This window comes from Ambystoma mexicanum, chromosome 1p, assembly GCF_040938575.1.
Source record: "Ambystoma mexicanum isolate Mex_15411 chromosome 1p, UKY_AmexF1_1, whole genome shotgun sequence".
Taxonomy (NCBI): domain Eukaryota; kingdom Metazoa; phylum Chordata; class Amphibia; order Caudata; family Ambystomatidae; genus Ambystoma; species Ambystoma mexicanum.
The window spans coordinates 1,038,024,030-1,038,168,208 of record NC_090921.1 but is presented as its reverse complement, the minus strand read 5'-3'; the positions used below and the strand labels follow the sequence as shown (position 1 = coordinate 1,038,168,208).

Sequence of the window (144,179 nt, the reverse complement as noted above, 5' to 3'; positions counted from 1 at the left end):
TTCTGATTCGTACGAGGCCCCTTGAAACGGTCTTGAACTGGATATCTGCTGCTGGTGCTGCAGTGAAGACCAGCGATCTGCCAGCGCCGTAGAAGGGGAGAGCGGAGGAGGTGTGCCCTCGGCTTTTACAGCTGGCCGCATACCAACAGCTGAGGGGGCGGGCCATACTCTTCGACTGCAGGCCGTGTCCCCATCAGCTGAGGGGGCATGTCGATTCAAGAGCCGATTAGCTGGAGAGCCCTGGTTTCTCCCCAGAAAATATCCCAGGATTAAGCTGATGAAATCTCCACTTAAAAACGTAATGAAGCATTACGCAAGCTACACCATTGGGGAAGAATAACAAACTATTAAAGATACCCGGAAGAACCTATTGAAGTATTTGGATGGGGAATTGCTAACTTTGTATGGCATTCTGCCCAAGAGACATGATAAAGATATTAAAAAAAATAGGAAAACTAGTGAAATAGGAAAGACTTGGAAAAGGGTCAGAAGCTCAGCCAGACAAGTCAAGTTGAGAGATCCAGAGGGCTCACGCAAATCCGCCTGGTGGTCCGCTTATGTTGGTACTGTGACCTATTTGCTGGAAGAATAAGAAAGGCCAGAAAAGTTGTGCTGTTATCTGAAGTTAAAGAAAATAAATATACTTGTTTTGAAACGTACTGAGAGTGTTGTCTTATTTCATACCACCGGAAAAGCTGACAGGGGCAAATGAGTATTAAGGCAGATTGAGGAAGAGGCTGTTGCAATAGTCCAGCCTAGAGAGGACCAGAGCTCTAGAGGCAATGAGTTTCTTGGGGAAGGTGAGGAATGGGAGAATGTCTCTCAGGAGAAGCAGCTGAAAGTGGGCCTTCTTGGCAAGGTCGGTAATGTGAGGAGAGAAGGGGAGAGGAGTCAAAGATGACACCAAGGTTTTTTTGCCTCAAAGGAGGGTGAGGGGAAGGGGCCCATGGAGGGCGGTCAGAGAGTAGGCGGGAAGGAGGGAGCAGGGATCCCAATGAGAAGGATCTCAGTCTTACTGGCATTAAGGCAGAGATTGTTAGCAGTACACCATGCCTGAATAGCAGTCAGACAGTCAGGAATGCGAAAGGAAGAAGAGGAGGAAGGGGAGGAAAGCTTGAAGGAGAGCTGCGTGTCGTCTGCATAGCACTGGAAGTGAGGAGAGAAGGTGGAGATCAAATGGGCTAGAAGGGCAAGGTAGATGTTGAAGAACCACAGCGAGAGGATAGAACCCTGAGGGACGTCACAGGTGGAGAGTGTGATGGGTGGGAGAAAAGGGCCCAGTTGAACCTGGGAAGGTCGGTCAGACAGGGAGGAGGTCAACCAGTCCAGAGCTAGGTCTGTGATGCCAAGGGTATCTCAGAGTCGATTTATAAGGGTGGCATGATTGACCGTATCAGAGGGAGAGGAAATGCCAAGAAGGATGAGAACAGAGCAAAGTATCACAGGTGTTCAGGAATGCGGTTTCCGTGTCTCTGGCTGCTCTGAAGATAGACTGGTGTTCATGGAGACAACCAACAGATTCAGTGTGGTGGATCAACTGGGAGATGACCAGCTTCTGCAAGAGATTTCCCAGGAGGGGATAATGGAGGTAGGGTGCTAGTTAGCCGGGCAGGAGTGGTCGGCAGAAAGCTTTTTGGGGAGAGGGTGCCCAAGGGAGTGCTTGAGGGCTAGCGGGAAGGAGCTAGTGGCAAAGGAGTGATTGCAGAAATCAGACAAGGTTGGAGCCAGGGATGAAATGTTGTCCTTGATAGTTCTGGAGGTACAAGGGAGCACCTGTTTGGAGGAGACTTTCATAGAGAGGACTTGTATAGAGATCTCATCCAGTGATATGGCAGAGAAAGAGGAGAGTCGGAGGGAAGGTGAGAGGGGAGCCAAGGGAGGCCTGAGAGCGGGTGAGGGAGAAGGGAGGGGTGAAGAGTAGAATGAGGACAGGATGTCCTGAGGTTTGGTTATGAAGTGTAAGGACAGTGCAGAGGGGCTGGGATGGCAGAGGAGAGGTGGATTCTGCAGAAGGATTGGCGAGTTGCTTGCAGATTTTTAACATTTCAGCCGTGTTGTTAGTGGCCCCAGAGATGCAAGCTTGGATATAGGTTTTCTTCTTCGAGCGGAAGGAGAGTCGGTATTGCCTTTGGAGCAGACGGGGGACACAAAGCTTGTAGGTGTGGTTTGATGTTGTACCCACTCATTGACTGCCATGGGCCATGCCAATACCTATGGCCATTCCCACCAACTTCCTGCCCCCCGCGGTCCAAAATGCACCCACCTGGGATCTCTTTGTGCAGTCTTTTATCAAGACTTAGCATCAAACTTTATGTTCAAAGTGCCTGCCAATGTTTTTTCAAAGCAGTCTTCTGAGAGTTAATGGGCCTCATTACGACCCTGGCGGTAATCCGCCGTCATTACCGCCATGGCGTAATGAACGTTAACGCCGTGGGACGATGGCGTAAAGTGCGCCACATTAGGACCCATCGCGCACGAGCATTACGCCATGGCGGTAATGTAAACAGCGCCATGGCGGTAATGCCCCCAAAACGGCACCTACCGGCATCGTATGCGGCGCAAGGTGCACCACCGCCACCGCCGTACATAGCGGTGACCGTAGTTAGCGGTCACCGCAATTAGCGGTGACCGTAGATAAGCGGAACCGGAAGTAGCGTCACCGCGGCGGAACGGGAAAGAGCACGGCGGCCATCTTTAAAAACACAATCCATTGCCATCCTCCGAAACCACTGGACATCCGAGCCTGAGACCCCGCCAATACGGTCTTCAACCTTCTACCTGCAGGAAGATGCCTAAAGTTTTGAAAAAAGCCTGTGACCGCCAGCGGCAAGACCGCTTCTCCAGAGAGGAGCTTACCATTCTAGCGGAGACCCTCCAGGAGAACGCTGCAGTGGTATTCTCCAACCAACTGACAAGACCGGCCATATCCAAGAAGAAGGCCATATGGGCACTGGTAGCTCAGCGGGTCAGTGCCGTGGGAACAACACCCCGCAATGTCAAACAGTGCCGCAAGCGGTGGGACGATCTCCGGCTCAGAGTCAGGAGCATACTATCAGCCAACATGAACCTGGCAATGGCAACTGGGGGAGGATCGGAGTCCCCTATAAAATTGCAGCCATGGGAGGAAATCTGTGCCTCCACAATCGGAATGCAGAGCATTGAAGGAGTAGGAGGAATGGAGAGAGGAGCCCCGACATCGGGCGATGCAGGTAGGTGGCTCAAATCAAGGCATGCAAATCTCACCTAAGTCCATTCATGTGAAGTACAATGTTGGCCCATAGTGTGAATGCAACACATCAGCAGGAGACTGCCCACAGATACATCCGATCTGCACCCTGTACACATGCAGCACGCACACCCTAACTGCAGGCACCCACATACCTCCATGCTACTTCCACACAAAAGGGAGACAACTTTTTTCCCCTGCATGAAATGTGCCACATGTACTAACTGATGAGATGCCAGTCGCCACAATGCCCGGCCAATGTCCGCAGACCCATCAATAACACTCCCCCTCCTCTGTCCCACCACAGGCTCAAATTCCGACCTTGAGGAAGAGGACACCACAGCCTCCACACCCACCAAGAGGGCCAGGCCAACTGTGCCAACGCCACAACCCTCCACCTCTGTCGTCCCGAGGAAAACACCACAGCAGGCAAAATCCATGCAAGGGAAACAGGACAGGGCACAGACAGCCACCCCAGCAGGCAGTACAGCAGCAGCAGCAGCAGCAGACATCACACCAATCATGCCCACAGAAGCCACAGCCTCTGCTGCAAGCAGCACAATTGGGGAGACTGCTGCCATTGCTGCCTCCTCCGATAGCGAAGCAGGGATCTTTGAGGAGAGTGATGTCAGAAGCCCCACAGGCCACCCTCATTCCCCCTACCTGTCCCTAAGCAGCCCGCATGCGGATGCCACACAGGGTCAGCCAGAGGATGACGATTGGCCAGCCACTCCATCCCCGCTGCAGGGGCAGATCAGCCCAATGGGAATACCACTGCCATTAGCCATGGGCCAGAATTCCAACCATTCTCTGGAGGCGATTGCCACCCGGCAGCAGCAACTTTCCTCGCTGCTCGAAGAACATGTTGCTGAATGTGGGGGGTCAAGTGCAGCAATGGAGAAATGTGCTGAGACTGTGAAGGCAGCTATAGAGTCGTCCACAAAGGACATCTGCGCGGAACTAGCTGCTGTGCGGCACGCCATCACTGACCTTGTGCAGACAATACGGGCCATGCGTCCAAATGAGCAGGCAGGATCCTCCTCGGTTGCCAGCTCGACACCGAGCAGCCCCATCCGCCGATCGGGGAGGAACCTCCGCAGCACAGGCAGGGGTGCCCCGGGGGCCAGTGGAGGGGGCTGCCAATAGTGGCCGGACAGTGTAGGAATCCTACTACTGACACTGCTGCACAGACCAACTCACACCTTTGTTGGGATTCCAGGGGGGGGGGGAGGGTGGAGGGGGGAGTGGGTGTGTTGGGGTGTGCAGGGGGGTGGCGGGGTGGTGTGTTGGGGAGTTAAGGGGGGAGTTTGGGGGGGTGTGTGTGCAGGGGGGAGGTGGGAGGTGGGAGGGGGTGTGTTGGGGTGTGCAGGGGGGAGGTGGGAGGTGGGAGGGGGTGTGACACGACAGTTCATAGTTCAAATACACTTTTTCGTTTCAAAAAAGGAAATGTGTGGACATTTTCATTGCGTATGTGTGCTTTATTGGTGTCCAGTCCTCAGTGTGCATGCCCCAGAGTCACACAGTGCCCCAAGTGCAGTCTCCATGCGATGAACACCAGCCGTGTGTGCTAGAAGCAGTGGTTGATGATACTTTGGCGCATGGCACGCCCCTCCTGTGCATCGCCTCCTCCATGTGGTGGCGCCCCTTCTGCACCCTCCTCATCCTCATCCTCATCGTCAGGTGGTTGCAGTTCTGCGTCAGGGGGCAGGGGCACATTCCGTCTGACGCACATATTGTGCAGCATGACACATGCCATGACGATCTTTGCCACCTTCTCATGGCCATACAGGAGTGCCCCACCAGACCTGCTGAGGCTTCGGAACCGTGCCTTCAGGAGGCCGAATGTCTGCTCTATGACCACACGAGTACGTGTATGTGCACGGTTGTAGTCCTCCTCGTGCTGGTTCTGCGGGTTCCGGACTGGCGTGAGGAGCCACCTCTTCAGGGGGTAGGCTGCATCACCTGTATGTAGGCGAGAATGTATGTGTCAGTCATGTTGTCTGATCAGGAACATGATGTCCCACCATGGCTGGCATGGAACTGTTACCTTGGCTCACTTCTACATGCACTAATTGATTCACACTATGCAACCAGTATATGCTCATTGCTGCCATGGCCTGTTTTGCATGCCATCACCCTATGTATGCAGAGGGGTTTTGTGCATTGTGAGTGGCCTTCCTCTGTATCCGTTCTCTGTGTTACTCACAGCCAGGTGGAGTATGCATCATCCCCCCCCCCCCTTTCAGCCAGGTGGAGTATGCATCACCCCCCCCCCCTTTCAGCCAGGTGGAGTATGCACTGGTACGTCATTCCCATGCCCACTTCCATGACATCGCACTCACCGAGTAGCCAGGATCTTGGGCCTGCATGTCGCTCCATGTAGCGTGGTATTGTGGAGTTCCTCAGGACCATGGAATCATGGGTTGATCCGGGGAATCGGGCACAACAATGTGTGATGATCTTGTTGGAGTCACAGACCATTTGCACGTTGACAGAGTGGAACTGTTTCCGGTAGCGGTACGGTACCTCCATGGCACGTGGAACCACCAATTCCACATGGGTGCAGTCGATGGCACCAATGCAACCGGGTATGCTGGCTAGTGCATGGAAACCCACTTTGGTGTTTGCAATCTCCTGGGCAGTCCGTGGTAATGAGATGTGGTCGTCTGTGTGCTTGAGGAGGGCATCGAGCACTTGGATGAGTGTTTGTGAGAATAATGGTTGTGAAATGCCATGCAGGTGCCCCACTGTGTGCTGGTAGGTGCCTGTGGCCAGGAAGTGGAGTACAGCCACTACCTTCAGTAGGGGGGGGGTGGCGGTTGGACTTTCTATCATGCTGACGATGTCGTTGTGTGTCATGTCTACGATGGCGGTGATGGTGTCCCTGTCCAAACGGTACAGGGTGTGGATCTGCTCAGCAGTGAGGTTGTTTGGATTGGCTCTGATGCGTGGGATTGGGGGCTGCCTGCGTGGTGGCACTGGCTGTGCTGGTGGGGCTTGCTGGGCCTGCCTTGCCCTCCTTCTCCTCCTGCGTCTCCTCTGTGCTGCCTGTTGTTGTTGTTGTTGCTGTTGCTGTTGTAGTAGCACATGCATTGCTATCAGGTCCTCCAGCCCCAACATTGCTAGTCGTATTGGCATCATTGTGGAGTGTGACTGGGTGTGGGTAGGGGTGGGGTGTGCTCTTTTTATACTCCCCTGAGTCTGTATTGTCTTCACCTGTGCTGTTTCTGTGCACCTGTGGCAGCTGCATTCACTTGAATTGGCCCTTTACGGTTGGTTCGCGATGGCGTTATTTGCACCATGGCGGTAAGGTACTTAGCGGCCTCATTGATGGCGTTAGGTGCATGTCCGCTTGGGTCGGCATTTGCGTGCCTTTCCGCCATGGCGCTAAGTACGGTGTGGGCGGTCGCGTGCGCGCACCCTTAGCGCAGTTTGCGGCAGCGTTAACTACGATGCCGCTATTGGCATCGTAGTTAACGGTCACGGGTCATGATCGGACCTGGCGGAAAGCGATGGCGGTAAGCATTTACCGCCATCGTTTTTCGCTTAGCGCCAGGGTCGTAATGAGGCCCAATGACTTAAATGGAGCAGTAAATGTGCCATCTGTGTAATAAAAATGTCTTAACCAGGTCTGCCTTCAGCCACTCGATTTGTAAGCACTATGTGTGTTCTTCACTGAAGTCCTGTTAAAAACAAGCATTGGCAAAGCCAACAGTTCTGGCTTGCGTACAAGTATTAGTCATTTGCCAGACACTGTTATTATATTCCCAAGTGCTCACACCATTTTGCAGCTGCTACCATTGATTGGCAATTAATACCACTACGGCAGTGCGTGCCAAATGCCTTTCCCTTGCCTACACAAAAGTCAAAACTGTTGGCATTGCCAATGCTTGCTGAGTTTGCTGCTGAAAGCAGAATTGAAGAAAGTGAAGCATCCTTTGCTTCAGGGAAGGGCGCTCAGCCAATCACGTGGCTGGGACAGCGGCCGAGAATACACATTCTCTGCCCGCTGTTCCAGCCACCCGAGGCCCTTCCCAAGGTGGCGTCATTTTTAATGTGGGGAGGCAACAGGGAGACTCTCCCGGTTACTGCCACCCTCCCCCAAAACAATCTAAACCCATTCCCCATCCCCTCCCTCTCTCCCCACTTACCTGCCAGACCAGAGCTTTGTGCTCTTCTGCCAGCGCTCCTCTCGCCTGCCGCTGTCACCATAGAAATGGAAAAGGGACTCAGTCCCTTTTACCTAGGCGGTGGCGATCTTTGTTTCTTTTTTTTTTTCCTCCAGAGATAATCTCTGGAGGAAAAAAAAGAATAAACCATTTGCCCGCTTGTTAAACCCCAGGATGCAAATGCTTTCACCCACCCCTGTGGGGGGGCGGCAAATGGCCATGGCCCTCGCTTCGCTCCGCCCTAGCTTGGCTCGGGTTGGCGGGCCGTTACAAGCCATGGCCGCCCCAACAGCCAGATGAAAGCCATATACTTGCTCACTTGTCTTTAATAGAATGAGAACTTCCCTGAAGTAATCGGGTATTTGTGGAGCCTGCATTGCTCTCCCTTTTTGCATACCAGCAACAGCATTTCCGATTTGGAGCAGGTTTCCGAACTAGGAAATGAACCCTAAACTGGTGAAAGCCACAGTGTGTCTAATCCCCTTTTAAAAAAACATAGATGCGGAGTTAAGGGGCAAAGAGACATGTCTAAGGCTGGGGCCTCGATGGGAAGTAAGACCCAGCCATGCAGTTAGCGGACATGAGCCGGGTGTAACGCGGCACGTCGGGTCCAGGACTCACCGCCAGCTGTAGATACAGAGAGCTCTCACCTTTCCTGCCATGCATTATGCATCAGGGCATCAATGGCAAAGGCTCAGTAACAGACCACACTTCTGCTGTGGGCATTAGGGCGATAAATGGGGATATGGCAGTGCTGAGTTTACTGAATTAAAATTCAGAAAAGTGAAGTTGCATGACTAAGTCTTGGTCACTAACCAGTGGCTGATAACCTAGGTCTGGTCCCACCTTGCTTTTGATCCAAATAGCCCCACGCACAGAGGCGTTGCTAGGGGGTGGCTAAGGGGGGCTATAGCCCCTGATCTTTTGGTTGTAGCCCCAGATAGAATTTCAGGAGCTACAGCCAAAAGGCTAGCTAGCCCCCAGTCCCGACAGTTCCGACATCAGCGTAGCCCCGGGTCTTTTCCAGAACTAGCAACACCCCTGCCCACGCATATTCCTAAGCAGACAGTTATTGGCTTGACTTTCTCTATCTCAAGAGCTGCCCATTTAGTCGATACAAAGCTATGAAGCCACTCAGATGAAGTTTAGGGCACAGCGGAAACCGTGTGGATCAATATATTGAAGCTCTTACTCCATCGCGCTGTTTTATGGAAAAATTGTGCGAATGAAAAAATCTCCTTTCACGCTTTTTTTGCCCATTTAAGATTGTGGGAAGACTAATGTTTTTTACTGTCAAGTATTTGCGCCCCCTCCCCCCCACACACACCATGCTTTCCCACCACCACCGCTCTTCATATCCCCGAAACTTGTACCTCGGGAGATATTCTGATTTCAGTATATTTTGTATTTATTCAGTGTTTTTAAGGCGCCACGTGGATACAAGATACTGCAGAGAACACCAGGAAATGAAGGGCGGGGAAGGGAATACGGCAGACCCGGAAGTGGAAAGGAAGAGGGAGGGTGAAGCAGAATCAGCAGGCTCGTCAGTAAGAGGGAGGGATACACACAGCAACAGCGCCGAAGAACACTTATGCATGTCCGAATGAAATCAACATTTTAGGCTGAGAACTAAGCGCAGCGTTACAGACTCCGAAAAGGCTCAGGCAACGTCGAGAAGGCCTCAACCACTGTTAGTGTTGCACAGATGTATGAACCATAGGGGTGCCTGTATTCCCATGACCTCTGTATCGACTCACAGACCTTCTTCCCGAGGAACAGTAGTGTTGAGTAGGGGGATTATTGAGGATAAGTAGGGTATGCGAGTACCCACTGATTAAAAAGTCTGTTATAAAATGTTTAGTGGGGGTTGAGGAACGGTGAAACATTGTGTTGAAAAAATAATACACGGTACAGCCAATTTTGGGAAACCCCAATGTACAGTGGAGAGTTAATTCACTGGGGTAGGCTAAAATAAAGCAAAACAAATAAAATATAATCTCCACCACTAACTCCTTAATAAATATGTCTATTAAATGTAATTCAGAAAGTACGCCATACACCGCATTAGTACCCGGCACGCGCGGCGCAACGGGAATACAGCATGGTGATTGGCTCATTTGCGAGCCATACCACACGGTATTCCCTTTTACGCCTTGCGTACCAGCTACTCTGTTCCCGGCGAGGGGCGTGGCAGCCCCTAAGCCAATGAGGAGGCTCGAAACGGGGCAATCCCCACTCCGACCCTCCCCATGGCTGGAGGATTCCATCGTCCCCTGCCGGGGACTCAGGTAAAACATAATTTTTTTTGTTTCCCATTTCCTCCTCCCTCCTCCCACCCCACTCATCTTCTATCCCACAGTCTCTGGGGGGGGACGATGGAAACCCCCAGCCGTGTGGAGACTCGGAGCGGGGGCATCCCCGCTCCAAGCCTCCACATGGCTGGAGGCTTCCATCGTACCCTGCCGGAGACCACGGTACGTTTTTTTTTTCTTTTCTTCCCCACCCCACTTACCTTCTTTTTTCTTCTTTTCTCGAGAGCGGACGCGCTGGGAATAGAGTGTTCCCAGCGCGGCCACTCCCGATGGCTGCCATGGAGTGGGAAAACGGACTATGTTTTGCCTTTCCCGGCGGCCATTTTTTTTGACTTTTTTTTTGGTTTTTTGTGTGTTTTGGAACAGAAAAAAAAGCAATTAGTACCCCGGTCTAATGGGACGGGGTACTAATGGCAATAAGTTCCTCGACTGCAGGCCAATACCACCCGCGGTAATGCCCCTGGGGCTTCGCTACGCTTGGGCCTGTAACTACGGCCACGGGGGCATTACCTGGGGCGGTATTGGCCTGCAGTCTTGCACAATCCCATGTTACATAGATTTTTTTTCTTTTTCGCAACGTAACATCCAAATCGCATAAAACTGGATTGAAACATCACACAGACCGAATACATTTACATATGCATTGCCCACAACAATACACGTACAGAACGTTTTGGAAGTGTAGTAAACCCTTTACACACCCATGAAAATGTTAAACACACGCATAAGTAATAACACACATACACGTTCCTTAACTCTAGGAACCCATTGCACAATGGCAAGCCACATAAACTGCCTCTACATATTTCGTTTCCTTATTTTAATTAGGCAACCCCCATCATGGACTATTAAACCAATGTATTTATTTATTTTTACATTGATACCAGTAGACAAAGACCTCAGGCATCAAGGCGCTAGTTTCAGTAAGTGCATTTGCGTAGTCATCGAGGTGCAAGGGCACGTGAGGGCCACAGTCGTAAAGGAATATCCTTAAAACATACATAGCCAGAGCCGAGCCTCATGGTATGGGGGCAGGCAGGTATGACAGACAAAATAGGTATGAGTGTGCATTCTGGCAAAGACTCACCTCATGGTACGGGGGCTACATCCGGTATGCAGACAAACCTGTGTAATGTCTTCTTGAACATTCTTAATCATACCTTATGCTCTGTGCTGGACTCCTAAATCTAAGGACATTCATATTATTCCTTTACATATGTTAAGGTAACAAGATACTGCGAAAGGGTCAGAGACCTGAACCTGTCACTGGGGGATGGGGACCCCTCCTAACCTGGGGTACGAGGTCTACCAGGGTCCGTTCTGTCCCAGAGACGCGGTGGGGAGTTTGGATGGCCCTACAGTCTGCCCCCCACTAGACCCTAGTGCCTGGTTACAAGTGGGGAGTACCACTGTCAATGATCCAATGCCTGCCTAACATCATGCAGACCCAGTGGTCTTCAAACATTTTAGCAGTGGGCTCCCCCTGAGCAAAATGTGGGCAGCCCCGCCCCCAGAAATGCCACATGGACAGTAAGTCCAAATGGCATTGAAATATCGTGCGTCGTCACCGCACCCTACTCCCAGTATTGTCCATGGGCTCCCCCACCTGCTCCCATCACAGTCCATGCGCTCCTTCATCTCACTCTTACCAAGTCCTGGGCTCTCCCCACTCCAGACACTGGGCTCTCTCCACTCTGCTTCCACCACGATCCCATGGCTCCTGCCCATCCTGCTCCCAACACAGTCCCTGGGCTCCCACACCCTGCCCCCAGCACAGTCCTAGGGCCAATGGCGGCTGGTGAATTTTTTAAGCAAAGGGGGTGCATATTTACCCCAGGTATGCCATAGTGATCAAGTGCAGCGAGGGAGCCAGAACCTATCAAGGGGGATTGGGGAGTTTACCCCCTCTGGAATTAAAAAAAATATATTGTGTTGAAATGTTGCATTTTAGAGCATACTTAAAAAACAAATTGGGTAAAATGCTAAACAGTTTGCAATTGGCGCCGGGCTGGGGGGAAGCGGGGGACCAGGAGGCCGGCACCATCCCTGTTCCCTGGGCTCCACAGCACCTCAGAAGGAGAGCTGATTTTGGCAGGTGGGTAGGGGGATTGTGCAACAAAGGCAATTTTAAAATACCTTTGTTGTACAACCCCCTTTTTGCCAAAATCAGCTACATAGACCAACACAAACACACACACAGCAATAGCTCTATCATTCACACGAGCACCCATCACCATACACTCACTCATAACACAAGCATGCACACATCTATGAACAGGATTCAGGAAGCAAGAAGTTCCTGCACATGTGTGCGCAGGGGCCTGCATGTGTCTGTGTGTGGGTGCTGAAATGCGTGGGTACTGAAACACCCCACTAGAGGCTGCTCGACCTGTATGTGCGAGGAGGCGCAGGAGCTTCCCCTCGCACATACAGACATGGAGTTCCCCAGTCAGCGTTTCCAATGAGCTATGCAAGGCGGGTGAAGCAAAATGCCCCCAGCCTTGCATGGCTCAGTGAGCATGTGCGGGTGGGGAACTGAACTGCAACCAAACATGAAAAATGCTAGTGTGGGCCAGTAAAATTGCATCACTTTTTTGGCCAATGTGGGCCAGTTTGATGAGTTACTTCACCATGTGGCTAGTAGTTTTTACCGTTGTTGCTGAATAAATATTCTTTAGATATCACAATAATACATTTTAGCATAAAACCCCCCCTTTAGTACTATTGAAACAGTCTGTCACTAAAGGAATGTATTGCCATTTGCAGCTGTGGGCCACTTTTTCATTGGTGCACGAGAACGTTTTTATGCTCCAGTCTGACCCTGTGAGCCGCCCCTGCACATTTCCTCGATTTAAAAAAAAATGTAAATTCAAATCTTTTAAACATTTTTTTATTTCAGGTTGGGCTCTCGCGCACCCGCTGCAATGTGGCCGTGCCCCCTGTGGCAGCTGTCCAGGGTTCTCTTTCGCTTTCCAAAACTTCATTTTACCAGAAGCCCGTGCATCAAGCAATGAATCCCTTGACCCACAGGAGAGACACACAGCGAAGAACCAGGAAGATGAGAATAACCAGCTACTGGATCCTGCTACTCTCTCCAGCCTTGAGACTGGATTTACTTGCGAGTGTATTAGAGGAAGTCCGCACTTCAACCGCATTGGCGTGAGCCTCTGCAAGTGATTCTCACCACCCAGACAGCGGTGAGGTTCCAGGGCATATGAAGTGAGCCCATGCCTCCACTGCCAGGGTGCCCAGTGTGATGAATCCCCGGATGTCGTCACTTCTCCCCTGCGGGGCGAGCCCCTTCCCATGAGGCCAGGCAAGTGAGGCTGCTACCTGATAGTCCCCTTGGGAGTGGTTCTCAGCTGGTGGATCTCATGGGGAGGGACACCCCCTATGGGGTTAGTGATGACTTGGGGAGAACATGGTATCCCCATAGCCCACCTAACCCTAACAGACCTTTCTACCACCCCTCCAACACTTTCCCTAGTGTCTGTCATGCCACCAATATAGAAAGTACGGGGATGAGGAAGAGTACTCCTTAAGGAGCATGTATCCCTTAAGGACTGAGATGAGGGAGAGACCAGTTGACTCACTGTAAGATCTAACGATCAGTAATGGGACTAGGAAGCCATGCATAAGCATAGAAGGCACTCCTAAGAGCATGAATGAACAGTCTAGTTGTTCTCGAGAGCTGATTGGGCAAAAACCAGTTAAAACTATAGCACAAAATCAGGAAAGGGAGAGGGGCCCTCCCTGGTGGAACCGTGAGCCTGGAAAACACTTGGCTCGGCTGAAAACCAGCGTAGCTACAAAAGAGCTTACCAGGCAGGCATAGAGGCTCTAAGCTGGTGCGACACAAAAGGACCATCCAGGTCCATTCCCGGTCCATCCAGGGACCATCCGTGGATGGGTACAGCCTCCATCCACGCTCAGGACCGTCCCAAGATTAAATCCAGTTCTGAATGGACGTGCATGAAACTCTTTGCAGTGGATACTCGCGCACGTGAGAGTCCTGGGACATGTTGAAGTTGAAAGAAATAACTAGAGTTGCAAAGATTATTTGTTCAAGACTTTCTTGGCTTCCTCTCTACAATTGTGCCACTGGCCTGTTCGTCTTTGCGGTTGGGATCCTTGTCGTTGTGCGTATGGATGAACACCTCTGATGACACAAGACTCCTCTGACCATTCTGTGAATTCTTTCTCTGAACCAGAAGAACATTGCTGCTTCATGCGCACAGCACTGTTTCCTTCTCCTCTTAGCTCTATGTTGAGTATATCAGCTCTTTCAGAAATTGGTAGGACCAACTGCACTTTGAACTATATGTGGCATCCTGTTTCAAGATATTTTTCCAGCCGAAGTAATCTTTTTTTTAAACTTTATTTGTGAATTCATTCACATCATAAAATAGCACCCCCTCGACTCCCCCCCCCCCGAAAAAACCACATGTGATCATGAGAAAGAACGCATAAAGACAAATACCCTCGCTTGAGATAAACGCATCTGGCCGCAATATCCACAGCTTACATGTACAAAATACTTCTAAGGGCCCACCCGGCATAGGGACAGCTGCAACATACATTTCTGCCGAGCCGGATATAACAATCATATGCCATGGGCCTGGATTGCAATCCTGCTCGGAGCCCTTAACACAGGTGAACTTCCAACTCGAGTTCCATCCGTGTTCACCCCCACAGCCACATCATTGCCCTCTCCCTCCCTGGCCAGCAAAAACTCACGGACTGGATCCCAAATATCACAACGGCCTGGAGCGGGCTGACGGCGATCTACAATACACCGGCTCCGTGCCAAATCGTTCAACCATTTCCCCACGGTCTGGGCCACAGGGCTTGACCATACCATGAGGATACAGCGCTTCGCTAACAGCATGCAGATGGAGAGCACCTTTCCCATCCCCTTAGAAATCCCAGGTCCTGACCCATAGCTGCCGCCCACAATCTCCTACTAGCTGGGGCCGCCTTTGGGGCCAGATCCTGGAGCATCTGATAAATCGTTGACACAGTTCTCTTTGCATGCGCTGCGGTGGCACGGTATCTCAGCAGGGGGGGATGTTTCCAGTGCAGCAGGAAAACTCTGCGACCACGCCCTAAACACACCCCGGATCCTAAAAAACTGAAAGGGCCCCCAGGCCCCCAGCTTAGCCCGGACCTGTTACCAAGAGCCAAAATTCCCATCAGCATCAAGATCAGACATATTATTGACCCCAGATAGCGACCAATCCTTTTTGATCACTCCATCACATGTGGGGGCGAGGCACTGAACGTCCCAGATCCGAAGCTCATGGGGATACAGGATATGCACCTTCATTCTCAAGCATGGACTGTTCAAGATGTTGGGTTGAAGGAGCACCTATTTATTTATTTATTTTCCATTTTTAAAGCGCTCACACTGCACTCGGGCATCGAGGCGCTGTTACAGGAATAGTTTGTTTTTTAGTTACATAATTGTGTTTTTGTCTCAGTTGCATATTTAAAAAGTGCTTAAATACCCAGAGGTTTCTAAGCACGGACCCGGGGATCGAACCTGTGTTGCTTTGTGTCGTCTTGCTTCCAAGGCGAGCACGTTTCCACTCCGCTATCCTCCCGGGACCTATCATTAATCTACATAAAAATCAGGGTTCCCTGCAGTGAATACGGGTGAGCGGATCTCAGCTCCACCTGGACCTGTGTGAACGACGGCGAACCCGGCATCCAGTATGAAACAAATGTGACTTGAGCAGTCAGGAAGTATAGCTCCATATCTGGCACATTGAGCTCACCCTGCTCCCATGATCTCATAAGCATATTAACATTTAACATTTAACATATCCCACTTAATTCTATGTGCTTTGGTGCTTCAAATTAGCTTAGTCAGCTGCAACTTCAGTTCCTTAAAATACTGAGAACCAGGCCACACCAGTATATTAACGAAGAAAGTAATTTAGGAAGGATCACCATCTTAATGATTGCTATCCTCCCCATGGTACAAATTGGAAGAGAAATCCAACGGTCAATTTGACCCCAAAGTGACTCAATGTAGGCCTTGTGATTATCCTTTAGCAATTGGCGACGACTCCTACTAACCTCTATGCCCAGGTATTTGGTCAAGGGCTGCTCCCAGCGGAACCGCTCAGAACCCGGATGCTGCTGAGTGACCACGTGACTTGGGCCTGTTCACATGCAGGCCCAATATCCTACCAAACCCCTCAATCTCCTGGGAGAGAGGCATCAGATTATGCCCAGGGTCCCTAACATATAGGATGACATCATCTGCATAGAGAGATATCAATTCCTGAACGTCGACTAGCCCCAGCCCTCGATGCCTGTGCAGCACTCTCAAGTGAACCGCGAGCGGCTGCATGGAGATTGCAAATAGGAGAGGAGACAGCGGAAAGCCCGGATGTGTCCCATGACCTAGCGCAAACAATGCTGAATATCTCCCTAAAAGGCCAATCCTCGATGTTATCCCTGAGTACAGGACTTTGACACTCTGCCAGAAGTATGCCAGAACACCGACACTCTCAAGGACAGAGAACAAATAATCCCAGGCAATGGAGTCGAATGCCTTTTCCATGTCTAAAAGCGCACTGATTGCTTGCATCGTGGAGTCAATCTGGGCCAAAACCGCAAACAACCTCTGCAAGTTGAGGGCTGTAGAGGGGCCCTGAACAAAACCCGGTTGATCAGGAAGCACAACAGAGGGGAGATAGGGAAGCAGCATAACGGCCAAGATCTTTGAAACTGTTTTAGTATCCATATTACTGAGGGAAATTTACCTTTAGGAGGAGCATTTCATTGGGTCCTTACGAGGTTTCAATATGAATGAAATAATGCCCTCACGCACAGTGTGAGGAAGGGAACCGGTCTGCTATGCTTCCTACCACACTCGGAGCAAGTAATCTGCAACATTGGCGGTGTATTCCTTAAAGAACTCAGAGGTAATCCCATCTGACCCCGGTGCCTTGGCAGTTGGAAGATTTCTGATCACCTTCACAATATCTGTAACAGTAATGGGGGCCCCCAACAGTTCCTTAGCCTGCCCGCCAAGCTCTGCCAACTTCGCCTCCTCTACAAAGAGCTTCACGATATCTCGATCCGCGCCTCCTCTGGCTGCAAGCAAACTACTATAAAATGACGGAAATTCTTCAAGTATGAGCTCCCGGTCCGAGATCTGATCTCTGCCAATGTTACTCCCGGAGAGCTGCTGCACATTCCCAGAATGTAAGCTTTTCAGCTCAGCTTCTAGTTTTGTCAGCCTCCCCAAGATCACTCGCAGCACCCCGCTTTCCATGGAGATGAACCGCCCCCTCAAGTACACCTTAAATGTCTCCCAGAGAGTCCCAAACGATTCAAACCAAAATATGTTAAAGCCGATACTCTCTCCAAAGGCTTGTGCCCCACTCTCCACAGCAACATTTTGGGACTTTTCTTAGTTGAGAAGATACAGACTCTAGATTTAGCCCCATGTACCTTGAGGTTATATTCAACAGCATATGTTGGGAAAAGCGACAGTTTGTGCTGCAGCCCAATCGGGGTGAGGTCGAACAACACTACATCATCGGCAAATGCTATCCAATCCAGTGTTGCCGACCCCAACCTCACTGAGTTGGTGCACCCCTAGATCATCTTTGGAAGAAACCTGTTGCAGTGCATATGTCCTCTCCTGCCACAGGGTCCACTTTTGGATACACAATTTATAATATATGGTTGAATTAAAGCTACCTGCACTGCGTAAAGTTCTGAAAAAACTTGTATTGCTTTTTATCTCATTTCAGATTTTTTTTTTTAAATATTCACAAAGCTAATTAGAAGTCAAAACATAGATAAAAACTGATTTCATCAACATTTAAAGAAACCCACAACTGTGCTGACACCCACAAACATATTAAGACTTCACAAAATGTTAAAAAGCATTCTTCACAATATAGACAACCAGTATAATATGTGTTGAAAAATGACACAGGAAAAACAAATGAAATCCTTTCTGTATACACTGAATAAAATGTATTGGGGAGTGATTACATTTCTCTTCTTTCTCCTATATCTTCCCTGTTATTGGATGTACAGTTTCAGGAAAACCAATAGTAACCTATTTAGCAATGTTTCTTGAACACTGTGGGAGTATTGTCGACATGCAGTATATTGGCCTTCATGCGCCACTGGTGGAGTGTTCCATCCCATAGTATTTCAGCCTTCATTAGGATGGCTATATGTGTCTATATTGGGAAGAATGCACAGTTGTGAGTTTCGTTACATTTAGATGAATCTGTTTTTATTTTTGTTTTGACCTCTAATTAGCTTTCTGATTTTTTTTTAAATAATGTGAAATGAGATAAAAATCAATAAAAGGTTTTTTTTGACATTTTCACAGTGCAGGTAGCTTTATCTCAAGCATATGTGACTTATTGTATATTGTGAAGGCATCATGAAGAATGACGCAGACAACGGACTTAAGATGCCAACAAAAGATATTTATTAACTTAAATTTCAGGATGGTAAAAGGCCTAACCTGCGCTATGTTAGGGTGGGATTTCCCTACCAGAACGAAACAAAGGAAATTTTGAGTCAAAGAGTTCAACTTAAAGGCCCGTCTGTGTCCAAAACCTATGATTGCCCTCACAACTAAAGCTAAACAATGTATAGTGATTCCAATAATCAAAGAAATAGTGATCAACACAACGTTCTGAGCTGCTTCCAGCTCTCAGCTTTTTCTTCAGCTCCTCTTCCCCAAGTTAAAGAAAGTTCCACACAAGCCTTAGAATTACCTCTGTTCCACTCAAGGTAATATAGTTCCACACAATCCTCATTCCCTTCCCCAAGTTCGAAGAAGTATAGTTCAAAGAAAATGGTCTTAAATATTTGCCCTCCCCTTGGTAGGCCCCTGGCTCTGCTAGAGTATGTCACACAGCTCTTGCCAGTCTTTGGCCTTGCCACAGTGCAATTGTCCCACCTTATATGGCATTCTTTCATACTGGTGTAGTTTCTTATATGTTGTTGTTACCTGGACACTTTCCCTTTGGCTGTCTTTCATCATTCGCTTTGCCCATAAAGCTTCACTTATTTTTCTATTCCACAAGCTTAATTGCGTGATTTAATTCCACTCCGTTTTGATCAGATATGCAATGTGCCGAATGGTTATGTTTTCATTCAGTTTGTTGTTTAATAAATGTTAAATTAATTCCACTCCGTATTTACCAATGGGCCTTGGACTTAATAAGCTTTTTGCGCTTTGGGCTCGCGTCCTGGCTATTCCACAGGTCCCACCATGGCCACTTCTGCCAAACACGGGTCTCCTGCTGGTCTCCTTCCCACAGGTCTCCCTGTCTCCTTTTCTCTTTCTTTGCTGCACTCCTTATACAACTGCAACCCTTTGACAGGTTGCAGGTGTGGATTCCCAATTGGATTCACCTGACCGTGAATAAGAGGACATGCCTGACCTTCTCAACAGTTTGCAGGCATCTTCCTTGTCACATTACTGAAGTGGTGACATGGCCTAGTGTGCAATACTCTCAGTCCTTTTGTCCCTTAATCTTTGTGCTTCTTCCTCCTCTCTCTTCCTTTCCTTTCTGTCCCTCTCTTCTATCGCTCTTTGTCTGTTGTCATACATTCTTTGTTCTTCTGCCTGTTTTTCATCTTTCTCTTGCTCCTCCTGATATATCTATTCTCGCCGTTCCCTACTTTTCCTTCTTTGCTCATCCTCCTTTAATCGCGTCTCTCCGTCCTTATCCTTCCTTTCTTGTTCATCCTTATCTTCTCTTTGCCTAACTTCCTCGATACTTTTCCCATCTATCTTGAGCAATATATGTCCTCCCATCCATTCGTTTTGTATGAGTGCTACCTCGTCAGCCTTGTCTTTTTCTCCTTTCCATCTCTTGATTTCTCTGTCTGTATCTGTCAACAAGTGTGGTTGTTCACTTCTTTCTTCCTTGCCTTGTATGAATTCATAAATATGTTCCTTCCTTTTATTCTCTTCCGGACTATCATCACTACTCTAAGCGTGGGTTTCATATATCGGATTACTATACCCTGTTGCTGCTTTCAATTCCTTTAAAGAATACACTCCTACCTCTTCTGTAGTAATATTCGTTATTTCAGGAAAGTTAAGGGGAGCTGAGGGCTCAGCGCCTTCCTCCTTATGCTGATTAAGTATCCACTCCTCAGGTGACGGGTCTTCTCTTTCCTCTTGGTACATCTTCCAAAGATCTAAATTGCTAATCTTTTCTCTGATTTCTTTCCTATGTACGCAGCGTGCAAGTATGTGGTCATGTGTTGCAATACCGCTCTTGACAATGACCCCCCTTATGGCCATGGCATAAACATTTTATCTGCTGTGCCCTCTACCCATTCTGCACTGTACTGTTTGAGCTTGGGCGTATGTTTTGGCAGTGTCCTGCATAGGTGCATGAGAGGAGTGTCCCCCTTAATGACAAGTCTCAATTGACTGTCAATACTTACCTGATCGTTAAATAAACCTTTTATTTTTAACCTAAATCACCACTTTTAACATTTTAAGACATAAAATATGAGCAAGCACCCTCAATCGCTGCTCAATCCTCTTATTTCAATTACCTATCCATTCTCTTGATTGGTGCCAATCGTTTTGCTACACTTTATCTTTAATCTCTGTTACTTTTCCAGCTCTTCATAATTTTATCGCTCCTCAATATTTTATTCAACAAACAACATTTAGACTAGTCACACATTACACATTTTAAAATGCTGTGATCACCCTCCCACTTATTTATGTCTCATTTATAAATACGGTACTTCTTCTCTCACCTTTACTTTAACCTATACAGGGTTTGAGACATTACCTTACACAGCTCTTACCTGTGTGTTTTTCTCAATTTCTACTCTCGTTGGAGTTTGAAATGTCTCCTTCTAATTCCCTTGAATTTGCACTCCTAGGCGGTCTCTCTTATCTTCACAATATTTCCCGTTACTCAAAATGATCACAATCCTGCCCCTTTATACTACCATTCCCCTTAGTCTACTTACCATTCGTTAATCAACTCGAGGCCTTCGGTATCGACTCCTCCTTCAATCCGACCACTAGGCCTTCCATCCGCAGAGCACCCCTGGAAACCGAGCAGGGATAATGTATGGTATAATGGGCTTGAGGGTTGCAGAGTTGTCCCCCGCAGTCACAAGTAAGGGATTGGGGCAGAAACACATAGATGTTCGAGCTATATGATCACTGCGAAGCTCCAATTTCACATTCAGAATATCTGTATGCAGTATTTTGTGCCACACAGTAATCACATAGATCCCATATAACCTAGCAGGCCAGGAACAACACGTCACAACCACTACACCAATCCATGTGCTGCATCCCATTGCAATTCTGTGCTGCACGCCCAAGATGACATGTGTGTCCCCTGGGACATGCTACAAATTGGGTTTGCTGGAAGAGTATCAAATGCACCCACGTATGTATACTGGATATTGACATACATTATTGCCCACAGTAAAGGTCACATCACTGACGGCGACGAACACCCCGTACATTTCTTCCAAGGGCATATTTCCAGTTAATGTCAGCCTGGACCCACCGACCATAGTGTACCTGACTGATGCTATAGCTGCAGCCCTAGAGGCACAGATCAACACTGTCACAGCCATTCCACTAATTCTGAAGGTGATGATTGTCTGGCATTTTTGTGCCAGTCGATCTTTCCAGGCCTCTGTGAGACGTGCTGCTGGCATCTCACAACCGGCATTCAGTAGCATTCTCATACAGGTGCGGGATATTTTCATACAGATGACGGATGCCATCATCTCACATGTGGGGGAGCAGATCATATTCCCAACAGATGTCTGCACCCTCAACACCATAAAGAATGCATTTTAAAGTGTGGCTGGGCCCCACAACATCGCAGGCATCATTGATGGAACACATGTTGCCTTCATATACCCCAAAACATGTGGACACGTGCATCGGAATCCTAAGGGTTTCAACAGCATCAACGTGCAGGCTGTGTGTGATGCAAACATGATATTCCCTCATATATGTGTCATGTTTCCAGGACTGACACACATGACACCATGGCAATTCAGAACAATAATGTGCCACGATTGGTGCGAAGTATGAGCAGGGCATTTCTGTACTGTCAAAGAGCAGGTCACTCATCTGACCTGACCACTGAAATGTGTGCCCTTATCTTTTCACAGGTGATGTTGCCTACCCATCTAAACCATGACCCCCACTTACTGAATGCAATCCTCAAACAGTGGCAGACCAATGAACCAACCAAGCACACATGAGGACACGCAACATGATCAACATGCCTTTGCAGTGCTGAAGTACTAATGGCTGCCTGCACTGGACAGGAGGCATGCTCATGTATGCCCCAGGAAAGGTGTGCATCAGCAGTTGGGTGTGCTGCATCCTACACAGTATTGCCATGCTTCTGGGTGCGCCATTGCCACAGGACGTAGACAGTGACAGCGAAGGATGAATAAGACAACAGAAAGGACCTATAAGAGGAGGAATCACCCATATACACAGAAGGATACACAGCAGTGAGACAAGCACTGATCAGCGATTGCTTCTAGAGGTGTGCACAGTACCACTGATTGGAGGACGGACCTGGGAGTTCGCCATCCCACATTACTTTTGAGTTATACATAGCCACACCGGGGACAGGGACTTTGCACATAAGCAGGGTCACACAGTCGCTATTCAGGAGTGGTCATCACGATTGCTGTCCCCTCCCAGTAGCTCGACATGCGTGTAATGTATTTTATCATGTTCTTATTGGTAGTTATTTGGGCATCGGAAGGATGCTGGACAAAGGCTCCAAGTATACTCCTCAAAGTTGCATTTGTCCCTTCAGGAATGAAATCTGTCCACCTCCATTATTGTGAGGATGACAGCACTGAACTATGTTCCCTCACGTGCAGCATGCTGGACCGCTTTCAATGCTGCCCAACTGGGGCTCTGGTACATGGGAGCAGCCAAGTTCCCTCACATGTGTTCAATAACTATGTCCCAATGAGTTGCACAAAAGAGCACCCTCATGATGATTTCTGAGGTGAGCTCTGTTCTTGTGCCTTCGCCTTTCCGATGATTCCATGCCCTGTGCCAGGCTCTCTGATTGTGGAGTGGGAGTGGAGCAGCTGTTTGGGTGGGATGGGATTGTCTCCTGAGATGATATGCTGGACACATAAGATGTGTATGACCGTGTTTGCTGCAGCTGCAGAAGTGCATGTTAGAGGGATTAGTCTCGCCGGTCAACACAGACCCTTCAGTGGCCTCAATACTGCGAACAATACCCTGATGCAAGCCGCACTGCAAGATGCCGGCAGTTGACAAAGCACTGGGGAATCCTATGTTTAATTATGCAAGTGCAGCATTGATTCGCTGCTGCCTCCTTCTGCTTTAATGGACTGTAAGTGGTCCCCCCTTGATTGTTCATGAAGGGTCATGAGAGCTGCAGTTTTTCTGTCTGGGGATACTTGAGGGAATATCATTCCGCCGAGCTCCTCAAGCTGATTGTGCTTCTCACGCTGTTGGAAGATCCTCTCCTGTAAGGGCAGCTGTTGTTCAGCACTATTGGACTGTCTTGTGGCCTCTTGCACAAGCTCTCATTGACCTGCAACTAAAAAGGCTTCAGTGTATGGAGGTGGTGTGTGCTGGGAGGTTAACACCCTTGGTGGGCCAACTGTCAGCATGGCCATCATAAAAATGCTGTATTTCTCCTTGCTGGTCCTTATTCGCTTCCTCCTGTATAGGCTCTGCAGCCACAACCAGCCTCATCACGGTCTAGTGATATCCCACCAGTGATACTGCCGGAATACCCCCAGCACAAATAGTTTTACTGCTACTCGCGCCGGATCATGAGTAGCGGTTGTGCGGTTATTGCCCATTCCCCATTGGGTCCGCATTGCTGGTATTAGATGTGGGAGCTCTGAATTTAAATTGGCTGCTTATGCAGACAATATACTGATCTTCCGTAATAACACAAATATAGCCTGTCCACACTTATTAGATACAATTGAAATATTTTCCCAGTTTTCAGATCAGATTACAAACTAAACAAGGACAAATCAGATATCCTCCCCCTTAATGCGTGTTGTGTTAAAGAAGATTTTGTCCCCTTTGGTCTCCACTGGAATCCTAGCTCTATTGATTATCTTGGTATCGCAATTGCCCCTTCATTACCTCAAATCAATATAATCAACCTACAAAAATTACAATCAAAACTAACCAAATTCGTAACTATATGGTCTCCTCTATACTTGCCCTGGTATGGAAGATTAGAGGCCATTGAAATAATGTTCACACCCGTAATCTTTTACTATTTGCAAATGCTTCACATCCCTTTAGCATCCTCCTTTTTTAAATCCATTGACAGGGTACTTATAGATTTTCTGTGGGGCCCTGAGAAAAAGAAAAGGATTGCCGCCAGGAAATTAAAATATCGATTGGTTGATGGAGGTGTTAATTTCCCTAACTTCAAGAATTATAACAGAGCGTTTGTTCTCAAACAAGCCAAACATGGATTCTCTGTTGATGATGATATAAACCCACCTACTTGGTTAACTGTTGAAAGGGCTCTTGTACCATTTGATATCAAATATACAATATATCTTTTCAATGGACCCAAATTAGGCTTCTCTAAAACGATTTTCCTTACTGGCTCGTATTTGAAGGAATCTTTGTTCTACCAGATCAATAAACCAGCTAAGGCTCTTTGCCACCTCATTTGGTATATAACCATAAATAACAGACCTATTCTCCGTAAAGTTTGGATTAATAAAGGGATTAAATATGTTCATCCTCTAATTATGGATGGCAATATCCGGTCTGCAGAAGAATTTAAAAACAAATTCTTATTGCCAACATTTCCTATCAGTCAATATCTGAATCTAATTCATGCCTGTCTAGACGCTATTAGCAGAACTGACTCAGAGAAATTACTTGTTGATACCCATAGAATGCACATTAATGAATCCCCTGATATCATCAACGCATCCAACATTTATAAAGTTATAAGGTCTGAAAGAACCACCCAATAAACTATGGTTGTCTGAATTGCAATGGGAAGAAGACTGTGGAATACATTTTGGGGTAGAATTATGGACAAACATATGGTTTAAGACTAAAATGATTTCTACATCAGCCTTTACTTTTTCATGCATAGAGCATTTATCACACCTAAGAAACTCTTATTGTCTAAATTAACAGATGATGATTGATGCTGGTCCTGGCACTGAGCTTCTGGGTCCTTTAACACATGTTTTTAGAATGTCCATTGGTTAAGTCATTTTGGAATCAGGTTTGGTCCTCTCTTCAAAGGATCTTCAAGATCTCTAGTCCTCTGAGCCAGACCAATATGCTTCTTGGTAGCCTAGCTCTTAATGAAAACAGAATGAAATCATCTTTTATTATATTCGACCTTCCTTGCACTTTCCTCTTTTCCCTTCCCCATGCACTTGAGCGTTCTGAATGTCACTGGGCCTAGTAAGATCGTTTGGTTTTGTTTTCTCCCCTAATCCCCCTCCCTTTGCCTGGTCGCGCTCTGAAACACCTGTGTATGAGCGCGATATAAATAAAATATCATATCATATCATACTTCTGGCTGTATGTCTAATTACATCAAATTGGAAAGATTTCACCAAAATATCCATAAAAGGCTGGTGAAATAACATATGTGATGTCCATAGAATGGAAAAATGTATTGCTAACTCACCTTCTCTCTTCTCAAGACATGATAGAAGATGGCGTTTCTTTGTTGATTATTTGAATAACACAAATAATTAATTTTCTTGACTAATCCATTGTTAACCCTATGTATGGGCATATTACTGTTCTGCTTTGTTCAATGATCAATTCGATTTTTTTTCTTCTTTTTCTCCCCCATTATCCCTCTCTCTTTTTTTATTTCATATACTCAACTAGTCTGTTATTCGAGCACATAAAATTAATTGTATACTAATGTGATTGCTAGTTAATGTTATAAATTGTGTAGCGTTGAGGAATTTCACCTTGTAGCGTGTATGCTTTGCTATACTTGTGATGTTTCATGTTTCATATATATTCAGATTGCAATGCTTATTCTGTATTAAATGAAACCTTTAAACTTAAAAAAAAGTATTAAAATAAAAGCATGTTTTAAATGCCAAAAAGAAAAAAGAAATCAAATAAAAAGAATCCAGTGCTTGCAAACCTCCTTGTTGGGCCTTGCAGAGATCCGGGACTAAAGCAATTCCACCCCAAAAGCTGCAGCAGCTTATATGTTTGGGCAAAACTCATCTCTTTCTAAAGCAGCTTATATGATTAGGAAAAAGTCATCTCTGTCTGCAGCAGCTTATATGACAGGGCAGAACTCGTCTCTGTCTGCAGCAGATTTTATGATTGGGAAGAACTCGTCCTTGTCTGCAGTTGCTTATTTGATTGGGCAGAACTCGACTCTGTCTGGAGCAGCTTTTATGATTGGGCAGACCTCATCTTTGTCTGCAGCAGCTTATTTGATTGGGCAGAACTCATCCCTGTCTGCAGCAGCTGATATGATTGGGCAGAACCCATCTGTCTGCAGCAGCTGATATGATTGGGCAGAGCCCATCTCGGTTAATCAAATTCGACACTCCCGTGAGCCCATATACAGGCTTATCTATTGATAGACCGTGGATGCATTTTGTGGGAGGGCGTCCATTTTCACGTGGATTTTCAGAAGACCGGAGTTGGTCATCGCCAGCACGCCTGCTGAATAAAGGGAAAGGTTCCCAAGCAGATGACAAGTGACTGCAGGAGGGCAAATGTAATTCTTCCTTCTTTCTAGCCCAGATGCTGTTACAGCAAAGCTGCTATTATGTGCGCTGGTTTTTGCTCTTGGGATCTTGGATTCTTTCCCCAGACATGGTGCTGTTTGAGAAGGTAAAAAAGATCTTCACCCTGCATCTTACGGTTTCACGAAAAAGAGTTCCTGAAATAAGTATGAAGATTTTCAAAAATGGTTCCCCAGTTCAGCTTATTTAGCACTCCCTCAGATTAGAGAACACCAGTGAATGCACTGCTGAGAATATGTTGAATTATCTATCACCCCTTCCTTGCCAACCAACCCAGAGGATCCTCTCCCAAAGCCTCACAAAGTCAAATGGGGATCCTAACATTGTTTTCTCTCTACTAGTAATATAATTATTTCTCACTGTAGGCTAGGATAACATCTACTCTGTGGGTCTCATTACGCGTATGGTGGTGCAGGAAAAAAGTGGCAGTAATGGATTTACCACCACTTTTCCCACTGTGCCATACGAGTTTGGCCCTGGAGTGGGGGGATATACCTCCAGCATAATGCTGGAGGTAAATCCTCCCATTTTCCATCAAAGAATCACTCTAATTACTGCGGTGGTAATTCGGTATTACCCGAATTGTTCGTTTACAATTGTTCGAATAATAGGGGTCCTAATTGACCTTCTGCACAATTGACTGTATGGTCATTTTAATATATATTATGGGTTGGGTTGGTGTAGTAATAATATAAGGGGATTGGGAGGGGGGTGGGGGTTGGATTGGGCTGGGAGGCTGCGGGGGTTTTCCCCCGCATATATATCCTAATTGACCGTTTAAATTCGGTCAATTGTGCAGAAGGTCAATTGTTATTCGAACAATTGACATTCGAACAATTCGTATAAAACCGGTAATTCTGCCAAAGTCCACGGCCACCACCACTTGTAATCCGGCGGTAAATCCGCCAGACCAAGTGGCGGTAACAGAATTTCCATTGGGCTGTATTCTGTCGGATTTACCACCGGAATACCGCCCAACTCGTAATGAGGCCCACAGTATCCCAATGGTTATTGTACAAGAGAGTCTATCCATCCAGTACTCGCTGCATCCTACTGTCAAATGTGATGCCTACACACAGAACTTTAATATCTATTGCAATATGACCACTAATGTGCAGAATTCACTCTAGCTGCATTCCCGCCCCCTCCCTCTGACACTTTTAGGTACTCGGGGCAAGCCGGCACTCTTGATGCCCACTTCTCCTCCTTAGCCACGAGAAGAATCTTATAATAAAAATACTTGCCTTTCGGGTGGACCTTGTGTGCTTTGTCCTTATGCCTGTGGCTATAGATAAACCAGGTGGAGGCGTCAGAGTGATAGAATGATTTGTACAAATGTAGAAGGCATTTCAGGGAGAGATGTTAAGGTTTTCAGGCCCCAGAACCTCTGGAGCATAAAACAATACTGGTTGTCTAGCTCGCCCCTCACCCCAGAAAAGAAAGAGAAGACTAGATTTGGGCACCCCTGTACCCCCCACAAGTGCCAAACTATAGTTATGCTATTTGTTTTGGTAAAATGCCCTATTTCATTTCATCTAACACCTAGGCCATCACGTCAACCCTTGCATCACATGACTCACTTGACGCTGCCTGCCTCTCTCCTCTCTGCCACTCGGTACAGAGTACCCCTCCTCTGTGCCACTATGTATCCTATCCCCGCTGTATATCTGTTCTGTTATTACCTCTGAAAAGTGCTTGTTATGCATCTGTTCTGTTGCTACCTCTGTAAAGCGCTCTGTTATGTATCTGTTTTGGTGTATACCTCTGTAAAGCGCTCCGTTGCTTCTTGAACTAGGTCCACGCTCAATAAACACTATATAAATAACATTAACTCTCTAACACCACGCCTGGACATGTAGGACTGGATCCAACCTCTGTTCCAAGGTAGCCCCAGAGTGAAAAGTGTGCGTACAGTGCTACACACCTCCTACTGCTGCTACGCATAAGGACAATCCAGGCACTGGACTGTGGGCTCCTCTTTCCAAGTTTAAACTGCTTTGGACAAGCAGCATATAGCTAAAGGCTCACTAATCGACCGTCTGCACAACCCTTGTGCTTGTAAAGATCAACATTCAAGCATGTGCCGAACTATTGGCCGCCTTATGAAACGAGAAGATGCATTGTTTGTGACGCGCGACGTAAACGTCTGTGATTGGTATAGTTACTGAAATTGTTATTTGTGATTGGTGTTGTGGTTGCTGCTTATGTAGCCTTAAGGAATAGTTGACCAAATGGTAAGTCTCTAATTTATGAATTAACATTTTTGCAATAAGGATGTTCATTTACACGTACAAACTTTTAATTGCAGTTATCTGCTGTAATTAGTCATTGATTGCCCAAAACAATAACAAAAATTACAAAATATTTTGACTTTATTTTTAACCTTGCACCCTGACAAAGCTTTAGGAATTGTTGCAACACAATGTGTGGGCGATAGCTTTACTTCAGCCAACTATAGAAAGCACTCAACTTTTCCTATTTGGGATGAGAGAATTTTCCCTCGATCCGATGCGTGCAGCGCCTGTCTAAAAGGAAAGTACAGGAGATCCATGGTCTACACTCTCCCTAACTCTCCGCTAACCCTACTAAAAACTCTCCAATATCCTGCATACTCACCGTCAAACACCAAACAAAACACACTCATACCTCTACTGCAGCAAAAAAATAAAACCACCACCAATTGCACACACTCCGCAACACTCAATAGAAAACTAAACCAATGACACACATCACCCATACATACACACTCAGACACCAAACACCACATGACGTGTACCAAAAACAAACCAGCACACAGTAACTATTTTTTCCGTACTGAAGCTACCAACAGCACATCAAAGCACTCTTGTGCTTTTCCCTCCTGATCTCACTATTTAAGACCAGGAAAATAGCAGCATTGCGTGGTGTAAATCACAATGTCATATCCACTGTCTGCTGAACTAACTTCATTATCTTGTCATGGTTTGCATTCCCCCAATGTCCAAGTACATTAATATAAGTGCACGTACACGGATGGAGAGACTGGGCCTTATTCCAAGTCTGGTGATCTGGAAATAAGGGTGCTGGCAGCAACGTACCGGCACCCTTTCCGAACCACCAGACTATGAGACTGTCTGCAGGGGGCGGATCTCCTGGCAGGTCTGACCTGCCGGGAGTACCGGCCCCTGGAGGCATGGTTTTCACGGAAGCAACGGTGCCGGTGCTTCCGTGTCCCCATTCCGGTGGAATACCGACTTATAGTTTCAGCCTACTTAAAATTCGGCCCGTCGCCACCTGTAATATCCCAGTGGTATCATGATAGCAGGCGGCAGACCGGTGTTAAAAGTTCGGCATAATTTCACCCCATTCCGTTTATTTCACTAATGTCTGCATGCGGCTAGGATTTCATCTACTTTTGACTTGCAGTGTGCAACTTGGGGACCAAACTGTGGAGCCCGTACTGACAATGAAATGAATGGAGAAACTCCATCCCATTATAGAAAAAGCTGTAGATTTAACCTTGACAGCCCAGAGCAGCCTTGGTCACCCAGCAACAGGGAACTTATACTGAGACACCATAAATCAACTGCAGAAGAGAATACAGAGGAGGTTATTTTTCTTCAGAGAGTAGTTTGGTGGTGGGGAGCGGTTATGTGTAGACATACAAGTAGGTGGCTCCCGGTCACCAAATATTTGCCATTTGCACAGCGGAGTGCAAATGTGCATGGAAAAAGTCGGTGTACGCCACCTTTTGCCCTGCACATTTGAACTTCGCCACTCAAATGAGTAAACAATGCCTGCCATGCTCGCATGAGAGGCAGCGTTTACAATGGATCCCTATGGAGTCTCCCTGCTTTATGCTGGTGCATAAAGCCGTGGGCTCCTTAGGGATCCCTAGCATTTGCGCCGGCATGAAAATGCATGCCGGTGCAATTGCTGGGGCATTAGTATGGCGGAGTGGAAGGGAGGCGGCGGAAACGCAAGTTGCGTTCCGCCCCTCCTCTCCACCATACAAATGAATGAAAATGAGGTGTGACATTAATGGAAGGCGTAAAAGCCTCACGCAAGGCTATAACGCCTTCCACCAACATTACGGCCCAATGGAACATGAGATCCACGGAAGGAAGAGAGACTATCTAAAAGAGGCAACGGACTAGGCAGCTATACACACTTTGGTTGCTTAGTAACATTACTGAATAATAGGATTCTGTTGCAGCCCATCATTTACATGGAGACACAATCATGTAGAGTGCAGTAGTGACCACTTGAAGAAATCAGTTGGCAAATTATAAAAGGAGCAAAGTCGCTTATCATTTAGGGCTTAAGACCGAAACGAGCTTTATAGTTGTAGATGATAGTGTATAACGCGTTGAAAGGGTGGCATTATTACATTGGAGACAGTCCCCCCCCCCGTGTATGTGCATATGCCCTTTTATTTATGTACTTTGACCTTGGGCGAAAGCTAACCATGACAAGATATGGAAGCGCCTTCTGCAGACTATTGGTGTAGACTGGGGAAACTCTTGGACTTTGCTTTTGGACAGGCGCTGCACGCAGCGGATCCAGGGACATGCGACCTCTCAACTAGGGACAGTTTAGCACTTCCTGTAGTTTAGTGAGATTATAAAGATCGCCTTCGCCCCCATCGTGTTACAAAATTGATACCCAGGCGAGGAGGCAGAGTAGCCTTGACTCGGCTTAATGAGAACCATATGTATGTTATAGCTATGTTTATAACATGTTTACTGTGAGGAAGCAGTTTAGCCTTGGCTTGACCCCACAGAGGGTGGAGGGGGTACGACTTAAGAGTTGCAAACAAATTATTGATGGGTGCAAAGGCGATCGATCGATCGATCGTACATGCAAAAGGAATCACAAAGGCCAGGTACATTCAACCGGCAGAAGTCATTCAATGTTTTAAACCAGGAAAGAAGTAGAGTCAAAAAGGGAAAAGAAAGCCATGCTTCCGGGAAATCCTCAGTGTTCTTTGATGTTGGTAACTCTTCAATATCTCCCCCCACTGGCAACTCTGCAACCACAGTGAAAAGAAAGGTTCCCAGCAGCGATTCCTGCTCCTCTCCCTCTGATGGGCAAGGATTCCGGTGTGTTCTATCTAGGTCATAGAAGCCTGCCTGAGAATGCTGTTTTATCTGTTCATTTCACAGCTGCCTGAGAATTCTGGGTCCTGCGTTCAGTTTGGTCCTCCTGGGTACGGTATTTCCTTTCTTCTGTTCAAGGCCATAGCCCCTATACTTTGCAACGGGACGTTGAGTCTTTTGTTTGGTCCACTTTCCCCTACACGTCTCCCCGCTGACATTAGTTACTTTATTTAGTCAATGGCACCTATGCTTTTTCCTAGTTTGGTTAGCTCATGCCTTCAATTTAGAGAGCCTATACTTCCCGCTGTGCGCGTCAGTTCCCCTGTACATCTCAGGGCCTCATATATTTGTCCCCAGATATTTTACTTAATTTCTTGGGTCATAGTCCATATACTTCTCCATAGGTATAGTACATTAATTCCTTCATTCAGTCAATTACCCCTATAGGTTCCCCTAGCTGCATTAGTATATGCCTTTAGTTTAGGGAGCCATCCTAGCCACACACAACATCCACATCCACCAATACACCAATAGCACACAGCTATACCTCAATATCGACTCCATCAAGGACATCCACAGGCTCAAAACCTGCCTCTCGCTGATCCAGTCTTGGATGTTTAGTGCATACCTGAAGCTCAACCCCTCCAAGACCGTAAGATTTCTACCCTCCACCAAAAACACTGAACACCCAGATATACAGACCTGACCATCGACCATGAACCCTGAGGGCTTCACACACAAGCTCACCTCCTGCACCAAGCCACTTGGGTTCCACAACGGCAAACACCTCTCCTTCAAGCCACACATAGCTAAGAAAACTCAGACAGCTTGGTATCAGCTCTCCCTTCTGCGGAAAGTCAAGCCCTTCCTCGCTCCAGAGAGCTTTAGAACCACTGTTCAAGCACTGATCCTATCCCAGCTGGATGGGGGCAATGCACAGCTCGAAGGCCTCCCATTATCCTCCCTTGTGCCCCTGAGAAGTGTCCTACACGCGGCTGCACATCTCATCAAGGGTCTACGCAAATACGACCACCTCACCCCAGCCCTCAACGACCTTCACTGGTTCCCACTGCATGCACAAATCACTTTCAAGTTTTGCTGCATCATCGATAAGGCAGTCACCCTCAAGTCACCCAGCTACCTCGCAGAGAAACTCAGCATCTCTGGCGGACATCGCACCACCAGAAGCCAAGGCACGCGCAGACTTGAAATCTGCTGCTGCAAAAAGGATAAAACCAGGAAACAAGCCTTATCTGCCTACGGCCCAAGACTATGCACCCTCCTCCCCGTCAGCATCAGACTCGCCCCCACGCTCCTACAATTCATAAAAGAACTCAAGACCCACCTCTTCAAGGAGTCTCTCCTCCTCAAAACCTAGGCACCACGTCGCCCCCTGCCGCACCTGACTCGCTAGACGCATCCGCCCCTCTGCTCCCGGCCACCCTGTACAGCTGTAACCCTCTTCTGTGCCCTAGCCCCCCACTAAAATATTTCTTCTGTTGTTACCTCAGATAAGCGCTCTGTTATGCATCTGTACTGTTGTATACTTCTGTAACGCTCTCTGATGCTTCGCGAAGCTAGGTCCGCGCTCAATAAATACCAACAAATAATAATAACTTCTTTCCGGGTGTGTCATTTCCACTGTCAGCTCAGGGCCCCATAGAGTTGTCACTGGTTGTGCTTGATCATGCCTTTGGTTCAGCAACACTAGACCTCTCCCTTTCTACAGAACGTTATCGCCTTTGCTCAGTCAATGGGCTCTAGGTGTCACCCTAGTTATGTTCGCTCATGCCTTCCGTTTAGGGAGCCTATACTCCTCCTTGGGTGCGTTGGTTGCTTTGTCCAGCCAAGAGCCCCTTATGCATGTCCCTGGTTATGTTAATTCTTTCTTTGGTTTACAGACTCTCCTTTGTTTGGTACGTGGTCCACTATTCCTCTTTTTGGATACATCCGTCCATTAGATCACGCCAAAACCCCTCTCCTTTCCTGTGCGTATTTCACCCATGCTCAGTGCCAGGACTGCGAGCTGCTCACGTCAGGGAATCCCATAGTCTCGAGCATTAACAGGATTCTGATGGAAACACCTGCCAGGCTGGGGCTCTTCTTGCGTTGCAATCTTCTGTGCTCGAGCCCTTGGTGCCTGGAAAGCTCGTGATTGCTGTAAAGCAGGACAGACGGGCTTTCTTCCCTGTATGCTCTTTCAGGACAGCGGTCCAGAGAGATGTTTGCCACTGTCTCTTGTCCCCGTCGCTTTGCCTTTCTTCCCCCTCACCGCAGAAGCACCTTCACTTCATCGCCTTCAGTTCGGGCTTGGACCCCGCCATTTCTGAAGGCAGGGCAAGCAATGAACATTGGAACCTTTCAGCCGGTGGTGTGCTTCCGGGTCATCTGGGTCATCCGTGCCTGGAGTAGTCCTGCAGGAGGGACAGAGCAGCAAAGAGATCAGTTAGATAGGGCATAGTACCACCAACGACGCTTTCGGACATTTCAAAAATACCCGGACTAAGGGAAACATTGTAATTATGTACTATTTCTTCATTTAATTTCTCTGGTACTGTAAAGAGTCGTGTTGTAGCAGTGAAGTAATTAGCAGTCTATTTGTGACTTCACGCCTCACTCCTAAAAGAAAATGAGACCCTCACTCGACTCTAATAACTTATGCTAGAGTTGCCAGAACCTGTCACCCGCCTCTACTTGTGAGGGGCGATCCTGGCGGCCAGGCGCTCTTCAATTACTTACACAAGAGAGACTTTGCTCAGGGAAGGGCAAGGAGCTCGGTGAAAAAGAAGGCTGAAAGGAAAGACGAGGAAGAAAGGGGGAAGAAAGGGGTATGAACAGAGATAGGAGCAGGGGACAAAAAAACACAAGATATTTACAGTACAAGACAAAGAGAAGGCAAACGAGGTAAAAAGAGACACAAAATGCTAAGGAAAGTAGAAAGAACAAGTTCAGAGGAACAGCAAGGAAGAAAAGTGGAGCGAAAAGTGAACAATTAAAATGGAGGCAAAGCACTGCAAATGTAGAAAGAACAGGGGTAAGACAAATGTAGAGACAATAGATGAAAGAGAAACTGGAAAAAAGAGAAATAAGAAAACTGAATAACAAGAAAAATGCAGAAAATAAAAAAGCAGGCAAAAGTAAATGAAAGCAGATGTTTGGGAGCATTCATGTATTGTTGATGTGTGAGGTGCCAGCAGCAGTCCGCAGAATGCTTTGTGGTGCCCATAGGCAATGGTGGAGGCACAAGGCAGAGGATCAGCCACAGGTCGAGGGACAATCAGACCATCGAGGAGCAGCAACAAAGGTGAGGGGAGTCATAAGGCAAGTGCAAGACGTCATGGAAAGGGTAGGCAGCCACGACATCCGGGGTAAGTGCAGCCACATGCCTGTAACAGAGGTGACTGGGGTAAGAGAGCTGTGCAGGGGGCAGCTCAGTTCAAACCATAAGGCGTGGCCCACAGTCTCATGTCGAGCAGGCACTCTCCTTTACACTGGTAGGCAGGGCTGCTTGAAATGGGGGGAGTTTTAAGCATTCTTCTGAACTTCAAGTGGCTTGTTTCAGACTTTATGCCCAAAGATAAGTGGTCCCAGTTAGTGTCAAGGGTGATTGATCATAATGCAAGTTACTCTTTTCCTGAAGGCAGGAGAGGATAGCCTCCTAGCCGGGATGCATCTCAGTTAACAGACACAATGGGCAACATTATGAGGCTGCTGGTAGGCCGCTGGTAGTTCCGGTAGCCTACCAGCAACCTCGGTTTACCGGCCAGGCCTGTCGGTAGTTGACACCCCTACTGGCAGACTCAGAGTGACCTGGTCCGGAAAAGGTGCCGGTAACCGTTGTTAACGGCACTTTTTTCCAGACCGGGTCACTCGTAATAAGGCCAATGTGTATTCTAACCTGACTTAAGAGGCACCACAAAAGTGAATGGTTTATGAATGAGGCACAACACTCTGAAACCAAGCCTTTCATTCAAAGGGAACCCTTGCAGGGCCTGGGGGCTGGGGAGATCAGACATCTGGCCTTTAACCCTAGAAGGAGCCATGATGCCTTTTTCTGGATAAGTTTCTAGGTGTGAAGAATTTAGGAGGGTCACGTACACAGTGAGGCAGAAATCCAGTCTTCCTAATACCAACGCTCTGCTGACTTCCGCCTAATGCTGCATATTGAGGTGGGGCAGGATGCGTTTCAGCATCTGAAGGTGGAAGTGGCAAGATGTTGATATCTCCCTGATCTGTCTCTTGAAGGAGATCTCATCAGCAAAGACAAAACCCCGGTTCTTGCCTGTAGTCCTGCAAGCAGGTGGAAGGGATGTGATGGTAGGACAGATGAAGGGTACAAAGGTTTCACTATTAGTTCTGATGAAAATGACTTCAGTTGTAGAGGCATTCCTGCACAGGTGGTTATCAATCATCCAATCGTAGAAAGTCTCTTGACACAATGAGGCATTCTTGGCATTTTCAGAAGGGTGGGGCATTGTCTATCGTCAGTGTAGACGTGGAAGGGAGGCGAGAAGTATGCTAGCATCTCCCCAACAGTTTCACATAACAGTTGGACAGCTGTGGGGATGAGACTGAGCCTTGAGGGACATCACATCTGGAACTGAAGGGTTGAGAGTGGCAAAAGCCAGATCAGGCGTTAGCACTTCGATCCTGAAGAAATGATGTGGTCCATTTCAGATCTATGATTTTGATGCCAAATAAGCGCTGTAGTCTCTGGAATAGGATTGGCTGGTGGTCAGTCTCTAATGCCGCCGAGAGGTCAATGAGAACTAGAGCTGCTGGCAAATGTGTATCCCTAGTTGACAAACTATCTCTTTCATATAAAACAGGATAGATTTTGTACTGTGCGATGGTTGAAAAACAGATTGGTTTTGATGTAAATGGTGATTAGATTCCATGTATCCAAGAATTGTTTTACTTCTGTCTCTGGCCAATGAATTAATTGATGGCAATGGGGTGAATGTTTGCCAGCACATTTAGATCAGCAGAAGATCTATTTAGCAGCAGGACGATTGTGTAAGTGTTCAGGCAAGTAGGCATTTCCCCATAAGCAAAGGAGATATTGGGCTTCATTACGAGTTTGGCGGTGTGGTAAAAAAAACAGTGGTAATGCTGGAGGTAATTCCTATGCCTAACAGCCCACAAATGGCCAAAGCGGCGGTATTACCACCAGTGGTAATACCATTGAAATCCCCATGGAGTCCTATGGAATCCAATTAATGGGTGTAGCACCACCTACAACCACTTGTAATCTGGTGGTAATACTGTCGGTGGTAATACCGCCAGATCAGGTGGTGGTAACAGTAATACCATTTGGTGGTATCTCAGTGGTATTATCGCAGAGATACCACCAAACTAGTAATGAGGTTGACTGACCAGAGCAGTTAGAGGAAGACAAAGCGTGGATATGTTTTCCTTGACTGTTGAGGCAGGACATGGGTACCTCTTTTCTGAGGAGGCATGGATTTTATCCACTGCCGTGATGAGATATTTTGAAGACATTGGTCTGAATGTGATGAAAGTGCAATTGCAGGCCCTCGTAATACGAGTGTGTTGGTTGGATTTAGACTTGGAAGCAATGAGATTGGCAACTCCTTCAACTTTATCTTGAAAGAAAGCAGATACTTCGTCAATGAGTGTTGTTCAGTAGGGGTGGTCCGTTGGTGTTTGAAGCTATTTTGTGATCTTGACTATATGACAGGATTTGTTGCTGGCCTTCGCATCGCAATTCTGGAGGAAGGCTGCTTTTTTCTTCCTAATGACGGCATAGTGGTATCCTATGGTGTCACATTCAAGCAATTTGATGCTTAAAGGAATAGTGCGCTAAAAAATGTTATGTTCTTAAAAGATGGGCAATAATAAAAAAAAAGTATAATAAGCATCTGTTTAATGAAAGTTCTTATGTAAAATGTCAAAGTGAAAGCCACTGCAATTAAAAATACAACATTGTATTTATGATTGCAGTGGTTTTCTTTCTAAGTTTCCCAGGCTCCCCCAGCTCGGGGGAACTCAGGAAACTAAAAAGAAAACCACAGCATTTTTTAAAAAACCTTTATTTATTCAGCTTGACAACACAGAAGAGTACTGGCGGAAGCCCAACTGGGGCAAGCATTGACAATTGCAGTACATACATGTAGGTCACAACATTGTGCTTAGCTTTACAGTTATAAGCGTGAGGGGTACAGCAAGATAGGAGAGAGCTGGGTAATCAAGAGTGGAAGTCGAAGTGGGAGAAGAGGAAGCAAGGGATGCAACGTCAGAGTCTGTATCTGTGGAGGCCATATAAGAGCAAAACTTCAGCCAGATGTTCCTGGGCCTAGAATGCATCGGTTGTTGATTAGACCAGGTCTCTGTCAGGTTCTGCCGTGATAGGTTGTGTATCAGCACTATTAATGTCCACCTCCTCCCCTTCCTCCTCACCTGTTTCTTCCGATGAAATCTCACGCCGGAGGAGCTTCTTTTTAGAATTCTTCTTTTTTGAGAAGAGGAATAGTCTTCCGCGGTAAGAAGCCACCGGATTCCCGGCTAAACAGGGAAGCAGTGGGCCCCTCTCCCGCAGAGACCAATTGGAGAGGAAAAAAAGCAGCCGCTTAAAAAAAACCTCTCTGTGTACGTTGTTGCAGCGGATTGCTGATTGGTCTTGAGTAGTCCAGGACTTGATGGAAGGTGGTCCAGAGCAATTTTGGAGCAGACTTCCTGAATGGTAAGCATAAAATGGTGTTGTAGCAGAGAGCAGTGCTCAGGTGAGGTGTACGTCGTAGACGTAGCGTGGCAGGAGACCGGATACAGGTAAGTGGAAGCAGCTGGCGTACTGAAGCGAAGGAGGTACTCTGGTAGTATGGAAACAGCAGTCCGAAGAAAGGGGTAAGCGGAAGGAAAAGAAATGAAACGAACACAGAAAGAGGGAGGGCGATAGCACAGGGCAGCGGGGCTGCGGAAGAAAACAAGTGAAGGGAAAGAGAAAGAAAAGAGCGAAGGGGAAGGCAGGACGAGAAAGGATGAGTAGCGAGATACTCAAAATCCACCGGAAGGCAGACAGAGGGAACCAGAGGCAGACTAAGTAGAAAGCGAAGTATAGAGCACAGCAACCGAGCGGAAAACAAAGTTGCAACGTGCTAAACCGGGAGAAAGGCCAGAGCTAAATACAGAAACGAAGAAACAGAACCAAAAGACTAGACCACAAACTCAGGAAGTGAAAAACCAAAATGGAACAACCTAATGGCACCACCATCGCCAAGCGTTCCAAAGCCGCCAGCGGCATCTATGAGTCGGCGGCATGACAGTATGCCCCCTCCCAAGGGACACCCTCCCTGGCTTGCCAGGAAATAAGTGGTGGAACCGCTGAACCAATGCTGGAGCATGCACATGAGAAACCGGCTCACAGCAATCTTCAGAATGGGGATAGCCTTTCCAATGGATCAGATACTCCAACCTGCCCCGTCGATAATGGGAGTCATGGACTAAGGCCACCACATCCTCCTCAGGAAGAATATCAGTTGGCATGGGATCACGGGGTAAAGGGCAATGATACAGATCCACCTTGAATTCCTTCAAAAGAGATGAATGAAACACAGGGTGAAGGCAGTGCATGTACTTAGGTAGCAGAAGCCGGAACGCCACAGGGTTAATCCTGCGAAGGATGGGAAAGGGGCCCCGGTATCGGGTGATAGCTTAGAAGGATGAAGCCAGCGAGGTAGGTACTTGGTTGACAACCATACCTTGGTACCTCTCTGCCAATTAGGAGAGGGTAGGCGCTTGAGATTGCTCTGGGAGCGGTAGCGAAGACTACTAGCCTCTAGTCTCTCAACAGCAATCTTATGAGCTTCCGAAATGCTGGTTAACAAATGATCCACAGAAGGAGTAACAGACGGGGGAAAGGACAGAGAAGGAATAAAGCTGGGATGAAAACCATAGGAACAAAAGAAAGGACTGAGGCCAGTAGCGCTATGAATGGAGTTGTTGTAGGTGAATTCTGCGGTATGAAGCAGACTAACCCAATTGTCCTGTTGACTATTAATGAAGCACCGGAGGTATTGTTCCAGGGTGGCGTTGGTCCTTTCTGTCTGCTTGTTGGTCTGCGGATGGAAACTTGACGACAAGGCACGTTCTATGCCCAACCTATCGCACAGTTCCTTCCAAAATCTGGAAGTATAATGAGGGCCTCTGTCAGAGATTATCTTATCCGGAGTGCCATGTAAGTGAAAGATCTCTCTAGCAAACACCGTCGCCATCTCTGCTGCGGTAGGTAAACCAGCTAGAGGTGAGAAGTGAGCCATTTTAGTGAAACAGTCGACAGTAACCATGATACAAGAACATCCTTCTGATGGCGGCAGATCCACAATGAAATCGGATGAAATTATGCTCCAAGGTCTCTTGGGCACTTCTTCCTGCTGTCGAAATCTGATATATTTCTGAGTGTTGTACTTCGACCGACAGCAAACTGGACAGGAATGCACATACGTAGTAACGTCCTTGGTCATACTGGGCCACCAGAATCTACGTCGTAGCAGATCCAGAGTGTTCTTTACCCCTCTGTGTCCTGCCACTGGATCATCATGGCACCATCTCAACGCCGTCTGGCGGGTCTGGACGTTGGGCAAAAACAGGTGTTGTTTAGTGAAGCAAAGTCCATCCTGAATAAGAATTTCCTCAGCGCGAGGAGTTGAAGGTGGGATCCCAGAAGACGGTGTGGCTTTGCGGACATCTTCCAAAAAAAAGAGTCTACGGAACAGATGACCTTTACATCTGGAAGCATGAGACTGAGGTGTTCCCTCTGGATAACCCCTGGGTAAGGTCTTCTTGAGAGGGCATCCGCCAGAATGTTCTTAGAACCTGGTAAGTAGGTCAAAAAGAAATCAAATTGAGCAAAGAAGTGGGCCCACCGAACCTGGCGTGAATTAACACATTCCATGTTCTGGATGATCTTGAGATGTTTATGATCAGTTCTTAATTCAAAAGGAAGGTTTGCACCTTGCAGAAGGTGACGCCATTCCTCGCAGGTGGATTTCATGGCCAAAAGTTCTTTTTCTATGTCAGAATAGTGTGTCTGACTGTCATTCAAGGTTTTTGACATGTATGCCACGGAGTATTCCAAACCTTCATGTTCCTGAAGGAGAGCGGCACCTATGGCTGCTGTGGAGGCATCTGCCTCTACGATAAACCTTAGACTTTGGTCAGGTTGGTGAAGGACAGGAGCAGAACAGAAATCCTCTTTTAATTGCTGAAAGGCCTGGTTAGCCTCAGGAGTCCACACAAAAGGCATAGGAGACTTCTTAAGCAGCCTTGTGATGGGTAGTACTCTGCTGGGAAAGCCTAGAATGAATTTGCGATAAAAATTTGCAAGTCCTGGAAACCTTTGAACCTCCTTGATGGAATCGGGCATGGGCCAATGCAGTATGGCTTCTATCTTTACGGGATCCATCCGAATGCCCTCGGAAGAAAGTATGAATCCAATGTAAGGAACTTCAGAAGCCTGGAAGACACACTTTTCTGAATTAGCCTTTAGGTGGTTTTCTTGTAATCTCTGCAGAACCTGGTGGAGATGAGTGGTGTGGAGCTGGGTGACCTTGGAAAAACCCAGAATGTCATCAAGGTAGACAATGGTGCAGTGGAACAGGAGGTCAGAGAAGGTGCGGTCCATGAAACGCTAGAACACCGATGGCGCGTTGACCAGGCCAAAAGGCATAACGCGATACTCATAGTTCCCAAATGGTGTTCGGAAAGCGGTTTTCCACTCATCTCCGGAGCATATCCGTAGAAGGTGGTAGGTTCTTCTGAGATCGATCTTAGAAAACACCTTCGCTCCTTGAACCGCCTCCTGTATATCCTTGATAAGCGGCATGGGATAACGATCCCTTATGGTTACTTGGTTAAGGCCCCTATAGTCTATGCATGGCCGTAGTTCACATGATCCCTTCTTTGGGACGAAGAACAGCGAGGCTCCAGCTGGGGAGTGAGAGTGTTGAATAAGACCGTGGTGCAAGTTCGAGTCGAGATAGACCTTTAGCGCCTCCTTCTCCTTAAGGGATAAAGAAAACATGAGCCCAAAAGGAACTACGGCATTGGGCAGTAGATTGATGGCGCAGTCCTCTGGCCGGTGGGGAGGTAGCTCCTGAGGTTCATTGTTCTGAAATACCTCCTGATACTGAATGAACTCCTTGGGAATACTGTTAACCTTCAAGACATCTGTTCGTAAAGATGGTTCGGGAAGAGTGTGGACTGTGGCATGCTGGGTTTGTGAAGAACAGGACTGCCGACAGTACTCAGAAGTGAAGGATAGTTGATTCTTCTCCCAATCGATGGTAGGGTTGTGCTTCCACAGCCAAGAAACCCCCAGGATCACCGGAAAGTGTGCCGCTCTGATCAGAGCGAATTGAATAGTTTTGGTGTGATGGAGTACCTTCATCACCATGGAGGAAGTGGTGTGAGTGATGAGGCCAGAACTTAGGGGTTTGCCGTCGACACCTTCCACCTTTTGGTCTTTCTCTTTCTCCAAACAGCCAATGCCGGTCTTGTCGGCCCCGACGACGTCCATGAAGCATCCTGTGGCCCGCAATCTAGCAAAGCTAGAACTTCAAAGGTCTGTTGGGAAAGACACAATTGGACTCCTATCACCATGAGCCGGTTGTCTTCGGTAGAGTTAGAGGGAGTAACAGATAATGACACAAAGGGACCAGGACATCCCCCTCGGTAACTTGTCCCTACTAGTTCCGAGATATGGCATTTCCCGATCGTCGTGGTGGCACATCAGGACAATCCCTCAATATGTGTTGGTTTGATCCAAAGTACATGCACAGGTTGTTGTCCCTGCGTTCTTCAGACGTAAGTGGTCCTCGAGTAGTCCCAATCTGCATGGGTTCTTCCTTACTCAAACAGGTGGGAGTGGAGGTGGGCGGGCTAGGTTCAGCCAGGACAGGAAAACCACGATGCTTCCGACGCTCTGAACGCCTTTCTGTTAGACGGAAATTCATCTGAAGAACAGTAGACCAAAGCTCGGAAAGTGTGGCGGGCCTAGGAACCCTTGCTAACTTGTCCTTCAGGTCTTCTCTCAGGCCCCGACGAAAAATGGCATATTGGGCATTTTCCTGCCAGCCTGCATCTACTGCCAGCCGGTTAATTAGTCTTGCAGTAAAGGACTGGCACGTCACCAGTGGTGTAGCCCAAGGTAAGGCGTTCCCTGTTAAGTTGGACACCAGAAAAACCTACGTGGGCTTGATCTGATGCATAGGTCTGGGGTCTGAACGTATAGTGAATGATACATGCCTCCATGAACTCCTTGAATTTGTGTGGAGAACCATCATATTTGTCACAGGATAATGACATAGGAGGAAGGTCACTTCGGGACTGGTCAAAGCTGTCGACTCTCTGCCTAAGAGTCGTATTTTCAGCTTTGACAGCCTGTAGTTCCTGGGTCAAATTATGCACAGCGGAAAGAAGCTCCTGCACCTGTTCAGGGGTAGCCATTGATCTATCTTCTTGGCATTGCAAACTGTCAAGTTCTGCCGTGATAGGTTGTGTATCAGCAATATCAATGTCCACCTCCCCTTCCTCCTCACCTGTTTCTTCCGATGAAATCTCACGCCGGAGGAGCTTCTTTTTAGACTTCTTCTTTTTTGAGAAGAGGAATGGTCTTCCGCAGTAAGAAGCCACCCTGATTCTCTGCTAAACAGGGAAGCAGTGGACCCCTCTCCTGCAGAGACGAATTGGAGAGGAAAAAAAGCAGCCGCTTAAAAAAAACCTCTCCGTGTACGTTGTTGCAGCGGATTGCTGATTGGTCTTGAGTAGTCCAGGACTTGATGGAAGGTGGTCCAGAGCAATATTGGAGCAGACTTCCTGAATGGTAAGCATACAATGGTGTTATAATGGAGAGCAGTACTCAGGTGAGGTGTACGAAGTAGACGTAGCGTGGCAGGAGACCGTATACAGGTAAGTGGAAGTAGCTGGAGTACTGAGGCAAAGGAGGTATTCCGGAGGTATGGAAACAGCAGTCCGAAGAAAGGGGTAAGCGGAAGAAAAAGAAATGAAACAAACACAGAAAGAGGGAGGGCGATAGCACAGGGCAGCGGGGCTGCAGAAGAAAACAAGCGAAGGGAAAGAGAAAGAAAAGAGCGAAGGGGAAGGCAGGACGAGAAAGGATGGGTAGCGAGATACTCGAAATCCACCGGAAGGCAGACAGAGGGAACCAGAGGCAGACTAAGTAGAAAGTGAAGTATACGAGCAAGAGAGCACAGCAATAGAGCGGAAAACAAAGTTGCAACGCGCTGAACCGGGAGAAAGGGCAGAGCTAAATACGAAACGAAGAGACAGAACCAAAAGACTAGACCGCAAACCCAGGAAGTGAAAAACCAAAATGGAACAACCTAATGGCACCGCCAGCGGCAAGCGTTCCAAAGCTGCCAGCGGCATCTACGACTCAGCGGCATGACAGCCTCTTACGTGTCCGATTCCCAGGTTACCGCCCTAAGCCATTGCGTATGTGAGGGCAGACCAGGGCGGAGCCAGCATTGTAATATGCAGCGGACAGCAAGTAACATACAAAGGCCAGCCAGTTTTTTGGAGTCGCGACCTAAATCAGGAAGGTCATGAAAGAGACACAATAATGGGGATGGGGCGATTGTACAGTCCAGAATAGCAGCCATGGTAGCACATACCTCCTCCCAGAACTGCGCCAGTTTAGGACAGGACCAGATAATGTGTATTTATGTGGCGTTGTCTGTTCCGCACCTGGGGCATCTGGGGGAGTGGTCCTTTGACATGTGGTGCAACCGAGTTGGAGTGAGATGGTACCTGTGCAGGGCTTTGAACTGGATCAATTTGAATCGGAAGTTAAAGGACACATTATGGGTGCATGCACACATGAGTTTCCATCATTGGTCAGACATTTCCACCCCCAAGTCTGCTGCCCATTTGTGTTTCAGTTTATCGAAGCGGGGGGATGTTCTGGTGTGCAACAGGGCGTATAGTCTGGATACCTTTCCCCTAAAGGAATTGAAGCTGCATAACTCTGCAACAACTGGGTCATCAGGAAGTATCGTGGGGAAGTCAGGGTACCTGATTTTAAGAACTTTTTGGAGGGACGAGTATTGGAGCCACGCGGGTGGTTTTTGTCTGAGGGTGGGTGGAAGATCTGGCCACTCAATGAAATTACCATTCTCTAAGATGTCTCGAATTGTTTCGTAGCCTGTTTCGGCCCAACAGTGTTTGATGGATGGTGGCAAGTATGGGACCCCAGGGAGAAAGATCCATAGTGGTAAATTGCTGTGGAATGGATGGGGCATGTCTGATAATTTCCAGATTTTAGAGAGGGCAAGAGATGTGCTAATAACAGGGTCCAGCGACTCTAATATGATCGGCAAAGGAGAGAGACATCAAGGATCAAGGAGCGGACATCTCGATCACTGACTGCCATTCTCTCAAGTCTAACATGTGGGGGCGGGAGGTCCTGTGTGTTAAACCAGCACGAGGCAAACTGAGTCTGCGCTACCAACGAGTATTTGAGAAAATCCGGGGTGCTGAATCCGCCACCTTCCATGGGGGTGATCAACGTCGCAAGTTTTTGTCACCTGCCCCGAATGCCACAGAAAGGTATTAACAGTACCGGCTAACACTTGAAAGAAGCCATCTCCTGACCATAGGGGTAGGTTGATAAACTTATATAATAGTTGGGGGAGTACGACCATCTTTAGGATCCTAATCCGGCCAGCCAAGGAAATTGGAAGTCTCGCCCAGCTGAGGCCTTTTCAGTGAGTTTCACGAGGTACTTCCGATAGTTCTCCTCAAGCAATGTCTCGGGACGGCGAGCCACTTCTATATCGAGGTAAGTAAAATTCGACTGGGACCAAGTGAACCCCATAAGATCAGGAGGGTGATGCGTGCATTCAGTAAGTGGGAACAGGGTAGATTTGCAACAGTTTACCTTGAGCCCAGAGATACGTCCAAAGTGAACAACATCTTGCATTATCGGAGCAAGGTTGATAGCGGGGGACCGGATATAAAGCAGGGCATCATCGGCATATAAACAGATGATATCCGCTTGGCCTGCCGTTCGTAACCCTCCACGTGTGTGGCACTGGCGCATCCTATCAGCAAACGGTTCCATGGCTATAGCAAAGATTAAGGGGGAGAAGGGGCAGCCCTGCCTCGTGCTTCTGGCAACTCGAAATAGGGATGAGCATCTGTCCTCTGTGCAGATTCTGGCCACCGGATTGGAGTAGAGTAGCCGAACCCAAGAACGGAACCTGGATCCAAATTGACATTTTTTTGAGAACCCGCCAAAGGTACTTCCATGACGCAGAGTTGAAAGCTTTTTGCATGTCCAGTGTAGCAGCCACCGCTTGCACGTTCGGGTTAATTCTACTGATAATATTAAATAGCGCCTCAAGTTCAGGGAGGTGGAACGTCCTGGAATAAATCCTGCTTGATCGGGATGAATGATATGTGGCATGAAGGGGCTAAGCGTGAAGCTAGCAATTTGGCAAAAATGTTTACATCCCAATTGATTAGTGAAAGGGGACGTATGAGCTGCATTGGTCAGGGGATTTGCCAGGTTTAAGAAGGACCGTTATTATAGCTTCCCAATGAGAAGGAGGGAGCCTGCCCACTTGGCAGGCTTCGTCCCACAGGGCCATCAAGTGAGGAATTAGGAGCGGTTTAAAGCGTTTGTAGAATCCTACTGGGAGGCCGTCCGAGCCTGGGGACTTCAAAGATGACAGCGAGTCGATAGCCTCTGAGAGTTCGTCAGTAGTGAGCGACCTTTCGAGAGGGATATTAGTTTCATAAGAGAGGACCGAAAGGGGAATGCTGTCTAGGTAGGCATCGATCTCGGCTGTAGAGATACTCTCATCTTCTGAATAAAGGGCTTCATAGAAAGCCAGGAACTCTGTGTTAATATCCTGAGGGAGTGTGGCTAGAGTGCCGTCGGCTCTCTCAATAGCAGGGATGTTGGGGGATCCAAACTCTCGGTGGATAAGTCTGGCTAAGATTCGGCCTGGCTGCTCGCCCTCCCCGTATTTTCTCGCGAGCTGAGGGTTGTCCAGAAATGTCACCTCACGTTCCGCATGAGCTTGAAACGTATCTAGTTCCGCACCCAAGAAGGCTAGGATCTCGGGAGATTGAAGGAGAGTGTATTGGGATTCTATGGAAGCAAGAGCAGACTTGCTTTTCCAGATGTCTCCTTGGATCACTCTCAGAATACCGCTTTTCTTAGAGATGGCGATACCCCTGATATAGGCTTTAAACGTCTCCCAAAGGGTGGATTGTTTAGAGACCGAATTAGTGTCGAGCTCAAAAAAGTCTTCAATGGCAGTCTCTAGTTCTGAGGCAAAGGCTGTGTCGAACAAGGAGTGTGGTTTCATTTTCCACCCCGAGTTCTTTCGTAATCTGGGCCCCAGCAAAGGGAGATAGTTACAGGGGAGGGTTCGTAAAGGGTTCTAGGTAGGATTGACTGCTTTGAGACGTTTCTTATCAGTATGTCTGATATCAGCCATCTGTCAATTCTAGAATGTGAGTCGTATATATTAATAACCAAATCCAAACCAATAGCATCAACGCCTGGGGGCCTGTGTGCTGGTATGGCGGTGATGCTCCGGGCTGGGGGCACATTAAGGATAGACAAGATGCATTGGGACCATTAACATGTAGAATACATAGGACCTTATGACGGGGAGATCAAAACGTCATATGGCCAGAGTGAGCTGTAAGTGCATAACTGAAGGATGGATCTCCTATGCCCATGGGTCGGGGTACGCCCCTCCCGATAGGTGCCCAAACATATAACAAATGACAACAGAATGATGTGGCCATGAAAAGTCAACCAGGGAAGTGCTTGTCTATGAATTTGGAGGCTTCTGGTGAGAGTGTTCAATTCGCAGCTTGGCAGGATTCAGCATGGAGTATTTGACCTGCAGGTCGCGCAACCTTTTCTTGACTGCCAGGAAGGTTTCGCATTCCTGTTGAACAGTGACTGAAAAATCATGGTATAAGTGGATCCTAGAGGACCCCAGTAAAAGTTCCCCTTTGGCTCTTGCAGCCCTGAGAAGGGCATCTTGATCACGAAAGTTCAGAACCCTGGCTATGATGGGGCACGGAGGCGCGCCTGGTCTGGGTTTTGCTGATAAAGCTCGATGGGCTCTTTCTATTGCGAACTGTGGCGAGAGCCTAGGTGAGCCACGAAGTGTAAGTAGAGTGCGCTCTAAATAGTCTTCCATGGATTCCATGATCCTGTCCTCAGGGACCCATACTATGCAGAGGTTATTGCGTCTGAAGCGCGATTCGAGGTCCTCTTTTTTTCTTTTTTGGCTACCTCCAGCACTCGTCTAGATAATGAGTAGACTCCTGCTCTGAGAGTGCCCAAGTCGTCCTCCGTGACGCCAACCCTCATCTCAATTTCAGCTACTCGGCTGTCGGTTTTCTCAATGTGTGCTTTGATCGAGGATATGGAGCCATTCGTGTCATCCAGCTTGGAATGCAGAGTGGTGAACCCTTTGCGAATTACTCCATCATTTTCTGTGAGTCTATAGAGTCCGGGGGAGTCAAGGTGGCGGGTTCAGGTTCCAGCGCCCCCTCTGCATGTTTAGACGGTGTCTTAGCAAACATGTTGATGGAGCTCTGGTTTTTCCTCTGCGTGCCTTTGGTCATGGTGGGAATTGGGGGCAAGCCTGCAGACCCAGGAAACCAGGATATGAGGAGAGCGTGCGAAAGAAAGGAAGGACCGCAGGTAATGGGCGTGAGGGTGAGTGAGGGTGACAGTATGGGGCCAAACTGGTTCCGATTGGCGTGTAGGATCTTGGCTCTTTAGTAGTGTGTGGGGGCCCAGAATATGCAGCGACGGGCCCGGTCGACAGCTCGAGTCACCAAATCATGTGGTAAGTATGCAGGTGCCCAGGAGGCCCAGAGACGGGAATGTCCAGGAGGAACCAGCCCAGTATTGTTCCAAATTAGAGCGCGGGACTAAGAGAGCCGCAGTGAGTCAGGGGAACACTGTGGTCCAAAGGCTTTGTGGACTCAGACGTACCAGAGAAGGCGCCCCCCCCCGAGCAGCTGTGGGGTGTCAGGTAGTGAAGGTGGGAAGGGGTCACTGGATGGTTAAGGTGACACAAGCTGGCTAAAGTTCAGTTAGAGTATCCCGGGTTGCTGGTCAGCGAGTGTTCACAGTGTGCGCAGAGAGATCGCACCAGCGAGTGTCTCCTGGGATGCAAGGCGAGTGGATAATGTAGATAATTTAAGTTTAAAGCATCTTGTCCAGTCCACCACACACACTGCACCCAGGTGGCCACTCTGTTGAGGTCTGCAAGGCAGGAGTACTGCAGTTGAGCGAGGGCGGAAGAGGCCCCAGGCGTCCAGAGCTCTCTGTCGCAGTCCCTATCAGAGCCACCTATGTCTGGGTCAATGCTGAGGGATAGGCTCCTTCACTGATGCAGCAATTCAAGTTGGGATGGAGTTTGTAAAGACTCCGTTGGCACTCTAATGGGTTGTGCTCCCCCACGTAGCATAGGTGTAGGGATGCCCACCATTAGTTGTAGCAAGTTATTGATGGCCGTGTTGTTGTGCCCCCTATGGTTCGAGTCAATGGTTCGCACAGCTCATGAAGCCCGAGCCCCCGCACAGCCACAACAGATATGCTGGCTGCGGGGGGGGGCAGGAGAGGCTACAGCCCCCGCTGCCCAATGGGTCCCCCAGCAAGGCAGGAAAGGCTGCCGCGAAATTTGCAGCATCCCCGGTGGTTGGGGGGGGGCAACCTAGGATAGGTGGAACGTCGGACTTGGTGGCTAGGTCAAGGCCCCGCCGGCCCCAGGGACTCACCGTTGGTTTTGGATTCCTCTCGTTCGGTCTGTAGAAGAGGCACCCCACCGGGTGTGTAGATGTTAGGAGAGCCACAGCTGGCACCCCACGCCAGCACCACTCGGTCCAGCGATTCGGCAGAGCAGACTCGCTCAATGCTGGAGGGTCAAGCGCTTTAGCAGTCCACGCCTTGCTCCAAGTAGCCGCAAGATCCAGAGGTCAGGATTCATTGACACTGCAACCGCAGCGACCTGCCAGGGAGGTGCTCCTCTCCCCTCACCACGGAGGCTCAGGCGCGACCAGCGCCAGGGAATGTGAACCGAGTGGGAAGAGGGCCCCTCCCCACCACAGGCCGCGGATCCCTGGCCTCAGCAGCTGCTCCTCTGGAAGTGACGGTCGGATCAGGCTGCTGCAGACCCTCGGTCCACCAGTAGTCATCCAAAGCTCCAGAACGGAGCAGGCTCACACCTCCAATTTCAGGTGATGGCCGGACTGGGTACTAGGAAGCACATTGTTGATGTCCTCTCGATGGTTTAACACGGACCAACACAGATTTCCACAAGTTTAACGCCTCCCAGCATGGAGCTCTCACCTAGGCGGCCATCTTCTCCGAGCGCAACAGCGCCCCCCCAAACCACATTTATAAGCACAACAACATTGTATTTATGATTGCAGTGGTTTTCTTTCTAAGATTTCCGGGCTCCCCTGGGCTCCCCCGGGCCGGAGGAGCCCGGGAAACTTAGAAAGAAAACCACTGCAATTATAAATACAACCATATTGTATTTATGATTACGCTGGCTTTTGTTTTGAGTCTCCCGAGCTCCTCCGAGCCAGGGGACCCCGGGAGACTCAAAGCGAAAGCCATTGCAATAATAAATAATGCAACGTTGTGTATTTATGATTGTGCTGGCTTTCGCTTTGAGTCTCACAGGCCCCCCCCCCCGGGCCGGGGGAGCCCGAGAGACTCAAAGCGAAAGCCATTGCAATTATAAATCCAACGTTGTGTATTTATGATTGTGCTGGCTTTCGCTTTGAGTCTCACATTTTACATATGAACTTTCATTAAAAAGATGTTTATTGTACATTTTTTATTATTGCCCATCTTTTAAGAACATAACATTTATCTATCATTTGGCACCATTTTCTTTCATGTTTGCTGTTAACCCTTTTGGTGGTATGATATGATAGGTTATTCATAACGCGCTTAATACCCAGAGGTTTCTAAGCGTGGACCTGGGGATCGAACCTGTGGTGCTCCGTGTCGTCTTGCTTCCAAGGCGAGCACGTTGCTGAAGGTTAGATTGCCATCTAGCCACCTGTTTGATTTGATGGCATGTTTAGGAAGTTTTAAGATAGTGGAAGCCAATGTGTTTGGGACTTTGGTGATGTCTTTTTCCAGGCTTTGTAGAATGCCACTAGTGAGCAACTGAGTGCCCAGCAAAGAAGGTACAGGGCCTCATTCCGACTTTGGAGGTAACCACGCCGCTATTTGTGGCATGGCTGCCTCCAAAATCGTTCCGACTCCGGCCTGGTGAATGGAGTAATTGCCGGTCCATTCCGAGGTCGGAGGGACCGGTAATTCCCCATTCACCAGGGCCATTCCCCATTCCCATTTGAGCCCCCATAGGGCTCAAATGGGAAGGGGGAAGGCGGCAATAACGGTACCGTAAATTACGGTACCATTATTGACCCCGTGTCCCTTTGCGGGTCCCGTTCTTAACGCCTGCTAAAAGCATGCGTTAAGGAAGGACCTGCAAAGGGAACTCGTAGTAGGGCGCAAAGGGATTACCGGCACCGGTGTCATTACCAGTGCCCGGTATCCTTTTGCGCCCTACTTATAATGAGGCCCTATGTCTCTTTTAAACTAGTGGAATGACCAGTTTCATAGCCCGGACAAGGATGGAAGTCCTACTATGCGTGGGATGGGAACTTTGATTTTATTTCTTAATCCGAGCATTAGCCTAGATCTGGAAGTCTGACCATGAAAGTAGGGACATGATTTGTAAGGGTGGTGAAGGTTAGAATCGAATATGGCATCAAGAGTAAGCCCGCCAATGTGGGTGGCTGGGGTAAATATGTGAGAGATGTTTTTTAAGTAGTCCACATACTCCAGTAAGGATGCAGTGGTGGTGCTTGAATGTCAATCAAGCCAGAGGTTCTGGTCGGCCATAATAAGGATCTCACTGTTTTTGGAATGTGTGCCGGTAACAAACTGTCAGAACTTGATACCGGCCAACGCTTCTGTGGTCTTTATGGCAGCGGTGGGTCTGGAAGTACGGGCAGAGCCCCTTCCAACATGGCCACTGCTGCAATCAATCATGTTCCTTATGTCGAAGACGTTGAGCCTATGGACGCTGAACCAGCACCTTCCTGTTTATCAAGGAGACACGCAGTCTAGCCTGCATGTCACAACTCTTACCTCCCTGTTACCACAGCATTTCGTTTCTTATGTTTAAGAAATGGAATCATCTGCAAATGTTCCTTTTCCCGTCCTGCAACTATAAAACCCCCTTGTGCTTATGATATTTTAAGAAACCCCTTGTTGCATACCGTGTTAATCTTGGAAATACATTTCTCATCTCCCTAAATCCACTTCCTCCGCCCCACTTATGAGCAGGTCTGAAGGAGAATAAACAACACCTTTAGGTTGCATTTTAAGTGTAATGGATCATATGGGATAAAATATTAATTTGTATCTCAGGTGGAAGTTACCTATGTGACATTGTACCAGCTCCTGCCTATAGGGTGACGCCTGATACCCTGGTCAATTTGAGCTCCTACCCTTTTTCCCTATGAGATGTGATCCCTGCTGCAGCAAATATAAAGTTTAAGGTTCACCGGATGCATCAAACCAATGGTTATTGCATACTGGGCAGTAATATACAGAAATCCAAACACCGTAATTTAGGGTCACTGGGCCCACTCACATTTGGAATGCTGTTGTACAAGTTAGACAACAACGCGCTGCAAGAGATTTGGGTAGGTTTAATAAGGACTAGGTTTAGGTGACTGAAAGTTTCGGGAGCACCAATAAGAAGTGAATTTAAGGAGAGCTTAAGAGGTGAAACCTTGGTAGAAACATTGCTGAGCAAATGGGTAGCACTCTGGGCCTTGTAACAATAAGGAACTTCTCGCCAGTGCCAGCTGTAACAAATGACTTGATTTGTACAAGGGCATAGATAGGTACAACTTGTGTTTGCGTACTCAAAAGACTGCCAGTTGGTTTGATCGCCAATAAAGCCGGGTAAACGGCAGACAAAGGTAGCAAAGTAAGATTAGGGTTAAGCAAGACTACATTGTAGGGCTTTCAATGACATTGCTGCTGCAAAGGTTAAACTATGAGTGTTCTTAGCACAGCACACGTCTCTAAGGGACAGAACAATGACAAGAAACATCAGAGATAATGTTGACTGGGAAAGGTAAAGACGATAAGGGGTTCAGATAAGGTGTGCGGAAGACAGCACATCCCAATTGGTAGCACCAGATCAGGTTATCTCAGGGTCCAGCATTACCAGCAGCTGGCAGCTATTTAGCTTCTTCTAACAGCTACTAGGAGCTACTTGGAACATGCTGAGGCCAATTGGGGCCATACACGGATATCTTCCTGACAATGCCTCAGGGTGTGTACAGGAGCATGGATGAGACAGTTGAGGCTTAATGGGCCAGATATAATGGACACAATCTTATATTGTCTGTCCCATGTGGAGATTAGATTTGCGACTCACCGTGTACTAGCCCCCCTGTTCAGCAAAGAATGCATCTAATTACTGAAAGATACCCGATACTCAAAAGCTGCCTTTAGCTTCTGCTAAATGCCCCATGGCTCCCACCCCCAACCAAACACTATGCCCCATGGCCCCCTCACCCGCAACCAAACACTATGCCCCATGGCCCCCTGACCCCCAACCAAAAACTATGCCCCATGGCTCCCACCCGCAACCAAACACTATGCCCCATGTCCCTCACCCCCCAACCAAACACTATGCCCCATGCCCATGTCCCCCACACCCAACCAAACACTATGCCCCATGGCTGCCACCCCCAACCAAACACTATTCCCCATGGCCCCCTCACCCCCAACCAAACACTATGCCCCATGTCCCTCACCCCCAACCAAACACTATGCCCCATGCCCATGTCCCCCACCCCAACCAAACACTATGCCCCATGGCTCCCACCTCCAACCAAACACTATGCCCCATGGCCCCCTGACCCCCAACCAAACACTATGTCCCATGGCCCCCTCACCCCCAACCAAACACTGTGCCCCATGGCTGCCACCCCCAACCAAACACTATGCCCCATGTCCCTCACCCCCAACCAAACACTATGCCCCATGCCCATGTCCCTCACCCCCAACCAAACACTATGCCCCATGACTCCCACCCCCAACCAAACACTATGCCCCATGGCCCCCTCACCCCCAACCAAACACTATGCCCAATGCCCATGTCCCCCACCCCAACCAAACACTATGCCCCATGGCCCCCTCACCCCCAACCAAACACTATGCCCAATGCCCATGTCCCCCACCCCAACCAAACACTATGCCCCATGGCCCCCTCACCCCCAACCAAACACTATGCCCCATGTCCCTCACCCCCAACCAAACACTATGCCCCATGCCCATGTCCTCCACCCCCAACCAAACACTATGCCCCATGGCTCCCACCCCCAACCAAACACTATGCCCCATGGCCCCCTGATCCCCAACCAAACACTATGCCCCATGGCCCGCTCACCCCGAACCAAACACTATGCCCCAAACACACTCTCAAGCATGCACCCATACAGACCTGAACCTCCCACACCCCCCAACTCAGCACATACACTCTCAAGCATGCACCCATACAGACCCGAACCCCCACCCCCCAACTCAGCACACACACTCTCAAGCATGCACCCATACAGACCCAAACCCCCACCCCCCAACTCAGCGCACACACTCTCAAGCATGCACCCATACAGACCCGAACCCCCAACTCAGCACACACACTCTCAAGCATGCACCCATACAGACCCAAACCCCCACCCCATCTCAACATGCACAACACAAACACTCAAAAACAAACATTCATACACATCCGACACCCCCCACCCCCATCTCAACATACACAACACAAACACTCAAAAACAAACATTCATACACATCCGACACCCCCTCCCCACCCCCATCTCAACATACACAACACAAACACTCAAAAACAAACATTCATACACATCCGAACCCCCCCAGCCCCGCATCTTAACATACACAACACAAACATTCAAAAACAAACATTCATGCACATCCGACACCCCCCACACCCCCATCTAAACATACACAACACACTCAAAAACAAGCATTCATACACATCCAACACCCCCCCGCCCCCCCCCATCTCAACATACACAACACTAACATTCAAAAACAAACATTCATGCACATCCGATGCCCCCCCATCTGAACATGCACAACACAAACACTCAAAAACAAACATTCATACACATCCGACACCCCCCAACCCCCCTATCTCAACATACACAACACAAACATACAGCAGAACAGACCCGACACTCAAACACAAACAGACCACTTACTGGACGTGCTGGAAGGCAGGTAAGCTGGAACGCTGGCAAGGTGAGTGGTACTACGGCTGGCGTGGCCAGCAAGGCTGAAATGCCTTCCGGCATCAAGCCTTACTGGCCATGCCAGCCGTAGTGCTGGCCCTCCATTGGTGCAGCACACACGCACTACGTGGCCCGTAGGAGCGACGTGGTGCGTGTGTGCTGAGCCAATGACGGCCAGTGTTTTGTCCGGCCCGGAAGACAACAAAGACTTTCCTAATGGAGGGTGGCCGATGCTGCTTGCGGGCCGCCCTCCATTAGGAAAGTGTTTGTGCCTCGCGGGCAGGGCAAAACAGCATGGCGGGCGCAACTCGCCCACGGGCCATTTGTTGTGCACCCATGGTCTACACTATAACATCACATTTTGATACAGACATGTGTTTGTTTTTTACTCACTCCCCCCTGACATTGAGCTATTGTATATCACCTTTAGGTACACATCCAGGCTAAGAAGTGGACATATGAGTTTAGGAAATAATAGTCACCCAAGCCCTGAAGACGGATCACAGAATAATCCGAAACGTGTCGGCAATCGTTACATCTTTAAAGGAGCCTATTAGATGTGAATTGAACTAAGCATTTGTTACAGAAATGTTGTTGATACATGTTGGAAATACAGTTGTGTGCAATTTGTTTACACAACTTCTGATCCCATTGTGTCTGATGTATATACATAACTTTTGTACATATATGAATCTCTGCACATGCATATTGATTTGTACATCATTTTGATTATTGAATTTTGATCTTCTTTTATGAATTTAGCTTCCTTAATTACCATTTCACAAAGTAATCTATTGTGGTATTGGTTGTTTTTGGACTTGATAATTTGAAAATTGGAAACTTGTGGACAATAGATACGTCCTAAAAGACATTCAAATGAACAAATGACAAACGAAGTACTGTAGGCGTACACCTGCAAGTGTCCCAGGTCCACCCACATCTTTGTGGCCGGCCCCTGAATACCTGTTGATAATAACCTTGGGATAGCTTGCATCTCTCTAGGAGTGCATCATTGGGCCACCTGTTGACGCACCTCAATGCTGTACACAGGGGCGTACTGTCATATAGGGAACTCTGCAGACTTACCGTTAGGCCTCTGCAGCTTGGTCCTCTTTTGTGCGGTATTTCCAAATGCTTCCATAGATAAAGGTTTGGCCTTTCTGAAAATGTGTAATATGGGGCCACTTTGAACATTACTCCCGGGGCCTCTTTTGGTTCCCAGTCCACCCCTGGCTGTACAGGAGTGCCTTTGACAGCAGTGATAATGCACCTCAGTCCTGAACTACATCACCCTGGACATGTACATCCAAAAGTGACTCTGCCAGTTCACCTCAATCCCGAATAGCAACACCCATTGGACGGACCACACGCTGAAGTACCTCAGCCGTGAATGACAGCATCCCCTCCAGGTTTGTCCACACGCTGCTTTCCTGGGACTATCCAGATGCTGCTTTGCTAATGCACCTCGATACTGGACAACAAGATCTGCTGGAGGAGCATGCTGAATCCTAGTGTCCCCAGGGGGAGTTCATCCAAACGTTGCTCTGCAGAAGCACCTCAACCCCGGCTGGCAACACCTTTAGGGCCTGATTTACACACATGTTTTCAAGGTGTCCGGACATTTCGTCGAAAGACATTTGGTCGAAAGACAAATGGTCGACGGAATTTGGTCGAAAACCAAATGGTCGCATTTTTTTTTAATTTATATATATATTTTGTAGGGTTTCATTTAGGGGAAAAAAGTTTTTTTTAGAAAAAAAGGGGTTGGGGGGACCCCCCCAATTTTTTTTAAAAAAGGTGAAAATTTAAAAAAAAAAAAATTCAACCATTTGTCTTTCCACCAAATGGTTTCGACCAAATGTCCTGTCAACCATTTTTTTTCGACCAAATGTCTGGTAACCGTTTTCAAAGGTACTTTCCCATGTTAAAGCATTTTCTTTTATATCACATTTTTATTATTTTTTGAAACGACAACATATAGCTTACAAACAACATTACCATTCATACATCAATTCAGTTGAGACCAATCTCCATAGATAGTTAAGTTACAACAGCAGTGCAAGGCAGTGTCTGGGATATCTCCACCTTGTATAGGTGTTGCGTGGTTATTGCGTATCTGAGTCATTCTTTTTGCTCTCGGTCATCACATGGTTAGTTCCCATTTTTACCATATTTTACCAGCTTTCCCGGGGCAGCCTCTGGCTGTGTAGACACGTTGTTCCATTGCTATACAAGCGTCCATGTCTGCCACCCACTGGGCGTACTGGGGGGTGGTCTCTGCACCCCATCATTGTGCAATGTTTCTTTTAGCCAGTTCTGTGGTTGTTGAGATCAAGAGTTTTTCAAAGCAGGTCAATTCTCCCTCTTCTTCGATCCCTAACACCAGGAGTTTTGGTTCTTTCGGGATCGTTCGGCCTATTACTTGTGATAACCTGTCACAGCATTTCTGCCAGAGGTGTTGAATGCGAAGGCATTGCCACAGTATGTGAAACAACATGCCCTCTTCTTGTTTACAGCATAAGAAGTTGGCATCCGTGGACTTGCCCCATCTGTATAGTGTTGTCCTTGCATAGTATACTTGGTGTAAGATTTTCAGTTGGATTAGCCGTATTCTAGCCGATATTGCCATTTCTCTGGGGTACATTAGGGTCACGGACCATTCCTCAGGCAGTAGCGGGCCCACATCTTGCTCCCATTTAGCCTTTATGTTACACAGTTCTTTCGTGGCAAAGGAGGATATTACACTGTACATTGCTGATGTAGTCTTGACATTCACGCTGTCTAACACAATGTTTCGCTTTATCGGTGTACAGTCTGGGAGGTCAACAAGATTTGGCATATGTTTGATGAGTGCATGGGATAGCTGTGTATGATGGTAGTATTCAGTGGGTGGAAGTTCATATGTGGCCGACAGTTCCGTGAATGGTATGATTCTACCTTCTTTGATCACATGTTGGATCGTTTGTATCCCTGCTGTTTCCCAGTTAGGCCATTTGGGTAGTTTGTGGAGTTCTTGGAGGAGAGTGTTGTCCCACAAGGGCTGTATCGGGGTGAGTTTACCTCCCCACCCTATGTATCTATGTGTTTCCCCCCAGATTTGGGTTGTGTGAGCAGTCGGGTGTTCCCCCCCCATAGTAGTTTCCGTAATATCTTATCCAGTTACGGAAATTCGGTTGTAGGGATGTGCAGAGGAGCCTTTTGCAGGATATAGAAGAAGCGGGGTAAGGCCAGCATTTTAAAGAGTGCCGCTCTCCCTAGTAGGGTTAGTGGCAGTGTGATCCAATGGGTGACTTCTTGTGTGAAGCGCTTCAATATTGGGTTTAAGTTGTCGGCCACATAGTCTTCCAGTTTATTTTTGATTAGAACCCCCAGGTATCGGAATTGTTCCATTTCAATTGTGTATGGGCAGCCTTCAAGGGGTATACATTCCATTCCACTAGCCGGGAATAATATTGATTTACTCCAATTTACTTGCAAGCCACTAAACCTGCCATATTGTATCAGGATTTGTGTGACTATGGGGCAGAAGATTGCCGGATCACCCATGTAGATCAGCACATCGTCAGCGTATAAGGAGATTCTATCCTCCCATGTTGGGCCCCAGCAGAAACCAGACCATATCGTTGTGGTTTTCAGAATCGCAGCCAGGGGTTCCACTATCAGGGCAAACAGCATTGCTGATAACGGGCATCCTTGCCTGGTGCCCCTTCTCAGTTGAAAAAAAGAGTGAGGACCAGCCGTTCACTCTCACTTCCGCTAATGGGGTGTTGTACAGGAGTTGAACCCATTGTATGAAATTTTCCCCAAAGCCCATCTTTCTCATTATAACCCACAGTGCCTCCCACTGTACTGAATCAAAGACTTTCTCAAAATTGATTGCCAGTAACGCAAGTGGTTGTTACAAAGTGGGCGCTCTTTCAAGCGCTAAATGTAGTCTACGGATATTCATCCTTGTGGAGCGCTGCGGCATAAAGCCACATTGATCTGGGTGGATCAGGAGGGAGATTACATTTTGGAGTCTATTGGCTAGTATTTTCGCCAGTATCTTGGCTTCACTATTGATCAGGGATATGGGCATTTAGGAGCTGCATAGGTCCGGGGGTTTACCGTATTTTGGTATTACAAATATGATGGCCTTACGCAAGTCTATCAGGAGTATCCCTTCCTTTCTTGAAGATTCAAACATGTTGAGCAGGTGTGGTACAATATTTTGCCTATTTAGCTTCTTCCAGATGTCTATAGGAAAGCCGTTCGGGCCTGGGGTTTTGCCTGTTTGGAGTTGGGACATAGCATTAGATATCTCATCTTCTGAGATATTGTTCTCTAATATGTCGATTTGTTCGGCTTCTCGTCGGGGGACCGTGACTTCATCTAGTAGTGTATGCTCGCATGGAGTGTTCGGGGGCCATACAACTCTTCGTAGTAGGTCGCGAAACATTCAGCTATTTCACTGGCGGTTGTGGCTAGGTCTGTGTTTTGGGTTTTAATACATCTAACTTGCTGATGTCCCTTGTCTCTTCTCTCTAGCCAGGCTAGTAGTTTTCCTGCTTTCTCCCCTGTTTCATACAGCCTTGCTCTCATGGCTCTGTGTGCCTTTATCGCACAATCCAGTGACAGATTGTGCAGTTTTTTCTGTGTGAGTATTAGTGCTCTATTTGACTCTGGCGTGTTCTCGTTTATGTGTAGTGTTTCTTTGGACGCTACCTCATTTTCTGTTCCACTAGTTTCCTCCGATATGTCCGTTTGTGTGCTGCTGTCCATGCAATAATTTCCCCTCTGAGGACTGGCTTATAGGCTTCCCATAGTGTTCCAGGGTTGTCCACTGTGCCCGTGTTTAACTCAAAGTAAGTAGATGTTGTCTCGTTTATTTTTTCCAAGAGGTCTGGGAATCCTAAATGATAGTTATTAAGTCGTCAGGTGGGCAGGGGTCGTGGTCTTTCCATTTCGAGTTCAATTAACAGTGGAGAATGGTCAGAAATTCCACGGGGAAGTAGGGATGCATCACGTGCTTTATGGATAATTTGGGCTGGTAGGAAAAGGTAATCTATTCTGGATAGTGAGGCATGTGTGCCAGAGTGGAAGGAGTATTCGCGTTTGTCCCCCTGTAGGTCTCGCCATACGTCTCTCAGGCCTAGTACAGGGACAAAGGTTGCTAATTTGGTTTTTGCCGTGGGGCTTCTCCCACATAGGTGTGTACGCTCAAGCGTGTTATCTATGACTTCATTGACGTCTCCTCCTAATACACAAATGTCCGCTGTGTTTGCTACCAGGATGGGTGTGATTTCTGCGAGCAGTGTAGATAATGGTGCCGGCGGGTAGTACACCGCCATGATTGCTATGGTTTGGTTCCATAATGTGGCTTGAATGTGGACATATCTTCCTCCAGTGTCATGTGTTACTTTGGATATTACTTTTGGTAGCCTCTTATGACCAATACCCCTCTGGCTCCCATGGAGAAGCCTGCATGTACTGCAGTCGGTAATTAGACCTCTTAAAGAAATTGCAAACCGTGTCGACTAGATGAGTTTCTGTTAGGAGTACTATGTCTGGTGCGTGTCTATTTATGTATTGCAACACTAGTCGTCTTTTGATACCAGAGCCTAGTCCGTTGACATTCCATGTCAGGAGTGTCAAGCGTTTCTTGGTTATTGTAGGTGGCATCGCCATTGGGTGTTTGGGACTTGTGGGTCAGTCGTGTGTTTCATTAGGGAGAACATTTTTGCAGTTGTTACCTTTTGTGCCATCCCTGCTGCATGTGTGTATGATATGGTCTCAATACTCTTGTGTGAAAAACATAAAACAAGAAACTTTCCCCTAAACCCCCCTCCCTATACTTCGTCCCCAACTGAAGCATCTGTCGCCCCATTATAAACTTTCAAATTACAGTTTCTACTCTTTCATATCACAACTCTCATACGTGTTGGTATGTTTCTACTAACGTTATAGTATCGTGGTGGGGTACGCGGTCCGGGCCGCCAGTCATGCGGGCGTCGGGAACTTAATCTGACCATTGCTTATTTGTTGTGGGGGCCCAATGCCATTGTTCGATGGTTCGCTTTGCGGGACAATGTCATATCGCTTTCTCTAATCATTGTCTCTATTTGGCTGTGCTTCCGGTTCTTGTTGTAGACGCTCAGGTAGTCCTCTCTCCAGTCTCGGTCGATTCCTGCGATTGCCTTGTCATCCATTAGGTCACCAGTCTCCCTCCAGGTGACTTTACGCCCAGTTCCATGCCTCACTAGGATCTGTGAAGTGTATGGTTGTTCCCTTGAAGTATATTTTCAGCTGTGCCAGGAATAGGAGTCCGTATTTTATATTGAGGGTTTGTAGGCGTTTTTTCAATGGGGCGAAGGATTGTCTTGCTTTCTGTATCTCCCTGGTGATGTCCGGGAAGAAGATTATGTTGGAACCGTTGAATGTTATCGAGCCCTTGGTTCTAGCCATTTGGAGTATTGCATCCCGGTCTCTGTAGTTATTATTGTGCGCGGTGGAGCGCCTGGGATTTGCTTGCCAGTTGGCATCCTGTGGGCCCTTTCAATTGAGAAAAAGTTTGATAGGGTTTTGGGTGCGAAGAGGTCAACCAGCCAATGCTCAAGGAACAATTCCATGTTTGCTCCTTCCGCTTTTTCCAGCAGTCCAAGGATCCGAATGTTGTTTCGCCTTGCCCTGCCCTCTCCCTCTTCCACTCTCTCTTCCAGCGCTTTGAGGCGGGCCATCGCTCCTGTCATTTGTTGGTTCACTGTTCTTAAGTTGTCCTCTGTTTCCGATATCCGACCTTCGGCTTCCCCCGTGCGGGCCGTGAGTTTTTGCAGGTCGTGGCGCAGTAGCGACATGTCTGCGCTGATGCCGTCCATTTTCTTTTCCATGGATGTTCTTGAATTCGCTATGGCATTCATGACATCTTTCAGCGATATGTCTACTTCTGCTGTTGATGTTTCGCTAGTTGTGGCTTGTTCTTGTGAGGGAGTTTGAGTAGGGGTTATAAACTGTTCTATTTTGCTCTGTGTTGTCGCCATTTTCGCTTTATCTTTCCCCATTATGGTCAATGGGCAGTGGTCCGTGGAGCAGCAGGCTCACGTAGCAGTCGTTTTGTGGAGCAGTTTATGGTAGTGGCGTGTGTTCTGAGTGCACCTTCTTGACACAGGGTTTCACAGTGTCCTCTGGTGTACCAGGGTGAGAGTCCGGTGGGCAGGATCGACTGTTTTGGGGTTAACTAAGGTTGTTGCCGCTCAAGGAGTTGAGGTATGCTGTATGCAGAGAGGTGCCATCTCCGTTGGTATCCCTAGTCCTGTTCACTTAGAACACCCTTACCTTAAACAGTTTTCCCCACCATGATCCTGCGTGTCCCCACTCCTCACCTGGCGCAATATGACCTCTCCTTGTGAAGTGTGGGCTCGATTGTCGCTATTATGATTCCTGGTTGGGGTGGTGAGTGGACTGGGTATCCTTCTCTGGCTGTGTTCTTTGTGGTCTTGGCGCTTACGCTTGTTATCCAGGATTTGTTGGGCTACACAGCCCCAGCCCTCACCCTGTGTTTGTGATTGTTTGTGGGCGAGTTTGCCTTGCCCCCAGTGCCTCGGCTCTTGTGAGTTAATATGACTCTGCTCAGGTTTTACGTGATGGCCGTTACCCGCTACCGGCCCCCACTGGGGGCATGTGTGCTGCACCGCGTATGTTATGCTTGAGGTGTTTGGGGGTGATCACAGGGAGACACCGCCACGAGACTGCTCCGGTGGCGGTGGGAGCGGGCACGCGGTGGTAGCGGGCACGTTCCAGTCAGGCCCGGTCCGCTGCTTCCCAGTGTCAGGCGGGGCCAGGGAATACTGCCTCCTCACCTCCAGTGTCTTCCGCTCGTCCTCCGTAATGCAGCCACAGGGGCCTCAGGGCAGACACCACCAGACGGGGCCACCACGCGTGCCAGTCACCGCGCTCAAGGGTGCGTCCTCGTTATCTGGCAGGCCCCCTCTCCATCCTCGGTCGGCGCCAGGGACACACTCGCCCTCCCCCGCCCAGGCTGCCCCTCGGCGCACACTCGGTTCCATGCAGGGAAGGGGAAGACTTCAGGCTCTGTGTCTGCATCGGTCTCCTACTGTCACCGACAGTTCGGGCAGGGCGTCAGAATGGTCGGGCCGAGCGCCCACTTCTGCTGGCTCGGCTACACTAGTCACGGCCACCTTTAAGCAGCAGTGGCAGCGGCCATCTTGCTGGGCCCACACGGTCTGCCGTCACCCACCATGTTTCGCCCGATTGGAACTGCGATTCGTTCCAATATTGTGGCTGCACGCTCAGTGCATGTTCCGCCGGGCGCAGATGTGTTTTAGTCAGTTATAGTGCCCAAGTTTCAGGATGTTTTCCAGGATCTAGCTGGCGGTTTCAGGAGCTCTGAGGAGTCATGTCCTCATCTCGCGCTCGCCGGCCACACCCCCTAAAGCATTTTTTTAAAATCACAGCCTTAGTGTTTAACTGCCTCCGGCAGGGAAGTGTAGAACCAATGTAGTATATTAGTTCCAAACTTCTCTGCCTGAGGCAGCAATGTAGGTAGGGGTCAGGGATGCAACTACGGTAAAATGTCTGGGGGAAGGGGGTCTACCCATCACATGTTGAGAGAGGGGCTAATTTCGGAGACTGTGGGTGAGGGCAAAACTTGTGTGGGGGAATCTATCTTCTTTACACATTCTAATGAGACTATTCTGGTGAAGCGTCAATGCTACAAGCAGTTAACTCTCTCCTTTGCATCTGAAAACAGACACTTAAGAACTGCTGTGAGAATGAGCTGTCGCCTGCCCCATCTACCGTTCCAATCACTCCCCTGACATGCAAGTGCTAACATCCCATCACCATTTCAATAGCCCAAAATGTATGCATACAAACGCAGCTGCTAACAATGAAATGCTTTACATTAGTAATTGCTTGGCCTTTGTGACTGGTTTATTGGCTGTGTCCTTTCCCATCCTGCCACGTCTCCGTAGGTCATCCAGGTCAATTCAACATACCCCACCAACATTTTGGGGGGAGGGCTAAATCCCAATCTGCCCAATGTTCGTTGCGCCACTGGCAGGGGTTTCAGTTATTTGCAATAAGCGGGGATGCCATTGGGAGACTTTTACAGGCGATATCCTGCCTTCATCGGTCACTTGTCTACCCCGGGCCATTCCCTTCCCTAGAGGAGGAGGATAGAGGCCAAACTGCAGTATCCAGAGACCCTGACGTTTGGCTACATCCTACAGGAAACCGCCATCCCACCTCTTCCCTCAGGCCCGCTCTCCTTCCCCGATGACTCCCTCCAGAATCGTGGAACAGTTGACTGCACAGCTCCCATGACCTCCAGGCAGGACCGGCTTTAGAAGCTGCAGCGCCCTGGGCAGCAAATCAAAAATGTGGCGCTGCTCCCCTTCCCCGGGGAGGGGAGCATGGCCCTAGTCATGAGGGGGGGGGGGGTGCCACATTTTTCAAGCGCATTTAATTTCAATAGGGTGCCTGCTGCGCCTTCTCCCACCACGCCAGCACGGGGGAGACCTTGAAAGACTCCCCCCAAGCTAGCGTGGCAGGGGTCTAAAGCCAGGGCGCCCAGGGTGGCCGCCCGGCCTGCCCTGCCCTAAGGCCAGCTCTGCGCTCCTGTCACACGTTTCAAGCACACACCACAGTGCTAAATGATGGACGTGTGTGTTCATGGCCCTGCAGGTAAACCTTAAACATCGAGGAGACACCACCCACGCGATGCCCCTATGAAAGCACCAACACATAGATGAATACATGCGTATGCTGGTGTCTGCGAGTAACTCAGTGGCGGATGGTGGCGTTTTCAAGTTTCACGTGTACTATGGGTGGTGATTGCAATCACCACAATCACTGTCAGTGGTGTGTAGAGGTGCCACGCGTGTAGTGTTTGCAGGTCCCAATTGTCAGTTTGGAGACCAAGTCCAGTCTTAGCGTCTCCGAAACCATTTCAATTGTTTGATTTACTAAGAATGACTAAATGCAGGTTCTAACTAGTAGAAATACCTGTGTATATTGGGGTCCCGCAAGGAGCGAGTATTTCCCCGTCTCTGTAATATCCTCATGGCCCCTTTCTTTGCATTCTTGGAACAGGAAGGGGTCAACTACGCTAATGACACCCAGTGTGTCATCTCTCTAACAGGCATCCACTCTCAAGATGAACACGAACTTAATAGATGTTTCACCCTGATAGAGAACTGGGTGATATGCAATTATCTTGCCTTAAATAGAGGGAAAACCGAGCTGAAGATCGTGGGCACATCAGCGACATTGGTCAAGTTGGACCCCGCTTAAAAGCATTTCCTACCGGGGGAGGTGAAAATTGCCCCGCAAACAAAAATCCTGGGCGTGGTCTTGGACCAGCTGCTAAATATGAAGGCTCATGTGGGTAGTACGGTCTCAGCATCCGTCTGTTATGTCAAATTATTGGCGCACCTCAGACCTTTCATATCTCAAGCCAATGCAGAATCGATTGAGAGAGCAATTATTGGGGCAAAGATTGACTACTGTAGTAGCCTTCTAGTTGGAATCTGAAAAGCAGATACCAACAGACTTCAAGTTGTACAAAACAGAGCAGTCAGAGTGGTCGTTGGGCTATCACGCCGTGACCACGTTTTCGGAAGCCAGACGCTCCTTGCACTGGCTTCCAGCGGAGGCACAAGCTAGGTTTAGACTTTTGGTCATCACCTTCAAATGCAGACTGGGGCTTATGTCCTCTTATTTGCAAGACCTTATCACGGAGAAGGTTAACGACAGGAGCCTTAAGTCTAGCAACCAGCATTACTTGTTTCTCCCCAGATGTAGAACGAAGAAGGTAGAAAACAGTGCTTTCTTTATTGCTGCTCCCAAGTCTTGGAATTTGCTACCATCTGCATTGCGAGGTCAGACCTCCTTAGCGGTCTTCAAGAAAGAACAGAAGACGTGGCTGTTTTCGTGAATAGTGCCTTCAAGCCGAGTGAAGCTTTCAGGTAGTTCAGCAGTTAGTTCCCTATGTCCTTTGTCTTTGTCTGCACCCTAACGCCTAAGGGTCCATGGCTGCGCATTACTAATAAATTAAAGTATTGGCGCAGCGCATTATAAATGTCATATCATATCATCATATCACCTGTCATTATCCCAAACCATGCTTTTTACACTGGGCCTCATTACAGGTCGGGCGGTCTGGAAATAACAGTGGCGGGAAACACGCCGCCACTGTTAATTCCGGACCGCCTGCTCCCGACTCCTGCAGGCAGGAGGTGATGTTCCCGCCAGGTCTGACCTGGCGGGTTTAATACTGACCGCCTGCAGGCGGACGTGGAAACACCAGCACCATCACGAGATGGTGCCGGTGTTTCCACTTCCCCATTCCCATTGAGGCTTATTGGACTCAATGGGAATGGGGATTTACCGAATTCCGCCTCTGCAATTCCAGGGACACCAGGGTCGTAATGCCCTGGTATTTCCAGGAGTCACGGAGGCGGAATGGTAATACGAGTCCGGCGGTAACAAGGCGGTTTTACCGCCTCGGTTACTGCCGGACTCGTAATGAGGCCCACTGTTTTTTGTAACAATCTTTTTATTACGTTTTGCAGAAATTAAACAAAGAGAGAATGATCAGTATTACACCTATCCACAATTTACAGTCCTTATTGGGACCTGTGCCAAATATTCCTGTGATAGAGACCCAGGGTAGATGTGTCCCACAGCCCAAAGTGCAATATCAGAATAATTCCCTTTAGTGAACACAGTCCAGTAATGTGCCTCCCCTGGCTGCGCTCAGTAGGCCCAGAGTGACCAATTGCAGAGGACAACCCAAACTATGTAGCATTGACTATTGACCACTGGCCCTGGGACAAGGCCGACAAATCTTTCTTAGCCCGGAGGGCCCAAACATTCGGCCTCCTCCCATGTGTACAAAATCTTATTGTGTTTTTGTGGACATCCCAGCATCCAGTAAACCCTTTGCTCCAGTGCCAGACAGGTGTCCACCACAATGTTCATGTTTGAGAGGCACGGTTTAGCCAGGTCGCCGCAACCCTGTATAACGACCTGTCGAGACGCACCGATTGGTACTGCCAGGAATAATTTGTCGTGCCGACCCACCTGCACCTCCCACTTATGCCCAGTAAGAATAGCCAGGGATCGACCAGTATCTGCTGGCCACCGCAGACCAGTACTTCTATATAACAGGGCAGAACCCAATCATATGGACGAATGTGCCAATGGCCGTTTTGCATCGTAGGCCCCATACGTGGAGCTTGTCCTGAGAATAATATACCCTATGCATGTACTTCAGGTGAGTCAGCTGTATCTTGGCTGGAATAGTGTACCCCCTGTGAGAGGGTACAACGTCCTTTCATCACCTGCAATTGCAACGCCAGGCATTTCAAAGTGTATATTATAACAAAAACGTTAATCACATTTTTTAGGGGGGGTGGGAAAGGGCAGATAAGGGGTTGGGTGTAAGGAACAGGTAAATATGGGTGGGGGAGGGGAGTTAGGGGGTAACCCCCTAAAAAAAAGAACAAAAAAAAGATTTCGATGAACGTTTTTGTTAGAATGTACACGTTCTAATGCCTGGCGTTGTAATCGCAGGCGATGAAAGAACATGGAACCTGTGAGAGTGCCTCAATCCAATCCTCTGCCCCTATAGGACCCTGCCGCTATAGGACCCAAATTCCGGACCCATCGAACTGAAAACCTTCAGTTCGGCTGGGGAGGTGAACAAGGTTATTGCCTGGTATTATATAGAGTTTGCTTTGTTTTTTTTTTCCCATCATAAAGTCCCTCCGAATCGTGAGTGTGTCAGAAATGCCCCCACGTCTGATATTTGTGCCCTCGGGGCATGTGCCAGCTTGGTGTAGCGATAGTATTATGCCTGGGGTTGGTCATAAGTCTGTACAAGGCTCTTGAAGGGGATAACCCTCCCACCCGCCATCACATCTTTCACCTGGACAACATTCTTATGCGCCCAACGCTTTGCCAAACCTGACGTCCTCACTTCATTCAACGTATTGTTATCCCAGAGGGGAGTTTCCAGGATGCTCATGCGGTCCCAGCCCGGCTTCTTCAGGACACTGTCCTTGACGCGAACCACTGGCTGCAGGGCTTTGAGCAGGTTGCTCGCTTGTCCACCCCCAAAAAGATACTGCCACGTCATATCCGGCTGCATCCACACTAGTTTCTACAACATGTGGCAGTGCCGCGTCCAGGTGAAAGCAGTCGTTGGCGACCACCAATTGCGAAGCCCAATAATGTTTCCTAGGATCGCTTAGGCTGACGCCCTGCTCCCGGCCAGACCGAATGGCAGAGAGTCTGTAATGCGATGCACGCCTGGGAGTTTTGCCATAGCAGTGTTCGCAGCGCTGCCTCAATCCTGGCGAATCCGCCTCCAGGATATCATATGGTGTGCTCTGCACCATGCCTAGAAATCTGGGGAGTGTAAGCATTTTAAAAAGGATTGCTCACCACATAAGCGACAACGGAAGTGAGGTCCAGTGCACTGTATCCCCCTAAACGCATTTTATCACCGGTTCACGATTTTCCCTCAGGAAATCCGCTCGGGTTCTGCGCATTTGTATTCTCAGATACTTGAAAGAATGTGGCTTAATTTGGTAACCGTACCCGCCAGGCATTTCCCATGCCTCACCCTGCATCAGTAAGGGGACAGTCTTGTCCCAATTCAGCCGTAGACCGCTGCAGGCCTCAGAGACGCAGAGAATCTCAACTATCCGCGGTATAGAGGTGATCGGCTGCCCTACAAATAAAAGGAGGTCGTCGGCATATAGGACCACCCTGTCTTCATAGCCGCTTTTTTACATGGTTGAGGGAGAAAGAGTGGGTGTTCTTTTGCTGTGGGTGTTGGGTTTTCTGGTGGAACGTGGAGCAAGAGGAGAACTTGCTTTGTGCTAGCTCAGCTGATCTCAGTGGAGAGGCTTTTAGGGAAAACGCCCCCACTGTGCTTCGCAATGGCCCTCAGCCCCTCAGCACTGCATCCTCGTTTGCGAACCTTCTCCCGCAATGGAATGTGTTTCACACCATCAAACCAACATGAATTACTTCCCTATGAGTCAGGGCAGGCCCTAGGATTTGCGGGGCCCTGGTTGCCAAAAGATTTGCAGGACCCCTAGTTTGTATATTTGGTAGCATCCAAGAAAATGTCATCACAGAATGAGTCTGATGCTCCGAAGGTTCACTATTATTAATATGTTTTATTATTAGTACTATTATGGTAGTTATTGAGTGCGGACCTGGCTTCGAGAAGCAATGGCGCGTTTTACAGAAGTACACAACTGTGCAGATGCATACCAGCGCGCTTCTCAGAGGTAACACCAGAACAGATATACAACGGGGGTAGAATATAGAGAGGCACAGAGGAGGGGTACAGCTGTACCAGGTGGTGGGAACGAGAGGGCCGGGTGGCGTCTAGCGAGTCTGGTGCCGTGAGGGGCGAAGTGATGGCCTAGGTGTTGAGGAGACTCCTTGAAGAGGTGGGTCTCGAGTTCTTTTCTGAATTGCAGGATCGTGGGGGAAGTTACGTCACGGGAAGTTACATTAAAAGAAGCAGCCAGGAGTAAGCAGAGAGACAAATACACTTGGTGATGTGCAGTATACGAGTGGGCACTGTTAATATTTCATGTGGGGCACGATCAGGCGTGTGGCTTTTTTGAAGCAGTACACAGTGTGAGTTGAATCACTTGTAGCGACTTCTAATGTTGGCAGCTAAGTCACAGTGAGCTCAAATGATTTGCCTGCGAGCACACATTTTGATGAAGGTGCGGAGCGGGGAATTGATAACAGGAACTCATGCACTTGAACACATCTTTCCAGCTGTACTTGGTGGAAATATTATTTGCTGGGGGCCCTTTTGCAAATTTGGTTTGAAAACACCCTCTGACTTTGAAATGCAGAAAATGGGATTGTACCTTGCTCGCTAAGGTAAACAGTGTGTCTCTGCTGCGGCTTCGTGATTTCTTGCATGGCCACAGTGTCCAAACTGGCAATATGCTTTTAATGCATAAGCTACAGATAAACATTATTTTGACTGTCCAAAGAACGGAATCTCCAAGCAAGGCTTTTATGATTAAAACTTAAGGCGGGCTACACACCTGGAGGATGTCTCCTGATGTGACTGCAGGTTCCAAGGCCCTAATGGCCAGGTTTTGGGTCGGGTCAGAGAGAGCAAAGTGCCTCTAATACAGGACTGCCTTATGGTGTGATCGGTGCAAAACCTCCTTACCGGTGTGGTCTCGCAGCAGTGAGAGTAGGCAATAGTGCAGGTCTTCAAATGTTAACAAAACCAGCGTAGGGCTGGCGCAAGGGGACACAGCGTATCCGGTCTCCAGTACAGCGACCTCTCTCCCCACATCCCTGGACCTGGTAAATCATGGTGGCCCACTTGCCCTCTCCTCCTTTGCCCTCCTGTTCGGCTTTCATAAGTTACCACTTGTACGAATAGATACGTCCTCAGAGAAATAGGATAAGCAAAAGGATGACGCGTTTAGCGTTATTGTTCCCCGTCTTGAATGCAAGATTAGAAATGCCAGAATGCAATCCAGCGTGGGGCTAAAACATGGCCTCTGGGTTTTGAAACTGTATTTTGACTCACAACAAAAGATAACGCGGGACAAGGTAACTTGGTTGTTTGTCACTGTTTGACGAAGGCATGCTTCATATGTGATGCGAGGGAAGGGTGATGCACGCATTTTGGTGTGTCAAAGAAGCATACATGAACATAAGGAGATGGTTTGCAACTTTTTTTCTTGTGTGACATAGTTAGTCTTTAAAGAAGGTATAGATGTGGGTAGCTAGCTCGTACTTTGCGTGCGCTTCTAGAATAAAAACGCCTCTATTGCAATTCTTATCATCTGAACGTTAAAACTTAAGGTCTTGTCAAAAACAGTGGTTACTCATATAAATCCTCACAGAAAAGTAGCTTCCCAATGAAGAGAGTGCTAAGTACTTAAGTACTTAAGTATTTGAAAAGTCACCCTTTCATGGGTGGACCAGCCGTACAGCGTTTGCTGGGCCGATGGTGCAGTGAGGTGGGACCAGGAAAGTGACAGCATAGTATTTGTTGATATATACATGGCTTTAAGTGGGTCGGGGCTAGCTGGGACTCAGCCCTGACAGTTTCCCAAAACGTCCATCGAGCCTGGGCAGTGACGGGGTTCCCTCCGCTCAGCAATGCAATCCAATAAAAAAAAAACATTTTTATTTCCCGTCGTGATTCGAACGCAAGCTGTGCCTTTGACAAGCCACTGTCATATCTACTGCACTATTTGATAGGTGGTTTCGTATTCAATAGACTGCTTGCCACATAAAGCCCCGTTACCGGCTTTACTTGGCAAGCAGTTTATTGAATAAAACAAAAGTAATCCAGCACCTCCCAAATAGCACAGTTTGGTGCTATTTGGGAGGTGCTGGATTACTTTTGCTTTCTTCTTTTTTTTTTTATAGAGCAGGCTGTATGCCGTTCCAAAGCAGATGTTTTTAGCGGAACACTGCTTGCTGAACATCAGCTGAACACCAGCCGTGCTCTCCTCCGGGCGCTTGCCCGGGCATTAGGGGGGCGTCTTCTTGAACATGTTATTTTTTAGAGCCTCTTTTCAAGTGCTTGATCAAGTTACTTGTTTCCATCCTCCCGCTAGTCCCTCCCCTCACACTTCCCTGGAATTACCAGTATGTTGGAACACTAGAGACTGTAAACGCATTTGGAAAAGGCCTTTGAGCAAAACACCCGAGCCCAGAAACCTGCTGCATCTCCAAGAAGCAGAGGGGTGCAAATCCCCACTAAGGGAGCATAAAAACCCATCAACTCACTGACGGCGTGCACAGAAAATCCCAACCTGGAGCGTGCGCCGCGCGCCATGACATCACCCATCACTGTGCTATTTGGGAGGTGCTGGGTTTCTTTTGTTTCATTCAATAGACTGGGCAAACAGTCTACTGAATGGCACTCAAGTATTCCACCGCTGTCCGAATAGCACAGTAGGATGTGTGGCTTTGGCTGGGCACCGCCAGAGCTGCAGTTCGGATCCCCAGCATGGGAAAATAAATAAATAGTATCTTCATCTTGCTGGGAGAGGTGGGTGTTACATTTAACATGCATTTAAATGACCACCAGTAGTGTGTCATTGTCCCCCACAGCATGCAGTTTTATGCACTCTCACCTTCGGAGACTGCATCAAAATGCATGCTGTGGGGGAGCATAACACACTAATGGTGGTCGGTTAAATGTATATTCTTTCTGCTTGTTCCACTACTTGCACGACATGCGCAGTGCACTTCAGGCCATGGCCATCATTTAGACCACGCCCCTTATCACAGCCTCCCCTCGATTTCTCGTCCCACTTAAAGCACTGGGTGTACATGTAGCAGCAACGGGAGGAAATGGGCTAGAACAAGACGCAGTAAGGCAAAACGTGTTGCGGCAGAGCACTGTTCTGGCCCAAATCCCCCGCGGCTACCAAATCTCCGGAATCCGTCACCCTTAAGCCGCCCAAGCAATGGATCCAGACGTCCTCTGCCCAAACTCATTTCCTTAAACAAGCACTGTCCAAATGAGTATATATGACATATGGTCTACAGGCATTTTAGTGTTTGATTGTTGGCGATTTGCATAAAAGCAATCTCTCCTGCAAGCACTCCCCCTGCCCCCTGTACATGATTCAGTTTGCTGAGGAGATTGGGCGCTGCTCGACCTGGACTGGGGCATGAACGAGGGAGGGGTTGAAGGCCCTCAGGGTTCTGGTGGGAGCCTGCTTGTGGCACAACTTGTGCACCCTCACAGTGGTCATGACACCCACCTTCCTGAGCTGCTACAGAGCCTATAAATGACCCCGTTGTCACCCATCTTCACTACCGCGTGCACCAGCATTGCAAGTACATTTGAGCAATAGGCTCCCCTCTTCTTAGGGACTGGACTGCCTCTCAGTTAGGATTGTGATTACCTTAGAACTGCCTATGGGCTCTTTGCACGGCATGCTTCATTCCCTTTTTAGGTTGTGGATCCATTCCGTGCATTAACCCTTTAGGCCACTTGGTCTTGTATATATGTATTTTAGTAGGATTATGTTGGTTTAAAAGTATTACTGTTGATTATTACTGTGTGTTGAAACTCAAAGGCCTTGAATAAATGTATTTGTGTTTTTGATATATATACACCTGACTGGGAGTGATTTGTAAGTGTCCTTTACTCTGTGTGCTCATGGAGCTCTTTCAGTCACCCTCTCCCCTCCTGAGACCTAGGACCTCATTACACGGTAGGCGGTAAGGGATTACCGGCACAAGTAAGGGCACCAGTGCCGGTAATCCCTTACCGGCCTATTATAAGGTCCCTTAGCGGGTCCCTTCCTTAACGCCAGGTCTGACCTGGTGTTAAGGACGGGTCCCGTTAAGACACTTCAGAGCTAATAACTGTACCGCAAATTGCAGTACCGTTATTAGCTACTTCCACATTCCCATTGAGCCCTATTGGGGCTCAAATGGGAAAGGGGAATATTTCCCGGAATGGGGACTTACCGGGTCCTCCAAGGTCGGAATGACCTGGTAAGTCCCTATTCCGGGAACACGGACCCGGAATGCGGTAAGGGGGTAGCAATGGCACTAATAGCGCTATGGCTACCGCCTACCGTTTAATGAGGCCCCTAGTCTTGACCACCGCCAATGCTTCCTTGATTGGTCTGGCGTGTCCAGAAGGTTACCCTGTTCCAAGAATCTAGTCTGGCCTTCTGAACCTCTGTCCACCAGATCAGAGTTTGGAAATCCATCTTAACACCCACTCCCACCCACCCCTTTACTTACCCTTCGGCGGTACACTTCGCTGTGTGCCGCTGACTTGCTGTGTCCCTGCAACGCCTGTTCTCTTCACTTCCTGTGATTGGGAACCGGCGTCGCAGGGGCCTCTTTTTTAAAAACTGAATTTCTCGGGAGGTGGGGGACACCCCCGCAACCCCTGAAGCCATTACAGTGAACAAGGGTGCGGGGAACACCCCCACTCCCCTTGTTCACTCTAATGGCAGCAAATGGGAGACTTGATTGAAACGTTCGTACGGCCAACATTCAATCAAACCTCCAATTCGTTTTTTTTCTCGATTTACTATATGGATTCCTAGTTCTAGTACACATCTAGCAGCTCCACAGAAAAAGCTGTGTATGTAGCCTATCAGAAATAAGCACCCTGCACACGTTTCTGCCTACCTAGAATAATTTGTGATAGCCTGGGTACATGTCAGCCCCATTAGGTGGTCCATAGTTCAGCAAAAGGAAGGTCACAGATAGGTCCTAAAGTATTGTGATAATTGGGTTGTGTTTCAAGGGCAGATTTGGAGAATTGTAAGTTAGTGGTGCCCAAACAGGAGGAAGGTGGACATTAAGATGCATTATGCACTCCCTTTCTGATTGGTGCATTTAAAGGTAGGGCACAGCCCCTTTATGTAGTGGTCGGTGCGAGCAGCACACTTTATGTAATAGTGGGGATAGCTTTGGTCTACACCCACATCAGGTGCTGCCTTGATTCCTAGCTTTGACCACTGCAATGACAGCTCCTTGACTAGGTGGCAGGACCGGTCTTGCCCGGGAGCCCGAACTTCTGTTGTGTCTGCCTGCATCTAGGCATGGGAGAGTCCTGAAGAGTCCAGTGCTTGCTCCGAACAGACTTGGGTCCAAGCCTCCAAATCAAGGGCTGTTCTGCTTTGGGAGCTGCCTTTTGTGTTTGCCTACTGGGCAACTACAGTGTGTGTGTGGCGAATGGAAAGTGGGTTGTCAGCAGTGATGGAAGTGTACACAAAACGTAGTGGAACTGTGACTCCGGCGAGGGACAGAGTAGCAAGGAAAAGAGCAATGTGCAACACATTTCTCAAAGGTTGCAGTCATGCTGGTTGACCGATCAATTGAGTTGAAATAGACTTCAATTTAGCTGTAACTGATATCCAGTGGTAAATTGGAGAAGTGTGCTTTAACTTCATAAAGAACAGTTCCGGATCGGAGAAAATGGTTGCAAAAAGTAGTGGAGCTGTTAACAGTAAAAAGAAATATAGTGGAACACCGCTCTCGACCGTTCCCGCTCACTTCGACCACTGGGTGTTAGATCTGCACCCTCATCCCTGCGGGAGATCCAGGTGCTCTGTAGTGGAAAGGAGCCAAGGCTGGGGTGCTTACGCTTAGGTCTACACTTCTGAGCACTTCCTGCCCTAATTCCACCACCTCTGGGCCACAGCGCCTTTTCAAGTACCAGTGTTCCTCTGGCCAGGCTGCTTGAAAGCATTTGTGTGGCCCCGGGAGTATTTTCTGCTCCCTGGACCCGCTAGCTTCCCTTATGCGTTTGGGAGTTATCAGTGAGGCACCCTGATAAAGAGCGAGTATGGGAACCCCTTTTGTAAGCTTGTAGTTCCCAAGTACTCAATCACTTATTCAGCCCTCGAACAGTCTCCGATAGCTAAAGATTCCCTCTACTGAAGGCTCATCCCCACCCCCAACAGAACAACATTAGTGTAAGAAAGCAAGGTTTTTTCCTGTTTATTCCTTTCGTTGCGTGTGCATTTTTTAAAGGTGAATTTGCAACATTTTCTATTTGTAATTTATGGAAGTTTTCTCCTGGCTATCTTGCTTCTATGGTTACAATAATAATTCTAACACTGTGGCTGGTGCGATACAGTTTCGCTTTTATTAGTGATAGTGATGAATTGCTTCTCGTATTACATTGATAAGTGTCATATACACTAGACGTTAATTGTCATACAATTAACGTCTAGTGTATATGACGTATTACATGATATATGTATATACGTATATATGTATATGACGTACTACATTGATAAGTGTCATATACACTAGACGTTAATTGTTATACAATTAACGTCTAGTGCAGGGGTCTCCGACCTTTACGTTAGCTAGAGCTACTTGTAGTGGAGGCCAACAGTGGAGAGCTACTAGCGGGCGATATCGGGGTGGGGATATTTATAAACCTCGGAATTGTTACCAATATTTTTTTGGCCCGATTATTTGCCCTCTATAAACAAATGGAATAACATTTGCCTTCACAATTATATTAAGAACTTAAAAAACCTCTTTGTTGCATTATTATTTATTAGTTGCTGTCTCAAAAAGAAAGATATTTGTTGGACTACCACATAAATATGCTGTAATTTTTGTACCTCTTCCTTTGCGTCGTATGCAGGCTCTCTACATGCTAGCCACACTATTTTTTTCCAAATGTGCATTTCACACTTCCATAAAAAAAACAAAAGTAATTTCCAAATTGAGAAATGCTGCTTGTGTTCACTAGTTTTCTTTGAAATGTTTTTTTTGTCAGATACCACACATACTCTGTTATTTGTGTGCCCCTCTGTGTTTTAGCACAAGTTATATTTATAAAGATGTTATATGCTTGTCAAACTGGTTAATCACAAATAAATGCTTCTGTTATGCTGACAGCAGTTATTAGGAAATTAAAAACGTGGGTTCATGGGTGCCAACTTTTGATTTTCACTACAGGGGCAGAAATATCCCCACCTCCGCCCTGAATATAAGCAAGCAACCAGCCCAACCCAAACCCTGGCCAAACACATTTTATAGCCCTTTTTTTATAAGGCATTGCAAAAAGTCATACAATTAACAACCTGTAGTTTTAAATATATAACATCTCTGCATCGGTCTGTCAACCTGCTGAGCTATCCTGGAAGGCTTCTACTGTACAGCGGGTCTATGGATCGCTTATTGTACTAAAAGTGGATGTACATGTGTCATGGAAGTGATTTAAAGTGGAAATGTACAGTGTGGAGTTTGGAAAGAAGCCACATGAAAGAAATTGCACCATTTTTAAAATTATTTTGAACATTTCCAAGTGAGCGGCAGTGCTACTGTGATATTTTCATTGCGTGGTCACAATGATCGTGCCCCAGCCCCTCCGACATCTCTGGCAAACAAGAGCAGCTTGCTCAAGCAAGACAGTGTCATGGGGGCGCACAAGGCCAACTGTGGTACTACAGGCGACCTGCAGAACGTGATACTGACATCTGTCAGTAAATTTAGAAGAGGTTCCACGTAGCACAGTAGCGAAGCTCCCCACCTGCAATGGGACGACCAGGGTTTGGATCCTGAACACGAAAAATAGCCGCAAAACACACCATTAAATAATTTAACTTAAAGTGTTTATTTTTCGGTATCTCCAGCTCGGGAGTCAGATGAGGCTCAGGCGAGCTACTAGTCGCCCGCGATCGACTGTTTGGCGACCTCTGGTCTAGTGTATATGACACTTATCAATGTAATACAAGAAGCAATTCATCACTATCACTAATAAAAGCGAAACTGTATCGCACTAGCCACAGTGTTAGAATTATTATTGTGACCATAGAAGCAAGATAGCCAGGAGAAAACTTCCATAAATTACTTATCAACCTGGGGTACTGGCTAAACCCCAACAACTCCTGTGATCTTGCAAATATCAGAACAATTTATTAGACTCGGATTAGAGCAGAGCTCAGCACAGGCTGCTTCCACACCTAGAGCCAACCACGACCCTATTTTCTATTTGTAAGTGACTCTGCCTGGACTCTTCTATAGTGGAAGTAAAAGTGTTGTTCTGTTGTCTGTCGCTCCATTCCAGCACCTCCTGCCCAAGCCGTGTGATTTTCATTGGCGAAATAGGGCTGAAACTCCCTTTACTGGCACTGGGGGAAAGTGTCTCCCTGGAGCGCCTCCAGGCAAAACTTCACCTACACCGTGCCCTCCCGAGGCCCCGGCTGTGAGGGGGACCTAGTCAGAGACCCAAAGGGAGAGCTTGGTGCACTGCTGGGTGAAGAAAAGGAATAACCTGGGCATCTGCCCATTACTATGCCAACATACATGCCCTTGCTCCTTCTCTCGGCCCCTTGCTTTCCCGCCAGTAAGGTGCAGAATGAGACATGTCTTCTTTTGGCATAAAAAGGCAGCAGATTTATTTTCACACATAATAACACACAACAAACAATTGTGAAAATATCTTTGAAGGTGCAGCGACTGCTCCGTGTCCAAAACCTGTTTCCCCCTTTTCCCAGCAAAGTCGTTAATAGGCACAACTAGGCCAACCCTTTGCGTCTGAGACCAGCCTGCCCCTGCAGGTGTTCCTGGGCTGAGAGAGCACTGTTTGTTGGGGGGAAGCTGAGCCCTCATTGCTACCACCAGAGGCGCCCGCCGCTTTGGCTACCAAGAGGCACTGGTGTGAAAGAGCAATGTCCCTTCCGGCTTTGCAATGGCTCATTCGGAGTCTGTCTCTTATCACTGGTTGCCAAAACACTGCCTCGCCATCCCGCGACGTCAACAGCCAGGCTTGCTGTAGCTGTTCCTCATGCAGGGTGGGTCGGTGGAAAACAAAATCTTATTTATGAGCTCTCTTCCTCCTTTCAATGATGAAGTGGCATGCGTCTGTGTCACCACACCACAGGTTGGATGGAACAGGTCATCATTTCCTCCACATAGCTTTTCGATGTCCGTAAGGCATACCTGGAATGCGAAGTGGACCAGGCCCAGTATTTCCACATTGGTACAGCTAAGAAGTGTGTCCTTTGCCTCTCTGTTGACGTAGAACATCGCAGCCGTGCACTGATTACTGTGGGCCACGGTTGCCTGGAATCCCCCCTCTAATGAGATGGGCTTTCTCCTGCCATATGTGACGATCCGTATCCTTGTGGGCGTGAGGCTAGGCAAGGGACGCAGCACGGTGTATTGCGTGATGGTCATTAAGTTGACTGAGGTGCCGGTATCGATCAGCACTGGTACTTGCGTGGATAGAATAGTCACCTCGCAGCATGGTTGACATCATCTCTGTTGCATTCCTAGTGCTAGTGCAGAGATGACACATATTTCTTTAGTGTCACTGGTGTCTATTGTTGCGATTTCTACCTCGGGATAGTAGTCCACCACCGATGCTGCGTCTGACCCAGTGCCTTCTTCTCATAAGGCTGCCAGTTTTGTTGCTCTGCCCCTTGGTAGTGGTTGGCCTCTTGAGGTTGTCCCTATTGGCTGAAGTACCCTGCAGACATTAGCAAAGAATCCTAGCTTTCTTCAGCGGCCACATTGGGGGAGTGAAAATGGGTGTGAAGATGGGCATCCCTCGCCATCGGTAGTGACCCTCCGCAGAACTCACAGGGGCGTCTGTTGCTTTCTCTCCTTTGTGGAGGGCGGGCTGGTCGTGATTTCCCCTTTTTGTACTTCAGAATGTTCTCCTGTGATGTATTAATCGCCTGTGCTTCCTCCACTTTGAGATCCTTAATCACTTCCTCTATGTGGGCCAGCTCTTGCACTCTGCCTAACTCCAATGTACTCATCAGTGTCTGCCCCGGCTCCTTGAGAATTTGTTTGCGCAGTTGGTTAGAAGTGCACTTTTGTATGATCTGTCCGCGCGTTTCCCCTGCCTTGTCTGGGAATGCACATATGACTGCTAGTTGCCAGTCGGGTATAGAAGCCATCTAGAGATTCTAGTGAACGTAGGATAACACAGGTGCAACGTGCTGGTCTTGGAAGCAAGACCACGCAGAGCAACAGAGGTTCGAATCCCAGATGCGCGCTAAGAAACCGAACTCCGGTAGGCATTAGGTTAACAATTAAATTAAATAGTGGGTCCCTGCGCTGCTTGCCGTAGCTGGAAACGCTCGTAGTCTACATCCAACATGAGGGTTAAATAGTTCTTCAGGGCTCTGCCTGCATCGTGATATGAACCATCTCCTTGTGGAATGTTTTCAACAGTTTGTGCACCTCCCTGTCTGTATCGAACAGAAGCATCGACTACTGCCACACGTCCTCCAGGAAGCCTGCTGCATCGAAGTACATCTCCAGACGTCCAACCCACAGTGTCCACGCACGTCTTTTCTCACACTTCGCCCCTCGTACTTCTTGATTGTACCAGGGCCTCTTCTGTCTCACCTAGTACCAAGTGTGCTGGAGGAGCGAGAGGAGCTCTTCTCCGCTCCTGGGAGGGACGTCCCTGGCAGCACCCTAGTGCTTGTGCACAGCCTAGGGCGCAGCGTGGTGTTCGTCTGTGCTCCGGTGACGCCAGCGCTGTTTCTCACGGGAGGAAGGGCTCGTTGGTCGGACCACGAGATGGTCGTTGCCCAGGGTGCTTCCGCCCCCCTACATCATCGCCAATTGTTGGGGTTGAAGAACCTCCACCACATGCTAGCTGGATGATGACTGACTGGCCCTGCCTGGCCATCATTATCTATCCCCCTGGTGACGCGGCCCACTCCTCTAGTGCTAGCGTGGTCACGTCACCACACACCCCATGGCTGCCTCAGATTATTTTTCTCTTTTCTAGGCAAGGGGGCCCCAAAAATCACATTGAAAAGGGCCCCCATGAGCTGTGACACATCTGCAGCCATTGCCTGTCAAAGTCTCACCCACCACTCCCTAATGATATCTTCTTACAGGCACAACTAATCATCTATTTTTGTCACAGAATGGCAGTCACAAAGGGAACAAGCAGAGACCGATTGGCCTCAAATGATGACAAATTGGCCAAGGAGGCATTTCTCCCCTTTGAGGCCTGACACAGCAGGGTCTAGAAGGTCATGGGATGCAGCTTCACAGCTCCCAGCTTCCTTCAGTTAGGCACAGATGGTGCTTCTTACATCTTGCCCCTAAGGCCACACAACTGGACTACAGAAAGGTCCTGGGCAAGATTAGGTAGTGGGACCAGAATGGAATACTGGATAAAAAAATGGGGCTCTTACTTTCCACTTAAGGTGATCCTTTTCTGCATCTAGGCCAAGCGTCTACATTGCGGCCTTAACATCTTCCATCAGAGAAAAACAGAGGTAGGCCTCATTCTTGCATGTTGAGGGATGGATTAGGCAGATGGGAGAGATTACGGTAATGTTGTGGGTGCCCCAGTGAGGAATACTGCCGATATTGAAAACATACAGTCTTGTGCTCCCTGGTGGTTCACAGCTGCCCTCCCTCCAGAGTCACTCCAGCGGTCACTCCCAAGATCCATTCTAGAAGTGTTACAAAGGCCCCTTTAGCCATCGTGGTAAATACTGTAATATGTCCAGAATGGATTATCGGAGTGACCATTGGCTGTCACAAGTCCTCCTGCTACTCATTATAAAACTGCGATAAATAACCTGCATCCAGGCAAGAGCGGCCAAATCTGTACATAATTTCGGGACAACAATAAAAGTGATTAGCAAAATACTCTTAATTTTGTTAACTGTCTAGTTACGCCCCATGATATCTACTAGTTTGATAAGCAAAAACAGTTTGCTTTTCTGTAGAACTTTGAATGTTCTTCACATCATAAATAACAAGCTGGTTGTCCGTGTCAATAAATGGTGGTTGGTGAATTCTTTAGGTGGAGGGGAAAAAATATTCTACACAAATATGCCAGAGTGACCGAGTGTAGCGAGGGAGCCTGAACCAAACAAACAGGATACTTTGGGGTTCTCTTCCCTCCCCCCACCCTGCCCACTCCCAAGAAAATGTTTTGAATAATGGGTTAAAATGGTGCATTATAAAACAAACTTTCTGTGAAAAATTGTATCAAAAGGCAGACAGTTTGCAAGGTTTTGTAGGGTAACTCCAATCCAAAAATCTATTAAAGTCAAGTCACCAACAGTGCACATAAGCATTTCCCAACACACTTTTATAATGCCTTTGCCCTCAATATATGCCAGTATACAAATATGTTCATGCTGGCTGTGTCTATACATTTCCATGCTGGCTGTACCAATATATGCCAGTATTCTCATATAAGAACATACTCATGTTTGCTTTATGCATAATGCCCGTAATGATACTATAAGAAAACATGTCCAAGCTGCCAATACAGGTCAGTACCCCAACATAAGAACATTCTCCTGTTGGCTTTGCCATTAAAAATGTCCTGCCGCAGTAAAAAAACATGTCCAAACTGGCTGCACCAATGTAGGCCAGTGTAGAAACGTAATAACAATAATCATAACAATTATCATGCACATATACGCAGGAGCCAAAACACTCGACAGTCAGAGCCCCAAATTGTTTGAATGTACGGAGAGACACAGGAGCATCTCCCTGCACACTCAGACTTGCGGTTCCCCAGCCTGAATCTTGAATGGGCAATGTAAGGCAGGGGAAGCAAAGTGCACCCGGCCTTGCATGGTCCATTGGACATGCACACTGGAGAATTATCTTGTCAAAGGGCGAGGGGGTGCCGACCTGCCAGTAGCCACGCCCATCATGGAGGAGCTCCACCAGCCCAATGGAAACACCAAACACTCCCTCAGATCCTTTCTACAGCTGTGGGAGCGCTCTAGTACTGGTTTAAACCGTTTAGTTGCCAACCCACGCATGTCCAAAGGAACATACAAGGCTGGGGGCATTTTGCTTCCCCTGCCTGGCATGGCCCATTGGGGATGCATGCTTGGTAACTGCATGGCTTTATGTGTGAGGGGCACTCCTGTGCCTCCCCGCACAAACAGATTGGAGAGCTGACAACAGACTGCTCCAGCTCCTGCGCGCATGTTTAGAAACTTGGAAGCACTCTGGACTTCCTGGTTCCTGTTTGTGCTCTACAGGAACCTGGGGGCTTTTTTGGTGGTGCTGGCAGAGTGGAGCAGAGTCTGGACCAGGTCTGCAGGTAAGATGTATTTTGTTACGTGTTTCATTCTGTATTATTATTTAATATGTGTGAGAATGAAGGAATGAATGAATGATGTATGGGTGCGCATGTGCATGAGTGGTTGAATGCTGTGTGTGAATGAAGAAGTGAATATTGTGTGAATATGTGTGTGTGTGTGTGTGTGTGTGTGTTTGTGCTGGGCCCGGGAGCTGATTTTGGCAAGAGGCGGAGAAGGGGGGTGCACCAAAAATGTCATTTTTTACTGTGCATCTATCGTAGATCCCAGTACAAAATGCTGTTGATGAAGCAAGGGGGGTAAGTATTATTACGTGACTAGGCTGGCATTTTGGTGCAGCCAGTCTAGCCATTTCTTAGCTCACCAGTTATGATAAAGCAAGCATGATATATGTTATTATGTGGCTAGACTGTCATTTTAGTGCAGCCATTCTAGCTATAATTGCTTACTGTCACATGGCATTTTTCACTTGGAATCTATTATGAAGCATATGATAAGTGTTATTACCTTGGGAGACTAACCTACCTTGGTGCAGTCAGTTTGGACATGTTTTCTTATTGTGGCATGGCATTATTGTTGACAATGGCAACTGTGGGATGTTGTTATGTGGCTATACTGGCATATATTGGCACAGCCAACTTGGACATGTTTTCTTTTAGTATAATTACTGGCATTATGCAAAAAGCAAACTTGATTATGTTCTTATATGGGAATACTCGGTGCACCAAGCATTGAAATATAGTGGCACAGCTAGCATAAAAATGTTTTTATACTGGCATAGAATGTGGACAAAGATATAAAAATGCATTGGGAAATGCTCCTGTGCACTGACTTACATCAATTGGATTTTCGGATTTGAGTTATCCCACAAAACTGTTGGCTTTTTACCCAATTTTTTGCATAAAGTGTATTGTATAATGCACCACTTTAAACCATTAGTCAAAAAATGATTTTGGAGAAGAGCCCCCCAGCCCTCTCTTGGTTGGTTCAGGATCCCTGACTACACTTGGTCGCTCTGGCGTATTTATGCCCCTCCAATTAAAGAATTCACCAGCCGCTACTGCACAAGATCGATCAAAGCCTGTCAGGCAGCAACAACCCCTCTAAATGTTGTGCACTTACCTCGAGCGGTTTGACATTTGGGCCTCCCTTGCATCCCGCAGCCTTAGCTGCCGCAAGACGTGAATCAGCTCGCTGATCTGACACAGGGTCATTTCCGGAGCCCGATAGGTGAGCCGTCGTGGCCGGCCCAACCGGCAGGGTGGTCTGGCGAAGATGGCGAGGTAGCTGTTCCGGTTTACTCCCAGAAGCTGTAGCGCTGGCCTGGTGCCGTAGCACGAGGCATACTGCATCAAGAGGTGAGGGAGGGAAGCAAAGAAAAGGTGGCATCACAGTCTAGCACTGGGAAGTAATTTACAGTAGCTTCCAATTGTTTAAAATGGCTCTTCTACCCTACAGAGAACAACCCACCTGTCCTTCCTGCCCCTCTCCACAATTTCCCAAACCCTCCAATAATCCCAGCAGCAGTGTCTGCCTTATCGGTATGAACAGGGCCAGACTGTGAACCGAAGGCCGCCCTGCGAAAGAGAGGACGCCGGCACACTTCCAAGCATCTCAGGGCTATTTAGATGTGTTTGCCGAAGAAATGTTTAGGACAATGGGGCAAAGGGGTGCATTTCATAGCGTCGTTTCCAAATATATTTGTGAAAAAGCTGTACGTCTTGAGTGAAAGCCATGATATGTTGCACTACTTCAAGATGGATCACAGTAACCAGGGGCATTATTCCTGCAGGAAGCAGATGCTCGTGTGCGCCAGCAAATTGTCTGCACCATAGAAGCATTAGATGCATGGAGGAACACTATTTGCACCATGGCAAGGAATAGTGCCTCTTTTCAATGCAGATCATCTGCTGTGCCAGAAAAAAGTCCATAACAAATCTTGTACCAATGGCATTGTTTAAATTCTATTGTGCCAGCAGATAAGGGCCTCATCAGGAGTTGGGCAGTGTGGTAAAAATGTGGCAGCAATAGCGTTACCGTTGCATTACCGCAACACCCAATCCTGAGTTTTGGGGAAAGTCGGAGGATTCATGCGCTGACTTTCTGCCCATTTTCGGCACAATTACCACGGCGCAATGAAAAGGCTCTCATTGAGTCTAATAGACTAGAATAAAAAGGGGACTTACACCACTATTACAACCTGTGATCCGGCGTTGATACCGCCAGACCAAGTTGCGGTAACGGTAATTGCAGTGGGTGGTATTCTGGCGGATTTGCCGCCAGGATACTGCCCAACTGCTGATGGGACCCATAATCCCCACCACTATACCGCTGCCAGTAAAAAGCCTGTATAGAAATTACTGTGGTAAAAATGGTAGAACCATTACAAATAATGTTACCCGATGCCAGAGTGTTGTCAACATATATCTGTGGGCATTGATATAGTCCAGGTTCCCACCAATCATAAAACGGTCCTGATCCATTGGACGCTTGGCTGGGATGCTGCAAATAAGACGAGCTGCCACTCAAGCACGGCAGGCTGGCATGTAAACATGGCAGGGATGCTGCGTTGCTGAGCCCTGGGCACTGCTCACTTGAATGCTTAGATTGCTCACTGCGCCAGAGGGCTGCTCATTTTGCCTTGGCACTGCCCCGTGCTCCAGGGCTGCTTGCTGCACCTGGGCTGTCCTCTGTGCCAGTGGAGCTGCTTATTATCCCAATGCATGTATGCCAGGGCTGCTCTTACTCAGAACAGGGCTCCCATGCCTGTGTGAAGGCTCCTGCTCGCTGTGCAGTGGCTGCCCCGTTGATGTGGCGGCTTATGTGCCAGCACGATCCTGTGCCAGTGCTGCTGCTGCCCATTGCTTCAGGGCTGCCGCTCTTTCCCGAAAGGGTTGGTGGTGATCCCGGGCCTGGTGTTGGTACCGTGTGTGCCTGGCAGGGGTGTTGCTAGGTCTGGAAAAGATCAGGGGCTACGCTAATGTCAGGACTGTCGGGATTCAGGGCTAGCTATAGCCTTTTGGTTGTAGTCCCTGAGCTTCTATCCGAGGCTACAACCAACAGACCCCGGGCTATAGCCCCTAAACCCCCCACCCCACTAGCAACGCCTCTGCCAGGGCTGTTTGTGATAGCAGAGCTGCTTATGCAATCATGGAGAATGGAGACCCACACCCAGCGATTCGTTAGGTGCTACTTGCCCACTGCAGAGGGAGAGCCTGCATGAACGGGAGAGGCCAGTAAGTGCTGACCAGACGATTAGACCCCCGCACTGGATTAAGTGGCCAAAGGCTTCCAGCAAATGTTTTGAGAAATGGTTAATACTTGTTTTTTATGCGTGTAGAAAAGTGAATTGTATTCTCGGTGGGTCATTTTATTATCCACCGTGAGTCATGACATGTTTCAGGACCCCTTCCCAAATGCACTACAATAAAACAGACACACCCACATTCCCTGTGTCAAAATTACTAAAGACATATCTAAGTGCTTAATTATGTAATCTTGCTCCTGTGTCAATTAATTTGTTTTACCTGAAATTAATACTTCCAGGCATGCTCACATGACCCGGGCCAACAAAGAAACCCGAATTCCTACCTGTGGCCCATTTCATGAAGAAACCTTCTTTCTTGCAGCGGCCAGCGCGTGAAATCGCCTTACTTACATAGCAAATGGCATCCTCGCGTGCCAGTGCCCCAAGGCGTGAGAGACGAATGGAAAGTTCAAAACAACACTCAGCCAATTTCACTTCATGCAATGTCTCATCCTATGCCTCTCAAAAGGACTGTGCATATTATAGAACAGCCAGTTCAGAGTTGATGTCCTACGACTCAGGGAATGAAATTGATCAAGCCCTTCACATCACCCTTGAATGTAAACAGAACACTGACCCGCAATCCTGGAGGCTGACGAGCCTGCAGGGACATCCTGTTGTCACCAAGTGCTGCTAGTGTCACAGGGGTGCTGTTCATGTCAGCAGCACGGCTGCTCAGAATCCACTGGGCCACGGTGGCTTCTCCCTGTGCCACAGCAGGAGCTTATTGTACCAAGACGGGCGCATTTCCTGAATTGATTGCTGCTCTGAGGCTGAAACATATTGGAACAGGAATGAGACTCAAGTGCCAGGTCTGCCCTTTCTTTGGGCAAGCTGCATGGTGCTTGTAGTGCCAAGGCGGATGATTATTTGCAAGGGCTTGGGCATTTTGGGATCCTAATTATGGTGTGAGGGTGGCTGTGTATTGTGTCAGTGTTGGCACTCATGAGACTGGGGTCCTGTTCCTTATTTCAGGGCTGTACATTTGCCAGCTGTGCTGTTCACATGATAGGCATTTGGCTTATGTTCCAGGGTTCCTGCTCATTGAGCCGGGCCTGCTGTTCATTGAGCCGAGGCTGTTGCTCATTGGGCCAGGCTGCTGCTCATTGAGCCACCCTGCAGCTCATTGAGCCGGGGCTACTGCTCATTGAGCCGGGGCTGCTGCTCATTGAGCCGGGGCTGCTGCTCATTGAGCTAGGCAGAGGTGCTGCGGGGGGGGGAGGGGCTGAGGGAGCTATAGCCCCTGATCTTTTGGTTGTAGCCCCGGATAGAAGCTCAGGAGCTACAACCCAATTACTAGCTAGCCCCGAGTCTCGACAATCCCGATATTAATGTAGCTCCGGATCTTTTCCAGACCTAGCAACACCCCTGGAGCTGGGGCTGCTGCTCATTGAGCCGGGACTGCTGCTCATTGTGCCAAACCCCTGATGCTTATGTGCCTGAGCTACTGTTCAGGTGCATGTGCCAGGGTGGTTACCTTTGGAAGAGGGAAGGGCCTCAATTACCTGGATTGCCTCATCAGGCCTGGTTTGGCACTTATAGTGCCAGAGCTGATGAGGATTGGGCATGGTTTTGGGCCATTTGGTGCATGAATATTGTGCGAGGGCAGCTGTGTATTTTGTCTGTGTTGGTACACATTGGCTGGGGGTGCTGCTGTTTCCCAGGTCTGCATTTGTGCAGTTCATATGCCAAGGTTTTGGCTTTTGTGCCAGTTCCCCTGCTCATTCAGCCAGAGATGATGTCTACTTTTTACCAAAGCTGCAGATCAATGTGTTAGGGCTAGTGCCCATGTACCAATGCCCATGCTTGTGTGCAAGAGCTACTGCTCATATGCATGGAAAGGTGTTTATTTTACCAGGGATGGTGATTATGTACCAGAGGCTATTGTGAAGTACGCCTTGTTTGGGGGTAAACATCCTTACTGTGCCTATGAGGATGCCAGTGTACCAAGGATGTTGTTCATGTGGCTGTGCTGCTTTCCATTAAGACAGGGATGGTGCTCCTATGCCAGGGATGCCCTTCATTAGGACAGCTAGTGCTGTATATTGTGCCAGGGCTTCAGATTTTGTGCCATGCCTGGTTCTTATGAGAAGGCAACTGATACATGTCCCAAGGCTGGTGCTCGTGTGCCAGGCCTACTGCTCACTAAGCTGGACATGCTGCTCATTCTGCCAGGCTGCTGCTCTTTGTGCTGGGGTTACTACTTATATGGCAAGGTGACTGCTCATTGAGCTGGGGCTGCTGCTCATTCTGCCAGGCTGCTGCTCTTTGTGCTGGGGTTACTACTTATATGGCAAGGTGACTGCTCATTGAGCTGGGGCTGCTGCTCATTCTGCTAGGATGCTGCTCTTTACGCTGGGGCTAGTGCTTATATGGCAAGGTGACTGATTGTTGAGCTGGGGATGCTGCTCATTCTGCCAGGCTGCTGCACTTTGTGCTGGGGCTAGTGCTTATATGGCAAGGTGACTGCTCATTGGGCTGGGGATGCTGCTCATTCTGCCAGGCTGCTGCTCTTTGTGCTGGGGCTAGTGCTTATATGGCAAGGTGACTGATTGTTGAGCTGGGGATGCTGCTCATTCTGCCAGGCTACTGCTCTTTGTGCTGAGGCTAGTACTTATATGGCAAGGTGACTGCTCACTGAGCTGGGGATGCTGCTCATTCTGCTAGGATGCTGCTCTTTGTGCTGGGGCTAGTGCTTATATGGCAAGGTGACTGCTCATTGAGCTGGGGCTGCTGCTCATTCTGCCAGGCTGCTGCTCTTTGTGCTGGGGTTACTACTTATATGGCAAGGTGACTGCTCATTGAGCTGGGGCTGCTGCTCATTCTGCTAGGATGCTGCTCTTTACGCTGGGGCTAGTGCTTATATGGCAAGGTGACTGATTGTTGAGCTGGGGATGCTGCTCATTCTGCCAGGCTGCTGCACTTTGTGCTGGGGCTAGTGCTTATATGGCAAGGTGACTGATTGTTGAGCTGGGGATGCTGCTCATTCTGCCAGGCTGCTGCACTTTGTGCTGGGGCTAGTGCTTATATGGCAAGGTGACTGCTCATTGGGCTGGGGATGCTGCTCATTCTGCCAGGCTGCTGCTCTTTGTGCTGGGGCTAGTGCTTATATGGCAAGGTGACTGATTGTTGAGCTGGGGATGCTGCTCATTCTGCCAGGCTACTGCTCTTTGTGCTAAGGCTAGTACTTATATGGCAAGGTGACTGCTCACTGAGCTGGGGATGCTGCTCATTCTGCCAGGCTACTGCTCTTTGTGCTGGGGCTAGTGCTTATATGGCAAGGTGACTGCTCATTGAGCTGGGGATGCTGCTCATTCTGCCAGGCTACTGCTCTTTGTGCTGGGTCTGGTGCTCATGTGGCAAGGTGACCGCTCATTGACTAGGGTTTTAGCTAATGTGTCTGGACTGCTGATGATATGCCAGGACAGATGTGCATTGTACTGGGGGCACCTGGGCTGCAGGTTGGAAGCCCACAGGAAGAGATATGTGCTCAATAAGCAAGGGCGGTACTCACTCTCCCTGGGATGGTACTGTTTGTGGCCAGGATGGTGGTCATTGTACTAGGGCTTAAGTGTGACCTTTAGGAGTGCTTCTCTTTTTGTCAGGCTGCAGCAAACCCCATGGAGCACAATTAAGAACACTGAACACCTTGAAATGTGTGAAGTATCTGGTACTGCAGAACCCATGAATGTGCACCACATAGCTTAGCAGACATGACTGGATGCACAGTGCATTATATGAGATCGTCATCGAAGGGCGTGTGCATTAGAGTACAGTGCACACTACAGGTGATGAGAAAGGTAGAGCGCAGATGACCTCATGGGATGCAAACAGAATAGAGAAGTGTTCTCTGTTTTGAGCATAAAGAGAGGAAAGCCAACACAGTGGGATTGGTACAATAGGGCATAGCAGACCTCTTGGGGTGGGAAAAGTAATTCATCTGGGATTTGGCCAGCAAAGCAGAGCAGAGCAGAGCATAACTGTTCTGACATGCACAGCTGAGTAGAGCCGGTGCAGAAGCAGATCAGTCCACTGAGAAACTATACAGTAGATTGGGACAGTCCTGTAGAGGAGCTGATGGACGCATTTCCCTACCTCCCGCACCCTCACTGCCATCATATTGTGTCCTATATGGGACTCCATATGTTGTCCCTATACCGCATTGAGTGTATGAAAGAATATTTGCACTCAGACAACCGTGTCGAATGATCCTCGCACTTAGAGAGTGGAAGGATATCCTGTGGAAGGATGTCAGCACACACCATTGGACATCATGGAGCGCTGAGTGAAATCTGATGAAGGCAGAGTGATGTCATAAAGAAGATGTGCAAAGACATATTGAAACGATATGAACATACTTAAGAGTGATGATGTAACTGAAGTGACAAGAGAAACATGTATGAAATAAAAGAGTAATCATGTACGCAAAAGAAGATAAAGTAACTTGCTGACCAATAATTGTAAATACGCAGCAACGCAAAGGTAGATAAGACATATAGAAGCTTTCTGTAGAGGAATATATAGCATGACTAGGACGGCCATAATTGGAATATGGATGCAAGCTTGTGCTAAGATTCAACTCAGCTACCTCAGAGACAGAGCAGAGTTGCAGAGTCAGGAGATGCTGGAAACCAGCTTTGTGTGCAAAACCAAGAGGAGTCCATGTTGGCCTGGGATCAAGGATGCTAATTTTAAAGAATAGCTGTAAGGCACAAATGGGGGCAGACAGATAAGCCATGGACGTAAGACATGTTTCTATATTAGATTAAAGAAGAAGAAAACATTTGGAAGGGCCAAGTATTGGACTCCTAAAAGTTGTCTAAAGTCTATACAAGATGGAATGAGCAAGTCTCTAGAGGCCAAGAGGAGCAATGACACCAAGCATAATTGAATCAAATAGCAGTAAATAAGAGGTCGGAATTGACAAATTTGTGATCTCTTCACACGTGATTCAGAAAGATGATGGACTAATTGGGAAATTGGGGAGTAATTTGACGTGACTCAATCACCTGGGTTTCATTTTGGTTACATGCTGCTAGCCGAGCCGAAAGTCCAAGGTTGGGTGGGAATGCCAACCAATCAGTGGGTCTACAGGGGAACATGCTATACAATGTTGCATAGACCAATCTGCTGCAATTTTGTCCGCTTAATCAGCATTATATGTATTTAGAGGTAGTTTGATGTGTGCCTTACAGATAAGAGGCAGCCAATGGTGTACTAACCCCCATTGCATTCTATAAGTAGATATTTTCCCCAGCCAATCCCTCTCGTCAATAGGTTTTACAGTTTTCCACGCGGGATGACATTATAGATGACACATATTCAGGTATAAAACCTGTTTAATCAAGTTTGTGTGCAAGCATCAGTCCGATGTCTGCCAGTTTGCCCTGCTTTATTAAATTAAGAATAAAGTAGTACTTTGCCATATTCTTTGAGTCTGTCCAGTTATTGGGTCTTAGACCTTTATTGGTAATCCCATCTAGCACAAGAGATACTCCAAGGCGCTAGAGCAGATTTTGGGTGCGGTGTGGATGGTTCAGGTCTAATCGACCTAGGCTCAGATCCAGACCTGCGGACGCACGACTGCCCCCGCCATTAGCCAGAAGACCCCAGAGCTTCCCATGGAGAATGACGTGCAAAAACACATGTAAGAAGATACGGTTGTCAGGTCCCCCTTTGATGAAATTCCTGTCCGGTCCCTACAGGTGCCCTGTGGGCGGAAGGCCATCTGGTCGGTTGAGGAGGAGATGTAAGTAGAACAGTTTAAGTGGCAAAACTAGGAGGAGTCACTGTGCTGTAAATAATACATATGTATAAAATTAACAGGATTTTTGGGGATTATAAAGAAGAGAAGTAGATACCTTGATTCCTGGTTTCAAGAGGACAGAAGGGTACCCACTAAGAAGACCCCAAATAGGGGTGTTAAGGATTCCTGAGGCAAGGCCAACAAGAAGAGTGTGTATTAAACTCTAAGATGGAGTAAAAGTGATATGAGATACATTTACTAAAGATAGTAAAGGAAGCTGTTTGTAGAAAAATTTAAAAAGTGCACATGTGAGGTTATACATATGTCAGTATAAAGCTTTTGTTGTGTTTAAACTAATAGATATAAATTGATAGTAAAGAATTAAGGTGATTATTAGATCAAGAGGTTGACGTCAATTAGGAGGATAAAAATGAAAGGAAATGAATAAATAAAGAAGAGACTAAAAATATCAATGATAAAACAATGAGATACTAAAAGTTGATAGAAAGGGACAAAACAACATTGTTGCATAGTTTTTAAAATTGGTTAAAAACATATATATATTTTCAATGAAAAAACTTAGTTAAAGGGACGTTATGGTTAAGTTGCGCTACTAAAAACCTCTCAAATTCAGTGAAAAAACTTTGTTAAAGGAACGTTATGGTTACAAGTAAAACCGAAAACCCCCTGAAATTCACCAGTTATGGTAAGCTAAGCAACCATAACTCGCGCCACCACCGTGCACTGCTAAGAATAACACCCATGACATCAAAGATGACATCACAAATATGATTGATGACATCACTGAAAAGAAAAGAAATGTTGGGACCCCCCCTATAACTTTGCCCTCCCTGGACCAAACCTCACCAAAAACATAAATTCAGAGTGGGCCATATACTTTGTTTGCAAAGTTTGATGAGGATTCGTCCAGGGGGACCGAAGTTATAAGCGACCCAAAAAGTGCTCTTCCTATGGGTTTAGCAGCTTAACCACAGGCCATGTAATATATATATATACAACAATATATATATATACAACAAAGTTTTTTCCTTTAATATATATATATATATATATATATATTAAAGGAAAAAACTTTGTTAAAGGGACGTTATGGTTCAGTAACCCTAATAAAAACCTATCCATATAATGGTTACAAGTAAAACCGAAAAACCCCACAAATTCGCCAGTTATAGTAAGCTAAGCAACCATAACTCATGCCACCACTGTGCACTCCTAAGACTAAAACCCATGACATCAAACATAACATCACAAATGCCACTGATGACATCACTGATGACATCACATGTCTGGCTCCCTCTTTTTTTGTTCACTGACATATCTAGGCCAGGTAGTTTTCTTGACTGACACTCAGGAACAAAACATTCAAAAGGTACTATATTTGTAGACCTTAACCTTCTCATATGTTCTTACACTACTTTCCTTAGGGTTGAGTCACATCATATGATATATATACATAGGGGAAGAAGCAGGCCTGAAACACAGCAGTAATTTCTGTGCATGAAGATAATCACTTAGGTTATTAACACTTTCTGGTAATACTGCTGCTTTTTTGCTTACTTTACTTTCCCTGTATATGCTCATATTTGTAGGTTCCATGTAATAATGTCGCCACAAAAATCTCGCCATGCAAAAATATTGCCGGAAAATTGCCATTTTTTGTCGCGACATTATTGCATGGAACATGCGGGGGACATCCCCGCAACCCCCAAACTTTTTTTTTTTTTACATTTTTTTTGTGCCCCTGTCCCCATATATATGGTCACCCATATAATATCGCTGCAACCTTTTCTCGGCGATATTATTTACGGCGACCATATATACAGGGATAATATTCCCTGATACCTATTTGTATGCATTGTGGTCTCTTTATGTTTTGTGTGTACTAGTACAATTATGTAGTAAGTGAGGCATTATTAGCTACTTATTACATGTTTCACAGAACAAAAAACTCTGAAATGAAAGCATTCATCATTTTACTATCCACCATGGCAAGATTTTGAATATTGCACTTCTATGGTGCATGCTGCAGACAATGCTTACGTTTCTAGGTAGGTTCATATACTGGAAAGAACTCTGTAATGCAGTGGCGTTTATAGCAATGTATTGCTTAATGAACTATGTATCTCATGATAGTTCTCCCAATGACCTCTGATAGTTTTCTGCCAACATTTGGGCCGCATTTTGAAAATGAACTGTTTGAACAAATAGTTCTTCTGTTAGACATTAAGCATAAGTTTTCCTCGGCGTAACACCCACAGGTGAATGGTGTCTGTGAGAGATTAAATGGACTACTAAAATAAAAATGACACTAAAGAAGGGATGGCTATATTGCCTATCCGTTGCCTTATATGCCCTAAGAAACCAGCCTGGCTCAGATCACCATCTAACTCCTCATGAGTTGGTGACTGGACACCATATGAGAACCCCCCTTGCTCCTCCAACTAGGTTAAAAACTGATACCCATAGTGTAGCAAAGACACTAGGTGACCAGATGCATGATTACCTAACAACAATGAATGCAAGTGTTTCTTTCATGTCTCATCAGGTCAAGAACCGAAGGGAGGGGTCAAAGAGAAGTAAAGATGATCAATCCATTGAAGCAGAAGATATGTCAAAACAACAGAGTCGATATCCAGAGGACCAGGTGCTGGTACAGAAGTTTGTACGCACTTGGAGTATGCCCCGTTTTGAAGAACCATATGAGGTGGAAGAAGTTACCCCTACAGCTGCCAAGTTAAAAGGAAGATGAGCCTTGCTGGACTTGCACGACATCAAACAATATAAAGTAGAAACCCTGACCCCTCCTGCAACTACCGATGGTGAAGCAAGAGAAGAAGTTCTGTGCATGCAGACTCAATGGCCAATAGCAAAGGCAAGGGAAATGATGAGCACAGCAGCACTTTGAATTGAGGACCAATATCTTTCAACCTTTGATAAAGGAATAACTAGACTTGCAGCTATCCTGGAACCTTTTTAGATAGGCTCAGGAGACAATGCTTTAAAATACCAAAGCTGAAAGAAGAGAAGCACATTTCATCTTTATGTTACCCATTATAATAACAATACATATATTCTTGTAGGCTGTTTTTACTTACATATTACAGTCTTATCCTACTTTAGTAAGAAGACGTGAATATCATGACGTTTTGGGGAAATCCTCAGAACAATCGTATTATTTTCAGGATAATCATAGCAATTATCTTGCAGTTCTTGATATAAAGGTGTGATTCATAGAGACTTACAGAGTTATATATTAAAAGTCTAAGTAGGGATGAGGAGGTTTCAGGCTATAAAATGCTCATTGCCAACGAGAAAGTCAATGAGTTTTCGTGGAATAATAATTGTAATATAATTTTGTATTATGATTTGTGTTTTTCTCCTGGTTATTATGGCATTTAGACATGTTATTAGAAACAATACAGACATGATGGGCAACAATGAAACATTTACTATTGTCCCAGATGAAAGCATGAACAGTATTCTTTATAATCCCACTAGACACCTATTTCGATTTAAAAGAGGTGGTGAGGGAGACAAGGAAGATATGAATACATATCTTGAAAATTTGGCTCGTTTAAAAAATAATTGATGGTATCAGCACATGAAGGAGGTGGGAGAGAAAACGTCATATGAAAGCTGCTATGTCTGTTCCTTAATACATTATGCCATGAATGCAGCAAGGACATTTATTGCCAAAGAAATGCCTGCACATGATGCCAAATGTCTCAGTCATCTAGTAGCATGTATAACCAGAGGGCAGTTCAAAGGAAAATGGGCAACTTTGTGATGGTGATCAAGAGGAACATTTCCATATGAAGATATCTAGGTGAAAAAAGGAGGACAGAAAGTGGAATGGGATGGACAAGTAAAACACGTATGCATCCATCCCAGATTGGAGAACAAATAAACATTGTTGAGATGTAGGGGATGGACTGCACAGATATGACTGAGAGATCAGGAGAACCAGAGAGCTGGGAGACACCTCGGCTATTGGTGTATGGGCATGTTGCCACCAGCACTGAATGCGAAGAAGGACTATTATCTTGCCCTGCACACTTACTGAAGAAAGAACCAGTAAGCATAGTGCGTATAGTGAATGACAGATGAATAGAATCATGGGATAAGTACTCCAAGTCACTAACATGGGTTGGCAATGAAGCAGGACCAGTATTTAGAATACCACTAAAGAATGCATCAATATGCTTCAGGAATGAAGGCTTGGTTTTGGTTGGAGAAAACAAAGGATGTGGACGGATAATCAAGGAATGAATGGAGGAACTACCGTACTGATGGACCAATATTGGACCTGTAGATCCAGAGCTTACATACAGCTGCCTAAGAATTGGAGAGGAATATGCTCTATTGGAGTAATACATGTTCCGCCATTAGTGATTCCTCAAAGTGATCTCAACATGGATGGATTTCCAAAAATGAATGAACATCAGAGGAAGAGGTCGCTCAACCTACGCCGGCTGAAGAGGGAGAATTATTTTTCATCAAAATAAATAAAGGCCTATGAAGATATTCCAGATGAGCATAAACTGTTCAGCAAGACTGCAACGTTAATGACATCTTTATTTATGCCAGGACTCCAGACTGCAGTAAATGCCAACTGGCTGCAGATCACCAGATGGGAGCTGTTACAGATGATTAATGCAACAATAAAATGATTCAATGCAATCAGAGAAGAATTGAGAGCCATCAGGCTGATGACTCTCCAGAACAGGTATTTTCTGGACTTAATTACAGGAATGGAAGAAGGCATATGCACCAAGGTCGGGTCTTCTTGCTGTACATTCACACCATCTCATGATGGAGAAAATGGAACCCTGACAGAAGCAATAACTATGCTGACGACCCTGCATACAAAGATGGAAAATGAAGCTGATGAGACAGCCGGAGATGACTGGTTCTCATTTCTATTGTCATAGATTCCAAACAGGTTCGCAAATTCTTTCAAAATACTTGGAGAGATACTAGTGTTGGTATTGCTAGGACTTTGTCTCATAAGGATCACCTTGGGACAGGGCCAGAGGAAAGCCAAGAAAGCTATTGGGATGAAGACAGTGATTATATAGATGTTGGAACTGGTGATCAGATGCAAAATGAGGAAACTACTCGTGAGAATATAAAGAAAAGCACTGTTGCACCTACAGGAATGAAGTTCTAGCACCCCAAGGACCATATAAAGTATGTAGGACATTGAATATTCTGTCCAGCATCAGGAGAATGCTGTCACATGACCTGGAGTGTGGATGAACACATAAAGAGTGCAGGTCACCTGAGGGGGTAACAAAGATCTGGATCCCAAATAAATAACAGTATGAAGAGAAGATGAAGTAGATTGAAGAGGAGAATGTGGCAGAGAAACTCGACCAGCGTGGGGAATGTAGAGGAGCAGGTGGAAACTTTTTGCCTAACTCCTGCCCCCTCACTACCATCATATTGGAACAGTAAGACGAAGAGACCTATATGAGACTCCATGTGTTGTCCATATACCGCACCGGGTGTATGAAAAACGATATCCACTTTGACAACCGTATCAAATGTACCCTCGCACTGAGAGAGTTGAAGGATGTCAGCATGCACCATTGGACATCATGGAGCGCTGAGTGAAATCTGATGAAGGCAGAGTGATGTCAATAAGAAGATGTGAAAAGACATATTGAAACGATATGAAAATCCTTAAGAGCAATGTTGTAACTGAAGTGACAAGAAAAACATGTATGAACTAAAAGAGTAATCATGTATGCAAAAGAAGATAAAGTAACTTGCTGAGTAATAAGTGTAAATACGCAGCACACAAGGTAGATAAGGCATATAGAAGCTTGCTATTGAGGAATATATAACGTGGCTAGGACGGCCATAATTGTAAGATGGATGCCAGCTTGTGCTAAGATTCAATCCAGCTACCTCAGAGACAGACACGGGTTGCAGAGTCAGGAGATGTTGGAAAACAGCTTTGTGTGCAAAATGAAGAGGAATCTATGTTGGCCTGGGATCAAGGATGCTATTTTTAAAGAATATCTGCAAGGCATAAAGGGAGGCAGACGGATATGCCATGGACGTAAGACATATTTCTCTTAGATTAAAGAAGAAGAAAACATTTGCAAGAGCCAAGTATTGGACTACCAAAAAAGTCTATACAAGATAGAATGAGCAAGTCTCTAGAGGCCAAGAGGAGCAATGACACCCAGCATAATTGAATCCAAAAGCAGTAAAAAAGAGGTTGAAAAAGACACATTTGCGGTCTCTTCACACGTGATTCAGAAGTCAAAAACAAGTGCTATTCATTAAGCTGTGGATGAAGATAGTAATGTGCTAACATTCCCTTGAATGTCCCAGAACATAGAGCAGGCTACAAGGTCAACTACAGACAGGAAATGTTGGCTCATGGTTGGACTGATGAGAGATGATGGACTAATTGGGAAAGTGGGGAGCAAGCTGATGTGACTCAAGCACCTGGGTTTCGTTCGCTTACGGGCTGCTAGCCGAGCCGACAGTCCAAGGTTGGGTGGAAACGCCAACCAATCAGTGGGTCTATCGGGTAACCTGTTATGTTGCATAGACCAATCCGCTGCCATTTTGTCAGCTAGAATCAGTATTATACGTATTTAGAGGTAGTTCAAGGCATGCCTTACAGATAAGAGGCAGCCAATGTTGTACTAACTCTTATGTATTCTATAAGTAGATATGTTCCCCTAACCAATTCCTCCTATCAATAAGTTTTACAGTTTGCCACGTAGGATGATGTCATAGATGACACATATTGGGGTATAAAAGCTCTGTGTAATCAAGTTTGTGTGTGAGTGTGCAAGCATTAGTCCGATGTCTGCCAGTTTGCCCTGCTTTATTAAATTGAGAATAAAGTAGTTGATTGTGATATCTTTGGGATGCTAAAAATAGAGTGCAGCAGAACCCATGGGATGCCCATGAGAGCCATTGGGGCTTGTGCAGTGAAGAGTTACAGACATCTCGGGATAAGCGGTCACCGAGCAAATGTATTTTTGTATGTATAGGATCTCTAAGGCATAAACCTTGCTGGGAAGCAACAGAGAACGTTACATAGGAGACATACCCACGGGGTTACAAGTAGAGTGCGGGTGGTTGTGAGGTTGCTGGGATGGATGGGGCAGAGCAGGGAAGCGCATGTTTCTCTGCACTCTCATATTTGCCAGATAAGGCAACCGAGGCACAATGAGATAACGTGATTTGTCCTGAATCCAACAATGAAGTCAAGTTCAAGGGTGGAAATCAAGATCGGAATTCAGATCTCCTGGTTCTACAGTCCACAATAAAATCACTACTGCGCATCTTACCGTAAACGCCAGAGCAGATTTCAACGTAGCCATTGGACACTGGAATTTATCCTACTTTAAGCAAGATACCACATCGCGACCTAAGCAATGACACCTTCAAGAACTCTACGATGCCTCTCAACCTAACTACCAGACCGCCTCTCAACCTAACCAGATGATCACTTCTCAACCTAACTACCAGACCGCCTCTCAACCTAACCACATGACCTCAACCTAACTACCAGACCTGCACAGGACAGGACAGGCTCAGCCACTTACAACCAGACTCTACCACCAGAGCACCTCTCCCTCAGTTAATTATACTGCGTTTGTTAAATTATTCCAGCAGTCCGGCGGCTCCACTCACCGGAACAAAATGGGCCATAGTCTGGATGCAGATGGAAGCCTCGGGGAGTCTCTCGGGCTCAGGCAGTAGCTGGTGGAGACGCTTCTGTCGCGTCTTCCGTGTGTTTCTGCTCAAAGCGGCAATACTACCGGCCTCCCCGCCCCTTGGACCTTTATACACCTGACGGCCCCACCCCACAGCTGGCAGAGGTCGCCCCGCTTCGAGGCAGCCCCTGCTTCTCCCCTTACAGCCGGGGCCGAGCTTGTGTTTCCTCCACACTGCCGCGGCTGGAGTAGACGTGGGCTCACGTTACTGAAAGGCAGGGAAACGGACAGAGGTGGGGCTTCTGTTACTCAACCGCACTGGGCGAGGGGGTTAAACGGTGCCGCACTGCTGGGTCCAACTGAACCACGATGAGGTGCAGAAAGGTCATAAATTAAGCAAAGAAACTTGAGGCCCGACAGCCGCCTGGGCTAGTAAGGCGCGGGGTAGTCCATTTACCTATTATTTTTTTGAAATCCTTTATAGTAAGGGATGTTTTTTGTACTAGTTCATATTTCGGGTTGCAATGGCTGGTGCTAAGGGGGCCAATGAACAACGTAAGATACGCTGCTGTGATCTGATATGAAACCGGGTACAATACAGAGGGCTGGCCTACAATGTGCAGGCACCGGGCACAATGCACATATACAATGTGCATATAACCTGGGATATAGATGTGTAGTGGAATATACAGATACCACGTGTAATACACAGGTGCTATAAGTCATATATGTTCTATACGTCTTATGCACTTGTGTTGAAGTAGTATTACTCTGAACACAATGAAATATGTATAATATACCACCTGCAATATACGGATCCAACGTGCAATACAGATACCACGCACAGATATCCCGGGGGGGCATTTTCAGACACACTAGTTTTCTAAGGCCAGGCACAGGGCAACATCTCCACATGCCAGAGTAAGATTTAAGGCAGAGGGCACCGTGGACAAAAATGACAGAGGGCCCCACGTGGGCGGGTCATGGGGGCGGAGCCTTGAGTGGGCGGGGTTGCACAATGGTGAACTGTAGGGACACTTACTTTTTTAAGTTGTGTTTTTAGTTTCTGTGTTTGGGGGTCTGACTCTTGACAGCAGGGGTGTTGCTAGGTCTGGAAAAGATGAGGGGCTACGCTGATGTCGGGACTGGCGGGACTCGGGGCTAGCTAGCCTTTTGGTTGTAGTCCCTGAGCTTCTATCCGGGGCTACAACCAAAAGACCTGGGGATATAGCCCCCTCAGCCCCCCCCCCCTACCAACGCCTCTGCTTGACAGAGACAGCTGGGCCTCCTCGCGAGGTTTTGCTGTTAATGGTGGTGATATTGAATGATCAGGCCTGAACCTAATGTTGGAAATGATAGGGTTCAAGGCAATGGGCAATAACATGGGCAATGGGAAGGCACATCACAGGAGGTAATATCACGGGATAAGTCCTACAGCATGCAGATTTACTTTGTGCATGTCCCTGGTGTTCTTATCCCACACACTTTAAATGTCATTGAGCAGCACAGACTTGATGGAGTTTACCTTTTAATCTCAAAGCATACCATGGATTAGATTGTTTTGTGGGTGTTTCTTGTGGAACTTGAAGGACCCCTTAACTCAAACCCACCACCTTCACATCTCCTCCAGCTCCACAGGCCCTGCTGCAGGGCAGTGTATGGAAATGGAGAAGGAATAAGGGGCAGGATAGTGAGGGAGAACAGTAGAGAAGGAACAGGTAACATGAACACTGATGGGACAGGAGAGTGGAGAATGAAGGAGGGCAGAAGCGAGAGGGAGAGACTGAGAGTGAGGGAAGGCAGGAGGTAAGGTGATTGAACAAAGCCACTTGAAGGTAAACAGGTGAATTGGCACAGAGAGTGAACACGGGCAGGAGAATGGGGCAATAGTTAATGAGGGACAAGAGTGAGAGGAAATGCAGGCTAAAGAGGATTAAAGAGAGGGCAAATAGAGAGCAGGGGGTTCAGCAGTGTAAGGAGAATGGGCAATAATGGAGGTCTAAAGAGTCAGGGAGGGCAGGAGAAAAAGAGGGAAGGGAGGCAAGTGAGTGAGGAATGGAGAGTGCATGGGCAGCAAATGGTGTGTAACGTGGGTAAACGAGGAAGGGAAAAATGAAATGAAGGAAGGCGGTGAGTATGCAAATAGCAGCAAAATGAGGAAGAGAGGGGAATCTCTAAAACAAAGAAACTTTGGCAGAAATGGAGCAAGAAAAAGGCACAGCACCTGTCCCACTGACCCCAGCACCCCCAGGCTCAGCTTTGTGTCAACCTCATTTCAATAAACCGATAAGAGGTTGATGATCCAGACACAGGGGCGCCTGGGTAAGGACTGTTGTCTCTTAAAAGGTGTGATTGGTGGGTGATAATAAATGGGAGGGGTGTATAATGCTGCATGTTGTGTAAAATAATGACTCAAGCAGATTACCTTATATTGAGTTCTCTTTCACTGTGAATACCTTTTTTATATTGTTTTTAGGTCCACATTCCTTTGGAGGCTGCTATTACAATCATGCATTAATGGTGGTGAAAATAAAGCTCTACATGTCTTTTTGATTTGCCTATTTCTATAACAATGTATAGTGTCAGGTTGGTTTCCTATGTGATTTGTGTACTTTTCAAGGCACTGATAGAAAAACTAATTATTTTGTTTTTGAAAAACAAAACCTTAAAAAATGTTTGTGACCTATCACTGGGAAGACATGTAGTAAAGTGCTCAAATCACAGCCTGAGTCCAAATGCTGATTTTGCCACTTTAGCTAAATGTGCGATCCTGGGAAAATCATATAATCTCACTGTCCTGGACATTGGGTGTCACTAGAAGTGATTTATTTTACAATTTTTGCTATGAAGAAAACCCCTCATGGTTTACTAAACTATTGAGTTGTTGCATATTAATAATAATCAATATTGAAATATTGCACAGCACATTATCTTTACCAATGGTGTCCTAGAGTATTGAAGACTGATGTCACTGCTTGTAATGTTATTTACTGTGATGTCACTTCTGATCATGTCAATCCATATGTTGCAAATTAGGGTTCGGCAAATCTTTTGCTGTACAGGTCCAGAAGACAAATCAGAACATATCTGTGCCTTGTATGCCTAATAGTCCCACAGTGTTGTTATTTTGTTGTTCTGTGTATGTGTTCAAGAGCCTCAGGGGTTTGGGGTGGGGTAGGCCCAAGCAGCTGCCCCTGTTTGGCAGTCTTGGCATCATATGTCTTTCTATCATGGCATTACATGTGCACCTTGCCTTGTGGCTGCTGTCACCTTAACTGAAGACTTTAAATGTCTGATTTGAAGCAGGTTATAGACTGCATTCAGTAGCATCCAACATCCAGCAGTGCTATCACCTCTTTGCCTTTTACTTTGGTTTCATCTGTGTTAGCTCCTTGCTGACAGAGGATTACTAACGTTTCAGTGGCAGTTTAGTGTTTCAGCTCCCCTCTGGCTGACTGCCCCTAAAGAGCAGTCATTTGTATCCATTCTTATTCAAGCAACCAACGGTGCCACAGACTGTGTCCACCCACCCAGCTGTAGGCAATGGGGGCCCAATTAAATTGAAATTGGCCCTCACCAGCCCTGACAAATGTTAAGCCAGGCCCTGTGAGCGAGCATTAAGATGCTCTTTGCTATTTCAATGTGCCTGACTGCCAGCAAGCAGGGATGACGGCATGTGTGTTGTGGCTGATGTGAGGAGATTGGGAAGGTGGTGGCCCAGGACATGGAAGGGCCCACTCGCTGTTTGTCTGTTATCTGAGTGCTGAATCTGCCTCTGCCACATGCAAGGTGCAATGTGCAGATAAACCGAGAAGAAATGCGCGGATTCTGGATACAATGTACAGCACCTGCGTGCATTGCCCAGAAAAGCTGTGCTACAATCTGCAGCTGTCTTGGGGTACTATGTACAGATGCGAGTTGCAATGCAGAGATACAATGGGGTGAAATGCACTGGTACCAGGCGCAGCACACAGGTACATTGTGGTGCAATCAACTGTACAGGTGCCCTATAGTGTGATGTGCAGACATACCCATTACAACATATGGATATGCTGAGTACTGTTTACATGAAGCTTGATGTGTACTTTGCAGTTATATGTGGGTGTAAGCTATTGGTATTCAGATGTTGAGGGGTCAGAAATGTGAGGCAGACAACTTTGTGAAGGTTTTTCAAAAGATGCCATATTTATTAACTCAAAGAGGTTGAATAAATGCCTCACTAGCCCTACCCGGATGAGGATTTCCCTGCCTAAAATAAACTAAAGGAAACACTTGTTTTTGTCCCTCACACTTATACATACAAAACCTCAACAAGGTAATGCATGGCAATTCAAAAGCAACAAATGTAACAGTTAAATTCACAATATGATAACTGTCTCTCCCAGACTGAAGCAGGATTATGTTCAACAGTTGCAAAAGAATAAGGAAATCCGGTTTTGTAACAAAGTTCCAACACAGTTCTTCGTGACTCCAACTTGACAACACTTCCAGCACAGTTCGTTGTGCTTCCAACCTGACAACAAAAGTTCTAACACTTCAGAATTGTTCACCAAAGGCTACTTCATTTCCACTTGTAATAGTAAGAATTCAAACAACCTTCTTCACATAAACCAAGAACACTTCCTTAGTTCATCAGCATTAACATAAATTGTCTTTGTCTGGGTTTTTCTACAACAACATATTCATTCTGAAGATGTTAAACGCTTCTGTTGCAGTTTACACAGTTCTTGCTCAGTAATGAAAGTTTGTCAGGATGACCTATTCATATTTCAAAACATATCAATAGTTCTACTACTGCTTCTTTAACAACCACTTGTTTTCACAATGAAAGTTTGTGAGTATGATTTGTTAACACCACTTAGTAGCATTTGATCAACTTCCACCTGGTTTACTTCCATGCCAACCCTACTACTTCAAAGTGCTCTGTTCGTATATGCCACTGCCCCAACAGCATAGAGCGTTATCACAACCTCTGACCTGGTATACTCCCCTGTCAGGTCAACAAATAACAAAGATCAAGTGGCTCTGTGGTTAAGATCAGCTTAGAACAATTTCACAATGTCTCTTGCTTCACAACACCAGGTTTTGGTGGAAGCAATTCATCGTGGAAGACAAGATTCACATTGGTGCTCTTTATTACACTTTTGTGACTTCCAAAATCTCTGCAAGTGATGCTTCTCTCTTTCTGAATAACCTTTACCAAAAGGGCAGCCTTCTTGCCACTTATGTTTCCCCGCTTCTTCATTAACCAAAAACTGACAATGATATGGTCTTATTCTGATTCTTCCTTGGCGTTGGCAATGTGGGTTTATACCAGCTTCTGTTATGCACTTCTTCAAACATGGGCAATAAGCTTTCCAAACTCTGGGACTTTCATTTGCCCCCTTCTGACTTTGGCAATGCTTGTTGGTTTTAAATTGCCTTGATTTACCTTTCTTTTGGCTTAGATAATGGTAGTTTGCTTTGGGTTCTGAAATTATTGCCCCATTTTATTGCTGGGTTTTAAACCAACTCGCATGCTTAAAGTCACAGTCAATTCGTTTTACAAAATAATGTTTTCTCCTTTTTCTGCCATTTTGGTATTCAAAATGGCCTTCTTTTGTGTTTTTCTCTCTAGGCGATTGCTTTCTGGTGTTAAAGTACCTGCTCTGAGCACACAAGCAGTCACGGACCGATCCGGTGTCACAATAGCTTGGCAAACTCAGCGGGTATGTTGTGCATGTTCGTTTTCCTCACTGCTGACAGGTCCTCTGCCTCAGCTGCTCCTTGGGGTCAGGCAATGTGCTTCTTCCAGTCTGCCGCTGCCCACGCCACTCGCACACAGAGCTTCCTCTGCTCCAAAGGCACTCCGGTGCTCACCTGCCACCAAAGACAGCCTTGTTAGGGGGTTAGTTTTTTAAACATACGCTTCCCGCTGCGCAGCTTCTGCAGTGTAGGTCTCCAGGGGGCAAGCTTCCTTCTCCGAAACTTCCTGCTGCACGACCTCTGCAATTATGGCTTCTGGAGATGAAGACCCTCTAAGGACCGGCTACTGCTCGTCACTCGGCAGTGGTCCCTGCGTCTTCTTGCGCCTCCAATTTCTGCTTCTGCTGCAACGTGGAGTGCTCACAACTCTGCCACCTACGAGTACAACTCTGTTCCTTCTTCTTCCTCATGGCATGCACCTGAGGGGGCATTTTAAGCCTCACAGTCTCCCTCGGGTGTGGGACATTTCCCTTAACAAGCTGCACTTTGCAGTTTTATTCCTCTGCAGCCCTCTACATCCTCCCAGTACCTTGGTGATTATGGGACTTGTAGTTCATAATGCAAAAGTCAGCTTTTTTCATTTGATTTTTGATCTCATGCTAATTTCTTTTCCTAATAATATTCTCTGCAGGAGTATCACAAGTATCAATCACAGGATTTGGTTTTACGGAAAAATAAAGATGTTTAGCGTTTAAGTTGTTATTATTCACAGACTCCTTTTCACTGTAACTTTGGGAGATACAGGAGTTTCTAGCTCTATAAGGCTCCATGTTTTTAGAAGGGTTTTCATTCCTCCCAATGCCTAAGGGTTTATGAATGTTTTCACCCACATTAAGATGTTCTACTTCGGGAGCTACAAGATCTTTCTGACAACACGCCATTACATACTTTGGCATTGCTGAGATGTACTTCCAAGAGGAAGACAAATACTGCTTCTCACCCAACCTAGCCCCCCATTTCTCCTGGGCCCTTTCTCCTCCCAGGTGATCCTCTCACAAAACACCACCCGCAAGGTCAGGATCAGAAAGCGTCTGCCTTTCCCTGGCCACCTCTGTGGAGATCATTTTAGGTGCGGTATTTGTGAGGACTCTGCAGGATGCATCCCAGTGTACAATGTACAAATATGCCCGGGTGCACTGAGCTGTTGTTTACAGATCAGCGCTGGCCTTAGCGGCAGCAGCACCGCGGGCAGTGAAACAAAGATTTGGTACTAGGGACTATGTCATTCCTATGTACAAAGGAATAATAGGGATTTACACTGCCACGGCCACTTGTAATCCGGCGGTAATACCGCCAGACTTAGTGGCAGTAATGGTGATACAGTTTGGTGGCATCAGGGTGGATTTAATGAGCCCCTTTGTCTTGAACCTGTTTCTTTACTTTCTTCTTAGCTGTGTCAGTCTCTGTTGTTTTTGCAGCCACCGCTTCCTGCTTGTCTGTTTTATTAGTTGTAGTTTTAATCATCCAATCACTTAGACCATTACAGCCTTTAGGGGTTTTATTGTGTTCCCTCTCTTGTTGCACATTCTCCCATTTGTCGGAACTTCCCTTGTAACATGCTCTAGAAGATGCATGTCCATTTGATCTTGCAAGGGGGTATCATCTTTCTCTCCTTGCATGTGTTTTTTTGCACCTGACACATCTGTCTCCTTTTACCCTCCAACAGCTTTTCATACTGTTTTGTTTTCACTGTGGTTTTTTCTTTTAAAAACATAGGATGGATTCTGCAGGAAGGGGCTCTAGGTTGACATGGGAATTATTCGGCAACATACACTGCTTCTGACTCTAAGAGGTTCCTTGATATGACTGACATGTCGGGTCCTCCAGCATTATCGGGGAGGTTTTCCCTGAGGCTGTCACAAGGCCCAATCCCCCCCCCCCTGGATTGTTCCTTGTCTGCTCCGTTACCTCGCGTTTAGTGGTGAGATTTGTGCATGTGCTGCTAGTAGACTCTAGCACACCTCCATGCTCCGGCACATGTCTTGATATTTTATAAAATAAGGTAACAAGGGGTCTCCAAACAAGACATAGAGCGTTCAATGATGAGGGTACAGCTGATGAGGTGTGCACCCTGCTTCTGTTATCAGTTAATAATGGAAAAGCCAGAGACTAGATTCAGTATTATTCAGTTTCTCTTGCAGAGAGACTCAGTTGCACCCTGTCCTCTGTGTTGGAAGTTCTTCTAGGTGTAGTGGGATGTTGCAGTTCTCCCATAAGTTTGTTGTCAATGGGAGAATGCATGATAGTATTCGGCCTGGCCATTGAGGAGGATAGCTCAGGGGCAACGTGCTCGCCTTGGAAGCAAGATGACACGGAGCAACACAGGTTCGATCCCCGGGTCCGCGCTTAGGTATTACGCGCGTTATAAATCACCTATCATATCATACCACCACCTCTTTCTCTAGGCTCTGACACAGCTCCAGGAGGAAGTCATCCACCAGGTCACCTGTGTCACTCTCTGGACCCACCGCCGCCATGCCAAGGCACGCATGCAGAGTATCAGCACTGCACGCCTCACCCTTTGCAAGACAGGCAAAGTAGGTGGCCGTGGCCCCTTGGTCTTTTGCTTTGGATTGTAGAGTCTTGTCACCTTTTTCTTCCTGCATCTGCACTGATACAGCAGAGGATTTATGATTAATATTAAGGTTTATTGCAGACATATATGGTCAATTTCAAGGCCGCCCAATGATAAAGTCATGTTCTTCAATTCATAGTCAGTAAATTGAGAGACTTGACACAATCAGTTGCCTATTTTAGTCACTGACTTTTGAATTTAACTAAGGTTCCCGGGTCTTACTTCTTAAGGGTATGAGCGGAAGCAGCGTTCTGGAGAAGCTTTTCTGGACACTTCTAGCAATTAGGATGTTAGTGCACTAATAATCTATTGTCTATCCATTGTTATATTGTAAGCACCTACGGCCGGAAAAACGTATATGCGCTAAAGCGCCTTTCACAGTGCGATGTGAATATCTCGCTTTCAATCGTCTTCACCAGTTCTGCCTTCCACACTTGGCTATCGGGAGGGTGTAACTCCCTCAATGCAATGCACGGATATACTGAGGTGGAGTGCACATATATTGAGTGCCAGGGCCCAAATATTTTCGAGCACGCTTGTGACACTGCAGGCGGACAGTTCCCCACCATTGCTGCCACCACCCGTTGCTGCTCCCCAGAGAGTCGACAGATTTGGGGTTAAACTACAGCTCGCACCTGCTCATTGGGGTTCATGGACCCTCTGGCTATCACCACTTCATAACCACCTGAGTCTGAGACAATATGTGCCGGGGCTCAGGAAGAAGTGCCAGGGCTGAGCCCCGGCAAGTCCCCCCTCCCCACAAATGAACAATGCACAGGCATGTTTTGATGCAATGCTGGGAGGAACTGGGGCTTCATGGAAAGTCCCACTGCTCTGGCAGTACCTCTACGTGGTCTGCAGTGTGCAGTCACGCTGGTTGCCATGTACAGGCATATCACACTTCAACGCACGGGGATGGGCTTCAATGCTTATATGCAGGCTGTAATGCACCAATACAAGGTACAAAGTAGCTATGCTTGATAAAGTGTACACCCGAGGGAGCACAGGTCACATGGGCCCTGGTCAGCAATGTCCAAGTGCACTAGGAAGCAATGCACAGATATTATGTCGGGCAACGTAAAGATACTTTGATATGACAGTGTTTTAAGTGACATGTGAAATCGATGGGTGGCTCTTGCAGGGGGCGTGGCCTAAAGGGGGCATGGCCTAACGGGCAGCATACAGCTTAAGTAAGTGCTGACCCCCCGCCAGGCAGCCCACTTCAGTGATCATCACCCTCTCACCCCGGAGTGGGGATCAGCACCACAATTAAGGAAGAAAGGGCGTGGCTGCTAGAAGCCGAGGCCTTTTTTCTAAAGCCTGAAGCTCTCGTTTATCTGCGTACTATATATAGTCTCACTGCATATTTTTCAACGTTTCCATCTGCGGCCTCATCCTTTTACATGGGTGTTTACGATGTCTGATCTGCCTTCAGCAATGATCACGTGTGGAAGCAGAGATCGGGACGCCGAAGAGGCTAAACTAGGAGCAACTCCGAGATAATGTTTTGCCACAGCCGACTTGTTTTGCAGCAATGGCTGCTTCCTCAAGGTTAAAGTCCCAAGTCCAGTGGCGCAGCACGATTCTCTGCAGCTTTTCTTGTAACAGGGTGTGGTTTTAGCTTATTTATACATTGAGCTGGGATTCACTGTCACCTTAACCTCTCCTGCTTGATGCCCTGAATTATGCCAGATACCACGTGGACAACACATCGGTACTATGTTGTATTCTCACACTAGCCTTCAAAAAAGATGAGGGGCAAGTTATGAACAGAAGAAAAAAAAAACATTTAGAGAACCTTTTTGGGTCACCAGTCGTAGAGAAAGCACCCAACATCACAAAGCAGGTGTCAGCTGTGACAAAACATTTATTTTCATCTGCTGCGTGAATATTGACGTATGTAGAGGAGTGGCCAAAAAAGGTAGATGCTTCATCCAGTACAAGCGGTGTCTAAAGCACTGAACTGGGGTCAAGTAATTGAAGGCGTTCTGGGAGCACATTTCTAAATGGCCTTTAGATGCGTGTGAACTTCTGCACTTCCCACACTCAATCTACTCACAGCCTTGTAACAAGTGCATCAATAGCAGGAATCTACAACTGGCAGACACACAACACACACACACACTCACCCCCTGCCTGCTGGAGCTGGTTGCCTTCAGACCCACGATGACACAGCCTCTCTCTAGGCTTTAATCTGGGGATGAAACTCTCTTGGCCATTTGTAGGGCTGCCTACCTTATAAGACCCTGGCCCAACTTGGCCCCCAGCCAAGGGAGGGCCTTATTTGGCAGAGTGTCCCTCCCGCATCCCTCCTTCCCCCCGCTATCTTTTCTTGATAGCTCCCTTGAATAGCGCCATGAAGAGACAAGGCAGGACATTGCCGATATGTGAGCTTGGGTCTGGTCCTGGGTTGGAGGAGGGCAAAGGTGAGCGCAGGAAAGCTCATCTCAAAGGGCCTGCTGTTACAGCAGACTGATGTTTAGTGGCTGCTTCTGATTAAATTAGCGTCATTGTGTTTAATGAATTTATTGAAGAGGAACATAGTGTCATTTCTTCCAGACATGTCTTATAAATTAGGGAATAACAGAAAGTAGATGCAGCTCTGGAGTCAGGTGACTTCACATAAGACCATTGTTTCAACACCCAACTCCCCTCCCCTCACTTCTACAGGTCAGGAAGGAGCACGAGACCCTCCTCTTAAGGAATGGCTCCCTCTAACACCTACCTCCATACATCATTCACTCCCCACCATACCTGAGACTGGGTGATCTGATCCCCACTGTTTCCTGCCCTGGTTAATTGTCTCCCCATTGCTGACAATTGCCATCCCCCACTGTTGGTACATCCCCACTCCTTTGTTTCTCCGCACCCGATCCCTATTCTTCACTCTCTGATTGTAACGTGCTCCATTTGCTTCTCGAAGCTAGGTCAGTGATGAATAAACACCCTAAAAATAATAATAATAATACTAAGCTTGCAACGCTCCTCTTCCATTCCTGGTGAGCGGTTATGCCTGGATTCCTCTTCCTCTGCACCATCACTAGGTGCACTGCTAGTGAGCTTGCACCACTCCTCTTCTGTTCCTGGTGAGTGGTTAAGTCTGGATTCCTCTTCCTTTGCACCACCACTAAGTGCATTGGAGGTAAGCTTGCACCACTTCTCTTCCATTCCTTGTGAGTGGTTATGTCTGCATTCCTCTTCCTCTGCACCATCACTAGGTGCAGGGCTAGTAAGCATGCACCACTCCTCTTCTGCTCCTGGAGAGTGCTTAAGTCTGGATTCCTCTTCCTCTGCACCGCCATTAGGCGCAGTGCAGGTAAGCTTGCACCACTCCTCTTCCGTTCCTGGTGAGTGGTTATGCCTAGATTCCTCTTCCTCTGCACCATCACTAGGTGCAGGGCTAGTAAGCCTGCACCACTCCTCTTCTGCTCCTGGAGAGTGCTTAAGTCTGGATTCCTCTTCCTCTGCACCACCATTAGGCGCAGTGCAGGTAAGCTTGCACCACTCCTCTTCCGTTCCTGTAAAGACGCTATACTTGGATTCTGCTTTCTCTACACGCCGGGAAGGTGCAATGGGAACCTCTCGATCCACATGTACATTTGCAGAGGTTTTTTCACAGGTAGTCACCCTTGGTTAAAGTTTTTCAGCGGATAAAGGTGCTGATGGTATCACACACTTTAAAGGCTGAAATGTAGATATACAGCTATGCGATTGGGCCAGGCACAGATACAATAAGGTGCAATATACCAATATATGGGGTACACTCTGCAGGACACAGTATACTATATACCAACTTGCTGGAGCACATTGTACATCTACACTATGGTGCAATGCACAGAAGCTGGTACATACATCAGATATGATGTGTACTGTGTACATAAATGCTTGCGTACAATGCACAGAATTAGGGGCAATTAGAAGATGTAGTGCAATGCTCATATGTTGAGAGTCAATGCACTGATACTTTGGGTGCAATGCACACATAGACATGGGTGCGGTGGGCAGTCAAGCTATGGTGCAATGTGCAAAAACTCTGCCACAGGCAGATAACATGTTTGGGAAATGCACAGGCACAGTTAGTCTGGACTGAAATGTCAAGATATGGGTACACAGTACAGATATGCTGCGGTGCCGTTCACAGGCATGGCCCACAGTGTATACCTGCAGAGGGAAATGTACAGGTGCTAGCTGAAATGTAGATATGCAGGGGGAAATGTAAACATATATGGTGCATGTTAGGGAGCTTCATCTGAAGGCCTGTGTATATTCCTGACTTGGGTACTGCTGGTGATTCCCTCAAGCTCACAGATTTAAGGGGAAGTGTTTCAGAGCTGCCCAGGTCTAACTCCCAGGAGCTTGAGTGGGGTGGGTATCAGTTACAGCAGACACTTTTCATGAATACCAAATGAGAGAATGTCCACACACTACATTCTTATACAAATCTAATCTTTATAAAAGAAAAGGCAAGACATAAATCAATACTCGTCCAGGTAAGTAAGCATTGTAAAATAAAAGATTCTACAATATAACAAATAAGGAAAGCCGTTTCAACAGGTTCGCAGTTCTGTAAAGAGCTTTTGCTAAAAGACCACATACAGTAACAGGTCAAAGTTAAGCAACAACCTCAGTTGTGCGCATTTGGGCAATCTCTGGAGGGAAAGGAGTTACTTTCTAAAAGTTGCCCCAAGGAAGAATAACTGGAGTTCTGCTGGAGTGAAGAACACAGTAGACCCCTGAGGATGCATGCGGGGCTCAGGGCTGAAGAGCCACATGAAGAAAGAGCCTGTCAGCAGCGACGCTGGAGAGTGCGGAGAGCAAACCCTGGGTCGGAAAGCAGCTCTGCAGCAGCTGTTTGGTGGTTTCCAGAGGTGGTCGGCAGGCATATTGTTTGACGACGACGACCTATGATTACAGCGATGACACATTGGTTCAGGAGGGACCCGAAGAGCGGTGGGAAGAATTATCATTGAGGATTCAGTGATTCCCAGGCTAAGGGTCCAAGCCAGAGGAGATGAAAGGTGAAGACCCTGCAGTTGGCAGGAGTCGGCTACGCAGGGTTATCTGTTATCCTCTAGAGTAGGATTCTGTTTCTGGGTAGGGGGTCAGAATGAGAGGAGCTCAAGAAACATTGAATATTGAAGAAACGATTAGAGGGCAGAGGAGCCAGCAACAGAAGAAGGACTGGGAGATGAGTTTTCTGGTGCAGTTATAGGCCCTGGAGCATCCCAGATGGAGGAGATTGAACCAGGGCATATGGCTGATGTCCTGGGATGTAGAGTCTCTGGGCCTAATTCACAGACCATTTTCCAATGGGATTGTGCCATTATAAAACGCTTCTGTGAATCAGATCCTCTGGGTCTCACAGACCAAGCATAATTCAAACAGAAGGGTGGTCAAACAATGGCAGGCCATCCCTCCAAGTACACCCCCGTACACTCTAGAATCGTTTCTCATATAAAGCAATGAACCCACACTGTCCCAGATAAGAATCAACATACACCAATCAGAACTGGTTTCAGGCTGGCAACCCCCTGTCCTGCATATAGGCATCTAGGGTCCAAAGATGGCCACCTCCACTGTACATACACAAAGAGGGACAAGAGATAGTCATGTGACTCCTCAGGTCTTTAAGACAAACAAGCACAACTTTGTGAAATGGAGGATGGATCAAAAAGGGCCCGGCCTGGTCAAATGGATTCCACCCAGAGGATCCATATTACACAGACATAAAAGCCACCACCCGGCTAGTCACATGACTAACAGAGAAGGGGTACCATTTATGGGACACTATGGGTCACCTGGGGTACCACTGCTTCAGGAGTCATAAGTACTCTTAAGGCAGAAAACATAAAAACACTCTCAGTCAGGATTTGCATTAAGCCTGGCTCACAGAAGAAGGACGCCCAAAACTCATAAAAGTCAGCAAAAAGTAAAGGGTGCTACCACATGAGGTAAAAAGTAGGCTTTCTATCGAACAGTGCAATGTTGTGTGTATGTTCTGTTGTTTATAGGGGAGAGCCAAATGTAGTTAGGAGATGAGGTAAATGAGTCAGTGCCAAGATGTATTAACATGACTTCCTCGATACTGCCTCCTAACACTCTGAACTGTTTTGAGCAATGCACAAATACACTGGGAGGAAATGTTTAAACGCACTGAGATTCAATGCATTGTATACGTTTGGGCCACGTACAGATGCAATAGGGTACAATGTACACATAAACAGAGGCGCGATGTAATGGTATACACTGTGTACAGATATACTTTGGGAAGGGCTTCTTAATGGTTTAGCTACCCACTCAATCCAGGGTACTCTTCAAAACTGCCTAAGGAAACGCTGCCTGAACACCAGCCTACCTAGCCACAGCACATGTGAGCTCAGGTCGGACATGCTCCTCTAGGAAGCCAGACTATTGCGAGGCTCGATGGCTAAACTGTCATGCAAAGAGAAAGCCAGGATTCCGGGCTTCTTTTGCGACAACTCAGCCAACTGGAACACTAGCCTGGTCACAATCAGGACTGATTCAAGGCTCCTACAGTTGAGTAAGAAACTCAAGAGCCAACTCATGAGGGCATACCAAAGGGTCACTTAGGACTTGCTTCTCATAGGTGTATACCACCCTTGTAGAATGGGATCTCCAAAGATACCAAAGCCTGTAATCTCACCTTTTACCCAAACTCTGTTGACCCCAAATTGCTTGAACATTGCTCAGTAGCTTCCTAGCCATGTTTCTGCTATACAGAACCAAATACAAAAAACATGTGGGTACTCTGGGGCACAATGTATGGTGCATTGAAGTGCAAGTTATAGATATACGACAGTGCAGTGCAGAGAATCTGTGACATTATCTGAGAGGCTGCAAATGAACAATAGGTAAATGATACACCTTAACAAACTATTCTGTATTTTCCGGCCTGTGAGTGACTACCTTCTGTACCAACAAATGTATTCTAGTAGGAATGTATTTTCCAGTCTTTCGCTGATTCTTGTTGGTACCATGGCATATGCTCTTCTCGTTTCTGTGGTGTGGAACGGCTGTATTCACTCCCTGTGGCAGACAGGCAGTCTTTTTAGGTCTTCTTATCTACCTCAAGAGTCTTAAAAAATGCCAAAGACAACACACATTCTCTTCTGTATCCCAGTTCACCTAAGACCATGTCGGTTGAGCACACACATCTGTCTATGAACTCATGCACATGTATGCCCTAGGGATGGACAGGTGCCTACGATTAGGAAGACGTGGCAAAGAACACCTGGTAAACAAAATGAGGGGTGCAGCCAACCTGTGTGTTCTCATCAGGTGTCTTACAAGTATGGTTTGGAACAGACAGCAACCAGCCAAAAAGTCCCTGCGTATAGAGATGTGTCCTGTGAAGGGAATGAGTGAGTGGGACATGTGAACTTTATGAGAAGTACCATGTTTTTGTTGCAGCAAAAAGAGGATTGCCATTCATATATCCCCTAAATTCTCGACTTTGCAGGAAGAAACTGTGCTTCAGGGCCCACAAAGTGGTGCTGCAGGGCCTCAAAGAATTTGCAGACCTGAAGAGATTGCGTAGGTCTTGATTTGGCCCAAGGCTGTTTTGGCGACAAGGAATGAATAGACTGACCAAGTGGTGCAAAGGTGATTGATATAGACCTTCATTAAATGAAAACCAAACCTATCTATCCATAACTCTTACGGGGGGGTTTCCCTACCTAAAAAGAAACTTGGGTGTTCTTCAGGAAGTCTTTGTGAGTCAAAACAAAAATGCCCTGAACTAGTCACAATGACTCCTATTCTTTCCTTGTCACTACAACAAAACACCATAAAGTCCAGCTACTGTTCATAACCCGGGAGAATGACTCCCTGCTCCTGGATGTGAAGCATCCAAGCGCCCCTCAGGTTATTCAAAAGAAAAAGTTTCACAAAAGTTCTTAGTTCTCCGTAACCCAACAAATGTAAACAGTGGCATAACGTTTTCATGGGGTTAGGAGAATGACTCCCTTCTCCTAGCTGGTTCCCCAATGTCTTTCACAGTTACTAATAAAATGTGTTGCTCCCTTGAGGAGGTTTTTACAATCTCTCAGTTTCTTTCCACAATTCTTGGTCCACCCTAATGGGACAATGAAGCTGTTCCTCAGAGCCTCTTCCGACTCTCCAGCACCACACCCCTGTGGAACTAGAAACTGTAAATGTAAATGTAAACAATTTATGGCCGTCATGTGTCACGAGCGCGTATCTCGCGAGCACCATGACGGCAACACGTTCTAGACGGCCATAAATTGTTTACATTTACTTGAGATCGTGTTTTCCACATTTGGACCTGTGAGAATCATTAAAGATACCTCTGATAAGCTGCTACCCAGCCACGTTATAGAGCCACCCGAGTCTCAGTCATCACTCTAATCCCCAAGCTAAATCCCACGAGGGTCAATGCACACACGTAAGAAGGGAGTCTGCAGCCCATCATCATTTTGAACATGGGCCTCAAGCCATAAGACAATTGCTGGGTAGAAACAAATAAAGATCATCAACACAACATCCTTAAAACTGCTCTATTTGGATCACAAGTGTCCTGATGAAAGCCTTAACGGGAAAAATACATACCTACTATCAACCCTGAAGTGCGGGGAACAAGTAGTTACCGTTTTGAGGCTGGAAACAGATTTTGTGACTGTCGACACTTTTTGAATGGGGATTTGTACTTTATGCTAAGAAATGTGCAAAAACTCACTCACTACTTACTAACATCACTCTGTAGATACAGAATAAGTGTCTCTGTTGGGACAAAAAATATCTGTTTATATGTCTTTTTATATGTATGGGCACATCTCCTAATGCCCATTTTTTATCATGTGTTAAAAAATAAAATTTGATATATGTTTTGGTAATCTCCGACCCTATCGTCTTTATATATGTTTGGCAAGACGATTTTTCACCCTCTTTGTTTCTAGGTGTGATGCTAATCTTTTCAGCCCAATACGACATTAGCAGGTAGTTTGTTGTGGACCCTGTTTATACGTGTTTGCAAGACCAGACAGGTGTAATGGGCCAGGCAGGATATTTGAAGTTTAGATTTGAGTTTGACTGCTATGCTGTCTCCACTGACTTCTCGTCGGTTCTGGCTAATAAGGGAATTCCTGGGAGATAGAAGATGGTGGGAGTCTGGGGAAGAGGATTCCATGGACCAGGTTTCAGTGATCACAAGGATATATAGGTTACCGGCCAGGCTGAGGTTGTGATGGTCATTAGCATGAAGCAAAACCAAATGTTGATGACTGCAAGGTTTTGAATAAGTCCTAACGACGTACACAGCTCTGAGCAACTCTCCAGAGCATGGTTCTTCCGCCTGCCAAGCCATTATGGAAGGGGAAAGATCATATGCAAATCAGGCCTGGTACGACCTCAAAAGGGGCAGGTCAGCCAGAACTGCTAGGTCACATCCCTTCCGCACAAGACCACAAGCATCCCAGACATGCTTCAGCCTTGTTGGGCATAATCAGTGAGGAGTAGCTTGGGTCTCTAAGCACAGCAGGCTTGTGACCCACATCTGGGTATACCCGTCGCACTGAGGGTGACTAAAGCAAAACCAAAAGTTGATGGCTGGAAGGTTTTAAATAAATCATAACCATAGGCAAAGCTCTGGGTAACCCTCCAGACCATCGTTTTTCAGCCTGCCAAGGCATTGCAGAAGAGGAACGACCATATGCAAATCTGGCATAGTCCTACCCTCAAAGGGGCAGTGTTGCTGTGGTCACTAGCATGAAGGCTGGCGGAACTGGCGTTAGCGAGGCCTCTTTTGAGGGCGGAAGGGTTACTGTTTTGTAAGCTACTCTAGAGGACAGGGATTTGATCAGTGTGGGGGAGGTGGGTCGAACATTGATTTACTGCTTCATCAGCAAATTGTACATGTACAGATCCATGCTTGTTCTTTTTATTTTCGAGCATGTGCTTGTGTAAATATTGTTTGTTGTTGAGCTAACTGCATGTTTTTTTAAACCTACAAACAAACTAATATTATCAAGAATCTAGAGCTGTAGCAAGAAGGCTGGGGATCCGCTGCGAAGGCTTAACCAGCCCCAGGCGCAGAACCCACAAGGAGGCTGGAGGAAAGATGCCTGCTTCCCACACACTAGAAGGTGCTGGTCCGCATGCGGCCAGCCACTGTGACTTTGTCACACACCGTTGGCCAGCTCATGGTTTCCACTTTCAACTCCAGGACTTGTTTTTATTGATTATGAATATGAGTCTCGGCATGCAGAGTGGAAAGTGAAAAGCCAGGGCTGGCTCAAGGGGCCACACATGTCATGTTAATAGTATTTATTTAGCGCACGTACCCCCGAAGGCATTTTGGCGCTGGCAGCAAGTAATAGCATTTATAAGGTGGAATCAGAACAGATAAGTTTTGAGTGTGCGACGAAATGCCAGGTGATCCTCCATAGCACGAAGATGGAAAGGGAGAGTGTTCCAGGTCTTAGCAGCCACAACTGAAAAGGCGCGGCCACCAGTGCGGGAGAGTCTGACACGGGGGACAAAAACCACTAAGGTAGACATTGAGTGAAGGCAACGGGATGGAATATAGTGCTGAAATTTGGTTTGCAGGTATTCGGTACATAGAATACAGTACATAGAAGGCACGGTGAACAATGAACATGGACTTAAACAGGATCCGCTTTTCAGCCGGCAGCCAGTAGAGCTGTTGAAGCAAAGGGGACATATGAGCCCCAAAAGGAGGTTGCAGAATGGCCCGGCCGCTGCCTTTTGAAGAAGCTGGAGATGATTTATGAGAAAGTGCGGCTGATTCAGGTATAATGAGTTGCAATAATCTATTGCACTTAGAACAAGGGCAGCCACGACAGAGGCTTGATGTTTGACCGGAATAAAAGGGAGAACCTTGCGAAGAACACGCAGTTTAAAATGGCACACCTTACACACCACTGCCAACTGCCCAGCCATCGATAGTGTGGAGGACATTTTTACCCCTAGATTTCAAACTGAAGGGGATGGCAGAGGAAAAGGGCCCAAGGAGGGTGGCCAAAAATCAGTAGTCCAAAACAGAAGAGGAGAACTAGTACCCACAACCAGGACCTCGGTTTTATTGCTGTTCAACTTTAACCAGTTCGTCGGCATCCATGCCCCCAGATCCTCCAGGCAACTCCTAAGCCAGGCTGCTGTATCAGAGCAGGTGAGGTCTAACCGAACCAATATCTGTGCATCGTCGGTGTAAGAGTAATAATGAAAACCATGTGATAAGATAAGAAGAAGAAGAGGTATAATATAGATATTAAACAACATTGGTGAAAGAGAGGAGCCCGTAGGGACTCCGCACAACAACAGTATAACTTTGGAGAGAAAAGGAGCGAGAGAGACTGATTGACAGCGGTCAGTAAGAAAAGCCATATACCATACCAGAACTTGATCAGATAGGCCTACTGCAGCTAAAAGGGGGATCAGGGTAGGGTGGTCAACTGTATCAAAAGCGGCTGAAAGATCTAACAGCAAAACTACTCCAACGCCACCCTGATCCACCAAGCGCACCAGGTCATCCAGAACTGAATTCAACACAGATTCCGTGTGCCTCCCAGGCCGGAAACCCGATTGAAAAGGTTAAAAATACCCGGATGATTACAGGAATGTGGACAGCTGGGGGGTAAATACCCGGAATATTCCAGGAAGGTGGACAGCAGGGGGGACACCAAAGCCACCAGAAGTTTCATTAGGAACGACAGGAGGGAGATGGGATGGAAGTTAGCAAGTACAGCAGGATCCAGGGAGGATTTCTTGAGAAGGGGGATCACCAGAGCATGCTTAAGAGAAGCGGGAATATCACCATCGCGAAAGTAGGTGTTGACTGAAGTAGTAAGTGAGGAGATCAGGTCACCCGAAATTTCCTTTAAGAGACCAAGAGGAATCGCATCAGCGGGAGAGGCAGATTTAAGAAGAGTGATGGCCCCAAGTATTTCCTGCTCAGAGAAGACCGGAAACATAGACCAGGTGGAATTAGTGAGAGGAGAACCAGGTGGGGTAACATCCATAGGAATCTGACTAGCTCTGCTGTCAATGTCTTTACGGATAGATTCAATTTTAGTGTGAAAAAAAGAAGACAGCGAGTTGCAGAAATCCTGTGAGGGCACCACATGAGGGGCCGCCTTAGATGGGGTAGACAGGGACTGAACTAGCTCAAATAGCGCCTTAGGCTGATTAACCGCATTTTCCAATTTATGGGCGAAAAAAGGATTTGTTTGCTTTTATAATTTCCTTTTGGTGGACTGATAGAGCATGGCGGAAAGCAGATCTAGCTTCAAGGGAATAGCTTGCAGCTATTTTCTCTCAGCCGGTCGACAGATTTACCGGCCCTACATTCCTCCATAAACCAGGGCTCAGATAAGTGATTTTTTTTGCTTGCTGCTTTTAAAAGGAGCCAGCAAGACGGCAACTGCTGTAAAGGAGGTTTGTGGCGTGTCCAGAGTGCAAGAGACACCATGGTCACCACGGGATAAAGGAGACGCCACTAACTGGGAGTTAGACACCTTACACCAGATGCGCCTGGGAAAAGCAGGACGAGGGGGAAACACAGTGGAGTCATCCTGATGAATAACAAAGGGAACTCAAAAATGATCTGACCACACTACTGGACAGGGGGGGGATACAGAGGTGGAGGCCCTTGGCACACAAATAGTTAGTCTCCCTTCATCCTCACTTCATAGCCCTGATAGACCTTCACAGAGCCCTGAAAGGCCATTATTGTGCCTTTGAAATGACAGAATCCACAGGGGTGGTTCAATCACAGGCCATGGTCCTTGCATGTGCATGATGCTACCCCAGCCCAACCAGCCTTTCAGAGGCACTGGCATGTTCGGAATGTCCAAACTGTGCTTTCCCTTGACTTCGCACACCAATTCTTACCCGGAATTGGGATGGTGGGTTAAACCGGTTATTGGAGTCTGGGGTTGAGAGGTTTTCTTACGTGTGAAGTTACTGTTAATTAAGAAAATACGAAAGCCGGGTAAAGCTAATGACGCTGTCAGCCTACTTGAATGATATGCAGAGATACAGTTTTCAAGTTGCCCACAACAGGTTTAAGATGCTTTGAAATTCCTGCTGTTTCAGCTCATATAAATGTGAATGATTGTACAGCACACATAGCTTTACTGACACACTACAAGGACAAGACTGCAAGTACCAGAATACAAAGTGATGAAAGTCTAAAAGCCAGGAATGGCTGATCATCCCATGTCTGATCTGGGTCAACATGGGGTCTCTGTAATCTTTCCTATTAACACACATGTCACCATGTCCCATTCTGTCTTGGAGATGATAGTCATGTCCTCTTTTTCTGTGCATTCTGGGATATGGGGAAATCCAACTGCCAAAAGGCACAGAAAAACCTGACTGGACTACCATCTCCTGAACGCAATCTGGCATGTTGACTTGCATTTGTTTATTTTTATAGACATAAAAGCATGCCCCAAAACACTTCTAATGCAGATGTGAAGCCTAGATAGAATAACCAATAATAGTCTTGGACCCAAATAACCGGACATACGTGAAGAATATGGCAAAATACTACTTTATTATCAGCATAGAAACAAAGTAGGGCAATCTGACAAATAACAGACATTAATTCACTCACTCACACCAAGGTGTGATTATACAAAGGTTTTATTCTTCGATGTGTGTCATCTATGACGTTATTCTACATGACACACTAAAAACCTATGGAAGGGAGGGATTGGTTAAGGGAACATATGTATCTATAGTATACATAAGTGTTAATGCCTTCATTGGCTGCCCCTTATCTGGTGGGTACGCCTTGAACCACTTCCTAATACATATAATATGCATTATAGCAGGGAAAAATGGCAGCGGGCTGGTCTTCTTTGCAACATTGTATAGCATGTTGCTACATAGACCCTCTGATTGGTTGGCATGCTTTCCCAACCTTGGACTTTGGCCTTGTTTAGCAGCATGTAAGCGAAACATCCCCACTTTCCCAATTAGTTCATCTTCTTTCATCAGTCAGGCCCTAAACCAAGGTTTCTCCTTTGTAGTTGACCTTTAAACCTGTTCTCGGACATTCAAGGGTGTGTAGGCAGACTATTATTTTTGTTTGGACTTAATGAATAGCCCTTGTTTCCAACTTCTGAATCACGTGTGAGGAGGCCACAAATGTGCCCATCTAGACCTTCTATTTACTGCCATTTAATTCATTTGATTTGGGTGTCATTACCCTCCTTTGCTCACTCCATCTTACATGGGATTTCCGCATCTTCAATTGTTCAATACTTGGCTCTTCCAGGTGCATTCTCCTTCGCGTAATCTAAGAGAAATATGTCTTACATGCATGGCTTATCCGTTTAACTCCCCTTGTGCCTTGCAATTATTCCTTGAAGTAGCATCCTTGATCCCAGGCCAATAGACTCCTCTTTATTCCTCGCACAAAACTGTTTTTTGAGCGTCCCCTGATTCTGCAGCCCTGGTCTGTCTCGGAGGTAGCTTGATTAGTTTTAATATGAGTCCGATGTCCATCTTCCCATCATGTATGCTCTAGCCATGTTATGTTTTCCTCTGCTGCAAGCTTCCATATGTCTCACCTGCCTTGAGTTTCTGCGTATATACATTTATTAGTCAGCAGGTTAGTTTATCTTCTTTGCATATACAATTTCTTCATTACATGTTTCTCATGTTACTTCAGTTAAATCTTTATTCTTTGAGTAATATCATATCATTCAGTACGTCTTTGTATGTCTCCTTCATGAAGTCACGCTGCCTTTGTTAGATCTCACATATAACTCCATGATGTCCGATGTTGTGTGCCGACATCCTTCCACCCTCTAAGTGCGAAGGTACATTTGATACAATTGTCTGAGCGCGTATCATCTCTCATACACTCGATGCGGTATTGGGATGTTACCTGGTGTCTCACATAGGGCTCTTGTCCTGCTGTTCCAGTATGACGGAGGTGAGGGGGCGGGAGCTATGGATGACATGTCCACCTGCTCCTCTACAGATACATTATTCTTTTTGACTTTTAGATGACTTTAGCACCACTTACAAACCAATACTATTGCATTACGGGTCACTGTGAGATGGATTGTGCGGAGGGACACACTTTGTGGGTGTTCTTTGGTTATTTACCCATTCATTTATAGCCCATAGCCATGTTAATCCCCTTGGCCATTTCAGATCAGTATTCCCTGTACAAAAAACATCCTGCAGGGATTTCTTTGAGCTAGTTTTTTCACAGACTAACATCAAACGTTGTATAGGGCCTGTCAATGTTATTTCTAAGCAGTCTTCTCAGAGTTTATGGCTAAATTGCAGCTGTCAATTAGGCCTGCTGTAATAAAAATGCCATAACCAATTAAACTTTTAGTCACTTCATTTATAAGGAATATGTGTTTCCTTGCATATGTTCCGTGCACAGAAGTCCTATTAGAAACAAACATTGCCAAAGCCAACAGTTTAGATTGTATAGCGGTAAGAGATTGGCATTTGCTAAGCATTAGCTCACACCAACACACACACCATGTTCAAGGTGCCAGCCTCTTCTTGCTGCCATGTAGGTCCTTTATGGCAGTCTCTGGCAAATGCCTATGCCATGCCTACACAAAAGCCAAAACTGTTGGCTTTGACAAGGTCTATTTTTATTTTTCATTGAAAAATGCATGCAGAGTCAAACGTACAGTTTCACAAAAAATGAACACGCATATCCTGTAAATGGGCTCAAAGACGGTAAGATGTTTTAGGAAAATGGGGTTTCTCAGCTATTCACTTTCTTAGAAAGATGAACAGTTTGATAGAGTAACTGCGAACTATGAGGGATTATAACAACACCACTGAAAGGGAGTATTAAGTCACCAATAAGGTCACTCTGAATGCTGCATCCGCAAAACGTGTAAATGAAATCCAGACCAGTGGGCTGGTAAGAATAAAACCTCCACTCCAGACACTCACCTCTTCTATCACTATGCTCACTATCTACTCTACACCAACACACAACAGAGCGCAGCCACACCCCTCGATCAATTCCGGCCCAGCTGCTCACATACGAACATTACTCCATGATCACCTCAACACTCTGCCAGAACGCAGCTATCCCCCACTAAAAGCCAGCCTAGCTGCACACATAAGCGTCCCACACAGACCTAACGCAGCCAGAATCCAGTCCCGGAGACCAACCTCCAGACTGCACACATTCAACTGATCTCAATACCACCGCACCTAATGCTAGAATGCAGCAACCATCAGGCAATGGCATCGGCTGCACACATAATGAGTGCACCCAAGCACCCTATGATACCCTGCTCTCTCTACTGGCCTGGACTACGTGCCTGAGGGCGTTCAAGCCACGCACAAGAACTTTCAGGTCATACCAAGGATCTATAGAGCGCTATATAAATGCCAAACAATATATCAATAACATAACATCTACTCATATTTCTACATCTCATCACCTACAACTGCACACTGTGTCCTTCTGACAGCCCGGCACAAAGCCCGCAGAGGGTGTATCACGTGACCCGTTCAGTTGCTAATAGCAGCTCCCAAGCAGTCAAAGAGGGGTGGGACGTTTTCTGAGATGGCGCCGTTGCAAACGAAAAGAGGGGGTGTTCACGGCTGCCACCTCCAGGGCAGGGGTGCATGTTACGATGGATAATTTAATTAGCGGTTTGTGTAGGCATATGCCTAACCCAAAAGGGTCAAGACAAGAGCACCGGACAGTGACACCGGTACTAGGCTACCAAAAAAAAGGGGGAAGGGGGTTACACTTCGCACATTTACTGCTGTGGACAATATCTAAACCATGTTAAACAGCTTTCCTAGTGTCGCCCCAGATAAACCCTATTCATACAATAATACCATGTACTTTATCCAGAAACTGGCATTCAATGTACCCTCGCAGGTTTGGAGGCAAGATGCCAGCTTTGCTTGGGACTCATGATGGATGGGCTGAGAAATGGGGCAGGATAGTGGCAGCTCATGAGAGGAGCAAGGCCTGATCCCCGCAGGGCACGCGCTCCGGGCCCTCTGCGGCCTGTCGTGTGGCATGCTGGCTGAGCACTGAGCAGGGCAGGTGTGGGGAAGGGTGTAGGGTTGCTTCCTTGAGCTGTACAGCTTAGAAAAGCTGCCCTCTGCAGAGTCCCCGCTGCGGATCAAGTGGCAGCCAGCGCATTGTGCCGGCGGAAACTCGAGTGCCTTTTACTTAAACTCAGTTGTAACAGAACCAATTAAAGATGCATTAGGTGCAAGACTGGCACTGTTTGCAATGTCATGGTGTTTCTTGGCTTGGGAGCTGTTTAAATAAACTCGCTCACCGATTGAGTCCCTCGATTCGCTCATTGGCTCACTCAGTCACTTGATTCACTCGTCACTTACTCACCAACTCGCTCACTCTCGATTTACACAGTGACTCAACCAATTCATCTGCTCGCTCATTAATGTTCTTAGAAATCCATCCTGAATCTCTCTCTGTTGGACTTAGTCTGCTCTCACCTCCTGATTCAAGCTGCCCCCGTGACCGGCCCCACAGGACTGATGCATGGCGACATCACCGATTGTGGTGCTGGAGACTGGCTTTGGTACTTTGGCCGGGGATGAGAGCCTCTTTTGTGGCTATCATGTTTCATTCACCCATCACAGTGGCACTGATCGCATTGTACATTGCACACACAATCAAAATATCTCATTTTGGATATATGATTCATAAAAGTGCACATAAAGTAAAAACATAAATTATAATTATTGCATTGAAGAGGCTGCTGGACAGGTGATCAGGTCCTGGGGACTCAAGGCCAGCAGCAGGCAGCTGGCAATAAGGAGGCTGCTGGTCACATGATCAGGTCCTGCCATTCAGTTGCTCCGCCCACCTCCTGGTTTCCCACCTTCCAGAAAGCTACTTAGCGACTCAAGGCCAGCAGCAGGCAGCCAGCAATGAGGAGGCTGCTGATCACATGATCAAGTCCTGCCATTCAGTTTCTCCGCCCACCTCCTGGTTTCCCACCTTCCAGAAAGCTACTTAGCGACTCAAGACCAGCAGCAGGCAGCCAGCAATGAGGAGGCTGCTGGTCACATGATCAAGTCCTGCCATTCAGTTGCTCCGCCCACCTCCTGGTTTCCCACCTTCCAGGAAGCTACTTAAGAGTTCCAGGTAAGCGATAGGCAGACATCATTGAGGAGGCTTCTGGTCACGTGGCCAGGCTCTGCCACTCAGTTGTTCTGCCCACCACCAGTTTTCACGCCGTCCAGGAAACTACTTAAGCATTACAGACCATCTCCAGGCAGAAAGCATTGAGGAGGCTGCTGGTCAGGTGACAAGGTCCTGTCAGTCAGTTACTCCGCCCACCACCAGGTTTTCGTGCTTTCCAGGCAGCTACTTAAGGACTTTAGGCCAGCAGCTACAGGCATAGAGCATTGAGGCGACTGCCCTTTGCAACTTTTAGGACTACTTTCTTTTACATAAAATATATATACATATTTTCGAAGTACATTTTATTCTACTGTAATTTCTTTAAATTTAGTGTATGGTCCACAATTTGGAGTATACAACAAAAAATAGTACAGTAGGAAAGGATCAATTTATTTTGGCATGTCATCTGTTAAAGTGGAATACAAATTCATGATGCATTTAGAAAAGAAATAACTGAAAGTGATGTAAATCCAATTATATGTCTAAAAGCAAATCTTCCATTTGTAAGCTTCATACATTTTGTACATATGCCAATATGTAGAATAGTTATTTTTTTAGAACACCCATGCTTAGAATTCTTATAATATATCACAATACATAAGTGTATGTACTTTGTTTTACATGTGTTTTTTTTAACATTTCTCATTTAGAAAACAATATGTTTATATATTATTTTTATAATAAGCATAATAGAAAATGTAAATCTGTACATTTAGCCTTTTCCTAACACGCAGGATTCAACATGTTTCTATTTCTATCTATACCTATAATCATTTTTTACTACTGTATATACATATTATATTATCTTACACATATCTGAAGTACATCTGCCACAAACAGGGACATTCTATGGAATGGGCGATTGTTTTTAGGAGGTCTGGTGGAGAGAATTCAGCAGTGTGCATGCTGGTTTGCAAGGGGGGCTAATGCAGTGTGAGGTTGATTCGATGATCTGTTGGATTTTGTCTATTTTTTCAATAAAAATGTTGTTGATCCTGTCACGTTTTTCTTGAGTTGCTGAAACCTCGGGGTCGGGTGAGCGTTTGGTACAATGCTTTACTACTTGAACGAGGGCTTTGCTCCTGGTAGAGGCTGCTGCAATGGTGGTGAAGTAAGCAGCTTTGGCCTCGGTAATCAGAATCCTACAGTTGCCATGGACAGATTGGAGGTTGATGAGATCTCCAGGGTCACATTTCTTGCACCACCGTTTCTCTAGGGCTCTGATTCAGCGCTTGTTCAGCATGTGTTGGAGGTAGGCTCAGGGGCGTGTCAGGGGGTGAATGGTTTTGTCTTAGCAGGTCTTTTTTTAGGGGGGCATAAGTGCCCACCAGTTTCATAAGGAGGACAGAGACATTCCATGTAGTGGGCAAGTCTGCAAAGTTTGCTTATAGCTCATTCACCAGAAAGGTTTTGAATGAGCCCCAATGAGTGAGGAGTTAAGGCTGACCTTTGTCGGCCGTAGTCGGGTGAGTGATAGACAATAAGATAGCAGCATAGCCAAATCAGTCGCGTGGGATAGGATTGGCACAGCTAAGGACGGAGGATGTTGTAAAGACAAAGTCTAGGGTCTTGCCTTTGTTGTGTGTGGGGGAGAGCATAATTAGCTTAAGGTCCATGGATCAGTTCAGTGCAAAATGCATGCTTTGATTGTGGTCGTCAGCATGAGACTCTGGGACATTAAAATCTGTGAGGAAGACATTATTACTGTGTGCTAATTTGAGAAAGATGAGTATGTTTGAGATGTCTGCAAGGAAAGAGTCACTCCTGTGAGGTGGTCTGTAGATGAGGTGGACGGTTTTGGATTCCTTCTGAGATAAAAGGAATCGGCAGGTGAGTGATTCTGGGAGAGGGGATGATGGAGCATGGCCAATCGCTCCTGTGGATGATTGCCACTCTGTCTCCTACTCTTCCTGGCTGGTGGCATGTTGGAGGCAGTACCCTGCGGGTAGAAGGACACAATAAATAAGGGGGGAGGATGATTTAAAACATGTTTCAGTGATGAAGAGAGCATCAAGGTTATCGTACGTGATGAGGTCAGCTATCTCTGTGGCATGAGCGACTGCTGAGTGAGCAGTGATCAGCATGAGGGTGTGTATGCGTGTGGTCCATGGGTGTTGGATGGGGACAAGGGCGATATTGATGAGGTTCCCTAGGTTAGATTTCTGGGCCTGATTTGAACTTTAGCGAGAGTGAGGATAGGCTGTGGAGGGCGGAGACACATGGTGATATCTTCTGGTGAGTAGTAGGAGGAGCGACTACTTTGTAGATGAAATGCAGGGCAGCGGGTCTGGCCTTTGGCCCTATCCGACTTGAACAGGCACTAATAGGTAAGTTCCTTGTCTTCTTCCGTACTTTGCTGAGGATGCTGCTGATGAGAACATTTAAGGAGGACTGGTGAAGTAGGTGTTGGGTGGAGCAACTGAGTGGGAGGACCTGGTCAGAAACATGCTTTTAAAATGTTGCATCTCTCTTTCTCTTCGCACGTCATCTGTTGTTCCAGTGATGTCACTCATGATGCGATAAGTGATGACATCAGTGATGACATTTGGGATGCCATCAGTGTTCTTAGGGGCTACACAATAGGGGCCTCATTGCTAAGGTGGCCTAGCTTCCAGAATCTGTAAAATTTTAGGTGTTTTGTGGCATTAAAGCGGCCCCTTAAAGTCACATTCACTAACGTTTTTCCACTAAATAAATACTTACTAATACATGAAATTGAAACCATTTGTGTAACGTTACTTTCATTTTAAATGTTATAAGTTGATAAGTACTACAAATGAATGCTCTACATGTAATCATATGATACGTCTGAATCAGTGTATTGTTCCATGTCATGTTGCTATTATTGTTAAGAGTAATGAAATAAATTATGCATAAAAAGGTGAAAAAAGATATCATAATTTATAGAATCAATAATGACATATACGATTTAATTATTGACCTCATCAGTGATGCCATGTATGATGTCATTAGTGACAGTATCAGTGATGCCATGTATGATGTAATTAGTGATCTCACCAGTGTTGTCATCTGTGATGTCATAATTGTGGTCATACACAGCACAACAGGGGGCACATAGCTATGGTGGATTTGATTGAAAGGCGAGTGCTGAAACCATTGCCCCCTGCACAGTAGAGGCAGGCACTGCAGATGTTTACCCTTTTTTTTAAACTCCTTATTCCCACAATAATTTGACAGTAATCATTTTCAATAACATAAATTCCTGCGGTAGAGTGGCGGGTCACCTATTCCCGTAATAATGGGAAGAATTCCTCAGAATTAAAGTCTGTCATGTGCCCCCTTCCTTTTTCCAAGTCCCCTCACTCTATTGAATAGTTTTTTCTCTCCTTAACCCGCTCCCAATACCCCTATCACTCATCGCTTCATGTGACGCACACCTTTTTCTGAGCACATGTGGCGGCGTTGCTGCAGGAATCTCGTGAGATTCCCTTGGTCTTCCCTTGATAAACTGAACATTTTCTACTTGTAACTTGTTTCCCAAACCACACCCCAAATCCCCAACTTCATGTAATGCCTTCTTTTCTGCTCCCGACCTCTAGCATGATGTGATTGCCATTGTTATTGCTGCTGGTATTGGTATTGATATAGTGCCTACGGCCAGTCCATCTAAGCACCGTCATTCAAAACAATCAGTGTTCTCCTAGGAGTGACTACATAAACAGAAGAGTTTTGAGTCTGTCCAGAATGTTATTAGACTCTTGTGAGGTTGTGGTGGAGTCATTCCAAATTTGTGTGGCATAATTCTTCCTCCTTTTAAATAGCGTTTTGAGTTCTTTCATTCCCGGCTTCTCCCAGTAATTTCATGGTAATTACTTGCATCAAGCAAAAAACAAAAAAATGTGACTTTTCATTTCTGAAAATCCTCTCAGCCTCTCTGCTGCAAAGCACCAAGGATGCTTTATATATCTATATATACGTTTTAAGGAACAGGGGGCAACCCCAAATATTTTTTCAACTACTGGATGGATTAACCCCAAACCAGTCAAGGAAATTAAGACAATGTTTTGTGCCCACATTGTTTCTTATTCGGTCCAAATCTGCCAAGCGTTTTCATGCTATGACTGTTTAAAAACTGCAATTGGTCTCTATTTCCAGTTTGGGGGAGGGGGGACGGCCCTGACAACCTTTTTGTTTGCATAATTTCATCTAAATCCTTCCAGCAAGTAGTCAAATTAGCCTCACTTAGCCTCTCTGATGCAAAGCACCAAGGTTGATGTAAAGGTTTTAAGGAGCAGAGGGCACTTCTCTATAGAATATTTTAAAAACACCTTGACAGATTTACCCCAAGCCAGTCATTGAAATTAAGTCAGTGCTTTGTGCCAAAGTTGTTTTTATTTGGTCCAAATCTGCGCATCAGTCTTCTCGCTATAACTCTTCACAAATTGCACCTTTTCTCTCTGGGAAAATGAATTGACTTAAAACTGTGGTGATTTATTTTCTTAATAACTTTTTGAAACTATGTTTTCCACAATGTGCAGTTCAGGGGGGCCCATGACAAACTTTCTGTTTGGAAAACTTCATCCAAATCCATCCATCAAGTGAAACGTTATTAGCAATAGAATTGTGGGACAAAATGACTTCTTTGTCATTTATGAAAAGCCTCTCAGCCTCTATGCTGGGAGATATAGCTATAATGTTGGGTGGATTGGGCACACCTTCCCCGTCAAATATTTTATAAATTACTGGATGGAATAACCCCCAGACCCCACCCTGAAATTGAGTCAACGTTTCATGTCCAAGTGCTTCTTATATGGTCAAATTCCATCAAGCGTTTTTTGCCTTGCACTGCGCATAGATTTTGACTTTTTCTTTATGGGAAAATTAATGGGAGTAGGCTGAAAACAGCATTTGTTTATCTTCTTAATAACCTTTTCATTTTTAATTAATCTTTCCCAAAAGTTTGAATCTGGGGGGCCCCTTGACAAAATATCGGCAAAATCCGTCATGGAAGTCAAAAGTAATTAGCAATTAAATTGTCAGGGTTTCCTACGGAACTTGATACTCATCTTAACTATGGTGCTGCGACCACTGCACTATAATATATGTATTATAGGGTGGTGATAGCAGCCCTGTAGTTAAGGTGAGTCGGACGCCCGTAGGAACCTCTTAAAATTCTATTGTAAAAAAACTTTTGATTTGAGTAACAGATTTGGCTACTGTCAGTCCTTAAAGTTTTGCACTCAGAGATTTTTCTTGCCTTTTGCCGAATTGCATTCTGGTATTTGTAGTCTCCGAGTCAAGATGGGGGGAATAATTCCACAATTGCACACTTTTTGCCTAACATAGTTCTATAAGGATTTATATATTTGAATGATACTATGGTATGTGTACTTTTCAAGTTATCTTTATCTTTTGAAAGCCAAACATGGGTTGCAGGAGGGAAATGATGAGAGGGCAAGTAAATCATGAGTATTTGCTTATGATGTGGCAGTAGAGTGTTCAATCCTGGACACTGTTGCAGTTATTTTCCCCTGATTGTGGCTGCTTTTCAGGGAACATGTAAAGGACACATGTGGGTGGCCAGCGTAACTTTTTTTCAGAGGGTGGACGCAACCCTTTGGTTATTTTGAGGTTGGCAAGCTTGCTCAAGTATTTGGCTCCTAGGAATTTACTCAGAATGCCATGTTGCCATTGCAGATGCTTACTCACTAGACCATAAGCACTAGTTTTGTGTTGGGATTTTGTTTTCCAGGGAATATTTCATGACAGATTAATGGGTTTAATAGATGAGCACCTTTTATGATTGTCAGCATATGTATTGGAACATTTCCTCTCTCAGGTTATTATTCTGGTGTTCTTGACTTTTTTAAAGGTCCAATGACATTTTGTCTTGTGCTCTTTCTTATAATGGCAAGGTCAAATTAACTGCATTTGTATATTTCACTTTAAAATCTATTTTCTCTTACTGTGTGTGTATTCAATGATTCAAGTTTTTGATTTTTGCTATGGGGGCAAAAGTACCTAGGCATATGTTATTTCTGCAGCCAGTCATTTTTTTCCCTTTTTCCGTACTGCTTAAATGCGGTCAGTTGGGATTATGTGATGTATCACAACAGTCACCAAGATACCAGCATAAAACAAGGGGCGTGTAGCGCGCTGCTTAACCAAAGGTGAATGATCCTCTGCAAATAATTCAATCTCACTGCGCATTGCCTAAAAACATTGTGAGTTCTCAAAGCCTGAAATCTTTTAGACATAATAAATAAAATAGATATTTTTACAGCTACATTGAGTTTCCCATTCATGCAGTAACTGGGACCGACCAGTAGCACCACCAAAACAACAGGACCACGGCAAGTATTTTTTTAGGCAGGGGAGGAAGAGGCAAAGGTCCAGGAGGGGACACAGGAAGAGAGACACAACGACCCGTAACAAGACAGAACCCAAAGAAAACCTAGTGATCAATCTATCCAATAGAGTCTAAAACAAAACAGAAGTTCACCTACTGAGCAAAATATTTAACTGTTTAAATTTGCCAGAAAGCTAAGACTTAAAGCTTTTTTGCCCAACTGAACAGTGACAACTTAGAAGAGCCACTTGAGGAACCTATGTATACTTAATTCAGAACCAAAAGTACCTTCATTCCTCTTATCACCTACCCAATTATCCACCTATTTCAGAGAATGGTGACTACTGATCTCCAGAAACTCTCAAGAATAGGAATTTTCGTCGACAAGATCTAGACATCGTACAGAATTTGTTCTCAGATCCCACACTTACATTTAAACTTGTAGACAAAGGAAGAGGTCTAGTGTCCCTTCAAACCAAAGAATATGTCATGGCCACTGGTCAAGGGCCATTTACTTTATCTCCTGCAGGTCCCAATGGGCCCAATATTGGTGCCTCTGGCACCAAGCTCATATCAAAGTGTGCTCTGACAGAGTATGCTCAGGGCACGTGCATCTAGGCCGGGCGGGGCCATACAAATGCATGGAAGGCACGTGCAGAAGACAGAGGGAGTGGCAAGGTGGGGCCACAAGGCGGGGCCTAATGGGAGTGGCTGGTGCCAGGTTATATAAGCCAGCCCCACCCGCATGCTGGCGCTTCGCGTTAGTCTGCTTGTGCAGCGTAACGCTTACCGCCGTCTACAGATCCTTATCTGTTCAGCACAAGCATCTTCAGTCTACGGGACCCATCCAGCATCTTACCAGGAATCAGCCACGCCATTGCTGGAAGCACCGCTGTCCGCTTCCCACTCTGCAGCTGCCACGCGCATCTTACCTGAGGTCAGCCACGCCATCGCTGGAAGCTCTACTACCCACTTCCGACTCTGTAGCTACTGCACGCATCTTACCTGAGATCAGCCTCGCCATCGCTTGGAGCACTTCTACTCGCTTCCAACCCAGCAGCGGCCGCACACCTCTTACCTGTCTCCTCAAATTCACTTCGAGCGGCACCTTGCACTTACCTGCTCTGAAATCCCAAGCAACACAGGGCCATCCTCCGACGCAGCATCCTCGCGGATCTTCTCATCTGGCAGCCGGTAGGAGTTCGGGGAACCGCTTGCCATCAACTGCAAAGGAGCGAGAGAGCACAAGGTTAGCAATTGCATAAACTCTAAACGCTGGGCAACGCAACTCACGAACTTGGTGCATCATCCGGAAAGTCAATTTACCACTTGTAGGTTTTCCGGAATGGACTCTCTTCTATCACCACGCACTCGTGGGCCATCTTCATACCTAGAGAGAGGGGAAAGGACAATATAACATTAAGGACAGTAATCATTGGGGAAAATCAGCACAAAGGATACCGACAATAATCATTGTTATAAACACCTACCTTCAAGGCGGAACAGGTCGCAGCCGGTCTGGACCTCCACGCTAAGAACCAGTGACAAAACTAGTTGGGGTTGTGTGATGTATCACAGTAGTCACCAAGAAACCAGCCATAAAACAAGGGTCTTGTAGCGCGTTGCTTAACCAAAGTGAATGATCCTCTGCAAATAAGTAATCTCAATGCGCATTGCCTAAAAACATTGTGAGTTCTCAAAGCCTGCAATCTTTTAGACATAATAAAAAAATAGATTTTTTTACAGCTACAGTTGTTTTCCTATCCATGCAGTATCTGGGACTGACCCTGTTTAGCTTTAAAGCGAGGAAAGCGCCAGCCTCCTCAGGCCATGTTGCCTAATAAATGAGCCCACGTTACAAGGTCACTTCGAGCAACATCGAGTGAGGTGGTCGGATCCTTCCGCCTTCCTTGATTTGAAGCTAAGCAGGGTCAGTCCGGTTACTACATGGATGGGAGACAGTCCACAGTCCTGAATGACGTGTGTCTCATAGTTTTAAATATCTCATAACACACAGCGTCCGCGGTATTTTTTTTAAAACGGTGCTACTGTCAGTCCTTGAAAGGTTTGCACTCAGAGACCATTTTTTGTCTTTTGCTGAATTGCTTTCTGGTATTTGTAGTCCCCCAGTCAAGATGGAAGGAATATTGCCACAATTAACTTTAGATCTTTTTATGACCTTTATTACTAGTAATAACATCATACATAGTACTAAATTGGTGAATGTTTCCAAACAGTAAATGCACTGTTATGATACGGTGGTACAAGAAAGAAAAATGTGCCTTAAGATCAAGTTTGAGGCAGAGAAAAAAAGCAGAATCCTCATGGGCAGAGATGGTTGAGAAATCTTGCAAAGCGCGACAGCAGTACAGAAATTGGCATAAAACCTACCACCATGGGCTACTGCAGAAGGAAGGCAACCTGATACTTAGGATTATTACTTCTAAAAATGTGCATACTTTGTGTAGGATAATAAATGGGATGTCTCATATTGTCAGGATGAATTTCAATGCAATCTGGTTTTGGAGGAGGGATGGGGTACCCACTTTTCCGAACTTTATAGATATCCAGAATTAGCAGTGATAAACCCACTACAGTGAGGAAATTGGAAAATTGAGTTCAACATTGATTATTAAAATAGCGTTGAATTCTAGAGCCATGAGTCCCAATGGTCTGAGCAATAATGTTTTTAGAAAGGATTCGAATTTGTGGGCGTGCACCCTCTTTGTACTATTTCAATATATTATTGCCACAAGGACCATATCTAAATCCTAGAATTTATCAACTATTATCCAAATATATAAGAAGGGTGACCGGTTAAACCTGGCTAATTTCCGACCTATAGCCCTTATAGATGCAGAGAGTAAGATCATTGCATCTTTAATCCTAAGAGAATTGGTACAACGGGCTGAAGGTTCTGTAAGGTTGAAGAAATATCAAACAGGATTTCGGAGGGGGATGGGGACAACTTTAAATGTTTTTATTATGACTGGCCTCCAACAAAAGCCTGGATTGCCGATTCACAACCTATATATGCTGCATGTGTGGGTTTGTCACAAGCATTTGACACTGTAAATAAACACCTTTTATGGGGAAAGTTGAATGCATCGAATATCCCTGAATACACTCTTGGCAATATTAGTTTAGTTCCACTCGGACAAATGTCTGCAGATAAGGTTGGACAGGCATGGTGAATTAACAAAATAATTTCCCACTTATAGAGGACTGCACCGGGGTTGTGTTCCTGCACCCTGCCTGTTCAATTTATATCTACCTGATTTGGGGGAACGTCTCGCAGAAGCATCCTTTGTATCACTGCGATTACAATATCTTACGTTTTATTGGCTTGCGTATGCAGATGATGTTATCATCCTTGACTTCATGCAACTGGATTTGCAGCATCTGGTTAATGCCACAAGCAATTATACTTTGAATAATGATTTGGTGATCAATCCTAACAAGAAAAGAATCATACGACTCTCTAAAATTACAAAGAAATCATACGGCTATAACTGGAGAGAAGGGCAAACACATCTTGTGCCAGTTACAATCATAGTTTTCTTAGGGTTCAACCTGGATGCATGGTCCTAATAAAGGGATAATTATGAAAGAATGTAGGAAAAAGCAAACAGACATCAATAAAACATTTGGTACATTCTCTGTGCTTCCCCTCATTAATGTCTATAAGGCGAAAGCATTGCTGTATGGTCAGGAAATATGTCATTTAGCAAGGGAGATGGAGCTAGAAAAAATTAAAAGTATTATTTGGAAAATAATTACTAGGCCTCTCCAATTGTCTAACTATGACAGCCATTTGCTATGAATTTGGCCTAATTGCAATGAATGGCTGGTTAAAATGGAAAATTTTAACATTCTACAAAACTATTTTTTTTGAAAAACTTTTATTTTTCGTTCATGTTCTCAAACCAATCCTGTTACCAATCTTATTGTGTTTACAGCTTATCACTTCCAATTGTACTGGTATAAAGTCCAACATCGCTTTGCATCCTTTCAGCAAACATGAGGTTTTTATGCAATAATCAACTCTAACCCAATCCCTCCCCTCACCCTTCCCTATCCCCAACATATTTAATTATTAATGATGTATGCTCCTTACCTGACCCCCTTCCCCCTCCCTCCGCCTTCTCTTAAGGCATGAATCAAACACAAAGGATTCCGAGGGTTCATTATGTTTTGTTACCCAGCAAGGTTCCCTGTTTTGGGAATCCCCGTTCCTTGTTTGATGGCTCTCAGTGTTGCATCGCTCTTAACAAATTAGGTCTAAAGAATTGTGTTTCTCTGTCTCTGACAAAGTTAAAAAAGGGATCCCATATTGCCCGGAATTTCAAGTACTTGCCATCCTTCAGGGCCCCTACCTTTTCCATAGCCATCACATTCCAAATTTTTACCCACCAACATGCTACAATAGGACCATTCGACTTTTTCCAACTTTGGGCAAGAGTAATTTTTGCTACCATTAGCAAGTGGGTGATTAGCGATGCATTATTGCCAGTTGCCGCATAGTCCACTGAGCCTAAAACTATCACCTTTTCCTCGACTGGCAATTGTTTCCCTGTAATTTCTTTTATGTGTCCTAGAATGTCTTTCCAGTACAGGCCGACATAGGACAGGACCACCACATGTGGTATAGGTCGGCCTTATTGCTGCAGTTCCTCCAGCACATGGGCGAGTACTTAGCATTAATTTTGTGCAATCTACAGGCGGTCAAGTACCACCAATAACATATCTTATATGTGGTCTCCCATATAGCCGTACATTTCGAGGATTTCTGTGTTCGCCTCCATATTTGCCCCCATTCTTCCCAGTAATCGGTACTCCCAGCTCCCTAGCCCACTTATCCATGTATGTGAGGGTATTGCTTCCCTGCGCTTTATCGAGTAACCTATACAGTCTGGATAACGCCCTTGACTCAGCCCCATCTTGTATCAACAATTCCAGGCCTACCGGGGTCCTATTGGCTGCTTTCTTAATTTCTTTCTGTCTTATCCAGTGTCGGATCTGAATATATGCAAATCTATCTCTTTCCCCCATCCCAAATTTCTTGTTACATTCTTCAAATAGTAATGGATTACCCTCCTGATAGAAATCCTTTATATACAATGTGTGCCCTTGTCCCCAATTCTCCCAGAAGCGGTTCTGTCTACCCACAGTAAAATCTTGATTATGAGCCAATGGGGTAAATGGGCCCAGACCCGGGGCGATGTTCCACCTTTTATGGGCTCGGTCCCATCCTTTCAGCGTTGTCTTGGTTGCTTCCAACAGATGACCCTCTGTTCCCTGGCTCCTACTCGCACTGCGTGTATATTTCCCAACGGGATTGAGGTCACCCCTTGTTCGATTCCCACCCAGCCTTCTGACATATCTTCCCCTTTTCAGCCCAGCATTGGTGCTATTTGTGTGGGGAGGGCGTACCTCTCTATATCTATATCAAGTCCTCCCAGGAGTGGCCGTCTTGTAAGGATTCCGCTTTGTATACTGGGTTTACCTTTATGCCAAATGAAGGAAACCACATCCTTCTGTATCGCCTTACATATTTTGGGGGGAATCTCTAATGGAATGGAACTTACCACATATAACAGACGGGGTAGTAAAGTCATTTTAAGCGCCGCAATGGGTGCGAACCATGACAACTCCTATGTATTCCACTTGTGCAGGTCTTCTCTTGATTGTTTTAACAGTGGTGTTATGTTCGCTCTATACAAGCTCTCATAATCTTTTGTTAGACGGATCCCCAAGTATTCTATTGATTCTTTCTCCCAGACTAATGGATGTCGAGACCTCAATACCTCAACCTCCCCCTCACCCTCTGTAATATTCAGAGCCTTAGATTTAGTGTAGTTTATAGTAAAGCCTGATATCCTTTCAAATTATTGTAGTCTATTGAGAGACCTTGGTAAGTGTCATGGTCATGAGGTCAGGGGCACAGGCATACAGGGGTCGCATGCACAGAAGACCTGGCTGGACACTGTCCTGGTGCCTTTGGCGCCAGGCACATGAACAAAAGTAAACAAGAACCTCCATTTAACACCAAAAAGATTTTATTATGGACATAGCACTTTAGATGCATTAACCTTGAACATTCCATCCATTAAGCAGGATGCATTAACCTTGAACATTTCATCCATTAAGCAGCTCCAAGTGTATTCTTGGATGTGGCTGCTAATGGATTGCCTTCGCACGTGCTCACTCTCTAGGAGTGGCAGGGTGTGGCTGGTAAACCGGCCCTAATGGGCGTGCCCACGATCTCAGCTATATAAACTGCCCCGATCCTCAAGACAGACGCTTCGCGTTATTCTGCACTTGCAAGCAGCGTAACGCTCACCGTCGCCTGAGCTCAGACTTACCTTTGAAGATCCTGCTTCCTGGACATCCTGCTTCCTGCCAGCATACTTACCAACTGGGAGAAGCTGTTCTTACCTGTTCATCTCTCCGGCGAACCACGTATTCATCTTTACACTTTCCGGAACACCGAAATCTTCATCTTGGCACTGCAACACGACACACTCCATCTTCGACAGCAGCGCCTGCAAGGAAAAACAGAAGACAAGGTTAGACATCGAAAAAACAGTCAGTTTAAAGTTGCGCTTTGCCATTCTTTGCTCTTTTCCTTAAACCATCACTTACCTGCTGTCGAACATTGCAGTAGCATCCATCTTCCATCCGGCTGCGTCTCGCGTCTCACAGCTGCATTGAGACCGCATTTCCATCTAAGTGAAGAAAACAGAAGTGAGATATTATTGCTGGTATAAATAGGAGCAACATATAAAGACATTAAACAGAACGAACAGCATCACAAGAGCTCAAGAAAGACTTACTAATCATAAGGAGAAGCATAGTCACAGCTGGACTGGACTATCCTTATCGGGGATTAGTGAAGGAACTAGATCCCATTCGATGCGCCCCTGCCAGAAGTAGCAGGACGGAGAACTTATCTTCCATAATTCACAGGTGAGGTTTATGGGCTGGCGTATGCTCACATAAACCGTACTTTGGGGTGAAGTGTTCAAGAGATACAACAATCCCAGATTGGTGCACTCACACACTCTTATCTCCACGCAGGAGCAGTATCACCATGTACCACCGCTCACAGCTTTTCTACTGAGGGAAAGGCCTGAAGGGGGTGATTCAAGTTCAGGGAGGGCTGCAACCGTGCCCCAACACCCCCGCAGAGACCAGGTGAGCGTAACAGTAAAGAAGAACTAGAGTCCTTAAGAAATAACATAATGTCATCTGCTTTTAGGGCTATTTTGTGTGTCACCCCTCCACCTGTAACTCCCTGTATTTCTAGATCCTTCCTTACTACCTCAGCTATGGGCTCCATTACCGTTGGAAAAATTAAGGGCGAGAGCGGGCATCCCTGGTGTGTTCCCCTCTGCATCTCAATTTTGGCCGTAGTCTTCCTATTAACCATGAAGGTCGTGCTCGGGTGACAAAAGTTTGTCAGAACCTTTCTGATAAAGATGGGGTTGCATCCAAATTTCTGTAACACCAATTTCAGGTATGTCAAGTCTAAACTGCCGAATGGCCTCCTTGCATCTAGAGCAGCTATGGCAAACCCCTGTGCCGTTCTGGATCCCAGATCTATAATATCCACTGCTCGTCTTATGTTATCTTGGGTATGCCTCCCCCTTATGAACCCCGCTTGATCCGTATGGATTATCTTGGGCAGGACCCCTGCGAACCTGTTTGCTAAAATCTTTGCATGAATCTAGGCGTCGGTATTGAATAACGCTATCGGCCTGTAACTAGTACAATCGGTTGGGTCTTTAACTGGCTGGAGGATTAAGATTGTGGTTGAGTTCCCCATGTCGGGAGTGACCAAGCCGCCATCCCTTATATAACTAAATAATTTTGTTAGGGGGCACAGTAGCTGATTGCGGAAGGTTTGATAATAAGTATCGCCCCTCCCGATCCCTGAGTATTGCATGTTTTCTAAATAGTAGTTGGCTCCTATTAATATGGCTACCCCCTTGGTTTTCTTCCCACCTGAAGCATGGTATTATCGGTGGAACGCTCTTTGAAACAATCTACTTTCATCTTCTAGGAGAAGATGTGTTTCCTGCAAAAAGGCAATTGAGGCCTGCAGCTCTATCAACCTCGTCAGAATCGAGCGACGTTTTACTGGCAAGTTTAGGCCTTGTACATTGAGCTAAACAATATTCAGTTCAGCCATGTAGTCTGTTTTGGAGCACACCTTGCTGCCGGTCCTGCTGGCTCCGAAGGCTTACCCTTCCCCAACATCACGGATCCCTTCCAAACCCCAACCCCATTTAACCGTGTAACAAACAAACTTACCCCCCTCTCCTTCCCAGTACCCTTCAGAACAAGGTCCCTTAGAACCTTCCTTGTTCCCCATTCTCGGACGGTGGGTATCATATCCACTTCAACGTATTCTCTGCCAGGACATGACAATCCTGATTTGGGTTCCAGGATGAGCCGTCCCTTCCCTCTGCCCGGGGCTTCTTCTCGTTTATCGCAGCTTACTCCTACTTGACCCCCCCACCGCAATACAGTGACCTGAGAGCTTCCCTTAACATACTACTCATTTTCGTCTTGGAGACAGTGATCATCTCCGTTGGGGGCCTCAGCCCGCTCTTTCACTTCCGCATTTCCTGGTGGAAGTGGATGCCCATTCCCACTGTCTGGGTATCCCTCCCCTCAAATTGCCGGTAGGGTTTCTTTCCATTTGCGGTTCCTCCTCATCCAAATGAAGAAGGGACAGGCCTTCCTCACAGGTGTTGATGCGCTGTTGCTTGTCCTCCCAAGTGAATTGTAACCCAAAGGGATATGCCCATCGGTAGGCAACCCCCTTGGCTCTCAGTGCTCTGGTGACCGGCGCCATCAGTCTTTATTTTGTGTAGGGTGGTTAGGCCCAGGTCCTGAAACAGCTGAACCTGCGTTCCGTTAATGGTGACCGGCTGCTGGTTTCTTGCTGCATGCAAAATCTCCTCTTTCATGGTATAGGAGGTCATTGCCAAGAGGACATCCCTTGGGCCTGCTCCCGGATCTCTTTTTTTGGGTCCTACCCTGTGCGCTCTGTCAATTAGTATTTCCTCCTGCTGGGCCTCAGGTAACAGGCTGCTGAAGCAATTTTGCATCGTTTTAGATCTGGGTCTCCGATTGATTCGGCAAGTCCCTTGACTCTTATGTTAGATGTTCGGGATCTATTTTCAAGATCCTCTGCCTGGATCTCCAGATTGTGTGTTGCCCTCGCAATTTGTTCCAAGAGTTCACTAGTTTGTTTTGAATCCTCTGCAACCTCAGAGAGGCCCACCTCTGTTGTGTCCACTCTCACCCCCAGATCTGTAATGTCCTTTCTGACTTCTTGGAGAGAGGAACTTATTTCCTCTCTTATTTTCCCAAGTTGCACATGGTACGCTTCCATAGTGCGGTTCTCCATTCCTAACAAACACTCCTTAAGCTCCTCTTTATTCAGGGCCATGCCTGTAGTTGGTTCTGCGATCCTTCGGGTGTCTTGTTCCTCTATTGTCCCTTCCTTTTTGGGATCTGCCGTCCGCTGTCGCCTCCAGCAATGCTCCAACTGTCCCTCACCCCTTTTCGGTGTGTTCCTAACTCTTATCTGGGCACCTTAAGACTTCGCCCCTGGCATCTGTGTCTTTGCCAGGAGGGTACCCCGGCCGCTCAGGACAGTGGGGTAGGGTGACAATTAAGGCTATGAGATCCGGCACCCGATTGTTGCTACCCTTCCGATGTGGGGACCAACCCTCTGTGTTTACCAAGCCCCAGTGGATCTAGGCCCGGGCCAACCCACTGGGATCCAACCGATTATATTCATTCCCCTCGCTTGGGTTCTGGGCCTCCCTCCAGACACAGCCCTGTCCGTTGCGCATCAAAATGACTAATTAGAATGTTCTGTTTATGTGCTCCACCTTATTGTTGGGACTATGTCGATTCCACCTCGCTCCTCGGAAGCACACTCCACCTCAGAGGAGGCCCCAGCCCTGACGCGCTCCTCCGGAGTCAGGCGCCAGACCCCACCAGCGTCCAATTTAGCCCACAGGTTCCAACGTTATCAACGATATATATTACCCCCTAGTGGCGGAATGAGTTCTGTCTCCGGTTTTAGTGTTCCTTTCCTGATGCTTCCACTGTCTGTACAGTTTCCACGCTCTTGCTCACGCAGGGTGGCCCTCTATACTTAATGGGAGTCTCAGATCCCACTCTCCGCTTCCATACGGCGCGCAGCTCCGGGCTCCAATATGCCTTTCTGCGTGGCTGCTATTTCACCAGTGACTACATCCGATCCCACTCGGGAGCACAGCCACGGGTCTCACTGCGCTTTAGTGACAGCCCCCTTCGTGTTGACCTGGTCAGGGGTGCTGGTGCGTTGTTCCACAGACAACGCTGCCCTCTATATCCCCCGCTTTGAAGATCTCTGCTGGCTTTTGGATTCCTTTTGGATTCTGTGCCGGGACCCGCTCCTCCCGCTACCTTCCCGACATGGCTCCCTCTTACCAGTGGGGGCTAGTTGTCCACTTCCTCTGTTGCCCGCCCAGACGTGGGCCTCAGGGCACAATCGGTGCTCGTAGTATGCACCTCCCAGAGACCTGTTCACGGCGGAGCCCGGCCTGCCACAGTATTTAGTGTTCAATTCCTTTAAGAGGGGTCGGCATCCGGCTCTCCACATGCAGAGGAGTGCTCAATCAATCGGCTCAGTGTCCGCGAGTCTGTTGATGCACCTTGCCGCAGACCTCTGGATCGCGGGATCGGAACCTTCACTTTCCCGCTTCTGAATCCGCCTTTCCACCACTCCGTGCCTCCAAAGTCGCCGTCTGGGGCAATCTGGCGAATCTACTCAACTTCGTGCTGGGCACCACTTCCACGTATGTTGGGAGGCAAAGCGAGGAAAGAAAATTACTGTTTCTGCTGCTATTTTGACACCTTTAGCTGTGCCGCCTGAGTGGAGCTCCGGAGTTTACATCCTCAGGGGACGGCGGCCATCTTGGAATCCTCTCTACAAAACTATTTTAACGCCGCCTGAACATTCTATTCATTAAAATCTCAAAGTATGCTTGGCCCAATTTTGAATTTTAAGTCCCAAAGTGAAACTATACTGCATACCATACAGCAAAACAGCCGAATCCCTAAGCACCAACCTGTCCCTGTCACAAATTGAAAAGGCTCTCTAACAGAAAGATTGGTGTGAAACTATCGAGAGGATGCACAAATATACATTAAGTAAAAGCTTCTCTTTAAATGATAAGCCTATTGGATCATCACCAACTTATTTAAGAACATTTCCGAATGCATACTGGAGAAATCCATGTTTACGTGTTTGTTTAAATGTGATTCCCACTGATGCAATTCAATACTTGCGATCTAAGAATATTGACTGTGCAAATTATTGCGTTTTTTGCAAACAAAAAAGATTGCATACAAAATGTAAAACATGTATTTTGTACAACTTTGCACATTTTGAGATTGCTACGTTTTTATACATTTGTAGACAATGATCTATGGCTTTCAACCCAGGAGTTCTTGATGCGTTTGTCGAGTGGAAATGAGGTTCTGTTGACAATAGCTGTTGTAAAATGACTATACCAAATCAATCTGATTGAGAATAGATGGCAATTTTAAAACATATATAGCCTGCTATGATACTATAGTTCTTAAGGCACTCAGAACTTGTATCAATTAGAACTGGTCTGTACTACTTAGCTCAGAAAAGAGCAGGAAAAATGTGGGAGGAGGTACTTAATGGTTTGGTGCCTTGAGGGCCATTCAAGGGATAAAAAGGCAGGCACTTCTTCCACAATGCCCATACCATGGACAGCCTCAGATGAGAACAGTGATGCAGACCCGCTGGCTGAACATTGCAGTTTTGAAGTTCAGATGTATTGGAACTTCACAGAAATACAGCTTCAAGGTATATATATATAACCTGCGTTTTATATATATCCAATGTGAACAAGTGGTTTGTTACCGCGAAACGCATCGTTGCCTGCCGTTTTTGTTTTCCATAGCACATCTAATAAAGGTAATTTGTTGATGTGTATACCTTGGCTGTTTGTCTGGCAGTTTTGGATACTGATCTGCACTGCTG

At 46.8% G+C, this 144,179-nt stretch overlaps 1 long non-coding RNA gene across 1 annotated transcript; it reads right to left on the bottom strand.

Annotated features, from left to right (window-relative positions):
- Window positions 1-33,001: 33,001 nt before the first annotated feature.
- LOC138447800 (uncharacterized) lies at window positions 33,002-99,361 on the bottom strand. The gene is made up of 3 exons (XR_011259954.1): window positions 99,270-99,361; window positions 83,653-83,876; window positions 33,002-33,987 (listed from the first exon to the last, which is right to left on the bottom strand). It is a non-coding gene; the product is annotated as an uncharacterized lncRNA (long non-coding RNA).
- Between the last annotated feature and the right edge of the window lie 44,818 nt (window positions 99,362-144,179).